At 44.2% G+C, this 144,179-nt stretch overlaps 1 protein-coding gene across 3 annotated transcripts; it reads right to left on the bottom strand.

Moving 5' to 3' along the window:
* Nucleotides 1–27,484: 27,484 nt before the first annotated feature.
* On the bottom strand, nt 27,485–130,122 carry CCK (cholecystokinin). 3 transcript variants are annotated; one of them, XM_085630090.1, is made up of 3 exons: nt 129,946–130,122; nt 64,496–64,750; nt 27,485–28,463 (listed from the first exon to the last, which is right to left on the bottom strand). In XM_085630090.1, the coding sequence occupies exons 2-3, from the start codon at nt 64,746–64,748 to the stop codon at nt 28,327–28,329; spliced, it is 390 nt and encodes a 129-aa protein (XP_085486216.1). In that variant the 5' UTR covers nt 64,749–64,750; nt 129,946–130,122; the 3' UTR covers nt 27,485–28,326. The 3 variants fall into 3 exon arrangements, with proteins under 3 accessions (XP_085486216.1, XP_085486217.1, XP_085486215.1); XM_085630091.1 differs by lacking the exon at nt 129,946–130,122 and adding an exon at nt 129,424–129,575; XM_085630089.1 differs by lacking the exon at nt 129,946–130,122 and adding an exon at nt 91,987–92,116.
* Between the last annotated feature and the right edge of the window lie 14,057 nt (nt 130,123–144,179).

Below are 144,179 nucleotides of genomic sequence, written 5' to 3'. Positions count from 1 at the left end.
TAATCTCCTTCTCCAAATTTTCATTAACATCTATTAGTGAGTTTACCTTATCCTCACACTCAGATACCGGCTGCTCCATTTAATCAATTGTAGAAGAGAGGTACCTAGCTGTGTGCATATATTATCCAGCCACATCTTTAGCTTATCATTAATCCCTTTCTGGCTTTTTTTTTATTATTTTAACATCCCACAGCATCTTCTCAAGCATGCTTAGCTGGCCAAAGCATCTACAGCCGGGGCTGACATAGTCGGGTCAATATCCTTTCTTAAATGAGAAGACTTCTGCTGTTCTTCCTGAGTCACAGTAGTTTGTGCTTCATTAGAATAGTTCTCAAAGCTGAACCCTTTGGACAAGAATTCTTCAACTGGGGCATCATCATCCTAACTTTTACCACCATCTTTGGCACCACTTTTAACACCAGCCTTACTGGCTTGAAACAGTGGATAGATCTGACTTGCCCTACCTCCTCCTTTTGTGCCAAAAAGGGAGTGGTCCTATAACTGGCCATCTCCCTCATGATAATTATTAGATTCTTCACTGACCTCTATTACTCTCTCCGTGATTTGCTCCGGTTGTCCGAACTGTACAAGCTTTTGTTGTGTACCTGTTGTCTCAATTCTTGGCCCACTAGCCCCTGGGCTTAAAAAGGATATTGCTACGAAAACCCTTCTGTGATTATCTTGAACTGAAATAGGCAAGGCTGAGGCTATAGTCAATGTCATAGCAGAGCATACTCCATTGTTCTCTACATGGACACACCCTGTTATAGAAACAGCTGCTGCTTCCACCCTCTCCAAAGAAACTTTCCAAGCACTCGATGAATTGGCCAGCAAGGTTTTTCTCCTCTCATTCTGGTGTTTTTTGTCATTTTAAGACTTTAGCTGGCATTGTTATTATTGGGCTTCCTTGCCACTTGGACTTGGTGGGAACTGGTGACATAAGAGGCCTTCTGGCGTTCTCCTCCATTCTGAGCCATATAGGCTAGATCCAACCTTCTATAAAGTTCTTGACTGCTGTATCACTCAGATCTCGCTCGGGGCGGGGGTCAGTCACATTATGTATTTTACATTAGGGTATTTTGAATTGAGTTGCCTTATATATAGCAGCTCATTTAGTGCCACATATCGACAGCAGCAAAAGTAGAAACATGAGCACTGTATCTTTTCTGCCATCTCTTAATGGCCGCCAGCAGCCCGCTCATCTTTACTGCATGGTGCTTCCTTTGCACTCAGTCTAACAAAAGGGAAAAATCCTGCCTATTGTGTATTAATTAGTGATTGGAGAAGAGCCACTCTCCACCTGGCTCGGCGGTGTCCAGCCGGCCCCTCACGAAGGAAATAGCTCTGTGCAATCACTCATACTCCGCCACCAGTAACCACAAGGAGCCGGACACGGGGCACAAAGACTTAAAATGCATCTGTCCTCAAACTGCACAGCTGAATAGCCGCCATAGAGCCATCATCAAATTGCAGCAAAGGAGGAGGATGGCTCGTCCTTTGATGTTGACAAAATACGGGACATGGAAAGCTTATGGTGCCTCTTTCACCTCGTGCACCACCATCAAACTACCACCTTCCTGCAAGCGAAGGAGAGGGGTAGGATCAGAGAAGTTGGAAGTCAGAGGACACGCATGGGCAGAAGCATCCTCCTCCTAGGCCGAAACCACTCCCCCATACCCTACTGAGGAGAGTTGCGTTAATAAACAAGGCGTCCTCCCCTTGTTTCATTTTTTTCTTCTCAGCTATATCTTGAGTGTTAAATGCTGCATTTTTTAAAGGAAAGGAATCCATGTTTTCATCTTTCATTTGGCAGGACACAAGCGCTACAGTAGCACTTAGCACTTTAAAGGGAGGTGTGGAAGATGGTGTGTTAGCCCTCCCTAACTTCAAAGAATATTGCTATGCTTATTTTGTAAAATATATATTTTTACATTTCGAAAGTAACTTTAACCATGGTTGATTTTCAAGAGTGAGCTGATAAAAATCATTGTAAATGAATATAATATAATTGATATTTTAAGATTGACTAAATTCCCCAAGAAATTCCGATATAACATTTTTCAATGGTTTTTACAGAAAAGCAGATGCTGCTCTATAGGAAATGCTCTATTCCCTACATAAATGTGGTAAAATGTTTCTCGGATTTAGTGTGGAGTCAAAGGGAAAGGATAGACTAACACAATTTATTAAAATTGAGGGCAAAGGGTTTACCAAAGTTAGCAGGTTTCATTGTAATAGATAGGTGGAAAACGTGGTCCGCATTAAAGGCACATATAAGGGTCAATTACTGGCTGCAGTGGTCATATAGTATTTTACTCCCTAGGCTAAAATCAATTGATATACATTAGCTATTTAAGAGCAACGATCTGGTTGCTAATTTAATTGAAACCTCAGTGCCAAAACGACCAGGTGGTTGGAAAAAGTATCTTGCTCAAAGTAAAGGCATTGATATTTATCAAAAAGCTGCAAGTAAATGGGAGACAAATGAAGGATTTGTATTGTTTACAGAAGTTTGGGGTAAAGTTAATACATTTAATTTCTCGGTGCTTAGAGACACTTTACTAGTGGAGAATGAAGTTTTGTGCAAAGGGGTTGATTTATCGAACCCCTGAATTTCTTCACAAGATTAATCCAGGATTGTCAGCCCAATGTTTTAGATGTGAATCAACAGAAATACAAATTGTTCTCTGGTAATGTGGCACTGCAGCTCTATGTGATTTTTGGGATGCGATATTTCAGAATTTGGAGGTGAACCTGCAAATACAGATTGTCCCCATTCCCCCCTGGGTGCTCTTAAGGTATGACCCTATATTAAAACTGACCCAAAGATATCCAAACTGATTTGCATTTCAGTGCTGGGGGTCAAGCTATGTTATTACAAAGGTGCAAATCGCAATTAATTCCTTCTTTTCGAGAGTGGATCGTGAGGATGAAGCAAGTAAGGGAGAAATAATCTCTATATGCCACTCACTGTGGAGGTACCGTGTGGTTTAACAAAACATCGGCCACTTCATGGTTGGCTAGAGGCTCAGGCTGGTCGGGTTTGATGGACAGAGAAGATAACAAAGATGCTTACTCTTAGGGGGTGTAATAATTTAATGTTATTGTATTATGGGTGAAGAATATGTATGCTTTGTAAAGTTATCTTAAAATAGATCACTCAAGGCATCAAGAAAGTATTGTTAGCAGGAGATTCCATATGGTGATAAATGATCTCCCCTTTTGAACTATAAATTAGATTGTTGTTGGATGATTAGGGATGTTAATAATAGGTTAGCACGTATAAAATTTATTGTAAAATTGTTTCTCTTTCTTTTTATGTTACTTTCAATCATGTCTTAACATGGACCTATAATATAAAAATAAATTAATTTAAAATGTGCACAACACAGGAGTAAAAAGGAATAGCACAGTGCAATAGAGTAGCAAAAAAACACAACAGCACTAAAAACCACCATGGCAGATCACCACCAAAACAAAATGAGACACTTCCCCAATCTCTTTCTATATTATGGTGGTAAAACATTTTTGCACTAAGTACTGCCTTATAAACACCCAGAGCATGCAATAGCACCTGCCAAAAATGTTTTGTGGTTTTGCCAAGTATGTACCTATGTATATATCTAGAGTTTGTATAGCACAAACCTAGGCAAAAGGCAGGAGAGTGCTGTGCAGTGGCCAAGGCAAAGGCACAGTCAATGTGTGGTTGGAGGGGTAGCATGGTTCTGAGAGCAGATGTGTACATTTAGTGCATTGTGATGCAGTGTAAAATATATAGCAGTATGCCCATCCCTGTATACCACACCCTTGTCAGACCTTTGACCATGATTGACAACCATTCATTATCAATGTAGACCCTGGAAGTGGACATTAATCATGCTATCATGGGACCCATCTAAGAGGGCACTCACCAAAAGATTGTCATTAGCATGCAAATATGTCAACTGCTGAATGTGCTCATGTCCAGGGGTGGGCAGAACTTGTGGAGTTGTACTCTGTGGAATTCCGCGGACTAACATAAAAACTCAATTCTACAGAGTTCCACGCCCCTCTAATTACCACATACTACTAGTTCATAAATCTTTATGGGAACTAGCATCAAATCGTACTCGTATTTTAAAGTTATTGAATCATCATTAAAAAAAACTGTCAGATTGCGCATGATATAGACGCTTAAAGGACACAAGACTACAATGGACGCCGGTACTCACAGTGTCATGCGGGAATGCCACTTCAATTCAACACCCACCAGTTTCCCCAAAAAGAGCTCTTTGAAGTGCAAGAATAGGCCACTAATGTCTGGACTGGGATCCAGCAGCTCCCAAGATGGATCCACCACGGAGAGCACTTTCTTGGGGGTAGTGGCGATAATGGCTCTGTGTAGCGGCAGAGAGAGCAATTATGTCGCACTATGCACCACCTCCTCCTCCTCCTCCTGCATGTGCAGTGTCGCTAACAAATCCTGGTCCATGTTCCACAGCACTCAATGAACTTTAATGAGACAAGAGCGTACATCCAAGAGAAACACCAGAGTACCTATAATTCAAATAACACTTACCAAATTTACACAGCGGGTGCGCACATGCACAGAGTATCGTGTTTGCTATTTAGACTGCCTACTAATTCTGCAACATGTCGGTAATGCTAGGGTCAGGCAAGCTCATGCCTTGTGATTCACAAGTCATGAGCTTGCCTGACCCTAGTTGTGAATATGCTAGATTAATGGAAGAAGGTTTGGCAACAACACGCTAAAGATTACAGCGATAACACAAGGAATATTTGCAGGAGGATATTACAGAAGGATGAACGCAAAGCCTCTCTTGTCGGTGAACGTCGGTGAAGCAGTAACAGTTTTGCCTCATTAGATAATGGCAGTCTTTGCAGACACCACTGAAGATCCGAGCTGGAAGTCTGTGCACGTCGAAGATCTTTGAAATGTGGAAAGCAGCAGGTTGGGGTCTACAGAAATGTAGGCTGTGCTGTTGTTCTCCCATTCTTTCACCTATGGCTCACCTTCCATCTCATTTAGTAATAAAACAGGCAGAGTCTGTAAGCAACACCATGTTATAAGGTGCCACAGTGTTGATGATTGCTGGCACATGGGCTATTGTGGATTTGTGTGTAATATCTTGTGGGCAACGCGGTGATGTTCAGTGTGGCTTGCACTGATGGCTGAGGTGATGTTCCTAGGGTAGGTGCCTCTGTAGAGTCAGTGCCCTTTCATTGTCGTACTGTTTTTCCCTATGTTGCCTTATATTGGGGACTATGATGTCAGTGGGTATGTGATTGCATGCTTTGTCTAATGAATGAATTAAGCACGATGTGTTATACAAAATTCTGTAATTAACATTCTACGCTAGATATAGGTGTCTATTCAGAAAAGCTATTTAGGAGTATAAAAAGTTGTCCTATTATATATATTCCAAAATACAACTCACAAATCTCTTGCCAGAGATTCCTGCCTCGGCCTCTCCAATCTTGGCTTTATGGAGAGCTCCACTGGGACCGGACATCTCTGCGCATGTAGGTATAGGATATGGTAGTACATGTGGGAGGGACGGGGGAGTGGTTGGAAAATGGGCAAAACCTTTCTGTTGAGTGGGTGGGGCTAAATTGAATTGAAATCGAAGGACGGGTTTAGGGAGAGGCTTGTTGATATAAAACACACTGACATGAGAGTAAGATAATTAAAATTCCCAAAAACATGTTTAAATCCACTACAGTAGCACTGCTGACAAAATAGGCTCAAAGATACTGCAGTCCAGCCTTGGAGTAAAATAAGCATTGCACATGCCCAACCACTACTACACCCAAATAAATCAATAGAGGTAAGTAATAGCGCTAACACTTGGAGAAATACATAAAATAGACTAAATAAAATAACATTTTAAAATTCACATTATTATTTGTAGCTTTCTTATTAAATATTTTTAACACACAAAATGTAAATAATAAATTTGAAATGCAATAAAATATTATTAAAGAATATTGCATATCACTTATTTTTTGAAAAACAAATCACAATAACTTGAAACCAATATTTTGACACCTTCAGCACAATGATGCTGTAAGGAGGAAGGCAGAAATGAACATTTAATTTAATTCATTTTAGCTAAAAAAAATATTTTCAATAAAAATAAAAACTAATTAAGTTAACATTCAATAATATGTTACGTTTTAGTACAGTCCCTTGTTACTGTGGTACTCCTATGTGAATAAGAGGTAGGGAAATGTATTTTAATATTTTCGTCATTTTAAATAAACACTATATATATTTTTTATTTAAAATTAATTTTCAGAAAATTCCATATTACTTTGTTAAGGAAGATCTTCACCACAGAGTCAAAGATCTCATCAAATGGGTGAAAAGTTACTATTTGTAACTTTTCAGTCTTAGATTCAGGTGTAGGAGTCTCAATGAGCTAATTTAAATCTATTTCTAGGGGTAAATCTACACATGGAAATGGTGAATTTTGTCCAAGAGGAGATTTACTTCTAGGTTTAGGTGGAGGGCTAAACGTCAGGAGAACTACACTTGCAAACTTGCATTTGTGAATAGGGCCCATTGTAGGAGCGGCCCATGCAGGTAAGAGGGGTGGGAAGATGGGGCTGGGTTGGGGGGGATTCGACAGATGACCACGAGGTAAAATAAAATAAAACCTAGATTTTCCCTCGTCGTTGTCTGTCAACATCCCCCCCACCCCACCCAGCCTCACCGCTCTTACCTGCACGGGCCGCTGCTGGCCCATTGTGCTGAAAAACTCCATGCATCCTCGTGCCTCAAGACGTCCTCAGGTCAATGACCATCTCATCTCGTGTTCTGGGGATGTTTTATAGTAAAATGCGTCTGCTCGTAGGCAGGACGGTTAGCAATCATTGCAGATCTGGCTGTGCAGCTTCCTCTTTATGTAACACAATTTCCAGAATGTAGTTCAAGCTGCAATTGTTACCCGAGGTAACAGGTCCATGTCGGTTCAGTTTACCTTGAGTTGGCCTTATAGCATTGCCATTGCCTCTTTCTCTGTAGTATTTTATTCCACCATCTGAGATTGTAATGGGGCCTGTTATGGCTCAGACCTTGTGAGAAGGCCTATCTGCCTGCTTCTTCTTCTGGGCTGGTGAAGAGTTCACGCATTATTTTACTCAAGCTAGTTACTTGCACGTCCTTCATTGGTTGTGTAAATTTAGGATGCCTCGAATACAGATGCTGCCGATTCTGCCATAGTTTCAGCGGCTGCCAAAGTTTCAGCTTCAGTGCAGAGACACCATTGGTCTACTAACCGAAAGACACTATGCTCCCCCCTTGAATGGGGGTATCCTGTTATTGCACCCCCTTGAAACGAAACCTGGGGGATCCCTGACATTTTCCATGCTCCTTTCTGATTAGCTCCTGTGGGAGCATTAAAAGTATGCTACCTCCCTTGTGGTTCTCAATCTGAGCATTCCTCGAGATGCATCAGCCATCAATCACGTTTATTGTATGTAATTAGAATACATAATAAGAAAAAAGCACGCATGACACTAATTATAAACCCAATACATGACTAAAACACACCAACGCTTACATTTAGCAATCCAAAATCTCAGCTGGCAATATATATAATTTCCACGTTCAGCATGCAAACATTTATACAACCAAAGGTAAATAGTAATAGCAACCCCTCTTTACATATCTCTCACATTATCCCCATGCATTAGTAAAATAAAGAATAAAGAAGCTTATTACACAACTATTGAAGGGCCTGGGCTGCAGAGGGACTTGATAGCAAGGGAAGAGCAGGTAAGAACAGAGGTTTAATAGGTTCCTAAATTAATCTGCCGGAAAACAAAACAGGAAGAAATGCAGTACATTTTGTATAACCCCAAGATCATACACATTTACAATTTTGGGGGGCTTTCTCTTCCATCCCTCCTGACAAAGGGCTTAGGGCCAGATGTATGAAGATACCATTTTGCGATTTCCTAATTGCGAATCGCATGGATTCGCTATTAGGAAATCGCAAAAGGGCATGTATGAAAGTGTGTTGAACACTTTCTGCGATTCCCAGGGGGTCACAAATGACCTACCTCATGAATATTAATGAGGTAGGTCGCAATTTGTGACCCCCTAGGAATCGCTAAAATCACGGGGATGGTGGCCTGCTGAAGTCAGCAGACCACCATATCCGTGATTGCCTTTAAATAAAGCAATCTTTTGCTTTTTAAATACAGCCCATTGGGTTGCATTTAAAAAGAAAAATGAAAAGCTTTCTGAATTGCATGTGGATTTGATACATTGAAAAGCCTTTTTCCTATACGCAAACGGGCAGATTCTGCAAATCGTCCCGTTTGCAAGCTAAAACGAAGGTACATACATCTGGACCTTAGATAGTTCGTATTTTGCAACCAGTTGACGTAAGCCATTACTTGAGTTCTAAAGCTGCCCACGCCTCTTTCTGGAATATTCGATCTCTAAATTCACCCTTTGCTCATACCCACCAGTGATTATCTGGAGGAAGGTCTACAGTGTGGTAACCAGATTGTACAATAAGGGCAAAATGTATCAAGCCTTTTTGCATTCACAAATGGGCAGATTAGCAGAATCTGCCCCGTTTGCGAATGCAAAAATTGCTTTTCCGATGTAGCAAGCCTAATTTTGCGATATGGTAACCTGTTGGGTTTGCGATTTGGTAGTAGGAAGAGGCGTGTTTAGGGTGTCCGTTACTAATACTGAATCACATCGGTATGTATGAATGTTTTGTGACTGCAATTGCGGTTGCAAAACATTCGCACGGACCACTGCCTGCTCTTAAAAAATTAAAAGAAAAGTTTTCTTTTTTCTTTTTGTAAAGCATCTCATTTTTCAAACAGACTGCTTTACCAAAAAAAGGGATTGCTTTATTTAAAAGCAATCACGGACATGGCAGTCTGCTGATCTCAGCAGGCCACCATCCCCGTGATATTTGCTATTCCTAGGGGGTCGCAAATTGCGAACTACCTCATTAATGTTCATGAGGTAGGTCATTTGCAACACCCTAGGAATTGCAAAGGGTGTACTCTACACCTTCATACATTGTATTTTTTGATTCCATAATTGCGAATCCTTGTGATTCGCAATTAGGGAATCGCAAAATGCTATCTACATACATCTGGCACTAAATCTTTAACACAGGCAAACCATACTCCAGCGTCTTGTCTGTTACAGAAGCTGTGAAATAAGCCACATTGTTTCCACTATAGCTTCTTCCACAACCTGAATAAAAGGACTCTTACACCTAGTTGTTCTTCAACCTCGAACAAATTGTTTGGCCCTAACAATGAACGCTGCAAAAGTTATTTTCCATATGACACAATCCACCAAGCTGAGCCAACCCCCACAGCTCTGCTACATAAGCAGACTCTGCAATATCCTGTGTTTGTACATTAAAACAAAGGCCTGTGCCATCACTTCTCCACCACTTGTGAGGCTGAAACAGGGTTCGCCCTGTTCCACCTATTTTAAAGAGACCTCAGCCTTTTGCAGCGCTTTCCATAATCCTTTTTATGTACGTGGTTTATGACAGAGCATAGGCGCCCAGGAAAAATGATTGACTCCTTTGTATGCAGCCATTTGCCCCAAAAAATTAGACAGCATCACTTTACATTGTGGAGACTATAAATAACTAAAATTGATACTTGTATAGCGCACTACTCACCCGCAAGGGTCTCAAGGCGCTTGTACAAATACCGCTGTGGAACCCATCCTGGCTTTCCCTGTGAGGCGTCCACTCCTGGGCACCCCCAAGGTGGAGGCCAGGCATCCTTAGCGTTGTGGGGGCCGTTGTGGAGATTAAGCAAGCTATTGCCCAGAGTTGCAGAGTGGGACTCCATGAGGTGAGAATTATCATGTCTGTGGAAATTTGAGCCCAAGACCCACCGAGGCAGGGAATTGAATCCTGGTCCCGGGCTAGACCTCTGCATCAGGGTCTGCCACTCTAATCATTGAGCCACACTTCTCCATAACTGTTGGGGTTGGTGTATCCATTTACATTCCTTAGACTTTGTACAGTTACCGTGCACACACGGAGCAGAAGAGAAAAAAAAGGTTATTGGGTAGTCAAGAAAGGTAAACATAAGTCAGGTGTAAAAGTTTTGGGCTCCAGGATGCTTAGTTCTTTTGGCTAGAAGATTAGGACTAAATGAAGGTGCCATACAGAAGATGTAGCCACTCGACAGCAATGATTTGCTGCACCACTGTACTAAATATTCTGTTATAGAACAACAACTACTTGAATAATTCTTTGCATTTGTTTGTGATCCTTCCCTCAATCATTCTCCACGAGAGCCAACACTCCTTTCCATTTCCCGCCTGTTACTGCACTCAGCAGCACCCCTTTGTGAAGCAATAAGTCTACTGGTGTTAGAAATTGAATTCCTGGTTGTCTGCGGTATGCACCCAGGTCAGGCAGGAACCACCTCTCTAGTCACGATAAGCTAGATACATAATAAGATAACCGTTGCTCTCGCTCTGGTACCTTGGCACAGAGCAGTCAGGCTTATCTACACAGGGAATGCGTAAAGCATTTGTGCAAGACACACACAATAACACAATGATTATACCACAAAAATACTCCACACATTTAGAAAAATAGACAATGTTTATCTGAGCAAAATGAGACCAAATCGACAAAAATCCAATAAGTAAAAGTCGAGATATGAATTTTTAAAGAATAAATCAAAAATAGTGCTTAGAAGTCACTTGCAGTCAAAAGTTACTTGAGGTCACAAGGGACTGGTGCAAATACAAAGTTCAGGCCGACCGCGATGGAGGGCAGGCCGGCTACAAGACCAATGCACGGCCCGCTGAAAAAGTACCTTGGATGGAGCAAAGTGTTAACGCTGAGGGGTCAATGAGTCGATCTTTTTCACACAGTCAGGTCGCTATGTTGTCATTGAGCTTCGCTGAAGTGAAGGCAATACGTCGTCCAACCGCGAAGAGCCACATCATTGAGCCAGGTAGGCTATGAAACCGCTGTGGTCGGGCAGCCACTGCATCAGCATCTAAGGGTGATGCTGAGGAATTTCTCATGCAGTCGACGCAATGCATTGTTTTTTGATGAACACAGCTGCAGAACCAGCTTGTAAGGGGCACCTCAGGCAAGGGCAGAACTCACAGATGGCAAAGTCCAGCAGCAACAGTAGAATTATAGGAAATCCTTTGTGTCCCTGCGACTTCAGAAATCAGGAGGCTTGCCAGCAAGCCCTTGGAGATCATTTGGAGGGAAGCTAGAGTCATTTCAGCAGAGTCAGGGAGCAGCAGACAGCAGGCAGCAGGCAGCAGGGCAACAAGCAAAAAGCAGTCCTTCCAGAAAAGCAGTCCAGCTGAGTCCTTAAAACATCACAGCAGTCCTTCTAACAGAGGTTCAGTTCAAGATCCAGAAGTGTCTGATTTTAGGGGTCAGAGATTCAGTACGTATACCCAAAAGTGCCTTTGATATAGGGGGTGACTTAAAAGGAACTCTCTGAAGTGCACAAGGATCCCTTTCAAACTAGTCCTGTCTGCCATGTTAATCCTGTGTGAGGATAGGAAGCAGCCTATTCAGATGTAACTGTGAGCCACCCCTCCCCCTTTCTGCCCAGGAAGGCTATCTGAATATAGATGAATGCTAATGAGTCCTCCTTCACACCCAGCCTTTCCTGTGGTTGTGGCTGTCACCCAGCTCAGACATGTTTTGGAGACAGGCTGTTAGGCACAAAGAACAGTAAGTACAGAAAAACTCTTTCTAAAAGTGTACTTTCTAAAACAACAATGTTACATCCAACTTCACCAGTAAGGAGGATTTATCATAACTATTCCAAACATATCAAACATTAAAAAGCTACTGTTCTCAGGGAATGCTGGCATATGAGAGGGGATAGGCTTCACATTAGTGAAAAAACAAAATTGGCTGTTTGTCACTAGCAGGACATGCAAAACATTAAGGTACATGTCCTACCTTTTACCTACTTAGCACCCTGCCTTAGCATTACTTAGGTCCTACCTAAGGGGTGACTTATATGTAATAAAAGGGGAGTTTAAGACTTAGCAAGTAGTTTTAAATACCAAGTTGAAGAGGCAGTAGCCTGCACACACAGACACTGCAGTGGCAGTCCCAAGACAGGTTTGAAAGGCTACTTCTGAGGGTGGTGCAATCAGTGCTGCAGCCCACCAGTAGCATTTGAATTACAGGCCCTGGGTATATGGTATACCACTTTACTAGGGACTTATCAGTACAACAAATAGGCCAATAAGGTATACACCAATGCCATCATGTTTAGGGGAGAAGGACATGCACTTTAGCACTGGTTAGCAATTGAAAAGCGCTCAGAGTCCTAAGACCAACAAAAAAGAATCTTCAAAAAGGGGAGTCAAAAGGCAAAACGTTGAAGGGATGTAGTGGGGAAATGGGGTTAACAGCAGACATTGCTAAGTTAGCATGAGTAGTATACGCTTGGATGCCATTCTGTCGCTTTTGAACACAACACTACAGGGCTCTGTTCTCGTGAAATACTTTGCTGAAGCTGCTTCACATGAGAACTGTCTACCTTCCACCTATCCAGCGGGGCACCGCGATCTCTGTCTGTACAGCCTGTTCAAGGTCGAATAACAATGTATGCTGTTGATTCACTTTGGCCAGTCCCACGCACATAGACATAACATGAAGCACAATGGCCCAACTCGGGTGCTTTTAATATGGCATTACATGCATGCGAGAGCACTTGGAGAAAACCTTTCCAACACAGAGGAGCTGTGCTGGTCCTGAGATGTAATTCAATACATCTGATCTCGTATGTATGGGGTCTCGCTGACAAAGCCCAGAGGTCTTCTATAATTATTCTAAATTAGCTCATGAGCACGGGGAGGGTGGTAAAAGGAGCTATAGTTCTGTTTCCACTGTCATTATAATATGATTTCCTCTTTTGTGCTTTATGGAATTGTAACAATGCTAATTACATTGTTTTTATGCATTATGCTGCTCGTGTTGGCTAGAGTACTGCATCTTAGAGCACGTCAGTTAAAAATAAACATTTTAAACTATACAGTGTCTCTGATGTGCGGACAAGTATGAGTGTGAACGAAAGAGTATTCTTGTTTCCCCCTATCCCTGAGAGTTTACTAAGTGGCATGTTCTAGGTTGTCTAATCATTGGTAGCTTCGCTGTAGTACGGAGAACGAATGAGACACTAATGCTAGTCGGATTGGGGTTCTGGGCACTGAGGTGGCTTTTTTGGTACACAACAATACACAGAGGTCCTGGTTTCCTGCGCATAGTTCTGTGCATGAGCAGAATCCCTGCGACAGGTAAAGACCACCCTAAAGATGACAGGTCTAACAACTGATAACTGGGTCCTGGCTGCAGCTACTAGGTACACGGTGCAGGAGCCCAGCCGATGCTGCTCAGAGTGTAGGCATGGCAGGTGCAAGCACATGCACAGTTCCTACAAGTGACACCTATATATTTGCCTCTCTACAGCTGCACAGCCTGATGCTGAGGTTTGGACAAACATGCACCCCAAAAGAGCTTCTTGAGACACTGAGGTAAGCGTGTAAATACTGGCACATTCCTGACAACCAGGATCTCTGACCACTCAATGAAAAAGGAACAAGACCTTTAGACTAGTCACATGCCTGAGTTGACTGATTTCTCTCACTGCAGTGCCACAGGAGGCCCACTGATGCATGATGACAAATGAGAACACACTTTCATGCCATCCAGGGTTGGCAACTGACCTAGGGTGACAGGTATGTTTATGTCACAGTCAGTAAAAAACAATTATCAAAGGTGTCAGAATATGGCATTTTCCCCTGTTAAGCAAACACTTTCCTGTTCCTTAATTGTTATTTAGAACAAATGGAGATAGAATTTTCTTGTTAAAAATAAATACATAAACTCTTTTTAAAAACTTCTGAAATTTCCAGAATCACAAAACCTTAGCAAATGGCTGGTATGTTTCTCTAAGAAAGGTCTCAACCCTAATTCCATTGGGCTGCTTATGTTCTTTTTGGGTAGTCAATGTTAGGGATAAATAGCCTGCTGCTCGTAACTGTTCTCCCTATGTGCTCTTTGCAAAAATTGTATAAATGGCACAAAAGAAAATAATGCTCTACTTAAACAATAATTTCTAGCAAATGCAAGGGAACAAGCACAGCTTTAGAAACATAGGGCAAAACAAATCGTACAAGCAGAATGCTCAGTATACTGGTGCATTAAAAACCTACACTCAAAGTAACAATTATGTGAGAATAATCCTGTGTTTTTCACCAGTCCCATCTGAGACTTCCGAGCAAGATTTCATTTTCACATCAACCTCACTATTTCACATTCTCAGTCTGCACACCAAATACCACAATGCAAAAAAAAGTATAAACTAGAGGAGGTCTGCCCACACTACTGACGCAGTGTTAGAAATGAGATTGTTGGTTGACTGGGGTGTGATCTCTGGTCAAGCAGCAACCACAATCCATGTCAAGGTGAGGCACAAGCCAATGCTAAATTAACCTGTGCTCAACCCTTTAGTAGCTTGACACAGAGCAGTCAGGTTTAACTCAGAGGCAATGTGTAAAGTTTTTGTGCAACACTTCGAACAGTAATAAAGTGAAAACACTACACAAAAAGGAAATCACACTGAGCTAGAGAAATAGAGCTTTCTTTAATAAACAAAACAAGATGAAAACTACTAATATCCAATTATTAGAATTTGAGAAATTTAATTTTAAAGATACTAGTGAAAATAGTTTCAAAAAGCACAAAGTGCCATCTGTGGATATCTGGTTGTGCTGGACCGGGGCAAAGTCACAAGTTCTTGCCATCCACGATGCACCCAGTTAGGCCCATGGAACAGAATACCTTAAATCCTGGTTTACGGAGCATCGCTAGGATCCACGTCGAAGAGGCATCAGGCTGCCGAAGAGAGCCATCGATTCTGAGTTGCAGCAACGCTGCAGTGCAAAGTCCTGCATCGTTGTCGAAGATCTCATCGACGAGGGCTTGCGATGTGAAGTGTGATGTCGAGGATGCTTTCGCGAAGTTGAAGCAGTGTGGTAGTTTCAAGCAGCTGCGAGGCTGCGATGCGGAGTCCGGCGTCGTCATTGAGGCTGCAGTCAACTAGAGATGTGAGGCCCTGCACTGAGGAGTGCATCGCACAGCTGTGGTTCAAAAGGCAGTTGCAGGCTGCGACAGCAATGCAGGTTTTTGTTACAGGTCCAATCCACGCAGCAGCAGTAATACGTTGGCTCTGCTCAGGACTATGCTGCACAGCAGATGAGATGCCTCTGTTCTGCTGGATACACAGAGGCTGGCAAGCACCTTAGGCTCACTTCCAAAGGTCCAAGACCGGGGTGGCGCCATTTGTCAGGGTATACTTACAATTGGCAGGGTCCAGGTGCAGGGTTGTTGGAAGCCTGTTATGTCCCTGAGGCTACGGATCAGGAGGTCAGCCAACTAGCTCTTGGAGTCACTCTTGTTTCTCAGTTCAAGAGATATAGGTCCATCCTTCTCACCCAGGCAAGAGGGTAACAGGGACAAGGTCATCACAGAAGAGTAGCAGTTCCTTCAGAGTCAACAGAGGGGCAGTCCTTTAAGCAGCACAGCAGTCCTTCTTTCTGAAAGTGTATTCACTGCTCCAGAAGTGCACTGTGATGGTGATGCCTGGAGTTGAAAATTTATACCCAGTGGGGCCTTTGAAGTGGGGGAGACTTCTAAAAACATACCTTTGAAGTGCACATATGTCTTCCCTACCTCAGCTCCAGACTAACTACAGGGGGTATGCAGCCCTTTGTGTAGAGACAGAACACAGCCTATTCAGGTATAAGTGAGATTGGGTCCAGCTCCTCCCTCCCATCCTGTCAGTGGTGGCCCATCTAGACACACCTAAGCTACCACTGTGTGTGGCTATCTAGGAGGACTACACAAAGCCCAACTACCAACTACACACAGTCATGAGACCAGAGGCAGGCTGCAGGCACCACATGGCTAAGACAAGAAAATGGCAAGCTTCTAAAAGTGGCATTCTCAATATTGCAATTTAAAATCCGACATCACCATAAGTTTGGATTTTAGATTAGGATTCCAGAGACACCAAACTTGAGCCAATGATTTCTTCTCATTTGTAAATTACACTTGTAAAATTTTATAACTAAGGTAATCCCAGTGTTATCCAATGGGAGATATAGGCCTTGCAGTAGGGAAATTAATCTTTGAGAGTTTTTCACTACCAGGACAGTTAAAACAACATCTTTCCTATCCCCCGCCTTTCTCCAAGTATTCCAATAGAAATGGTACCTCACTCGCGTGGGAAGCCCAATTTCCCGCGAGAGGCAAGGGCCCAAAACGCAGTGAGGCGACATCAAAATTGCCTATCTCAAAATAACCTGATTTTGCAAGAGGGGTCACCTGGGTTTCTGGCCCCGTGCTCAGCGGCCATCTAGGGAAACCTACCAAGCCCACACATTTCTCAAAACTAGACACCCGGGGATTCTAGGGAGGTATAGCTTGCGTGGATCCCCTGACGTTTCCTTACCCAGAATCCCCTGTAAACCTCAAATTTAGCTGAAAAAATCACCTTTTTTGCACATTTTTGTGGGGGAAGGTTGTGACATCACTGGGCTGACACAAATTTCCTACCACCCAGCGTTCCCCCAGGTCTCCCGATAAAAAACTGTGCCTCACTTGTGTGGGAGGCCCAAGTATCCATGACAGGCAAGGGCCCAAAACGTAGTGAGGCGACATCAAAATTGCCTATCACAAAACAACCTGGTTTTGCAAGTGGGGGTCACCAGGGTTTATGGCCCCGTGCTCGGCGGCCATCTAGGGAAACCTACCAAAACCACACATTTCTGAAAACTAGTCACCCAGAGGATTCAAGGGAGGTATGGCTTGCGTGGATCCCCCAACTTTTCCTTATCCAGAATCCCCTGCAAACCTCAATTTTAGCTTAAAAAAACACTTTTTTTGCACATTTTTGTGTGGGAAAGTTGTGACATCGTCGGGCTGACACAAATTTCCTACCACCCAGCGTTCATCCGGGTCTCCCGATAAAAACGGTGCCTCACTCGTGTGGGATGCCCAAGTACCCGCGACAAGCAAGGGCCCACAACATATTGAGGCGACATCAAAATTGCCTATCTCAAAACAACCTGGTTTTGCAATGGAGATCCCCTGTGTTTTTAACCCAGTGCTCGGCGGCCACCTAAGGAAACCTACCAAACCTACACATTTCTGAAAACTAGACACCCGGGGGATTCCAGGGAGATAAGGCTTGCGTGGATCCTCCAACGTTTCCTTACCCAGAATCCCCTGTAAACCTCACATTTTGCTAACAAAATCACCTTTTTTGCTCATTTTTGTGTGGGAAAGTTGTGACATCACCGGGTTGACACAAATTACCTACCACCCAGCGTTCCTCTGGGTCTCCCGATAAAAAACTGTGCCTCACTTGTGTGGGAGGGCCAAGTACCCGTGACAGGCAAGGGCCCAAAACGTAGTGAGGCGACATCAAAATTGCCTATCACAAAACAACCTGGTTTTGCAAGGGGGGTCACCTGGGTTTATGGCCCCGTGCTCGGCAGCCATCTAGGGAAACCTACCAAAACCACACATTTCTGAAAACTAGTCACCCAGAGAACGCGAGGGAAGTATGGCTTGCGTGGATCCCCCCAACTTTTCCTTATCCAGAATCCCCTGCAAACCTCAATTTTAGCTTAAAAAAACACTTTTTTTGCACATTTTTGTGTGGGAAAGTTGTGACATCACCGGGCTGACACAAATTTCCTACCACCCAGCGTTCATCCGGGTCTCCGGATACAAACGGTGCCTCACTTGTGTGGGAGGCCCAAGTACCCGCGACAAGCAAGAGCCCACAACGTATTGAGGCGACATAAAAATTGCCTATCTCAAAATGACCTGGTTTTGCAAGGGGGTCCCCTGGGTTTTTGGCCCGTTGCTCGGCGGCCACCTAGGGAAACCTATGCAACCCACACATTTCTGAAAACTAGACACCCGGGGGATTCCAGGGAGATAAGGCTTGCGTGGATCCCCCAAAGTTTCCTTACCCAGAATCCCCTGCAAACCTCAAATTTAGCTGCAAAAATCACTTTTTTCACACATTTTTGTGTGGGAAAGTAGTGGCATCACCAGGCTGACACAAATTTCCTATCACCCAGCGTTCCCCAGGGTCTCCCGATAAAAACGGTGCCTCACTCGTCTGGGAGGTCCAAGTACCCGCGACAGGCAAGGGCCCACAACGTATTGCGGCGACATCAAAATTGCCTATCTCAAAACGACCTGGTTTTGCAAGGGGGTCCCCTGGGTTTTTGCAAAACCAGGTTGTTTTAAGATAGGCAATTTTTATGTCGCATCACTACGTTTTGGGGCCTTGCATGTCACAGGTACAGGGACTCAGGGGAATGCTGGGTGGTAGGAAATTAGTGTCAGCCCGGTGATGTCACAACTTTCCCACACTAAAATGTACGAAAAAAGTGATTTTTTCAGCTAAATTTGAGGTTTGCACGGGATTCTGGGTAAGGAAACGTTGGGTAATCGACACAAGCCATACCTCCCTGGAATGCCCCGGGTGTCTAGTGTTCATAAATGTGTAGGTTTGATAGGTTTCCCTGGGTGCCGGCAGAGCTAGGGTTCAAAAACTACAGTTAGGCACTTTGCCAAAAAACTGTCATTTTTCACTGTGAAATTGTGGTGTGTCCATGTTGCGTTTTGCGCCGTTTCCTGTCATAGGGACTAGGCCTACCAACACAAGTGAGGTACCATTTTTCTCGGAAGACCTTGGGGAACGCGGGGTGGGTGGGAGTTTGTGGATCCACGCTAATTCCAGAATTTTCCACCACAGAAATATGAGGAAAATGTGTTTTTTTTGGCTACTTTATAGGTTTGCAAGGTATTCTGGGTAACAGAACCTGGTGAGAGGCAGTTGAGTCACCCCATCATGGATTCCCCTGGGTGTCTAGTTTTTAAAAATGTATATGTTTGCTAGGTTTCCCTATGTGCCCGCAGAGCTAGGGTTAACAAACTACAGCTAGGCACTTTGCCAAAAAAGGGTAATTTTTCACTGTGAAATTATGCTGTGCCTACTTTGCGTTTTGGGCCATTTCCTGTCGCGGGCACTAGGCCTACCCACACAAGTGAGGTCCTATTTTTCTCGGAAGACTTTGGGGAACGCGGGTTAAGTGGAAATTTGTGGATCCACGCAGATTCCAAAACTTTCCACCACTGAAATGTGAGGAAAATGTGTTTTTTTTTTCAATTTTTTAGGTTTGCAAGGAATTCTGGGTACCATAACCTGGTGGGAGGCAGTCAAGTCACCCCATCCTGGATTCCCCTGGGAGTCTATTTTTCAAAAATGTATTGGTTTGATAGGTTTTCCTAGGTGCCATCAGAGCTAGGGTTCAAAAACTACAGCTAGACACGTTGCCAAAAAAGGGTCCTTTTTCACTTTGAAATTGTGGTGTGTCCACGTTGCGTTTTGCTCTGTTTCCTGTCACGGGCATTAGACCTACCCGCGCAAGTGAGGTACCATTTTTCTCAGAAGACTTTGAGGAACGCTGGGTGGGTGGAAATTTGTGGATCCATGCAGATTCCAGAACTTTCCACAACAGAAATGTGAAGAAAATGTGGTTGCTCTGCCATTTTCTTAGGTTTGCAAATGATTCTTGGTAACAGAACCTAGGTTTTCCTCGGTGCCGGCAGAGCTAGGGTTAAAGAACTACAGATAGGCACTTTGCAAAAAAAGGGTTATTTTTCATTGTGAAAATGTGGTGTGTTCACGTTGCGTTTTGAGACATTTCCTGCCGTGGGCACTATGCCTACCCACACAAGTGAGGAACAATTTTTATCGGGAGACTTAGGGTAATTCAGATTTGTAAAGCAACTGTTATTACCTATTGACTTTCAATGCATTTCTGCCTTCCAAATGAAAGACAATGTGTAAAAAAGAAGTCAGTTTGAAAAATGACCGATAATTCTCATGCTAGTATAACTGTTCCCAATTTTGGAAATGAGCAAATATCTACTGTTTCTAAACTCTAAATTTTGTTCCCTTTTCAGAAATACATAGGTGTCTTTCATACCTATTTTTCCATGTATACATTTTCCCAGAGTAATTGCCATATATTTAATGATAAATGTGTTGTAGAATGCACTGTTTTTCCCATATTTTCTTGTGGGGAGAACACCCCCAAGCCCATTGCAGTAATCAGGCTTGCCCGCCGAACTCGCTCTGCACAATATGGGGGCTGGTCTGACAAAATTTAACAGGACTGCTTTGGGTTCCCAGCCCAGCTCTGGCGATGTGTAAAGTATTTGTGCAACACTTCAAACAGTAAAACAGTGAAAACACCATTCAAAAAGATCTCACACCAGGTTAAAAAAATAGATCTAGATTTATTAAATAAAACAGGACCAAAACAACAAAATCCAGTTAGTAGAACTGGAAATATTGAATTGGAAAGTTTATATTGAGGAATAGCGTCAAAAAGCACAAAGCACTATTGGGGATATCAAGTTCTGGCCGACTTTGATGGAGCATGGGTTGGCTACAGGGACCCAGTTAGGCCTGCTGAACCTGAGTACCTTAAATCCTGGTTGTGAAGTGTTTCATGGATCTGCATCGAAGATGCGTTGCACAGCCGAGGCCAAGGTGCGACACCCGGAGGCAGGGATGTGATGCCCTGTCATAGTGATGCATCATTTTCAATAAGCGGTGAAGCTGAAATGCAGAGTTTCTACATAGTTGTCAAAGCTGCCATTAATGAGAGATGTAAGGATCCACGCAAGGGAAAGGGTCGTGCAGTGGCGGTTCCCAAGGTGATTTGTTGGTCCTAAGATATGGGCTGCAACAGCGATGCGAGTCTTTTGAGACGGGTCCAATCCACGCAGCAGTGGCGATGTGGCGGTCCTACTCAGGGATACACTGCTCAATTGAGGAGGTGCATCGGTTTTGCTCAGGGGTGCATTGCTCAGCAGAGAAGATACATCAGTTCCACTGGCAGGCACCTTAGGCCCACTTCCAAGGGACCAGTACTGGGGTGGCACCACTTGGCAGCCTAGACTCACAGATGGTAGAGTCCAGATGTAGGTGGTTGGAAGCCTGTTATGTATCTGAGGATTCAGATTAGGAGGCCATCCAGCTAACCCTTGGAGTCACTCTGGCTTCTGGGTTCAAGCGATGAAAATCCAGTACTTCTCACCCAGGCAAGAGGGCAGCAGTCAGCACTCCAGTAGAGTGGCAGTCCTTCAGCAGCACAGCAGTCCTTCTTACTGGCAGAGTATCCATGGGTCCAGAAGTGTACTGAAGTTGTGGTGTCTAGGGCGCAGGAAATATAGCCAGTGGGGCCTTTGAAAGAGGGGGAGATTTCTAAAGACATGCCTTTGAAGTGCACAGGTGTTCTGCCTTCCCTGCCCTGGCTCCAGACTAACTACAAGGAGTATGCAGCCCTTTGTGAGGAGACAGGACAAAGCCATTTCGGGTGTAAGTAAGGCTGGGTCCAGCTCCTTCCTCCTATCCTGCCAGTGATGGCCCATCTAGACACACCTAAGCTCCTATTGTGTGTGGCTATCTAGGAGGACCACACAAAGCCCAACTGCCAACTACACCCAGTCATGTGACTAGATACAGGTTGCAGGCACCAAAGGGCTTAGACAAGAAAATGGAAACTTCCTGAAAGTGGCATTCGCAGAATTGTAATTTAAAATCCAACTTCACCACAAGTTAGGATTTTAAGTTCAGATTCTAGAGACACAAAACGTGAACCAGTCATATCTTCGTATTTGAAAATGACAATAATAAAATGTTACAAGGCAAGATTATCCTATGGGAGAGATAGGCCTTGCAGTAGGGAAAACCACTTTCAATGTTTTTAACTAACAGGAAATGTAAAACGTAAGAGTACAAGTCCTGTTTTTTAAACAGATAGCACCCTACCTTCTGGGCTGTCCCAGACTTACCATAGAGGTAACTTACATGCAATAAAAAGTAGGTTTTGGGCCTTGCAAAAGGTTTATTTTGCCAGGTCGAAGTGGCAGCTCAAAACTGCACACACAGGCCACTTCAGTGGGTGGTACAATCAGTGCTAGTAACATTTAATGTACAGGCACTGGGTATATGTAGTGCACTTTACTAGGGAGTTATAAGTATATCAAATATGCAAATTGGGTATGAGCCGAGATTATCATGTTTAGAGGAGAGAACACATGCACATTAGCACTGGTTAGCTGTTGTAAAGCGCTCAGAGTCCTTAGGTCAGCAAAAGCAAGTTCAGAAAAAATTGTAGTGCAAAAAGTCAGAGGGAAGACCACCCCAAGGCTGACAGGTCTAACAGTTCCACGGGTCAGGACTCCCGAAGCCCAGGCAGTTGATGACACCTCTGGTGATCACCTGATCTACTGGGAGATTGTTCTCTTGTGTAACGAGCATAAAGTTCCTGAGCCTGGGGCAACACATGTGTTGATGCCCCCCTGTGCCACAGGGCCCTACTACTCCAGCTGTCTTATGATGTACCCCTGGCAGGTCATTTGGGACAGGACAAGACCTTTGGCAGGCATGTCACTCACTTTAATTGGCCTCAGATGAGGAGGGCCTGAGATCCTTTCTGCATGTCCTATTCAACTTGCAAGGCTAGTGGCAAGTCAAGAAGGAAGCACAAGGCTACCATGCAACCTTTCCCTGTCAATGGCATCCCCATTGGAAGAATAGGCATCAACATTGTTGGGCCTCTGGACCCCAAGACGGCCACATGGCCCACAGGCTCATCCTGGTACTTGAAGGCTATCCCTCGGAGGACAGTGACTACACCTGCAGTTGCCAGGGCACTGATGGGGATATTTTTCCATGTAGGATTCCCTAAAGAGGTAGTGTCGGACAGTGGTACCAACTTCATGTTGGCATACACGAAGGCCATGGGTGGGGTAACCTACAAGTTCTCCACTCCTTACCACCCCCAAACCAATGGGCATTGTTGAAAGGTTCAAGAAGACACTCAAAGGAATGATCATGGGCCTGTCAGAGCCCTTGAGGCTGAAGTGGGACATCTCTTGCCCTACCTGTTTTTTGTGTATCGGGAGGTGCCCTTAGAAGGGGGTTGACTTCAGCCCCTTTGAGCTTCTGTATGAGCACCAACTGTGAGGACCTTTCAATCTGCTCAAGGAGGGGTGGGAGCAAGCTCCCAGGAAGGCGCCCAGGATGTGTTCTGCTGCATGCTGGCACTCCATACCCAGATAAAGTACTTTTGGAATCAAGCTAAGGCATATCTAGAAGCCAGCCAGGAGGTCATAACACAGTGGTATGACCAGAAGGCCACTCTGGTCGAGTTTCAGCCTGGCCAAAAAGGGTGGGTGATGGAGCATGTGAAGCTCCAGACCCTGCAAGACTGCTGGTGTGGGCCCTATCAGGTGAAAGAGCGCACAAGTGAAGTCACCTACTTGGAAAACCTCAAAATTCCCAAGAACTCTTTAGGGGTTTACACGTTAAACACCTCAAACCACACTTTGAGATGTCTAAGTTAACCATGCTCCTGGTCCCGGATGATGTATTGGAGGATGAGAGTGAACTTCTCCCTGACCTCTTTTCTTCCAAGAAGCAGGATGGGTCAACAACAAAGAGACTGCTGCTAGTTGTTGGGGCAGTTTTCCTCTTTATTATCTCTTACCCCAGAACTCACTACATAGTGTACCCATGATATTGACATAGGGGACAGTACACCTGTGCAAAGTAAACTTTACAGGTTGTCTGATAAGGTGAGATCCTTCCTCAAGGAAGAGGTCTCCAAGATGCTGGAGTTCGGAATTGTTGAGCCCTCAAACAGCCCTTGGTCAGGCCCTGTGGTGTTGGCCCCCAAGACTGCCCCTCCAGGTGACACCCAAGAACATAGGTTCAATGTGGATAATCGAAGGTTCAATGCAGTCATTAGAATGATGCCCAACCCGTTCCCTGAACTGATGAGCTCATAGATCGGTTGGGAGCTTTCAAGTCCCTCAGCACATTTGATTTAATGTCTGGGTACTGGCAGGTTGCCTTGACCAAGGGTACCAAAGAGAAGAGTGAGTTCTCTACCCCAGAAGGGCACTTCTAGTTCCAGATGATACCCTTTGGGTTGAAGAATGCCCCTGTCACCTTTCAGAGATTGGTCAACCAAGTCCTAGCTGGGTTGGAAATCATTAGTGTTGTCTAAGTAGATGACATTGCAGCCTTCTGTTCTAGCTTGGAGGACCACCTGTGCCACCTCAAGGAAGTGCTTCAGGTTCTCACAACGCAGGCCTCACTATTAAGGCCAGTAAGTGCCAGATAGGGAAGAGTTCAGTGGTCTACTCAGGTCACCAAGTGGGAGGAGGCAAGGTGCAGCCTCTCCAGGCCAAGATTGAAACCCTTCTGGCTTGGGAACTCCCAAGACCCAGACATAAGTGAGAGCCTTCTTAAGCCTCACTAGGTATTATAGGAGATTTGTCAAGGGGTATGGTACCACTGTTGCACCCTTGACAGAGCTGACTTCTAAGAAGCAGCCCAGACCGGTGATCTGGACAGAGGTGTGCCACAACTCTTTTGATACGGTGAAGGAGTCCATGTGCACACCTGTCCTCAAGGCCCCCGACTTCTCCAAAGAATTATTTGTCCACATGCGTGCCTCAGAGAAGGGCATAGGGGCCAGGCTCTCAGAGCTAAGGGAACAGGGCCAGCCTAAAAGTGGAAGCCCCATCTTGTTTTTTGTGTAGGTAATATTTAACGCATATCTTGCTATGTTAAAATGCACACAATGCAATACATTTCCATCATTGGGGTTGTAGCTTTTTTTATATATGTATTTTAAGCTATGTTTCATGTGTTTTTGTATTTGGTATTTTTAGGTGTGTACTTATTTTTAAGTCATAATGTGCAAGTGTTCTACTACTTTCATTTTTTTCTGAAATTAATCTACCCTTTTAGAATTTAGTGCTCAAGATTCTCTTAGCCCATACCCCCTTGCATTTCTCATCCTGCATTGTGCTTGGCTACACATTTGTAGTGTGCAAAATGTTTGAAAGAGAATACACCTTTTATGTGTAGTTCATATGCATAATGTTCATATGCATAATGATATTGTTAGACTTCTTTTTTTTTCATTAGTGCAATCCCTATTTTTCGTTTTTTATGCTGTGTATGTCATTGCTATTCTTACAGATTTTGGACATTCTGAAATTATATAGATTGCAGAACCTTAAATATTCACCCACAGTCTTTCTATATTTCAAATCAGAATATCTTTTCTCTTTTCTGAATTTCTGAAATATGACTGCGTTTCTGTTTATGAAGTACAGTTCTGTGGTTTTTTTCCACACCTAAAACCCAGTTTTGATGGTAACTAAATATGTTCCTAAGTTGTTGAATGCAGCTTGCTATTGTATAAAACGTTGTTAAATAAAATACCACTATTAAATATAAATAATACATATTATAATGCATTATCTTGCTATCATTAAGCACTGCACAAATTACCGCTGGCACTTAAATATTGGTGCCAAAATTGTTTTTATCATCCAGTCAAAGATGTTTGGTTAAAGGTGCGGCCCGTTAAACTGCTAACAGTTGAGGTCTCAGGAGACAGTGTCCTGGCATCTAGTAGCCTCTGTTCTAGGGCAAAATAATGATGACCAACTGGAAAAAGGCATAGTGCGCATGACTGGACTCTGTGAGTAGATAAGGTGGTGTGTTGCCTGGAAACATGGATCAGCGTGAACACTTTGTTAGTATGGATTTTTTGGAAGCATATCTGGAAGGGATTAAATACCTGTAAAGTGTGGCATTCAACTCAGAGATTTACTGCTGTAAATAGAGAGAGTAAATCAGTTTCCAGGATGGGAGGGGTAACGGAACACCCACAAGCTTCGGCAAAAGGTTTTCTACAGGGGGGAAATATTCCCAACATGGACAAAAGGAGAACAATTCTCTTGGAAAAAGGTACTGGGATTTCAGCAGATATAATTGTGTACCATGTACAATTATAATGGTAAAATTCCAAAGTACAGTCATAGCCAGGAATTCACAAAAGCTTTTTTGAAACACACCTCTGAATTTTCCAGGGATAACTTGGAAACGTTTTGTGACTTGCAAAAGTCATATATATGTGTCTGTAAGCGGTCATATGTCTGCAGATTCAAACTGATCCAATTCGTATTTATATTGTTTCTACCAGCTATACCTAATTACCTTTAACCTCTCTTATTAATTATTAATGTGATTTACTCATCTGTGGAAAATATACTTAAAATGTGTTTGTTTTATGTACATATACACCCATGAATAAAAATGGTAATAATCATATATGTAATCACAGGTATATCCACTGCTAAGCAAATACATATATTGCTTTCTGTTTACATGAAGCTTCCCATCGAACTCTATTATTCGCAAACCTTTTATGACCTTGGAAGGCCCAGAATCCATAATTCCCCATGTGGTGCATTGCACATTTTCCAGTAGCATAACCTTGTTTTCAAACATGGAAAGGGACACAGAATTTTGTGAGAAGAGTGGAACTTGTAGTGTGTGTAGCAATGATATCTTTCCTTAATAGCTACCCTGCGCTTCCTTGAGGATAATATCCTGACACCTGCTCTTTAGTTTTTTCTCAGAACAACAACTTTCTTTCATGCGGTGATAAAACATTGACTTGAATTGAGAGGTCAATTTTACGTGTTTTTAGGTCTTAGGGCCTGATGACGACTTTGGCGCAGTGGCGACAGTGCAATGCTGCCTCCACTGCGTCAAAGCCGGGCGAGCACCACCGACCGTATTACGCAAATGTGCAACTCATAATAAGGTTGACTCTTCTTTGGCCTTTCCCATGGCGATGCCTCGAAAACAGGCACCGCAAGGGGAACGGTCATTAAGTTCCAGCAAGGCATGGACTTTCACGTCCATGCCGTGCTAGAACTGTGTTGTGCCCCCCCTGAATGTCTCCCCATGGCGTGGGGGACATGGGGGCCCTGTGGGGCATCCTTTGTTCTTGCTCCGCCAGCTATTTCATGGAGGGACTCAAAATATGCTGAGCGGCACTGCGTTGTGGCGCTCCTGTGCCACGCTAAGGAGCGACTTTTCCGTGGCGCAGCAGGAGTTCCATCGCCAATATTACTTTGTAAATCATAACCAGCAATACGGTGGACCACCACTCCTGTGCCACCATGAGTCTGGCGGTCACAAGACCGACAGACATGTAATCAGGCCTTTAGTTCCACATGAACGGTTCTAACAAGAGCCCTGGTCAGTTGAAATGACAATTGTCTTTTTGATCTTTTGCTTTGCTGCCAATTGTGCATTAAACACAATTTGGACTTTAGGCTTCCCGATGTGTTGTGCTTTATTTTTTATACATCCCTCACTAAAACATTGCGTGTGAGATGTTGCGAAAGAAAGATATTCATATGGGCAGCAAAATAACTTAAAATATTTCAATGATGGCTGCAAGAAATTTAACAATACACAATTTGTAGGCCAAAAAGAGATGTTGAGACATAAAAAGAAGGATTTAATGAGAAATGGACATGCCTTAAAGCACATTGTACTTTCAGTACTTCTGGCGTTAGTCAAAAATAAGCTTACCTTTTACAAGATTTTACAAACCCTGGTGTGCAAACATACTTTCAGGTTTACCATAGAATGAAACATGTATCGCTCATTACAACAGCATGATGTTCTGTTTATTCTCTGATGAGTTGAACTGAGCAACATTTTCACACATACTTAAACAATAAAAAGATTTTTGTTAACTAAGCCACTTATTAAAGGTGAACAATTCTTAGGATGCAAACTGTTGTCAATAAAAGGTGCCTCTTTTTTTATACAAAGCATTGTTAACAATGAATGGAATTAACACAAGTAAGCTAATTCTAGGTTTTAATCTCAATGCTGATACCAGTGATACTATCTGATTATTTCAATAGTTCCATTTCTGCTTCACAGACCCGCATTTGGAGTCCTTGAAACCGATAAGTATGATGTGTTTCTCCAAAAGTTCTAAAATACATGTGTACACATGTGTGGCACTCTAGAACACAGGAAGTATTTCTATCGCAGTTTATGATGAGACTTCTAACAACTTGTGGTGACAGGACAATGGACGTCGAACTAAAGTGTGTTAAGATGGCATCAACAGTACATGAAAAGAAACCAAGAACAAAGGGACATTGCATGAGAAAATCTGCATATGTATTGCATTGTAAAGTTTTACAAACAAATTTACATCAAGTACATAATAAATATATTATAGAACACTTATTTGTAAAGACAACTAATTATGTTTTTTTCTGTACAGAGAGGGTGGTGCATGTTGGTAAGGGGCATGGTCTTTCAGGAGGAGTATTCATATTCTTCGGCACTGCGGCGTCCAAAATCCATCCATCCCATGTAGTCTCTGTCATTTATCCGGTGGGTGGGGTCGATGATGGGCCGGTTTTGCACAATTGCATATCTGCCAGCTGGACCACCTAAGAAACATAAGAACAGGTATCATGAACAATTGCAAAGCAAGATGTAAGCTACTGGTATGACACAATGTCATTTGTGAATGTCAATGAATACTCTGGGTCTAATTCCCTGAGCCATTTACGATTTTTAGTCAACATTTATGGCTGCAAATGGCTCCATTGATGCCTGCCAGCTGTCCACAAAAGCATACCTGACAGGTGTAAATGATTTTACTACTGCTAAACTGTATGCCCTAAACTGTGTACAGTAACTCAGTAGTAAATCCCACACAAAAAGTGAGAAGTGGGAGTTTCAAGGCAAGCTTTGCTTTGAGTTTGTGAACATCCACAAATTCAAGAGTTTGTCATGGTTTAAAAACTATTCTCCTCTCTCTTCCTATCCTGGAAACAGCTAGAGATTTACCCCAGCAAAGAGGTGGAGTAACTCCCTTTCCAGGGTGAAAAGGCAACAGAACACCATCAAAGTTTATCACGTTGTAGTGAACTGCCTTTATCCACAGGGGAAAATGTTTTCGGTGTGAAGAAAAAAAAAATTCATTTGCACATTGGATTCCCTTTACACAGTGTACAATTATAACCTATGTACAATTACACATTGGTGAAACAGCAGCCTTCAAAAAATCAAATGACTCACCTAATAATACATATTAAAAGTGCAACGAACACAGGTTTTGAGGCACACTACTGCTGATTTTTGGGAGAAAGGAAAAATCGCAAATCATGGTCTGTGAGAAATTGAACTTTTACAAGTGCAGATTTACGATTCAGTTTATGAGCAATTTCTGCAGGATGTTCTGCAGATATTGTAGTTTGTCTCAGTAGGTATTCCCAGTGCTTTGCAAAGTACTTTGCTGCCCTCCAGGTATAGGCCTTCACAATAAAATATATCTCAATTAAACTGAAAAAATAAAACAAGGATCAAAATTACTGTTGCTGTGACAACCATGAGACGTCTCTGCATGAGAATAAGGAAATTTTATACATTTCACGTTAACACTGGTCTACCGTTTCCTGTCTTGCTATTTGCAAGGAATCAATTAAATAAATATCGCAAGCTAATCCAGCTGCCAGACTTGTTGTGTAAAATTGCTGAATTATAATAATGATACTTTACTAAATGCATGTTTTGCATATTCATTCTCTATGCAAGTTTCGTGCTGGTGTTTGTGTAGCTTTTCACAGATCCAGTGCAGGACACACTATGGGCACAGTATGGAGCAGTAACACGGTCTCCACCCAAAGTTACCTTGTGGACAAGGCAGAGAAGTTTACCTTTGATTCTGTTTTAGTGATCATGTAAATCTGGATTGTTGTTGTTGAAATCTGATGCAGTACAGCACAACAACCAAAGGTGCTGCGCAGGGTTTTGTCAAAGGGAGAGTGAAAAAACAGTGTCCTATCAACTAACATTTGTAACTGACAAAATCTCCCCAGCACTGGTGCACTTTAGGTTGCCATGCATCAACGCATACACCCTTGCACCTTTGTGCAAGGGTGTGGGCGTTCTGTCAAGCATAGGATTTGTACTGGAAAGGGAACCTTCCAGTATAAAAACTTTAGTTTAACAATTTTCCCACTTTTTATGTGTGCTGTACAATGCAACACACATGCAATGTTTAAAATGTATGGAGAAAATAGAACATTTCTCTCCTCTGTTACACCTGCCTCAAGCAGATGGAAGGTTTTGGAGCAAATCTCTGTCTCCAATTGTTAGTAAATAGAGATTCATGTGAAAACCCATGGGTGGTTACATTGTAACGCTTTGTACGACCCATGGAATACCCACTGATTTGAGCTTTAAAGTAAATACTGCAACAATACTTTGCACTGGGTTTGCATTATAAAAGTAATGCAAACTCGGTGGAAATGTTAGTAAATATGTGCCCTATGGCTGGTTCTTCATTCATGTATATTTTTAAGTTTACTATAAAAAGCATTGCCAATGTACAATCTGCTTCTAACTAACATCACACAATGGAAGTGAATATTTTAATCTATGGTTGAAAGCAGGACCGGACTGGCCGTAGCGGGCACCGGGCAATTACCCGGTAGGCCGCACGGGTGGGGGCCGGTTTTGGGCCCCTGGGGGCCGTTTTTGTTACAGGGCGGTTTTTGCAGCATAGCTGCAAAATCGGCCCTGTAACAAAATCGGCTGAAAACCGGCAAAGAGCTCAGCGGCACCCCCAACCCCTGGGGGGGCCGGCTGAGCACTTTGCCAGGGCCGGTTTTGGTTCTCAGTCCAGCGCTGGTTGAAAGGATGACTACATTGAAAATACCTGCAAAAGGAAATGTTAGACCTGTCCACCTTTGGCATGGTAGTCTCCCAGACATTTTGCCTTCACTATACCCTGTTTTTTCTGAACCTATTTTTGTTGACTTCTGTACCCTTTACCACAGCTAAACAGTGGTAAAGTGCTTGTGCTCTTTCCCTTAAACATTGTAAAGTTGGGATGCCTATAATTAGCACATTTAATGTACTTAGAAGTCCTTAGTATATGGTACTACCTTTATCGAGGACTGTAAATAAAATTCTATTGAGCTGCTGATCTTATTGAGACACCCACTAAAGAAGCCCTGTAAAACATGTCTCAGGCCTGCCACTGCAGCCTATAGTGCAGTGCTAAACTGCTATTTTGATGAGCCAAATAAAAGCTTTTGCCAGCCCTAAATCTTCCTTTTTAATACCTAGAAGTTACCCCAAAGGTAGGCCCTAAAGGCTCAGAGGGCAGGGTGCATGGAATTTAAATAGTAGTGCATGTGTAGTTAAGTTTTTTATGTATTGGCAGTGAAAAACACCCAAAAAAATGTTCACTGTAAAAAGCCTAACTCTCTCACAAAATAACACTGCATTACCTTATTACACTTAATTGCTCTCCTGTAGTGTGATGTGCAGTCATTCCAGATAGGAGACAAAAAGACCTTAGGTGTGGAGTAGGGTGTTCCTCTCCTGAGCTTCAAAGAGCAGCCTGAGGATTGTGCTCACCACAGTCCTGACTTCTGGATCTGCTTGCCTTGTCACTGGCAAATGTAGCCCACACCTGGGCCTGTCCGCCCTTTGTTACCCTAGACAGATTGGAGCCAGACCCAGGCGAAGGGGAATAACTGACCAGAACTAGTTAGGGTTAGATAAAGTGGGTGACACCCACACACATGCTGGCTATAAAAGTGGCACCTTCAGAACCTCTTATCAGAACAATCCTGGACCTGAGAAGATTCAGAAGAATATTTGCTCTACTGTCTGTAGAAGGAACACTGGACTTGCTTGCCCTGAACTCAGGACCCGAAGAGTGACTCCAAGGGTCAGTTAGCTGACCTCCTATTTGAGCTACCGGGGGACAACAAGCTTCCGGAGGCTTTCCCTGCAACTGGCCAGCTGACCAGCACCAACTGGAAATGCCTGAGCCATTCTCCTGGTGTGAGTCCTGACCCTTAAGAGCCACCTCCCCAGGTCCTGAACCCATGGCTGGTGCCAAAGTGTATTCCTCCAACCTGTAAACTACAAGAACTGGTCTCCAGGTGAACATACAGAGGTTCTGGGCTCTTTGCATAGAAAAAGAACCACTCCTGTTCTCCAAACAAAGGTGATTGGATGTCACTGAGGCCAATGTGGAAATGCATCCAACGGCAACGCAGCCTACTCGGCAACAGACTCTGGACTTCATCTGCGCAGTGATTTTCATGTCAACAACAACCATCCTGTGTTTCCCACCAAGTCAAAACTCCGACTGGCACCCAGCTCTTAGCACTGACAATGACCTCACCACCAGCACGAAGCTCCGACTTAGGCTCCTCGTGTGTAATTGGACTAAATTAGAAGGTAAACTATCCACTGGGATGAACTTGGTATCTGTATCCGACACATGTTCCATTGGAGCCTGCCTGACTTTTGACTTTGACTTGGTCTAGTGTGACCAAATAACCTGGATTGGTGCTTTGTGCTTTTTGTCGCTATATTTAATTCAAACTTTAAAAATTCACATCTCTGGTTCAGCTTATTTTTGATTTTGTCATTTTGGTTCCATTTTATTTATTAAAATGTACTCTATTTTTCTAAATTAGTTAGAATTTTTTCTTTTGTTGTGTTTTCACTTTATTACTGTTTGCGCGCTTCAAAAATACTTTGCACATTGCTTCTGCATTAAGCCTGACTGCTTTGTGCAAAACAACCAGGAGTTTAAACATGGGTTTATTCAGTGACTAGTGGTTCACCCTGACAAGAATGGTGATTATTATCTTAAATGTAAATTGATACTTGTATAGCGCATTACTCACCCGCAAGGGTCTCAAGGCGCTTGTACGAATACCGCTGTGGAACCCATCCTGGCTTTCCCTGTGAGGCGTCCACTCCTGGGCACCCCCAAGGTGGAGGCCAGGCATCCTTAGCGTTGTGGGGGTCGTTGTGGAGATTAAGCAAGCTATTGCCCAGAGTTGCAGAGTGGGACTCCATGATTGGAATGGCACCGAGGCGAGAATTATCAGGTCCGTGGAATTTTTGAGCCGAAGACCCGCCGAGGCGGGGAATTGAACCCTGGTCCCGGGCTAGACCTCTGCATCAGGGTCTGCCGCTCTAATCATTGAGCCACACTTCTCCATCAATCTTGGCCCCTTAATACTCCAATTTTCTTATAACTATCCATCCCTGAACCAGAAAAAAACAATACGATTCCTTATCACTACCCATCCTTGAACCTTAAATATCCTACCTACCTCTTACCAGTAGCCATCCCTGAACCCTGAAAATCATCCCTTACTACCTCTTACCACTATCTTCCCTAACCCTTAGAACCCCTTAGTACCTTTTACCACCAACCATCCAGGAACCCCAAAAATCCTCAACTACTCAATAATACTACCCCTCATAGAAGCCTATAATACCCTGACTCCCTTTACTACTATCTATCCATGAACCCCTAAAAACCCTTACTACCTCTTACCTCTAAGTAGCCCTGAACCCTAAAAATCCCTTATAACTCCTTACCACTACCCATGCCTGAACCCTAAAAGCCCCTCTAAACACCACCAACAACTAATACACCCACCCACCCTTCAACCTTAGTTACGTTTTAACTAATGTGTTGTAACTTACCTTATTGTAGCTTACTGCGGTGTAGAGATAAATGTGTTGTAGTGCTTGGCATGCAGTGGCCTGTCATTATCTGGATGCATTATAAAGGTGGGCTACAAGCTATACTCATTTGTTGCAATTTCTGCTGTCTCAGTAAGTACTATAATATTTTCACCTTTACTACAGAAAATGTTTTATCCTATGGTCACTATCACTTGCATGCATTATCCTTCTTTTCTGTATCAGCTTTAAAACCCTCTTTGAGATGGTGTGGTTTTTTATTTGAAAGGTAAGGAAGAATTTCAGGATATACAGTTTTAAAAGGTAATTCATGCTATGATGGATGGAATGACTCATTAAATAATACCAATGTCCAATATTAGGTGTTATCCGTAGTGTGGCGGACCGTAAAAGTCAGAAAATGAGTGTCATTTGCAAAAATAAATTGTAAACTCAGACTTGGTATCTTTGCATACTGTAGTAGACTTGGCAGTTTTTACTCTCAATTTTTGGGACTACATTTCTAACAGTGAGCCCAGGACTCTCAACCACTGTGGAAGGAGGTTCTCATACTACAGACCAGATATAAATGGTCCCTCTGGTGCGGATCATTAAGGGTCATTGTCTGAGAAATCAACTGGATGCTGATGATATGAAGACCATTCTAGATCTCCAAGAAGACTGGACTGACACTAAAACATTTCAACTTCCCTACTATCCATAAAAGAGTGCATAACAAATAACTACCTATTCCTAATGACTGGCAAAACTGAGATTGCTGGGTCGCTTCAGAATCTATAAAAATAATGCAGAAACTTGTTGTTATGTTTGTTTTCGGTCCGCAAGTCTTTTCAACAATGAAATAGGCCTGCTATTATCTGCATGCCCTATCTAAAATGTGTCCATTGCTTGGGACCACCCACTGCATCATATGGATCTAAATAATAATGTTCCCTGTGCTTTTCTGTTGCTCATTTGTGTATCTGAATATGTCACAACAACTAATGGTTAAACTGCAGGCTGTAAAAAATAGGTTGATTAGATGTATACGTACTCTGAGAGACCACAACCATATTCCAAATATATGACTGTCTGTCGGCTGGATTAGTCAGGTTAGAAGCTCATATTAAAATAAATGTGTTCAGTGGTATCTGAAAGGGTATTCTACCAGAATATCATGTTTTAAATATCATCTTAAGGTAATAGTGTAGCCAGAACATCAACCACCACAATATTGTGGTGGTAAGAATATATACGTAAGTCTAGATTCACTATTCTTAACTCCACTTATATGAACTGTGGCATGAGATACATCTTTGAGTTATGCAGATGTGGCTTTAAGAATACTAAATCTGTACTTACCTGTAAATCCTTATTGAAGCTAATCAAAATCCTGGTTACAACATTTTTGTAGTATGATATTTTTTCACTCAATATTCTAAACATGCAACCTCTGGAATATCATTTATTGTCTGAGACCTAACTACCAACCTTGTAATTGGCTTCCAGTTGGTTAAAGCTCTGAGGAACCTGACTGTCAGTTAGTAATAAGAGTCAAAAATGTCTTCCAACTTCACTGAAAGCCCAGTTAGCAGGAGCATTGTTTTCTTAGAAGAAGTAAGACAGCAGCTTAGCTACTAGTTTCTGAAAGAAGTTGAACTCCGGCTTATAGGGCGACAGTAATTGAACTCTCTTGCATCCTTGTTGAATTTGTTTGTGAAGGAAGCAAATTGTTCTTCCCTCCGCTTGTTAGGGACCGCCCTGGAGAGTAGGGAGACAATAATAAACCTGCCAACCTAATCTGTAATATCCAGAGTCGAAGACCCAAAAACCATCCCTAGACAGAATGTTTCTGATGATCAAGATTTAATAACAGCAACGAGAAAACCAACCTGTTCCCCAGTAAAGAGTGTAGAAGAAGACGTCTCCGGTCCCACCCTGGGAAGCAGGGAAGGGTACAGTCTTACTTCCTGGGGACTGTGACAGATTTATTCCTGCATCAATGGATTTGGGTTTATCTATGAAGAGGCTAGCTAGCAAGTCACACAATCTTTGGAACATTGGACCCTTTCTTGAATGTTAGTGTAGATTAAGGAAGTTGTTGACTTCAAACAGCTGATGAGCAGAACTTTGGCTTTCATTATGTATGAATTGATACAGATGGTCTTGGCTACCTTCAGAGCTATTTTGTAGGTTTATAATTGTTGCTTGTAAATGCAGCATTTGGAAGCAGAATATGCATTTCCCCATCTTCCCTGTGTTTCACTTGTGCTTAGTTGCTCAGTTTTCACGGCATCACTGAACTAACGTTTTGGGGTTCTGGCTGCTGTCTAACCAATTTCCTTCGGCTCTATCTCTCGATAATGAGCTTCTCGAACATACTCGTCCAGCAGTTGAAAAGGATTGGATATCAGGGCTCTATTGAACATGCAATGATATGTAGAAGTGAAGAGAGAAGGTCATGCCAATTGAGAGTCATGATTGTGTCACAATCATAATAGTTGTTGCTTTTATCATGCATATGAAGTAAATGTTGAAAAACATCAGAATAGCTGAAACATTTAAGGACAGGTGAAACTATTGATGTGCAAACAAACATCCTGTCTCTTGTCCTTGACATTCAACGTGCATCATTACGTGAATCGTTATCATGATCCCCTTTAACTGAGCCTCTCACACCCCATGTACTTCTTCACTTCCCTCATCATATACATGTAACAACTACAAAACAATCTCGTCCATAGCAGAATAATCATATATTCCTAACGACGGCTTCCCTAGCACCGTCACTGTCCTTGATGAAATTTAACGTATTTTGTTTTCTATTTTAGTTCTACAAATTGTTTTGGGTCGTATTAGACCTGACCTGACAGAGCATCTCTCTGTAAGGCGTAGTGTTACTCATTCTTTAAATAATATTATCATAGAGGGGTTTTCACCTCTCTGATCTCATGCTGTTGGCTATTTGTTATATCATTCCGCTTTCCAGGAAGTGCTTCCCGTGGAATGCATGAGGGACTATTTTACTTCTGAAAAGTACACTCAATCATCCCTTTGTTTGTCACATTCTTTTCTTCATCTCCTATATGCATTCTCTGCAGAAAGCAATCTATTTTTGGTACCTTTCCCCAGCATTGGAAAAGTCACTAGAATAGGTTTTACTGGGATAAACAGCATTTGTGAATGCAACACAAGTAAATAGCATTTATGAATGGTCGAGTTTATGTGCCTTGGCACATTTAAGCCAGACCTACTGACTTTGTTAATGTTTATTTTACGTAGGTCGTCCTGTTAAACATCGCATGAATAACTATTTTTCCTGCCAATGCGCTATGCAACACCCTTTATTTCTCAATAGTATCTTTGGGTATGCCCTGGTTAGGCACCCTACTGTAGGGAGAACCCCAGTCTTCATCATTTATGCTTACATAACCTTAGAGTGACATTCATTTCTCTCACAAATTCTTTTCCACTGCAACCTTTAATGAAAGAGTACATTATTTGTGCCTACTATTCCATCATTAGGCACACACACATACACACACGTCATCCCACCTGGAGCGACCACGCTTTTTCTCAGCTATAAATGATATATGAAACATTTGAAAGTCAGAACGTGGTTCCTCTGCTAGAAAAACTATCGCTTTGCCTTGCTACAAGGCGGGGTTCATTCAAGATTAGATGGAGAAAAAAAGTGCCCCCCAAGCATATGTATAGAGACATGAGAAAGGGTCTTCATAGGAACAAATAAAATAGATTACATCTAAATCAACTGATCGCCGCACGTTTTGATCGCCCCTCTATGGTGTTTGTGTATTCAGAATTAAGGCCATATTTAAATAGTGTTTTGTTCCCAGAAAAGGGCCCTTGTGAATTGGGGATGCATGCATTGTATTTGTTTTTAAGAATTGCTCTACTTATTTTGAATACTTTTTACAAACCCTTATTCTTTACATGTCACACACAAACACTCATAATTACCAACTATTTATTAGCCTAAAACGTGAACTAGCACAGCTTACTCTGAAACTATACATTTTTACCTTAAATGTTCTATCATCAAACCACATGATGATGTCTCTGTCACACTTGATAAGGTGTCAGGAGGACTGACAAAGGTAGAATTTTTCAGATAGTCGGAATGTACCTAATGAAAACACAGGATCTGTAAGTTTACATTATAAAAGTTTATTTCCGCGAAATAGAAAAAATCACGAATGAACCGGGGGAAACAGTCAGAACACAGCAATGAAACGCCAGGGAATCGTGTCTTGAAATTCCAATCTTGGTTAATTGTTGTAATTTTGCAAGAAATTGATTCTACTAAAATGTATCGTTTCTGAGTACAGTTGCTTGTGCACATATTGGGAATTCACAAAAACACTGCACATCAGGATTCCAATCACGTCTCCCGCTAATATAGCATTTACGGTACCAGAGCTCATGTCACCACTGCATCAGCCGAAGGATAATAAATTCAACTAAAGAAAGTAAGACTCTTTGCCTCGGGCACAAAACATACACGCAGGAGAGCCAGTCACGTGAATATTTCTCTAAATAATAAATGTGCTCCAAAAATCGGACGGTGCCAGGCAGTCTGCTATGTGGAAAAAGGGACGCGCAAACAATATCTGCCCGAAAGACGAGAGGGCGTGCATGACAGGTGAACAAATGACATGCTTTCAATGAAATAATAACAACAAACAAAAACGCCTGTCCCGCTCAAAGCACTGCCTAATCCCTCCAAAGTTTTACCCTATTACAATATTGTGTGCATCTAAATCGAGATGTATTCTTTCTAGAGCACGAGTAATGCGGACACCGCCTAATCCCACCCACCTAATCCCAATGTACGTCCTCATTCTGAGTTAGAAGGTGTTCCTGAAAGCACAAACTAATCGCAATACATCCTTTTAATAAGAAATGAGCCCCACTGTAGCCCAAGTGCCTTGGATACTGCTGCACAGTCAGTGCTTATTTTGAGCCGGTGGTTGCCAGTGGGGACAACCAGCACTTATTTTTCCTGATCGTACATTTCCGAGAGCATGAGAGAAAAACACACAAAGAGGAAAGGAGGAGGAAGAGAAAGATAGAAAACCCGCCACAGAGGGAGGGCGAAGGAACCTGCAAGGGTTAGGTAATGGGGAAGGGGGTGTCTGGCAGTGGATTAAAGAGGTATAAAGTGGATTGAATATTATACATTCTTGTTGGTATCCCGCGCACAGACATCTTATAGCGCGGACAGGGGCTTCTGAACACAGCTTTGGGCACCAGCAATAATTCTCCTACAGAGGAAGCACTGCCTGCCCTCCAGTTGGATAACCAAGGCCTCTCTTTGTATAGGATGCTCGATAATGGAAGATTGAGGGCACATTAAAGGCTTGCCGCAGGGGGTGGTGGTAGCCCTCAAGATCAGGTTCAGTGCAGTGGAAAGACACAACAATCACACACGATTAAATTACAGCCTAATTAGACGTATTACTAATGAAAACACAAGATCTGTGCTGATAGCAGGTCAAATTGGACAAATCACTGAACATCAGAAGGTCGGAGTACATTCACGGGCTGCAGTATGGATTAAAACATTTGTTCAGATCCTTGTCAAATGGGGACATTTTGTAATGAGGGGAGCACTGGAAGACTCAAGGCACTCACTGGATTGGTTATAACCCAGCATGGGACAGTAGGGACCTTAGATTCGTTTTAGTGTGAAACCAGAGATCCAAACAAGAATATCTCAGGAATGTTAAGGCATACAACAGAGGTGCCGAGGGTCCTTCACACAGTACATACACCCGCAGACCCATGAACACACAGCAAGGATAAATGGCGGAAAGATGAAAACCTAAAATTGCAATTGGTCTTAGAAAAGGACAATATAGCATTCCACCTTCATGAAACCACTCTCCTGCCCTCCATTCAGAGACCCCGGGGATCAATATTATCTGATACAGAAGGTTTCCTGTGAGTAGAAAGAGAGGTTCATAAGCAGAGCACGCATCAGTTGTCTCATGACACAGATGACCATTTTGCTACATGTTCAGCGCAGCCCTAGCTGTGATGGCCTTGAAATGTTGCTGGGCGAATCCGGAAGGAGAACAGCCCTGGCAGCAAAACCTAATTAAGCCAGAGCATTGTTTCAAGGCAGGCCTCTGGGTTATTGTGCATTCAAGGCCAACAAACAAATAGATGTGAAGCTCCAGTGAGGCCTCTGATGTGCATGTTCCAGAGTCACCCCCATAGGAGAGTAAACACTGGTGCCTGGAACCATTATCTTGAGTGACATTTAATGTGCCCTCACAGATAGTACTGTTATCTAGTACAGAGTGTCAATGCATAACATGCATAAGCACAATCACAAAAATACACATAGGGGTAACTAAATGACCGCTGTTATGTGAGACTAGTATTATGCTATGTATATATTATGTTATGTTATATTGATATTCCTTGAGGGGATTGGTAGATTCTCTTCCAGGAGTACAGGTTAAAGGCCTGTGCCACTCCGTCATTAATCTGTTTCCCTAGCTGCCTGTCCCCATAGCTTGGTGAGAGGGGATTACTCATCTCGCATTATGTGTGTTGATGGTCCACTTGGGTTCACTCCATTCCAGCAGAGACTGGTACTTCCTGGAAGAGCACACAAGCACAAGTGACACACCACAAGTGAGCTTCACACCCACTGTAAGAAAACCATAAAGGAACCCAACAAGGTTAAATAGGTGTAACACGGTGCAGTACTTCACACGATGTGATGACTTCCATTGCTTGAAACAACACGAGTACAAGAAGTTGTCCCTGATAGTCTCCTTCATCCCAAGCAGGTGATAAAAAAATAAATGGGTTTATCAGTCTCCAATCTAAACAAACGCAAGCACAAACGTCTGACACTGCAAACATACCCTAACAACAACCTAGCGCACATCTGTGCACAACCAACATGCAGTATATGTTGACACATTTCATACACAAGAAGTCTGTGAAACAGGCACAATAGTTAGGACTCCATCCACACACTCTAAAGATGTTTGCAAATAATTGGAGTCATATGTTTTTTGTTGGCAGTTTCACTGCCAATACACATATCTTATGAGGATGTGGCCTAATAGCAAGAGTGGTCGACCTTGAAACTGGAGAACCGGTTTCGAGTCTTGGCAGGGACACTCAACATGCTGTGATTCTAGGCAAATGACTTAATCTTCCCGTGGCAAAAAAATGAATGTGTCTGTCTGTAACACAGCTGGTGCTCATGTAAAGCGCTCTGATGCCTTTGGGTCAAGTTCCCGCCATTTAAAACTCCCCAAAAATACATGACGGCTGCTGCTGAATATTTTATTTATTTAATTGGGCGTTTTTTAATGCACTAGAAGTCTTCTTGACGCTACTTAAAAGTGCACTAAGAAGAAAAAGAAATCTGTGGATTTAGAGAAAATGTGATTTTGGAGCAGAACGAGTCCAATTAGGCACCCTTTGTGTTCTAAGCTGAGATTATGCAGACATGACCTCCGACGGTTCTCAGAAAGAAACTCAGAATAATTCAATGTTCAGGAATTTAATGAAATGCATATTGTCTGACTCAACTCTTAGGAATGGAGTCAAGGCAATCCATAGCGTTGGGCTCTGTGTTCTCAGTGATCTTTCTCTTTGTTTCATCCACTTTCTTGTGATATGCCACATCCCAACTCTATCTAAACATGGACTACTGCAGAAAGAGGAAGGTCAGGCTGCACAATGACAAAGCCCAATAACAGGCACCACAGGAGCAAACATGTAGATGTCACAGCACCAGATAAAAGTTACACAACATGACAGTGGCCCAGGTACCATCATAGGTGCCATCTAGCCAAATATGGATATCCATACTTCCTAACACAACAAAGAAAGAGAGGGGGGGGGCCAAGGAGCTATTCAAGGTCCAGTGTCCATGCTCCTAATGCCTACATTCGTTTTCACAAGGGGACACTGTTCCTGTAGCGCGGTGCAAAAAGTCACCCACGCATGAGGGTGCAAATAGTCACCCGTGCAATGAAGATCAAAAAGGTGAAGAGATAGAAAGAGAGAAAACATCCTAGGTAAAGGGGACCCATTAGTGAAGTGGAACAACCACTTGTCCTCTGTTGCCCTCACACACCCCAAGAGGTGTCATGCTTCATCATCGGGCAGTTGCTCCTCGTAGGGCCGGCGCTGCAATTCCCTACGAGTTCCCCAAAGGGTCTCTTTATCAGAGATCTTTTTAAGGACTGCCGGATGGTGCATGTGGGTGTGTGGGGTGTGGGTCCAAATGAGGGTGATAAAGGTGCGTGCAAGGTAGTGAAAAAGTTAATAAAGGGTAAACATGCAGCGAATGTATGGATAGTAAACCCTTGGCAGGTGAAATGCTAAATAACATCTTGCCCCAGAGGCACACTATGTCCGGGTGTCAAAAGGTCATAGGTCAACATGTTTCACGCCTGCGTCGCCTTAAGGGTCGTTGGCGCTTCTTCAGGACCAGAGCAATAATATATAAAGCTTTATATAATTGATGTGAACACAGATGTGGCACATTATGAGGCATCAAGTTGTTACTGATGCTCTTATTTGTTGTTTATTTTGTGTTCTTTTTCCTAGGTTCTCATCAGGAGCGTTTTTCATCATGCAGCTGTAGCCATATTATAGGTATACAGGTTACTGCCCCTTCCCTTTTTGATTTAGAGGGTTTAGTAATTTTTTTATCACGTGCACTTTATATATTATTGCTCTGGTCCTGAAGAAGCGCCAACGACCCTTAAGGCGACGCAGGCACGAAACATGTTGACCTATGACCTTTTGACACCCGGACATAGTGTGCCTCTGGGGCACCATCCGGCAGTCCTTAAAAAGATCTCTGATAAAGAGACCCTTCGGGGGACCCGTAGGGAATTGCAGCGCCGGCCCTACGAGGAGCAACTGCCCGATGATGAAGCATGACACCTCTTGGGGTGTGTGAGGGCAACAGAGGACAACAAGTGGTTGTTCCACTTCACTAATGGATCCCCTTTACCTAGGATGTTTTCTCTCTTTCTATCTCTTCACCTTTTTGATCTTCATTGCACGGGTGACTATTTGCACCCTCATGTGTGGGTGACTTTTTGCACCCCGCTACAGGAACAGTGTCTCCTTGTGAAAACGGACATCCATACTTCCTAACCACCTTGGGCCACATTGCTGATAGGTCTCCATTTCTAGGTGTCTCTCCTTTTCCAGCACACAGTGTCCATTGTACATGGGATATCATTAGCTACGTTTTCAGAAATAATCATGGTCACACTGCCGTTGCATGTTGACCTGTAACTTATATTTCTCATTGATTGTCAGACAGTCTGGATAAATGCTTATATCATGCTGACCTCTCAAATTACTGCATCCACATCACGATTGTTGCCTCAAAGTCTACCCAATCCTCAACCCTGAACACGTTGTTGACTTGTGATGAGCTCTCTTCACAACACACTGCAGTGACATATCCCTGTATTCATGCATGCTTTGCTAAACAAGCATTGAAAATGCAATAGGTCTTGCCTTTGATTAAGTTAAAGCCATTTGCTTTGCTAATGGTATTGTATAGCGAAGCAAATGGCTTTAACTTAATGAAAGGCGAGAACTATTGAATTTTTAATGCTTGTTCCTATTGGTCACAGTTACAGTGTCCAGGTCCTGAACGCAGATTTTACACGATATACGGGACCCACAACTTAGTTTTCAAATATAAGTCAGGAACGTGAGATGCGAACAACAAGGTCGAAAAGAGAAGCAATGAATAAAAAAGTTTAAGCGCACTAACTTGGGGAGGCTAAGTTGCACGCTGATGGTCCCAAATTGAGGCAAGTCCCATGCTGTTAACGTCTGAGAATTAGAGGGGATACCACTGTCACGAAGAAGGTCTGGAGATGAGGTCTCCAAAGGAGCTAGGGGCGGCGCCATACATAAAAAAAAAAGTGCCAGCCTGCCTCAAGCGCTCCTTCCGAGCAGTCCTGCCTGCCGATCACATAATCTCCCCGTGCCTGAATGTGCCCTTGTGTAACGTAACCAGAGCTAATGTAAAGCGCTCCAATACCTTCAGGTAGAGTTCGCGCTACAGAAATCTGCACTGAGTAGGATATTGGATACTATAAAAGAACATCGTGCTGAGACCCGGGCTTACGAAAAAAAAGCAAGGTAGGCGTCTAAAAAACTGGAGGGGGCGATACGGAAAGTCGGAAAAACCTGTGCAGAGATCGGGAAGCGGATTAATTTTTTGGAAGCGGAAACGGTGTTCGAAAAGGGGTTGTCCGACATTAAAGAGGGACCAAAACCCATGATGCACAGCTCACTGATGCTATGTGGAAGCTGGAGGACATGGAAAATTGTGTGAGGACCAATAAACTCAGCTTCTTAGGGATAAAGGAGGGCTTGGAAGGGGAGGACATTCGTTCCTTCATTGTAAATCTGCTTAAAGATTCCTTCCCTGAGCTTACAGGGTGGGAATGGGAGTGGGAATTCCAGAGGGTCAACAGGTTCCCCTTCAACAGACATATAAACTCTGGTAGAGACACAACCCAACCAAGAGCCATTTTAGTTTTTTTTGGTAATTACATACTTAGGCAGGCTATTTTTGAAAAAGCCCGCCCGAGGCCAGACGGCAATATAAAGAGTCCCTATTTTTTTGTACGCCCAGATTTTTGTCATGTCACCGTGGAGCGTAGATGGCGACTTCGGCAAATGATTAATCCTTTTCAGGATGCTGGGTTTGAGGCTTTTTTACTATCCCCTGCTAGGCAGAAGTCGATTGTAAGAGGAGCGGTTAAGTTTTTCACCTCTGAAATTCAGGCTAGAGAGTATCTAGAGCAAAGCCGGTCAGATAAAAGAAATGTATGAGGTATCAATGTAACTGTAGGGCTAATTTAAATAAGAATGTCCTTCTCTTTTTCTCTATCTCTTTTTTTTAAATGTCAGTAAAAGGTCTTATATGCATCTTTCTTACGATACGTTCTTTATTCCTCCCCTTTGTTTTTTTTCTCTTTTCTTCTTCTTTTTTCTTATTGACGCTTTTGGTTTGATAAAGAGCGGAGAGAGCTTAGAGGGTGGGAGCACTGTGATGTTATTTCCTGTCTCCATCATGCAGACCTTTTGTGGTCTGGCTGCCTCTAAGGGTAGGGGAGGGAGTGGGGAGAGGGGATGTCAGGGGGAAGGGACTGGGGGGGTACGGAAGCTACGAGAAGTGTACATTGCAGGAGAAGCAAGAAGCTTATTACGGGTATTATTTTACATGGTTACTAACAGTTAGAGAGCAGCTTGGAAGAAAGATTGTACAAATAGGTTCGCAGGATCAATACAGTATTAATTCAGATATGGTAGCACAGCTGGAAACAATATTTTTGGGGAACTATGGCTAAAGTTCGGATAGCGACTATGGATATATGTGGGCTCAACGATGGGGCTAAGAGGAGGAGGATACAGGAATACCTCAAAGTGTTAAAGGCAGATATCTATTGCCTGCAGGAGACCCACATTGCCAGGAACTATAGCAACCCACTTAATTCCCTGGGGCTGAAGGTAGCAGCCTACACTACATAAGATGTGAAGACTAAGGGTGTCGCAGTCCTCATTAAAGGTAGTGTCATAAAACCTGGTAGGAAAGCTGTCGATAGGAATGGTCGATGGGTATTATTGGAATGCAGCCATACAACCGGTTCTTTTACACTATGTACAGTCTACGCCCCTGTTATAGATGACCCAGGGCTATTTATTTTCTTGGCTAATGAATTACCATCTTGGCCAGCCCCGTTTGTTGTGTGCGGGGATATGAATCTCAATGGGTCTATAGACACTCCGGGAGACACTCCGGGAATAGGAGGGACGTTTATTAAAGGGCGGAAGCCACATTCGATGAGGACGTTTAAAAATCTTGTAATAGATATCGGTTTGGTAGATGTTTGGTCTAAACTTAAAGCTCCTGAGCCCAGCTATACTTTTTATTCAGCTCCACATGGCAAGTTTGCCAGACTGGACTACTTTTTATCCTCGCCATGTATACTTCAAGAGGCACAAATAGAGCTCTTCCCCAGAGTCATGTCTGACCACAACCCGGTAGTCCTAGAGGTCTCTGTAAAAGGCATAAGAAAGGAATATTCTAGATGGACTTTTGAGAGGGCTCTGCTGTCAGATCAAAAATGTATTGAATATATGAAGGACTGGATCAAGGAGTTCTTTGATAATAATAGTGGTAGTGCCCCCCCAGGTATGGTGTGGAATATGCTTTTAAAGTGGCAGCAAGGGGTGAGATCTTGCAATATTGCTTGAATTAGCGGAAAAAAGAGGTAGAACAGATTAAACTGTTTTATCGAAAACTTGCCTGACTAGAAACAGAATTGATGAGTACCGTGTCACGTGGTGGGGAGGTGGTAAGAATTTTGAGCTCTATTAACATTACCAAAGCTTGTCTGAATGATTTTAACCCCTTCCATGCTCATGACGGAACGGTTCCGTCATGAGCCACGGTTGAGCTGTGCTCATGACGGAACCGTTCCGTCATGAGCCCGCCCGCGCTCGAACCCTTCAGCACCGCGGCGGAATTCGCCCAGCGCTGAAGGGGTTAATACTGAGAGAATCGCAGGTAAATACTTAGCTAAGAAGCAGGATTGCTATGAATATAGCGAGACAGTGGGCAGACTGCTGGCAATCAAAGCTAGACAACAGGCTGCAGCAGGATTTTTAGACCGGATTAGAAATATGCCGGCTTTCTGAGAATGTTATGAAGACCTGTATTCAGCCCCATCTAGCAATGGCTCAAATTTGGAAGTACAGGAGTTTGAACCGCTAGGAAGGGTCCCACAGGAGGAGGTTACCCGGCTTGGGGCAGAAATCACACAGGAGGAGCTATTTAATGCTTTACAAGCCCTTCCAGCGGGCAAGGCATTGGGAACTGACTGCATTCCTATGGAGTTTTACAAGGTTTTCGTCAGCGAGATATATCGCCCTATGCTTAGTTTATTTCAGGAGATCAAGGTAGGGGCCACACTGCCGAGCTCCTGGGGTATCGTGGACATTGTTAATTTTTAAAAAGGGTAAAGATCCAACAAACTTAGGTTCATATAGGCCTATAACGCTGTTAAACAGTAATGCTAAACTTTATTCTAAGATCTTTGCTACATGTCTTAATTCTGTGATGCACCATCTTGTCTCAGTATGGCAGCATGGTTTTATACAAGGAAGAGGGACGGTAGATCATGTTAGGAGGTTAATTACCCTCTTTGATGCTACGGAGAGCGCTGCTAAACCGATGGGGGTAGCCTTTTTAGACGCGGAGAAGGCCTTCAACAGGGTGTCATAGAATTTCTTATGGCAAACCCTTAAGACTTACGGCCTAGGGGAACCAATTGTGAAAACAATACAAGTCTTATATGTCAACCCTGTAGCAAGATTACGAATTATGGGGGAAGAGATGGCTCTTTTCTCAATCGGCAGGAAACAAGACAGGGCTGCCCTGCTTCCCCCTTACTGTTTGCCCTCTATCTAGACCCCCTCCTTAGGCGTCTGGAGGCTCTACAGAAATTATTCTGGTCAGTCTGCAAGGCGGGGACACCAAACAACTGGCTTACGCTGACGACGTGGCTATAATCTCATCTGATCCAGCCAGTGCAATGATGCAGTTGAAAGCATTACTGAAGGCTTTCGGACCCAATCGGGCTTTTTATTAAATAAAACTAAAACGCAGATTGTGACAAATAGATTTGTCCCAAGTATGGAGAATAGAACTGTTGAAAAAGCAGTCTATTTAGGCATCACGGCTAAGGTGGATGATATAGTAGACTTAAATATTACCCCTATAATGGGGAAAATTAAAAATGACCTCCAACATTGGGATAATCTGAAACTGTCAATAGTAGAGAGATGTAATCTCATCAAAATGATGATCCTGTCAAAACTTTTGTATATTTTTTGTGCGATTCCTTTAGAAATTCATAATTCTTGGTTTAAGCAAATAGAGAAGGAGGTGGCTAGGTTTATTTGGTGCTATCAGAGGACTAGGAGAGCGAATATATACCTCTCCCTTCCCAGGCATAGAGGAGGTTGGGGGCTCCCGTATTTTAAATTATATTATTTAGTGGCTTCATTCCAATACTACTGGCCTCTCTTTGGAGTCAAGGAAAAGGACAGGGGGATTCTGGTCAAGGACCAACAGTATATGAACTATTAATAGGCGCTCGGGCTAATGGCTGTCTTTTCAAATTCTATGAAGCAAGTTATTTAAAGAAAACGCGCTTCACGTTATTGATCGCTGCCTTCCGTAATTGGGTAGGCATATGGAAGAAACTCAGGATAGGTAGATATAATCGTTACTCTCCTATAATCGAGAATGACCAATTGCCCAGGGCACTACAAGATACATGTCTGGTAAGGTGGGGTAAGAGTGGTGTATACAGGATAGGGGATCTATTAGCTGGGATCACATAACATCATTTGAAGCTATTAGAGAAAGGTTTGATGTCGGACCCCGAGATTTCTTTACATTTTTACAGCTGAAAGATTTTCTGCTTAAAAAGGCAGGTGATGCGGCAGGGTTTGGACAAGTACCCCTGCTGGAATTACTAACTAGCAATACCAGACCCTCAATTACACAAATGAATAGGTGTTTGCAGGAAGGTGTGCTGGATGACTTGAATAAACATGGGCTGAAATGGCAGGATAGGTTTGGAGTCGAGGATTCTTACTTTATGAGATCATTAGAACTGTGGGACACTGTACTGTGCTCTGCCAATCTGCGGGCTCAGCATTTTAAGACTTTATTTGATTTATATATTACACCTGCGAAAATTGTGAAATGGGGTGGTACTGAGGGAACCTCTTGTTTCAGATGTTCAACATTTGGAGCTGACCTAGTGCATATTTTTGCCACTTGTCCCTGTATAGAATCTACCGGTCGCGAAATTACAAGTTTTTTACAACAGATTCTCAATATTGATGTTCCTTTGACACCACAGCTGATGTTGTTAGGGGTAAATGATACAGCTGGCAATGAAGGGGAAGAGCTTATTTTTATAGCTATGGCTGTTCTTAGGTTATGTGTTGCCTCAGCGTTGCTCGATCCACAACCCCCAACCTTCCAGCAGTGGAAGGGGCGATTTTTACATATATATAATTTAGAAAAGGCACTCTATGAAAGGAGAGGCAGAAAAGGCAGAATTAAAGGGAACAGAATCTGGGGCCGCTTTTCCACTTGGATTACTTCCTTTTTATGAATTGAAACTCCTTCATTTAGTATTAGATTGCTCTCTAATTAATGATCTTTTGGTTATCGTGCTTAATCTATTACTCGTTTGTTTTTTGATGATCAAATGAAAATTGGTAATTTATATTTGGAATATATGTACAGGTAAACACTACTGCTTTTACACAGCTTTCTTTATACAATCAAAATAAAATATTTGAAGAAAAAAAAGAAATCTGCATTAAGAATAACGAGCCTTGGCCCGAAGGAGGTGGCAAAAGGAGCATGCTAAGGCGCATTTTAAACAAGCTGTCGGCGTTGTGTGAAAAACATAGTTCGTCCCAGCTAATGAAGGACAGTGTATAACGCCGCAAGTGAGAGATCCAATCCTGTTGGGCGGGGCCAAAAGGGGACATGGGGGAACCAGGAGGGATTGAAATGCCTCCGGTGCAATCATTGCACTGCCTGTTGCATTATTAGTGACGCCAAACGACGTGCACAAATGAAAACTGCAGGCGGAGCGGAGACACAGCTTCGGAATCCGTATTGATTCCAAGAAGCCCTAGCATGGCGAGAGCAGCGTATGCGTGGCTTTCGTCAGGCCAAGACCTAAAAAATAATTCCTCCAAGTTTATGTCAAGCAACATGTTTATCTCTTGGATTAAGCATTAAATCAAACCCCAAACTAGTGGGAACGTTTTACGTAAGACATCTTGGTTTAACCCCTTCAGCGCGGCGCGGATTCCCGCGCCACGCTGAAGGTTCGTTGCGCGGGCGGGCTCATGACGGAACGGTTCCGTCATGAGCACAGCCCAACCGACGCTCATGACGGAACCGTTCCGTCATGAGCGTCGAAGGGGTTAATGAGTCTTTGCTAATGTTTATGCAATGATGGAGGGGTGATAATGTCCCAATCCACATCCGAAGCCAATTCCCCAAAAAACGTAGGGGTATATTTATGAGATAATGTCGGAGGGTGGAGCTATGCCAAATTTGGTAGCGCCACCTGGCGGCATTTTTCAAAATGCAGGGATGCGCCGTATTCACAAGTATACGGCGCTGCCCTGTGTTTTCCCTAGCACTGGTGGTAAATTTAGATGCATAGCGCCAATGCACACATCCTAGCACCATAGTCCAATGGTGCCTGCGTTGCAGGGAATGATTGTTTGAGTGCAGGATGGTGCCTCTTCCTGCACATAAACAGTCACTAATGGTGATTTGTTAATTTTGTATCAAATTATCATTATTTAATGAGTGTTTGTGTGCTGGAAGGGAGAACTCTGCACATAAAAAGGTAGGGCATTTTCTGCAGTCATAAAAATACTACACGTAAAACTACACTCGTAGTTTGGGAATAGCAAAAAACATAGTAAACTTGCACCAAAAGTGTAAATTTACGTTTGTGAATAAAGCTAAAAAACTGTTGAGGTAGATTTAGTCACATTCTGCATTAAATGATGGCTATATGGGGTTTATCCTAGAGACCGAAGATAGTCTAATATGGAATTCAGGAAAGCATGTGAGTCTTAAGATTATGGAGCAGGACAGAGTGGGCAGCTGAGTGTATGCCGTGGATAGGTCTATTAGGATGAATATTACTGTTTTACCATGGCCAGGCATGGTAAAAGATATTTCCTGATCGCCATAAGTGACTCTCGGCTGGGCCTACAACTGCACTGTTTGTCTTGTAGTGAAGTGAACTTATAGTTTCATATAAATATCACCCAGTAGAGATAATAATAGAAACTTTACATCCAATTGCAATATTTTTGTGAACAATATGTAGTACACAATATGACCATTAGAGGGTTAGGGTTTATTGGTTTGACAACAAAGAGGTGTTTATATATTGGATGAGGTGTGACAGCTCTTTTATAAAAGTGTAAAAAAAAAGTGGGTTATTTGTTGAGAAGGATGCGAGTTCTTCACAAGTAATAAGTCTGCAACTCCCTCTTTGCTGATAAATAAGTGTTCCATTGTAGCACATGACTCTCTGGGTAGTGAAGCAGAGCAGTCCAAGACCTACTTATGGGAGGTAGCTTGGGCTAGTAACCCCAGCTTGCCGGTACACAATAACAACTCTCAATAAATAATTGTCCAGTCAGTGCTATTTATTATAAAATGGAAAACTACGACTATCATACACACACACTACTAAATACCATCAATTAGTTGCAAATATATACAATCAGATAGATAGATAGACAACCTTAGGCAGCAATCTCAGAAGAGTTCAGACCCCTAGCCAGCCCTGACCCCATACTTATAACTCCCCCACCTACTAGATATATATGACAATATCAGGAGGTGTAAATATTAATAAGGTAGGTCTACTGACTTTGTCAGGGTGTCATCACATTAGTAAAAGCAGAAAACATTATAATCTGCCATTGCAACAACTGAAATCAATGGGGATAGTACCAACATCAACTATTATTTATTCTATTACAAAACATGGCATTGTCAATAGAGCATTGTGTTGAATAACATGCCCTAGAGTCTTATTTCTACCTTTGCTATGTTGTTACAGCAGCTTTAGAACTTTAGCACCAACCAACAGGAGTCCCTACACTCCAGAGGCCATGTACCAAAGTACAGGCTCAGGGAGCACTTAAAATGAATGCAATCCCTAAAAGAAATGTGGGCACTTTTGACGCAGTTTGTGTCGGACTCTATTGAGGTCTTCTACACTCCTGCCTGCCTCCAAAATATTTCACAAAACATTGGTTGTGCTTCTGTCCTTTTTTGGGGTACCACAATAAATGAAAATGAAAATTCTAAGGTCTTCACTGGGGGTTTTGGGGTGCATTTTCAACTGGTACTTGAGTATGAAATGAGTGGCTTCTCTGCTCTTTCAGAAATGCTTTTAGCAGCCTTGCTGCACTCTTTTAAAAAAAAAAAAAAAATACCGGGTGCCAATTCCCACTGGGCAACCAGGTACCGCCATTTTGTTGGGGCATCACTGGGAGCCCGCTCCTGCTCTGCCCAGCCGACTCCCTTCTCAGTCCACCCTGTGCTGGTGCATTCTTTTTCCATTGCGTGCTGACCACAGATGGGTTGCTGCAGGGCTACACCTCCCAGCTCCACCCAGACATGGGGAGCGGGAGGCGGAACAGCCAGGAGGTCATAGAGCGGTAGTGCTCATCTTGGTGTCTCCTGTTGCCAGGGGATGGCGTCCTCTGGTACAGTTTTACTTGCGTTGGACCCCAGTGGATGGGAAGGGAGCTCCATGACTGGACCCACCCTATTTAAAAGTAAAAAAATGACACTGCACTGACCCCCGGGGCCTTAGCCTTGCCTGGGAGCAAATCAAATATTTGCAGTGGGGTGCTACTTGCTTCATTTCTCTCTTTGGCCACCCGGGGGACTGCGCAGCAGATACTTGTTTCTCCTGCGCTATAGGGCCAATTTCCTTCATTTGTGTGCAATTTACTCATCATGGTGAGATCTAGCCTCAAGGAGCATATTTCTCAGGTCTTCTGGCCTCCAAATGGTCTTCTTGTTGGGGAGCTTGGTTTTGCTGCTCCTGTGCCAGACCTGTCTTTTGCCTAGTCTCCTGATGCCCTCTCTTGCTTGGGAGCATCTTCCACAGCCCCTCAACAGGCAGACAGCTGAACACCCCTGGGCTGCACTTCCCAGGCCCTGCAGCTTCATGGCTGCTTGAAGGCCCCTTTGTGTCAGTAGAGTCAAAGGCCAGTCCACAGATTTCACAGGGGAACATCCAGGGTCGTCCAGCAGGCCCATTCTCTCAACTGTTCCTCAGGGGGCATACAGGGCCAGCAGCACTGGATCTGGAGAGATCCATCCCAGTTCTGGGTGCCAGCTGGAGTTAAGGTCCATCTGTCCATTTTCTCAGTGGGGCCTGGTGGCTCCTCCTTCCACCTGGGCATTCTTTAACCATAATTGCTACCAGATCCAGTGTCTTTTTAAGTGTTTCTCCCTTGTGCAGGGTTTTTTTAAGTGTGGGTGGATGGTTCTGTGGGGTAGGTATCTATGGCCAATCCAAGGGTGTCACATAATTTCTCCAACCCTGTCCCAACCACTGGCACTTCCTTCTGGGACATTTAGAGATGGCGACTTCAAGTGGTCTGTAAAAAGGCTTACGCTCCATCCCCAACTGACACAGCTGACAGATCAATTCTCACTTAAACTTCAAACTGTTCGACCTTTGTTTCTGTAGGCCTGGGAGGCTTGCTCAAGTCAGATGCACATGCAGATTTCCTCCACACCCCTCCCTTTCTGAGAAACTAGGCCAAACACTGTTAATCACTCTATTGTGTGGGGAGGCCTTTGATCATCCTGCTGGCTAGCAGACTAATTAACTTCACCATTAGGGGGGACAAAGGCCTAAAATATGACTATGGCTGAGTCGGGAAAATATAGAAAATTCTCAAAGTGCCATAAGGAGTACATTTATCCCAAAAGTGGATCTGCCCTCTGTATACATGTTAACTCTAAAGTTGAAAGCTGACCGGTATGTCTAGGCCTAAATATGGTGAAACTGTGGTGGCACAAAGTTTGTGCGTAAGATATAATGCTGTGAGCACAAAGGCTTTCCAGAAACCACTACAGACCTAGACTATGAATGCCTACTTGCATTATAAGGCCTACACCAGGCCAGCACCACTCCCTGAAGGGTCCCCTCTACAACAGGCATGTGTGCACACGTGTGCTCACATGTTGGCATGTAACCAATCCAGATCCTCTTACCCTAGCTGTGCAGCAGCAGCCTTACCTTAAAAGGCAGACACTGGTGGCCATCACCGCCAGGTCAGTTTCACAAATTTAAGATGAGTGAGACTCAGTTGGTGAGACTCACAAAGAGTAAAGGTCCAAAGTTGGGCCATCAAAAAGCAACAAAATCCAGTGGGATTTAATGGGTGGAACCCACTGTGCTACAATACATACTATCTTTATTACAAGAGGCGTTTCTATTACTGATTTAAGTACTGTGTCTGCTATGAGTAACACAATTACTATGACTGTGATTGTGTTGATTTCATGTCATTTTAATTATTGTATATGTATAGGACTCATGCTCATTAATAGCCTCTTAAAAGCAGATCACCAACAGAATATCGGAACCAAAGATATTGTGTGGCCAGAATATAGGGGCAAGAATATTGAGGACCACAATATCAAGAAGGTAAGTGCAAATAGGTAAGCATAGATTTACTATTCTTAACTACAGGGAACAGCCATTACAACGCGGTTTTTCCTACACGTTGCCATTACATCGCATGCGTTACAATGCATGCGATGTTACAACGCGTGGTAAAAACCACGCATACCATTACATCGCATGCGCTTTTACAACACATGCAATGTAATGTGTAATGGCGGCGGCTATCCAAGTCGTTGTGAGGAAATTGAGGCTGTTTCCTCACAACGACGTGCACCAATCAGGAAGGAAGAAGCAGGAACTGGGAGCAGAGACAGCGACGCTGGAGAGGAGCGAGGTAAAGGGGTTTGCGCTTGGGGTGGGGGTTACTTTTGTAGTGTTTAGGGTAGTGTAAACGTAGTGTTGTAATGTTTATATTGTGTGGGTTTTTTTATAACGTTTTAGTGGGTTTTTTTGTAGTGTAGTGTAGTGTAGTTTTGTAGTGTTTGTTTAGTGTAGTGTATTAGGGTTTAGGGTAGTGTAGCAGTGTTTGTGTAGTGTAGTGTTTTAGGGTTCAGGGTAGTGTTGTAGTGTTTGTGTAGTGTAGTGTTTTAGGGGTTAGGGTAGTGTAGTGTTTTAGGGTTTAGGGTAGTCTAGTAGTGTTTGAGTAGTGTAGTGTTTTAAGGTTTAGGGTAGTGTTGTAGTGTTTGTGTAGTGTAGTGTTTTAGGGTAGTGTTGTAGTGTTTGTGTAGTGTAGTGTTAATGAGTTTAGGGTAGTGTAGTGTTTTAGGGTTTAGGGTAGTGTAGTAGTGTTTGTGTAGTGTAGTATTTTAGGGTTTAAGGTAGTGTAGTAGTGTTTGTGTAGTGTAGTGTTTTAGGGTGTCAGGGTAGTGTTGTAGTGTTTTAGGGTTTAGGGTACTGTTGTTGAGTTTGTGTAGTGTAGTGTTTTAGGGTTTAGGGTAGTGTTGTAGTGTTTGAGTAGTGTAGGGAATTAGGGTTTAGGGTAGTGTTGTAGTATAGTGTTTTGTGGGGTCGTGCAGGGTAGTGTAGTGTTATTGTAGGGAGAGGTTGAGGGGCGGGGGAGGGTTGTGTAGGGGTAGGGTAATCACTTACCTTGCAAACTTTCACCACGAGTATAGCTTTACCATGCATGCCTTTGCGTTGTAATGGCATGCGTAGTAAAGGCATAGTCGTGGTAATAGTTTGCGATGTAATGGCATGCGTTGTCATTGACATCGCGTAGTAATACCCGCGTTGTAATGGCACGCGTGGTATTAGTATGCGATGTAATGACATACATCTCTTAACTACACATCTGCGTACTTTGATGGTATATATTTTGTCAACGTACACATATATGGAGCAATATATATATAGTAAACCTTCACTTACCTATAGAAACTTACATTCAAAATATTTTTGTCCTGGTTATTATTGACACGATATTTTCTCACACAATATTTTTGTTTCCGATTTTCTGTCTAAACACCCTTAAAAGCATCTTAAAGACCTCTTGTCAGTCTGCTTTTGAATAAAGAAGATAAGCAGGGACAGGGAACACCTCAATGTGTTCATGTGTGGTGATGAATTTTACTGCTAGGGTTTCAAAGTTGTTGAAGATTGAAAGAAATATTGAGCCTTGTGGGCTTTAAAAAATAGAGGGCGGCAAGCATATTATAATACAAAGAAGCCAGCACTATGTGCATAAAAACGGTCTCTAATTTCCTTATTATAGTAGGATTCTGACATCACTTGTCACCTGTAATAAAGAAATTGCATAGGTGCTTAATTATATTGGGTACTGTTTAGTTCTGATGTCACAATGCCTGCTATCGGAGCCAGTAGAAATGTTGAAAGGCAGATCACAGAGCATGATTATAAATCAAGTGTAAACAAGAAAAACTAGCCTTTTCTGGTTCTGATCTGTTTTTCTAAAGGATCAGTGTTCCTCAAAAAGGAGATATTTATGGCACCATGATAACTGTTTGCATGCTGTAGGTCATTAGAGGAAACACACAATCAGTCTGCATGTTTCTACACATTCTGAGATACAACATTTTTTAATCTGATTTATATGAAAAGTATTCTAATATCTATTTGCAAAAAATACCAACTACTTTCTGGCATGTGTAATTTCGCAATCCAGATTCTGTCTTTATTATTCATGTCTGCAATGAAAACGAAAGCAAGTCACCAATGATTTAATGGGTTTGTGGGAAGGGAGATGATGTGGCCATGTATTATTAGGAATAAAATACAATCTACTGTGCATTAAAAGGTTGTTGCAAGCCATTTCTGAATTCTGTGACTTTATAAAGGAATTCAGCCTCCCACCTCGTAAACTCTTAGGTGACTTGCAATATATGTGTATTGTACTGCATGTGGTTGTATGCATAACTTTTAATACTTATTAATGCATAACAATAAATATTTTTTTTACTTTAGGTGTGAATTTATTTTTAAATTTAAACTTGAGAAAAATGTATTGAGCGTACATTTGAAAATCAAACAGCCATTTATCTTGGGTAAAATATTATATAGTTAAATTAAAAATATGTACTTTTTAAATATATTTTTAACATCAAATTAGCTTTAGTGATATGTTTAACTATTATATGTTATTTTATTTAAGTTAAGATTATTTCCTATTGGGTTTTATTTTAAGTCCTTACCTCCATTACTATGACAGGCTGTTGCAGTACTAGTGGTTGGTCAAGTGTGGTACTGGACTTATTTCATCCTTGAGCTGGAGTAATTTACAACCATTCTGGGTCTCTATTTGGTGGTCGAAACTTTAGAATGGCAATTGGTGAATAGCAATGAGCTTACTCTTTTGTTGGCGGTGTGGAAATCTGGAATAATTTCCGTTAGCATAAGCTGAAGCCATCTTGGTTGTGGCATCCATTTTGTTGGCTTTGTAATTCTCCCATCCTCTGCTTCTCGTTTGTTTCCCTGCCTGTCCTGTCTATTTTAGTTGACTTCCTGACTCAACTAAAAGCAATATGCATGCTAAGAGTTTGTAGCTGCCAGAACACCTGGTCTCAGACTCAACTGTCAATTTCTTACTGCTGCCATAAGCACGCCTGCTCCCCCTCCCTCTTTGCTGACTAAGTGATCTCCCATCTACCCATGTTCATCTGTACCTATTCCTGTGTAGGTCTGTACCTGTTATTTGTATCTACATGCTTACCAGTGCAGAAGAAGCTGTATATAATACCTGTGTTCTGTGACTTCAATGTACTACCTCAGGCAGCACTTGAGAGTGCTGTGTGGACGTAGTCCCACTCATGAGTGATTAATAAACTTGTTATTTGAATTACAGCTTTAGTGACAATCTCTATTTTGTTGGTCTAAGGGCCCGTGGACAGAGAAGGGTGACCCCTGCACTGGTGTGCTCATTAAAAGGCACATTTTCACAGTGGATACACTATCCCCTAACCCCTCATTACTCCTCCCTAAACCCTTGCCCTTCCTAACTCCTCCTCTTTAGGAGTAAGTATTCCAGTCACTTCCCCACTGTAACTTCCACATTTACTACTAAACATATATTTACATGTGTGGAGACTCCATAGTCGGGCGGAGATCTCCACACTGAAAAATATAGGAGATGGGGAGCAGTGAACTCCGCAGGCAGGTTTTTGAATAGCATTTTGTAGTTTGTTTATAGTACTATTGCAGTTCTGCAAAATGTACTACAAAATGGATTTTGTAAATAGGCCCCAGTAAACGTAGGCCAGATTTTCTGCAAATGCACTGAACAGCACCAACGTTATTAGATTAGGTTAACTCTTCTGCATCCTCTTAACCTTTTCCCCCTTGACACAACTGTATGAAGCTTGACTTCCCAAGTGATAGGAGAGTATGACAAATGTCTACCAAAGATTATACAGATTCATCGACGGTCAGTAAAATCAGTTTCCATTGAAAAAAAAGCCTTTTCAATGGAAAATCCAATTAAACCACATTTTATGCATTAGTAAATGGTTGTCGAATTCGCTATTTTTGGCACAACCCGCCCATTTAGCATGCCAGGAAGCTGTGTACTTCAGGACACTGCTGTCATTTTCTTTGTCCTTTAACAATGCTCATCATATCTACTCAGCCCAGACAAAAAGAATGTCTGAGATGCCAAATTTACGGGTGTGAAATTTGTGAGTTTCAAGATGACAGAAATAAAATTATTCGACCTTTCATCAATCAATCACATCTCTTGAAAAATTCAAATGTGTTTGACAAAACTCACATGTTTTATGCTCACTAGTTTAACGGCTAAGATACTTACAAAATGTAACCCTTCAAATCTCACCATTATCAAATGCAAATATCTCAAAAACTGGTAAATGTATTTCAACCAAACTACAGTTGTATTCTTTCTGAATAAAGTTCTACTTGCATTCCAAGTTTGGCATACATTTGCTCATTTGTTTTTTGGGTAGTGGAGATCAAACCTTCTTAGGGTAGTTGAAATGAAAAAAGTTTATTATTTGACTCCACTTGGCTATTACCGCACTTAATCGATCTTCCACAAACCTAGCATGCCAAAACGTAGTTGGATATGCTAAGCAAGTGCCGTATTTTGCATAGTTTCCTTAAGAAGTGCCAAAGTTCAAAATTCAATGGACAGTAAGGATTTGATCTAGCTCTATCATCGACTCTTTAATAATTAAGTTTCATGACTGATGATTTTAATCAAGAATTTATGTAAGGCTCACAAATACCTTCAATCATTAGATTTCTGGTTTTACTGCATAGTTTTTGCTAACTACAGTAGCTTAGTCATTAAATCAGTAAACTGATGTTGTCCTGCTTAAGCATATATTAGCTTTAACATAAGGTAAGTGATCTTAGAATAATTGATTAGACACCACGCTTAGTTCAGAATCGATTCTGATGTTTAAGAAGTTTATCATTGTTTACCAGGTTTGTGCCCTGACATATGTCTATTGTGTTAACAGAGATTCAAAGTGCTAGGCCAGGAAATCAGCTGAATATTTACATGTTATCTCCATTTGATTACATATAGGTAACCTCTACTTGATAGCTTACCAATAAACTTCAATACTCCTACTCTTTCTCATCATAATTATTAGCCAGTGAGGTAGGTTCAAACCATGGAGACATGCACAGTGCCCCCCTTTTTTAATCTTGTTTTAGTAATCAATATCCTCCCTAGGGTAAACTCATAAATCACGTATTGTCTACCACATGAGTACTCTAAGGCAGGGGTTAAAGCCAGGTAAAACAAGAACACCACCAAATGAAGAGAAAAAGAGGGGCATTAGGACTTTTACTTTGAACAGCAGAGTTAGGGTTTGCTGCAAATGCATGCAGCATGCAGGAACAAGTCCCAAAGAGGGATGCACAAAGGGTTCCTAGAGGTGCACGATTTAATGTAGATATAAACACCGGTGCCTTCACAAACACCAACAGCAGCTTGGTATCCATTTCAGAAACAGGCTGTGCTGAATATGTCTTGAAGACATCTTCTTATAAAGGACTGCTTCTGTAACCTGCATGCACAGACACATGACTATCAATCTTTATGTTCATAGCACCATGAATCCATTTCCTGGCTTGAGGTTCATAACATACAAATAACTCTCCTCTTCCCTACCCTTTCAAAAATCAGTAACACCTGTGAGATTTCTAATCAAAAATCTTCGGCTGACTTCACCATCCGTCTATCCAAATTTTCCTTGGTGAGAAAGGCTATAGGCTAAAACAAAGATCTCTGTGCAGGGCTCAGTAATCTAGTTTGCTACTGTGAAAATGTAATCAGTTAATTGCCAAAAAGTAGCACAACCATAATGTGGTGGTTTAGCCTGTGTGATGGGCTAGGAAGAATCTAGCACTATGGCACTAGGGATGAGAACACTGCTTTGTTGGAATCCTAATTGGGGACAGTTGGTGCAGTCTGCTGAGCCACTTGTTCTATTTGTGGGTGGACTTTCCTATTCTAATAAATCATCTTGCCTGTTTTCCTTGGAGCGACACGAAACACAAAATCTGGGCCAAGTGACAAAGTAGGTGAACAGGACATTGGATGTCTCAGACATGTTCTTGATGTCATACCTAGAAGATACCGGACACCCTGCCTTACTATTGGTGCTGGCGACTTTTTGAATGGTTTCCAAGCTTTATCAGTCATACAATTATTGCAGAACAGCAGTTTTCTTGCAACTATGCACATATGCCAATTGAAAAAAACATGCCAATGAACTCAACTTCATTTGACCAATGAAGTGTGTGGTCTAAGGTGATGAGAAGAAGGTAGACTTTTAGCACCATGCACATTTATACAAATCCCAGTATTTCACAGGGCCGGAGAAACGTGTGTAGAGAGCGAAGACAAATGTAAAACTGCCTCTGAAAAATTAAGCAAATTGTCTCTATGAATAGAACATGAATATTAAGATTTGCTGCTGCAAAACATCCTTAGCAGCTTCAGAACAAATGGTGCAAATAAGCGATACCTTACAAATATCTAAGATGATGTGACTTGAATCCTTGGTGTAAATAAGTGCTACCTGACATGCATTTAGTAGAAATGTTGGGACATTGCTTGCTTTGGAATAGTTTATTTAGCACCAGGATGCATTCTTGATTTTAGATAAAGGATGCATTCTTGATTTTTGATAATATGTATCTGCAAAAAGATGGTGCTTTAATGGAACAAAATGTTGGGGAATTATGGGCCCAGTCATAATCACTATATTTGTGAGTATCTATTTTTAAATAAAACCTGAGGAATAAAGTCAAATGGATGATGAGAATTAGTTGTTAGGACATATTTGTAATGCAGCTGATCTCCTAGCAAATGGGTACTTGCAAACATTTTCCCAGGGGCCAAAATGTTTGGTCTGTGGTGTGACTGAGGGCTGCATTGATTCCAGCTGGATGACGGTCAGGAGAAGGGGGGAAGGGGAGCGTAGAATGTAAGCATATACAACTAGTGGCTGAATTGCACAATGTGAACCAGAAACCTGTCGTCACTCCTGGCTTCCCCACATGACCAAATTCTATTATCCTAGGCAATTGTTATATTTCACTTCACCTCTTTTTCTTCATTATCACATACAAAACCTTCTGATGTGTTTAACCCCTTCAGCGCGGCGCGGATTACCGCGCTGTGCTGAAGGTTCTATTGCGCGTGCGGGGCCATGACGGAGCGGTTCCGTCATACGCACCGCGCAACCGATGCGCATGACGGAACCGCTCCGTCATGCGCATCGAAGGGGTTAATTTAATAAACCATAATGTTGTTCATGTATAATATCAACCTAGGCGGCCCAAAGAGTGCACATAACAACTGACTCGCCTCTTAGTTCACTGTTGGCATTGCTGTCAGGGTTGGGGGAGGTTAAGCCTGAATATTTTTAAATTCTAAATTCATGTTTGAAGCTATCACTTTAAAAATATATATTTTTTCAATGCACAGTTATAATCTTATATACTAAGGTGAAGCGGTTCTGCATGCTATTGAAATACACTTTTTAAATTTTGAAGAGACTTTAATCATAATTTTACACATTTCTTGTCTTTAAAAATAAAGATGTTACTAAAGGTTTACGCAGTGCAGGACACACAATTTACTTTAAATTAATGCTCTCCTGTTTATTTAACATCTTTTTAATGGCAGTGCTGAATGAGTAAACAGCAGCCCAAAGCTGCTGTTGGCCAGAGGCGGCACGTAGAGGTCAGGAGGCCCCTATCTTGACTATCACTTTCCTAGCACGTGCATTAGAGTCGACCATATGCCTTAACAAACCTGACTGCTAAAATCAGGTGAAACCTGAAAGTAACCAAAACTCTTGCGAGTAGGGCCAACAAAGCTTTTGCTCTCTATATGATCGCTATACTGCACACAATTAAATTAGGGAATAGTAACACGGGACTTTATAGCACCTGGATATACCACAGACATCAGAATGAAGCTCCTCACACAAACAAAACATTATTCTTCATTTAACTAATCTAGCATGGCGGGTTTTCATTTCAAAATGTAACTTTATCTAAGTCACAATAAAAAATATTTTTGTATCTTAAATAATGCAGTGAATGTTCATTAAGTTTAAAGTACTGAGATGTGTCTCAAATTTCAAATTCTATGGAAAATGGTACTTCAAAGAAAATTCTACCTGATGGGAAGCTAATATTAAATGACTTAATCATGGCAATAAGAATCCTGGTGACAGGAGCTATGTATTCAATGTGTTGCAATGATGACATTTTAATCAGTGGCTGTGAGTAGGCTGAAAAGACTGTGAAATCTTTTGAACACTTGCTAAGATTGTTATTCAACCAGTGATGTGCAACACAAAGCACCTAGCAGCTATGGTTACTACAACAGAAAAGACAACTACTTCAAAAACTGAAAAACTCACCTGCAAAACAAATGGAGTGATTTGGAGTTTGGCTGGCGGACCCTGCGTCTTACAGTGTGGGATTTAGCACCTACACCACACTGTCGGTTGAAATTCCTTCCCAATTACAGCCCCTCGAAGGCTTTTCAACCTAAGTGCTGTCTCTGCCATTGGAGGGACTATTTCTAAGGCTTGGGGGATCAATGCTCTGAAAATCCATCTGTGATGGATGGTGGAAATTCTGCAACAATCTGTGAGAAATGGAAATGTACCCCCAAAATGCCTTGGCTTTTTGGCATACTAGGTAGTATTTCCCAACATGTCAGGGACACCGGCTTTACCTTCATCAAAAGTCCATTCCCATTGTGTTTTTAACGAGGTCACTTTGTAGTGAATTATGGTAGAAAAGACTCTCTAGATGGGGCAAACAATTTGCCAGCATTTACACCGGAGTTACATTCAGGCCTTGGCAGACCCAGAAGAGTTAGTGGGGTGTCTGTCATCTAGTGAACAACAAACAGAGTGGGAGGATGGAGCAGACAGTGAATCTGCCATTTTTAATAGATTATTTTTTACTTCCTTCACCTCTATCAGGCTGACACTTTGCTACATATGAAATAGTGACAGAAACTTGGAAGAGATAGAAAATGTCCGATTTTTTTGTATAAAATGTTATGGTCCTAAAATCATGTTTCCCAAAGTAATCATTTTAAGGTCTATAGAGAAGTATATATCTGCTGTTGCTTACTCCACAACTATCTGCTATGGCAACTTAGTGGTAGTTGATATAGTGAATGAAATATTTTTATAGGTCCCTATCTTAACCCCCATATGTCCTACATTTCACAAATTCAAAAAAGTTCAGCCTGACACATTTAGAGAAAGACCACCGCTGCTAATATTCTCTGCCCTGGTCCGTCATATGAGGCAAGGTGGACCCAGGAAGGTAAAACAATCAATGACTCTGACAAAAAGAGAAATAACCCCCTGTGCATCAGGATCATTGTTTTATTTTTATGATTTTTCAAACAAGCTTATGCTTTAAGAGTTTGTTGCAGAGAAGGAAAACTTGATGCTGAACCGACCTATCAAACATGGTGCCTGCTTGGCTTTCATCTGCACACCCAAACAAGAGAGCACTTCTAAATAAGGCAACAGTCACATACCGGTGCATGGAGGCCATGACCACTGCCTACCCAAGGCTAATGGGCCATCTGTCTCGGTCTAAAGAACCCCATGAATTTGTCTTGGATTTTCTTAAGTTAATTGATCTCTTCCAACGTGTTTTAGCAATCTGCAGTGATTTATATCAGTGCTTTGTAGAGCACAACACATGTTGCCCCCCCCCCCCTTTGCCATTTGGAAAAGAAACCACTTGCCTGTTTTTTACTAACAGTAGTGGGATGCTATTCCAGAGCAGAGTAAAATGTTATTCATGGCCACACAAAAACTATTTAGTTCACGTTCCTGTGACCCCATGGGTGGACATTTTGTTGCTGAATGAGGGCCAGATTGAGTCTGCATTTAGTGGTAAGTCGATTTATGCATCCAAGCTGCTGTGTTGTGACAACTGTTAAAGGAATTTGTTTTTGAGGAAGCTCTCTTCCATAAACTCACATTTTGTTTTTGTAATTTATACTTCAGTTTCTTGCTACTGTAAACTCAATTCAAACTTCTATGCTAATATTAGAAATGGACTTGTTTATTAAATGGTTTGTGAATATTTGTACACTAAAACACATTAAGATAGAATCGGGGTGACGTGCATCCTATCGCCTCTTGGACACTCCACCATTTTATTTCTAGATCACTTTTTGGGCTTTCTGGTTCACAATAATTTGATGAATCATAAACTTCTCATTAGCTGAATTTGTCATCTGAATTCAAATTTACTTAGCTTACTTGGCCACCCTAATTCTTACTTTCATGTCTTATTTGCTTTCAGCTTCCTTTTACACCAGGCATTATTCTAGATTGTGTACCTTTCCCTTCAAATTTGCAAGTTTTGTGTTGAAATATTTACTGGTGAATTTGGAAGCTGAATTTTACTTCTTCAGGAAAAAATGCATGACTGGGTTCAGCGCTGTGTTTTCTAAGAGGCCACTCTTCTGACGGGCTTAGAGATCATGGGATTGTCTTTTGGACTTGACATTGCACAATATTGTCATATCGGATTACAAGGGTTTAGATTTAGTATTGCAAAACATCAGGTTGAACAAAAAAGTATAGTCAACAGCGGTAGAAGATCTTAGATGCTGATATTAATTCACGCTCTGTACACAAGAAGTTATGTCTTACCTTTCCTCTGCTGCAGATATTTGGCCATTAAAGCCTGAACGTTGGGCTTTTGGTCAATGCTTCTGTCCATTCTCTGAAAGGGTTTCAGCTGAACGGAAGAGGAGGGTATGCGGGCGGGCCGGTGGTGGTCTGTCAGGCTTTTTTCAATTTCAGCTGCCACTTGGTCCTCATAATTAGACCTTGCTGTCTGCTGCCCAGAAGAGCTCATGGAGAGCACAGCAAGTAACACGCAAACACAGATTCCTCTGTACATAGCTATGGGCAAGAAGAAACAATTGTTAGTGTTGTAACAAACAATTTTACACCTGCACATAACAATGGCTATTTTCCTAACTGAAGATCTCATCATGTGATAGTTGTTTTTCATAGTTTCAGAGATATGAGTACTCTACTCATTATTTACATTTATGAATGGTATATAGTAGTTAACTTTTACCCAAACTCACCCACCCAATATGTTTCTCTATCAACCCACCCTCATGAAGCAGAATCACATCAAACTGCCTCTTAAGACTTTCCATTAGCTCCCGATAGATACTAGGATTCAATTCATGTTAGTGTGTACTGTTCACCAAGCATCCTAGGTCAAAGGTTCGGCCTATCTGTAACAACCTACACATCAATTCTTACCCACTATAGAACCATGTTCCATGTCTGCTCAATGGATCAACCAATTATCCTTCAAGAGGTTTAAACAGAGTGGCAGATCTCTGGGTGTGTTAAAACTGAGATTCTGGAATACCATTCACCCCATGCCAAGAGGGCACCCCAATCACATGAAGTCCAAGAAGCTTGAAAACTGAATTCTTCAAACTTGCCTTCAGTTGAGGATCACTACAAACAAGGGTTGTGCTGAAGAGTATCAGACATGGTTCCTCACACAGACAGATTAGATGCTAACTTTTCTTCCATCAATTTATCTGCACTTTTTACCTGCTGGCACTCAAGGCAACAAAGAGCACTATACATAGCTTTTTTTAATACATAAATAATAATGGTTTCTTAATTGACCCTCAATGCACAATATCTGAGCAGAGATCATTTCCAAAAACAATATGGTGCCTGCTTTCTTACATTGTTACTAACCCTTTATCAACTCTGTTTTAGTGTCCATCAATATGTGACTTTTATGTTCATGCCTCGTGTATCATGCCACATGGCAGCTGGTGAAGTGCATGTCTTTGTTTTCTATGTTTGTGCAGTGGAATATCCACCACAGCCACTGGGGAATGGACTACACCCACCAATTTATTTCTCAAAGAAGGTCTGCATCGCAATACATAGTTAGGGTGAGAATGTGCTACGTTTCTAATGCCTCTAACACTCAGGAGTTTCAGTTTACCATAGCTACATTGACATGAAATATTAAAAGCGATTTAAGTTTCCTTAGAAGTAAACACCTACAACTGTATATTTGTGTTTACTTGCGTTTCCTACTGAGGTTCTCATTTGGAGGATCAAAGGGATACAGCAAGGTACAATTGACTGGTAGGAAAACTGTTACCGCTTTCCTGGGGAGACTTCACCGCTCCATTCCAAGTTGCACAGGAGCGAGAAATGTGTCCTCTCTATTTGCATTTTACCTGCAATAATGTATATGTGTGACATGCAACACAGGTAAAGTAGTCAGTGTGCACATGGACAGGCTTCATGCAGAGGGTACTCTGATTCTTCGTTGCTTTCATTTCACTAGCAGTGCTGATACATAATGGTAGCACTGGAGAAGAACAGGGATCTGTATTGCTGGTCTGAGAGTGAATGATGAGCAGCCTGCAAGGACTGAAGCGCACCAGGATCAGAAAGCACGGAGAAAAGTAGCCGTCCTCTTTTTTCATGAAAATACTTCTCTTCCTTGAATTACCCTTGGCCATACATAACATAAGGAGTCAATGCCAAGGTATCCTGATATTTTGGAAAGCAGGATCAGGGCGATTGTCCATAAATAATGCTTGGCCAGAGAAGGGTAAGAAACAAATTGAGAAACTTGCAAACACAGAGCATCATATTCTTTATCAGAAGATAACGTAGCATCACCCTCTCCCAGGCCAAGGAGGAGTTCAGGCCGTACCAGAGGGAAAATGCATTTTAAAAAGTAAAATGCTGCAGTTGAAGGCATATTTCAGCAGCAAAATTCTCGTTCAGAGCAATCAGAACATCTAAGGAACCTCTCCTGCACCAGTTCCAACAGTCTTAAAGTGCAGGCTTCCTCTTCTTGAGCTGGTAAAAGAGGGGATCATAAGGGAATGGAGAATAGGAGCAAAAATATCATTAATATACGTAATATGTGTAAATGTTGTATTCCTTATTGAGAAGGGAGGGGACAGAGATAAAGGAAGGCCTGCAGAAAATGCCATGTCCACAGAATAGAAGTGGTGAGACAACTGAAAGGAAATCTTATGCTAGCACTCACCTGCCATTACATGCAAATACATCTGCAGCCTATGTCATGTATTCTCTTGCATATTATTTTATGGCATTATTCAAAATACTGGAAGATCATTTGGCATCATTCTGAGCACTCTGTGTGAATATGAAAATAACTGCCCGAGTTCATGCCCGACCTAGTGCACGATGGAGTGAGAGCATCAGCATTGGTTGTTGAAGCATCAGTCACAGCCAAGCTTCATTAATCTTTTGGGGGGCAAAAACAGCTTAGAAGAATGTGGCTTCAATAATTCTGTTGCAAAGGGTGAATCTACTCTGTAATCAGAAGGAAGATAAAGTTCACAAAATCACAGGGTTCCTGAAACCTATGTTGTGGGGGTTAGGTGTGCTGCTGCTGATGTTACCAAAAAGCCTGTTTTATGTTTTTCAAGACTCAGGTTTGTCCAGAGATCTTAGGAGGTCCAGGCACGTTATAGGCCACTATCTTCTGGGACTACGATAAACAATTGTCTTTTTTCGAAATGCTGTGTCACTAGGGGTGAATGTACTCCTGCATGTGGCAAATTGGTGATTCTGCAATTCTTAAGGGAGGATTTGGCTGTAAAGTTAGTGGTTAAAACCATAAGCCTCTAGTGTGTATTGCTAAGCGTGTTTGAGGAACACTCGAGTGACAGTGGGTCTCTTAGAGGAAACACCTTATTTGCCAGATTTTAAGGGTATTATGAATGTGCCAATAACCAGGTACACTGATAAAGCCAACTAGGATCTCTCTCTAGTTCCAGCTACCCTTCAAGGTTACCATTTTGAGACTAGAATTCTTGAACATAAAAACTGTGTTTTCAATGCCAACAACATCAGTAACAATGCCAGGGAACAATTGTTCTTTGTTACAGTTGTTAAAGAGAAAAGACTGCCTTTATTAGCTGTGCACAGAGTGTTGTTGAGTTATTTTGGAAGAACTATAGGTTTTCAGGATTATTTTGGAAGAACTGAAGGTTTTCAGATGGCATTGGGTGTATTTCTAATTTCGACATGGCACATCATTAGAAGGTTTCTACAATTACCTTGGCGAGATAGATTAGCACCTCAATAATTTTAGCAGCATCGTCCGTATTATGGGAGCCACTCACAGTAAGGGACAAAGAAGTTTGAAAAGAAGAATCATGCTTCTCAGGATAAATGGTCATGCAAAGCTGCTGCCCAAGCTCCTCTTTATAAAATTGTTTGACATTATTGATAGATGGTGCCAAAAGTGACCTAACCACACTTTGCTATTGAGGGTTCTACAAGTGTCAGAAAGTAAATTTAGGTATTTCTATTTTCCACAAATTCACATTGTGCAGCAGCAGATTCTGGTTCTGTGAGCTGATATTTAATTGTTTTGCTATTTCTAAAACCTGTGTTGTCAAACAAGGGGCAAGAGGAGTAATAGCTAGATCAATTATCTGTAATCTTCATTACTCCTAGTCTGGCACTGCCCTGTCACAGGCCTTACAATTTACCCTCATTCCTGAACGAAAAATGGATTTGGATCTTGGGAGAATGGGAACGAACAGGAGAATGTGGGAAAATTGTGTTTTTAGGGTGTCTTCTAGAAGGGATGGACTTTGAAAACAGGGCTTCAGGTTACTCAAAAACAAGGTTCCTCTCAGAGAGATATGTACTCATTTTATAAGATGTTTTAACTACATTTGATACTGTGGACCAAACAATATTGTTTGACACCCTTTCCCTTTTCAGCTTTATTAGTCTAGCCAGGGAAATGGCCTCATTGTATCTGTCACACGGCTCTTTCTCTCATTCTTGGTGCATATCTTAGTCCTCACCTCTATCCATGGGTATCCACCAAAGTTCACTTCTGGGTCAGCTGATATGTTCACTCTGTGTCTCTTTGTAAGGTTCCAAGGCACTCTCACAAGTGATCTTACACCATCTTCTGATTATAACAAAATCGTCGTCTTGTCTTCAACTCCTCCATTTATCAATATTCTTCCTTTTTCTACATCTGCTACTTTAACTACACCCATTTCCGTTCCTCCCTGACATGCTTTCAGCCTCTCAATGTCAGGAAAGTTCACTGTGATACTTGATGCCCAATACAGCCACAGAAATTACTTATTGGTTCATGAATGTCAATAGGATCCTCACCTAAAGTTTAACAAGTACATCTTTAAGTCTCTAGTCATCGTGAGCAGACTAAATTAAGGTACCTTATACTAGTAGGACTCCCAAAATATGATTTTTTGCCTTGATAAGTTATCAACTTTGTCTACCAGGTTTTGCTCTCTCTCCCTTCAGGTCTCCTTTCACTAGATTAGGTGGGAAATGGCCAGCTGCTGTTTCAATTGTTTGTGCTGACTCGGATTCAGTGTAACAAAAAACAATGGTTCTTGTGGAAAAATTACTTGACTATGTAAATGATATAATGTACAATCAAAATAAATATGGGTCATGCGGATGTCTGAAGGAAAGGAGGCCAGGTACACTTGGATTAAGTTTTGACAGTTTATATTATTTTGTTAAGGTATAAATATATACAACAAAAATAGTGCATAGTGTCTGCAGTGGCCAGTTCAATGGGTTTGCCTTCTAGAGTGGCAAGTGTGGTCCTAGCTCCTTTTGGAGAGTGCCAAGGAAGGTTGATATAATCCAGCGCTAGATGCAAACAAAAATGTTTTTCTAAAGTACCTTTTTTGGGTGCGATTTAAGCGAATCTGTGCCATTGAGTTGGCGGAAATCTCACTTTTCTATTAAGTTGCAGTAGGTCACATGAGCTTTGGGAGATCCCTCTCCAATTTATTTAATCAGTTTTAGGCATTGTATACTTTGGGTCTGATTCACAAAGAGCCAACGTACAAATGGCAGTGACCCCGCCGTTGTGGAGGAGTCTCCGCACTTGGGGCGGATCTCTGCAATGAGAATCCTCATTGGGGGCATTCTGCCTGAGTGCGCAGACTCCCCCACGACTGCGGGGTCTCCACCAGGAGTGCGGTGGCCTTTTGTGAATCAGGCCCAATGAAAGGAAAGATGTGAGCGATTTAATTTTCGTGTAATAATAGCTGTGTTTTACTGTGCCTCCCTGACTGTTCCTGGAGTGCCCCTCCGAAAGCAGGTACATTGAACCTTGAAAGGAGGAGAGAAGCGTATGTGAAAAATAATTCAAATATATCCAGTATTGTCAGTTATCCATAGCAAACCCTATGAAAGAAAGCTGTGTCACTGGTCAAGCAACATGGCAAGCAGTGATTAGACCGCTTCTATGGGGCGTTCAAGGGCGTAAGTGAATAGAAGACGGCTATGTATTTGTTCCGGATGGCTGGAAAATTACAGAAATATTTGACAAATACTTTTGCAAAATATTCACAATTGAAACCATTGATATGTGTTCAATTGTGGCAGTACAAAAAAGAAAGCAGTGGACAAAAGAATAGTCCTCAATGTAATGTGACCCACAGTATTGTAGGAGCCGCCTTCGATAAAGGTATGTGTGGAAGTGGGCTCGCTTTCTACCCCAGTACTGGGCTCTGCAATGCCTCACTTGTGCTAGATCACATTTCATTTGTATATGCTGAAAATGTCTCTAAATGTATTTTTTTTTAAAACCATGAATTTCTCTGTCAAAGCATAATGTGGGTTACATTTTGGTCTACTGTCATAGTACTTTATATTTCAAGACGACTGCTCTGTGCTGTATTGTGGTAATATCCCTCAGCCGTTTCTATTTTGTGCAAAATGTTACCTTACACAAAACAAGTTATTATGTAACTAATGAAACAACTATTAAAACAAATTGCTAAACTCATACTTCAGGATGGAATAACAGCCTTCACTCAGTATGTTTTTCAAACATGACCAATGTAGGTTTGCCCACTACAGAGCACATATTTGATCAACCCACACAGCACAGACATGGCATTTACATGTTACCAGTGCTGATATCCACACCTTAAATATAAAGTAGAGAAGGTAGTTAAAACGGTGTCAGCATCCCCAGTACAGCGCAAGAAACGACCTCTCACAATATGCTGCACAATTCATCTTTAAAACTGTGTTTTTCACAAGAGCAACGGGCTAGAGCTGTGTTCAACAGAACGTTTTCATTTCTCTGTCTTCTTTGCATTAACACAGCTATTCAAATTTGGATTTTATCTTAATGGTTAGTTCCCTGCATCCGCTATTTGTGCCCCTATTCACAAACATGTATCAGTGGACCAGTGACTCTGGGGATGCCCGAGATAAAAGAGCAAACACTGTTGTACGTCTCATGATCTAAAGTGTGACCTGAGCCCCGATGGTACACCACATTGGTATCATGCTGTGTTCCTAAAGTTCTACAGTTGAGCACCAATCATTCTGAAGTATTTGCCATCTCAATTATCATTTTGCGCTAAATTGGAAGATAATACCAAGAGACATATTTTACTTTATAGTAATTCCACCTACTATAGGTTTTGAGCCCATGGAATGGTGCAAAGAAGCTTGTTAAAGTGCAATTTAGCTTAGTTTTTTTCTCACTTTGTTCCTACTTGCTATTAGCTGATGCTAAGGAAGTGCTAGAATTCCAAATAATGTTGAACATTGTTTGCACAGCTCCGAAAAAGTGCAAAGCACCAAAATTGGCCAAAAATCCGTTTCTGCAGAGCATTGAGATTTGCCCCGGACTCTAAATGAGCCCCCATGAAGGAAGCAATGAAATACCCAATTTACTTATCACTCATCTTCATTACTCTTAACTCAGGTCTTCCTCATAACAGTCTTTGCTATTGCTGTGGATTCCACCACTGGGAGAGGATAATCGGTTAAATATAATTCTGAAGCATCAGCCCTGGCCACCCATCATAGGTTCTGTAACAGGGTAAGGTATCTCATGAGCTCCCCAACCATTCTCAAGTCTCCACTAGGGCAAAGGCACAGATTAAGGGTGGGGAGGGTACAAGGACAGTGATATAAAGAACAGGTCTAGGAGTGATGAAGAATATTGGTACTTTTTCTCAATATTACATTCACATTCATTATTTCCCTTCTTTAAGTGGTTACTATTGTGGAGAATCCAGGAATAATTATTTCAGTTTAGATTAGGGAAATGAAGAAGACAATCTATTGGTGGAAATACTGAAACACCAGGAAGACCTTTAATTGTACTTGTATAATCTATGATATTCAAATAGAAACAAACTTGATTACACTAGTCAAATAAACTGAAACTCTTGTGTCTTCCTTCTTGAAACTACTATTGTGAGTGGAATTATAAACTGCATGATTTCCAAATTGTAGACCTGTAGATATCCGACAGAGAGATTCTTCAATCCCAGCCCAAGAAACAGTTACAACCCTCTGGAATGAGACTGAATAAATGTAAAGGTGACGGTGGATCAGCTAATGAAAACCTTAGAACCGTATCCACTCCTACCAGATGCAGAAGAAGTTAGAAATGTCACTGCCTACATGGTCTGGACCTCACAATGTTCACGAAAACTTCCATACTGATTCCCAGAAAATATTACTAACTTCCCTTGTCAAAAGCTTCTTAGTGCAAACATTATGATCAAATAATTTCCTAAGGCTGAATCTGGAAAGAAATGTACAGACATCTGGATGACTATCCAAGAACAACTCCCTGCAAAGGAGAGCATCTCATTCTTGCAGGAAAGCTATTTGGAATAGTAGTTACTAGAAATACAGTCTTACATGTCTTACATGGAGGAGACAAAGGTCTGATCATTGGACTTACTGTGGAGGAACTATGCAATCACCCTGAGCCAAGAGCCTCACTTTGTTGAATGCCCTGCTAATGTACTTGAAAGACACTGATAATCTCTGACTGCAAATTGAGGGTACTTATCAATTAACCAAGAGCTAGGACATCATGAAAGTCAGACATATAAAGAGGGAAGAAGCACCTAGTCTGTGCACCTCTTCTGGAAAACCACTCTGCAATTTATTTTGACAATTCCAAATTAATAAATACCCCTGATGTGAGATATATGTAGGCTTAGCAAACAGTTCTTCCCCAAGAACCCATTGGTGATGGTAAGTTAGTTAGAGTCTTAGATGGCCTCCCCTCTCTCTCAATAGGTTGATGTATGACAATGTTACGGCATTGTCCCTTGAGACCAGCACCCTGCTTTCCATGATCAGAGCATCGTTGGAGCTGAGTACGGAAACCTGGCTCGAGCCAGCAGCGGATGTGAAAGGACGTGGGAGGAAAAGCCAGGAGGTGCAAGCAAGGCCAGACATCTACATAGGAACAACCCAGGAAATTGGTCGCAAATTTCGGCCCCTCTCTAAGGCCCCGAGATAACAACCAACAACAGACCTGGATGGGGATATCAACATACCCCTTTGCCTGACAAGGACATTGCAAGCCTGTCATCCTCACATGAATCGACATTTATTGGAGACTTTCAAGTTCATTCTCCAATTCTAAACTGGAGCATAAAATTGCCTATTGATATCAGGACTTGGCAACAACTAGTTAAAACTCTTGACACCACTGCCAGGGAATTGGAATATCAATCAAACAAGTTTGACATCCAAATTTCATTGTTAGAGACGCTAGCCCAATTCACATCATCCATTGACTATTACTTTGAACACCTCAATGCCACAGTGAGCAGCTTACTTTTAAGCATCCATGATCCACCAGCCCACCATCCACCAACAGCCACTGTGTCAGGCATGCTAGAGTGCATCTGCTCAAGCTTGATGGACAAGCTACTTGCTTTACCCTCTATAGTGAGCGACCTACTCCAGGAAGTAAAAAGAATATGAAAAGCCCAGCCTTCACAGACAAACTCTCAAATCACTCTGACTTCAACAGCCCTGCCCTGCCCTGCCATGCAACTACCAATGCTGGCATCAGTGAAGCTCCCTAAAACAGCCCCGGCCCGAATAATGTTATGGAAGTCAGTGTGCAGATACATCCCGTTCCTACGAACCTTGAAATACTAGATAACAACTCGATACCCAATAAAGTAGATGCTGCTGTGCTACCTATTATTGGAAACAATTCCCCAATAAATATTGAGAATGCCACTCTCCGTGCATATAGCACCACCCCATCTCAACTGTCGAGGTGCAACAGAAAGCAACTCAGGAAACTGAATAAAAAACAGGATAAGATCATGAGAGATGCAAACCAGGCTTCCACGATCAAAAATATTTTTCAACCCACAACAAAAGAGATCTGTGTGGAACCCGAGTCAGCCACTCTCTCAAGTCCCAGATGTTTCGTCATCTCCTCAAAAACAACCAGAACGCAAATTCCCGTAAGGCTGGAGATCATAAATGCAGAGGCCATCAGCCTACAGCCACCTGCTGCACAAGAAGCACAATCTAAAACAGTTTCACTGCTAAGTGAGGCAGCTCCTTCGTCCCTTCTTAAAAAAGGCCATTCTCAAGCCCCAAGTGGGCATGACACCACCAGGAACTCAGGATTCTTACCTTCAAAAGAACTAAACTGTTCACAGTTAGCACCATCAAGGCTGTATTCCAATGCTGTGGTCACCTGAAACCGCTACTTGACCAATTGAGTTGCTGGAGACACTTCCATCCCTCAGTCAATAAATGGGACCTCCAATTAATAATTGCACAGGTCTCCGATGCCTTTGATCCACCCCGGTGCAACTTCAGTGCATAATAATATATCTCAAGACTCCGCCACTGGTAATGAGAATCTAGCACCCTGAGTACACCGCCCAAGGCAATAATGATATCTGGAATCTAGGAAACATTGTTAAACTCTTGGCCTCTCACCCAAACCTCTGTCATTTAAACTCTAATAACATAACGGATATACAGTTTATTCCCTCAAACATAATGCCCTACAAGGAAGCAACTGCAGTGACTTGGTCCACTCAATCTGCAGTCAAGACAATATGTGTAAATTGCTATCTTTTAGAAGTGTGGGGTGCATTAATAACACTTCCAACAAAGCCTGATACCCAACAGCTCTTACTCAGAAGGACACCATGCAAACCTGTTGTCAGCTCTCCGTTAACCTGAACAAAAGTCAAAGTCTCAATGGAGGTGATAAGGCTCAAAGAACATAATCTTTTCTCAGAAATGCAACCTCCCTCCTCCATCCAAAAGCTGTTACCAATGCACAAACATTCATCATTTCTACTCAAAGTCAGGCAGTGAGAAACTGAAAGTTCACTATTCCACCAGTGGGAAAATCTCAAGAGGATTGGGGATGGCTCGCTGCCATCGTGTCCAGACCCCACCAAACTGAGTTTTACACAAAGGACACAACAGCCCAACCCTTAGCCTGGGAACGAGGCCAAATTTATGTCTCTAATATCCTGGAAAGTGGCTGGCCTAGAAAATGACCTAAAGGACTCTGACGCCATGTCCTTTTTAACGTCTCATGATATTATATGTGTACTGGAATCGTGGCATGAGGTAGAAACCCCGCTTGAACGCTGTTATGAGCTTTTCTTTTCTGCCGCTATACAATCCACCAAGGGCCACAGAATGGGTGGCCTGTACATCTTTCTATCATCCCGTTGGCACTTCGTGAACTCTGAGCAGTTCACTGGATACCATGACTTTTTATGTGTGAAAGTAAAAAAATGTACGCCACAACTCCATAAAGCGAAACCTATTCTTACTAAATATGTACATTCATTGCACAGCCCCGGGGAAAATCAAAAGGCGAAGGAGCTACAGCATTTAATTTTAGACGTCAAGATCAATCACCCCAAAGCCTTCTGACCAGAGATTTTAAACCTAAATCTGCTTCCAAACCCTCTTCGCAGCCCCTCTGGTGATATAGCGACCTTTGGGTGGCTGATTCAATTGCAGGTAACAATTCCACAAAGAACAGACTCCATTGGACACACTCTGATAGCTCCCTTAGAAGGGATGTCCCAATGGGCAGTGAAAGGGTGCTTTCAACCATCTCATTTCACTCATTTCTCCCTGAAAAGATCAGCTATTTTAGATTACAAAATCTGCTCAACTTCACTCTTCAATGCGATTAAGACTTTCTCTATCACTGTGTGCGGCGAAAGCAATCATGTGCCACAGAGTCCACGTATAAAAAACTGCAGCAACAAGCACAGCATTTTACGGACAGTCGGTTCAAATTGGAAATGAACAAAATGGAACTCGGTAGTTGCAACAAATTACATTTCCTGGAAAACAACTTTACTTAACCAGAGCACACCTTTGAGGCATATTATTCAGGACTGGGAACTCTTTGCAAGCCTTCTCTTTTCCTTTGCCAGCAGTCACCAGTTCCGCCCAGCCTCAACGTCCTCCAGACCCGCTCCAGTGCAACCTTGGATTTCAAATTAGCTTAAAATGTTGAAAAGATCTCTGAACAAAATGATTAGATTGCTGAAAACTGGGTCCAGTACTGTCTGTCATGTGGAACTACACATCTTATGCCGTAACTACAGAAAACAATTCTGGCAAGTGGAACAGAGATTCGAGCAAGCACTGTAGATCTAGCTTTTTCTGGCCTGCAAATCTAACAAGCATTGGCATAGCCAATAGGGCTCGCCTTTAGGACCTTATAAGTGTTTAGCCATGCAACAGTTGCATAACTAAATACTTATAAGGTCCCAAAAGTGAGACCTATTGGCTATGCCAAGTGGCCGTGCGGCCGCGAAAGTGATCGCGATCAAACATCAAAGCGGCCGTGCGGCCGCGAAAGTGAAAGTAATCGCGGAAAAGCCGGCGCGCGGGCCCGCGCACATGCACTGTGGCTCTAGGCTGGCCTGGTAGCACTTTTTGGAGCCCTCTCAAAAAGTCTCGCCAGACCAGCGCATGCGCTGGGTCAGGCGAGACCTAAAAACTCAAAGTAGTTCTGGCTCATCAACAATCGCCTTATCAGGGATACGGAAATCATCAAATTTAACGGGAATAATGTCACCTCTGAAAATTGGACCACACACATCAGCACCCTTTATAAAACTATGCCAGAAAACCTCAACCTACAACTCAGCCACAGTAAGTCCAGTCTTTCATGTGAAAAGTCAGAGGCAACAGAAGCGCAAATCAATCAAAATAAGTCAACCATCATCAGCAAAAGAATATTAACTTTGATACAGAAAAGCTGAGCCGATGGGGCCCCTGGTCCTAACAATATCCCTGCCTCAGTATATAAGTAAGATGCTGAGTTCTGGTCCCTGCTGCTGGAAAACTTGTTTATAACCTGCCTCATCACTGATTCTATCCCCTCATCCTGGCATGGATCCATACTGCACCTGATTTACAAAAAGGACCAGTGGCAAGACCTCACAGCTATCGTTTCATTGCCCTCGTGGATGTTGAAGCCAAATATTTTGCCTCCCTACTACTGGAAGAGCTGGAAGTATAGGCAAGTTTGAAAAGCTTGATTTCTTTCAACCAAACCAGTTTTAGGCCTATGTTGGGCACCACAGACAACCTCGTTGCCATGCAGATGCCAGTGGCAAAGCAGATTTGGAAAAAGTAGCTTCTTTATTATTGCTTTGTAGAATATACCAAGGCATTCGATCATGTCATCCACCAGCTTCTCTGGTCCCCGATCAAAGCCTGGGACATCCCTGAAGCATTACTTTGCTGCATCCAATTACTTTACTCGGACACTTGAGCCAGAGTAAAACTGGGAAATAATGCAGCAGTCTCCGAAAAGATCAAAATCGAACAAGACATCAAGCAAGGGTGCGTTTTAGCCCAGGCCCTCTTAATTTACTTATGTGCGACCAGGCACCTGCGTTGGATTCTGCAATCAGCGATGCACTAAAACTGGTGAACCACCCTATTACCTCATTGATCTATGCTGATACTGTTTTAAGACAAACGGTAAGGGGACTTTAAAGGCGGATCTATATCTTACACAAACATAGCTCCTCAAATGCAATGATGGAAAATTCGAAAAAACTAAAATCGTGATATTTGGATGTAAAAGGAGGAGAACCGGTGCCTGGCACTTACGTAACAACTGCCTGGTTACATCAAATAAAGCAAAATACTTGGAATGCTGGCTGGATGACAGCTAAATTCACTAAAGCCAAAGCTCGCCTCACTACAATTAGCGATTCAACCATACTCAAATGGACAAAACAGTCCACTCTTGAACCTCTGTTGAAGTTAGTTAAGGACAAATTTCCCCCCCCCCCCTCTGGGGTACGGGTTAGAAGCGTTCCCTGGGAAACTGGGTGCCTTTTTCAATACAGAGCTCTGTCTTCAGATCATTGCTGAAGCTCCCTTACCACACTTCACCAGCCCAGCTCAGGCTAGAGATGATGCTGAGCAATCAAGTCTTAGCGCAGAATGCCAGTTTCCTGAAATATATGCACTCAGCACATGCCGCAGGAGAAGGCTCACTGAAGAACTTAAATGGTGGGAAGGGGTCATCTGCACATAACTCGGTCTCTCAAAATCCGTGGAAAATCGCTCTCTCCGAAACCTTAGAGTTCAAAGGTGCAGCAGCTCCTTGGAACCAAAAACACCCATCAGCGGCTCGAAATAGCTTTAAACAAAGTTATTCATAAGGAATCCCTTATACTTGATCCTCGGGCCCTTTTGAAAAGAAAACATGTGGACTTTGTTATTAGGGGATATGCCAAAAGAGGAGTGCAAATCTACATCATCGATTCATTCTCATTGTATTACAAAGTAAAATTCTGTCTTCCTCATATGAGCGGTTTCTCCTCATTAAATCTTCTCTCTTCATGGGCGAATTGTCCCATGAACATGTGCGCCTCTGTGGCTTGACTCAGGAATCACTTTCCCACATGCTCTGTATGTGTCCTATGCTAATCCACGGCAATTGAAGGCTTCTTTGTCACTTTCTGATCAAATGAGGGACATGGACAATACAGGCTGCAGTCAATTTTCTCCCGAACGACGCTCACCCACAAGTAATAGCCAGCCTGATAAACTTTGTAGACAGAATACAGAAATTGCTGAGGATCTCTGCACCACCTAGGGCCTTAGGGGTAATTTCTGGGTGTGTGCCCAAAGTTTGAATCTATGCACTTATGTCCATTGAGCGAGCATGCTCTAAATTATAAAGGAGGTCAGGGCCTTCTATGTACTATCTCAGGGGCATATCAACAAGGCCCGGAGTTAAAATTATCGCTGCTTTAGCGTCCGTTTTCGGATGGAAAGCAGCGATAATTTTAACGCCCTATTAGCAAGGACACGCTAATGCGTGAATCCAGGCTTCTTGGCCCATTTCCTTTGCGCCTCTCCTCGCATCGCTAATGATGCGAGGTAGGCGTGCCCGTCTGAAATACTGCGAAAATCATCACCAACACAGCTTCTCCGTATTTACAAGGGTATCGCTAGCCTGACTAGCGACTTAAAAATTTGCGCTAACCAGGTTTTTCGCCAGTTTCTTACACCTGCTTTTTTTCCTACTATGCCATATCTATCATGGGAGGTGGATTATTATCTTGAGTCCACATCTCCCTATTTACAATATTTTTCCCTAACGCTGTTCCCTATCACTGGAATTCCAGTGATATTGTTGCTTATCACCGCTATTGGCCGGATTTCTATCGCCTCGGCGATGTGCCTTGTTAATTGTGCACTGACCGGGCGATAGAATCCGACGATAGACGGCGTTAGGATTTGTCACGCTAAAAGCGGTCAACGATAAATATCGCTGCCGCTTGTTGATATGCCCCTCAATTCTCACTCTCTTTAGAACACTTCCCCAATCTCTTGCTCACTTGCTAATGGGGAAATAGTATGTCCAGGCTGGTAGTCAAAATCCGTTAATATCCAGCAAGTGTAACCCTTGTCTCATACCATTGCTCACCGACACCCCCACTGAATGTTTGCCAATCCGGGTCTTTTAGTTTATCACTGCCACTGCTCCCAGTCTCACTAGTTTTACTTTTTTTTTAGCACTTTGCAGCACATTGCACTTTTTGACTTAGCACTCCAAGCACAAATTCTGGCTTCAGTCTACTTTCTCTTTCCTGATGTATTAATAGCAATAAAATGCTACTATATCCGGTTTTAGCAGCCTTAAATTAATAACTGTAGCCTAAAAACCTCTGCGTTTAACTCAAGTTGTTTACCACTTCCACACATTCCATGTGATCTTTGCTTCCCCTGTCTTTCAAGGACCTCTTCTTTTATCTTGATGTAGATAAATGAACCCCCCAGCCCTGTAGTCTTGTGTTTTGTATCATCAGCAAGTGCATGAAGCACTTTACGAGCTGCCAATTTTTAGATTCGTTTTCTTGTTACGGCCAATCCATCCTTACCCAAGTGCTTTCATAGTGAAGAAAAGTCAGTATTCTGCGCTCTAGAGGCTCGAGATGAACAGGAGCTGTCCTAGAAGCACCATTAGTAGATTGGCCAACTCTCCTGTATCGAAGGGTATTTATAGTGATGAAATATCCTCATGTTTAGTTCTGGAAGCATCAGACTAATTACAGCTACTCTAGAACCACTGCGAGTAGATTGGTCAATTTTCTGTGTTCCTCTTCTTTTGCCATAACTTGTCAGGATATGCAATGTGCATATTCAGTAAGACTTTGCTTTGTTTCTTGGTATCCGTCCTAATTCTGCTGCTAAATCTCAGGACCTCTGACAAATTCCTGTTTACAATAAGAAGCTACGCATCACAGTGCCTTAATCTTCTATGAATTGATTGTGTTTTCATGATGATATTGCTTTTTATGTACTGCAACCATTTTTCTACATTGTTATTTCTTGCTGCCGCCTCTTTAATGGACTTTATTGTCTAAATTAAGTATTTTAAAATCAAATCCATGATCAGATGAAAGACGTACCTATAGCCTTGAAGACCCTCTGGCAGTTTCTTCCAAATTGAAAAACAAGTCATGTCTTCACATGACCTGAGTAACATGTGCTTTCGCCCTTAGACATCCCTGCACCGAGAGCAATGCCCCAACCTAAGGTCCCTGGTGTGTGACATGATCTCTTGCAGCAGGTTTCTTAGTGCCAGTCCCAAGCTGAGGTTCTCAGGGCTGAGCCACCATTGGAGCGTGTTCAATTGATCTTAGATACTGGAAATGAGAAATCTGTGACTCTTGTGATCTCAGGGGCCAGAAGGCATTGAAATATGACATACAACAGAATTGGTAACGGTCACAGAACTTATAAGCACATATTTTTTTAAAAAACACACAAAAAAAACAAGGACTCATACAACGGAGAACAAAGAGGTGTATTTAAACAGTCAAAAAGGAACAAGGCAAATATCGAATTGAGTAAACACCTACTAGAGTCAGTTCCAAAGTGCATGTGAAAAGAACACGCGACTTCGTTTGGCTATGTTAGGGAAAGGTGGAAATGTGAGGGGGAGCTTGTGAGGCTGATGTAAGCAAAGGAAAACACAGAAAGATGGTCAGAACTGTTGAATCAATACTTGCGTTCGGTGAAAAAGCAATAACGAAGGACCACAGATGATTATCCTGGTTGCTTACAAGTAATCTTTATTATTTCAAGTCTAAGTCTTCTTCATCACAGTTATTACTCCACGGGAGTGACTCTCACCTTGCAGACAAGTGTGACGTCCACTTTCCCCTTCATGGAGCCATTCTCCCCTGTAATTTGCCTGAGTTAATTTCTCTCTCTTTAAAAAAGCCTCAGGCACAACCACATGGTATAATTATTCTCTGTACTAGCTCCAAAGTTATAATATGCTCGGTAGGGAGGCCAGCATGGACCACCGACGGGGAAGCAAAGGACTGAGCTGACAAAGACTTGGACAGGGACTAATGAAGATTACTGGTAATCAATCAGGTCATTAACACATTGTCTGTTGTCTCCATCACAGTACTAAGTCTATGAGGATATATCAGACAGATGACAACAGTGTGTGCAAGACTAAATATGCTGGGCACAGACATAACTGCTCTATTTTACTTGAAACAGCTATTACAATATTTACAGGGAAATAATGCTCATGCTCTCTGTGCTGCAAGTGGTTGACTACGCCCCGTCCAACACAAATGTATTATGCTGGATAAATATGTAGGGAGATGTCCATATGGGTGCATTACAAATGTCTTAAAGGGATGTTCCAGGATTTAGGCCGTCAGGAAGCCATGCCTCGAGTTGACCAGTGCCTACATAGAACTTGATAAACATACTCAAACAACTCATATGCTTGTGGGGTTGCTAAATACAAGCAGAAGTGCAATAGATGTAATTTTGCCGCTCACTAAATGGGACATGCGGTAAATGAGAAAGATAGATTCTGAAACTCAAAAGGACATAGTAAAATCTCCATTAACTGTCACCCTGTTATTTGCAATTTCCGTCCTACGGAAGCCGTGGACTGTAAACGAAGTCAGAGGCATAATATCTACTTTCAAAAGAAACTTGGAAACCGCCTAGAGATGAAACCCAGCACAGTCTGCGAAACTGTCCTGTTAGTGGACACCTTGAGGTTAGGCTCACGGAATATTAGGGTACCCAGTACTCAGATCCTATGGATGAATGTTTTAGGAAACCAGAGAGCAACCTATGATGTCGGAGCAACCTTCTCCAGTTGCAGATGTAGATTAGATGGGATACCTCTAAATATGTTAAAGTGATTCTGAAGCTGTTGAGAAACCAATTACAAAGGAGTTTAAGACTTGCAACAAACATGGAATCACATGACTGACTGGAAGAAAATGGATCTACAGGACACCAACCCTAAAAATAGTGGTAAAAATGTTAAAGCTATCATTTCAGATTAAAGCCTACATCAATGCATGTTTTAAGAGGAGAGCATCAGGTGAAGCACAGAGACATATTAGAGTTGAGCTGAAAAAATCCACCATCCCTTGCAACATTCATTTTATAAATTTTTTCTTCATATATTTGAATCACCTAAAGGTGCTTTTCCACCAGACATGGTCAGCCCTGAAATGGCTTCCTAATTGTGCTTTAATAGTAATTTATATAGCAGCTTGAAGCAGTTGTAGTAACCACTTAATCGGCTATTTTGAAATGTTTTCCTAGACAGTTACATCTTTGAGAGGTCTTCCTTTTGGCATCATTTAGAGCCACAAAATGAACTTTCCACGCAGCTCCCAGTGTTGCTAACACTACAACTGATTGTGCTAGTTGTGGAGACTGACCACTGTTTGTGTGAGAGAATATAGATGCTGGTTTAAGGTAGAATTTTCTGTAAAGAAAAAAAACTTTTCCTCTTGATGATTCACTCTAGCTGGTTTAGCGCACCCATCTTCTCCTGAAGAACCTACACCTATGGAATCCATATTGGGATCCATATAGGCCTCCCATGGAGTCAATCTACTGTTTCATTCTAAAAAAATAGCCTTTTTGCAGGCTGATTCTTTCATCTCATTTGAACCAGGAGAACGAGAGATATTGTTAGAGATTCAGAAGATCAAAGATCCTTCACCAAAAAACACCTTCCTCTGACACATCCACAGTCATCAGTGAACCCCAAAGCAGAAGACCTACTTGGATGTTTCCATCGAGAAAGTGCAGCTTTGTTAAAGCAGGTGCACCAAGGAGAATCTTGAATCACCACCTCAGCCTGGTTAGAACCGGCGGTCCAAAGTTCAGGGAGGCCAAAGCTGTGAATGTTGTCCCAAGTGGCCCAAAAAATCTCAGCAATTTGCAACTCCTGAAGGCACTGTTATTGCAGAATGCAGCAGTGATAGTATCTATCAACAGACAAGGCCTGGAAGCACCCTTGAGTAACTTATTATGACAGTTCAGACTTTCTTTTGGGTGTTAAAATTGAAGATGATAGAGAATAAAGAAAAAGCAAGGTATAACTGACAAAGGGGATTGTGGAAGGGGAGAACGGTAGGAGTGGTAAAAAAAAGGGGAGGTGAGAAGGAGAGAACGAATTTAATGCTCATGGCAAAATAATAACAGGTAAAAATGCCAGACTGGAAGTGGGAGAGTAGAAACTGAACATGAGAATAGGAGAAGGTGTGAAATGAAAAAAATTAAACCTTACAGGGGAGGGAATGAAAGGAGACAAAAAGCTATGCACTATAACGATAAAACAAGACAGGAGTGGGACAGAGTAGAAAAAGCATGTCTGAAGTATGAGTAGGAATTATTGCCTAACTATCGAAGGATCCTGGTCCTGATGAAAGTCAGGGACCCGGGCCAATAACCAGCAGAAACATGTTGACCTGTTGATGCTTGAGAAATTATGCTCCTAGGCATCGCAATTTTCATTTTAATCATCTATGAGGTACTCTTCAATTAAAGAAGTTCCTTTGAGAAATTCCTGAAGATTTTTACTCCAATATTTGGGATCCAGATACCATCACCACCTTTAATAAAAGTACTCCCTATGTCATTGGGAGCCCTTTCATAATTTTAATAATTTGTTTACAAATGAGGGAGCCTTATGATGAATCATAACAGCTAGGTTGGTGAGTGAGGGCTTACCTAACATTTGGAAATATTTCTACAAAACTTTTGGACCACACACCCTCAACAGATGAGGGGGTTCATATACCCCGGATAATCTCCTTGGGCAACACTCATTAGTGGGTCAGGATTGCTTTTGTTTGATAAGCATAGTGACTGGAAGGCTGCAATCCAAGATGGTCCACAGTCTTTCGTTCCTCTCCACCCGCTTACTGGGGGGTTTCGTTTATGGCTGCAAGTTGTATTAAAACATGCAAATTCAGGTGTGACACCCTAACTATGGGCAGGAGCACTGTGTTTGGAAGTTGTGGCACCTTGATTACATAGGCACTTAATTCTATGTCATTAACACACTCTAATCACGTTATCTCTTTTTCTTACTACATTTTTAATAAATTTATATATAGAAATGTTGGTGAAAGCATGAACTAAAGTAAGCTTTTCCACCCAGAATGTAAAATAGAATGCTAAACCTTGAGTCGTTAGATAATTTAACGCTGGACAGTTTACAATGCCCCAGATTTGCCCTATAATCTTAATTTAACATCGGATTATGCAAATTGAACATTATTCAGAGCATGGCACTTAAATATATAAAATAGCTAGCAATTCCCCGCACCAGCATAATGTTTCTTTTAAATCAGATTAAATTAGAAAATCTCCCAGTGGGTCATCTAGTACAACATTTTTATTTTACAGCAATTTATTTCTTAACAACAATGCTACATCAGATAAACTGTTCTATTTTAGCTACCATGTTGCAGCTTTTTAAGAAAATTTATTTAAGTGCATATGCATTCCTTAAAAAAGAGTGAAAGCAATTTACATTAACAAAAATGTTAGATATTAGGGACGATTAATCTGACAGTTTGTCTCTAGTTGGTCAAGGCGCTACATTATTGAAAACAAAGCATTAGTTAAACACTTTTTAACAATTTTCCTCTGCCAAAATGTTTATGTTTTGATGCACCGTAACACTGTTGAGCTAAATTGCAAGACTCGGGAGAATCAAGAATAGGTACAAGGTGGGTGCATATGCTATGTCTATACAATTGACTGCATCACTGAGGTTACAACACTTAGGCCCTGATAACGAGAATCCGGCCCTTGCGTAAGCCATTGTTTGTGCAGGGGTTAGAATTATGCGTTGGGTGGTATATACTGCATCGGGTAATCACTGGGCACATTACATATCTCACCCTTCATTACATTTCAGCAGTTCAAACGTGACGGAATTTAACATGGGAAAATTGTATAGTATTTACCATATGCGGATTTTGGTGCGATGGGTTAATTTAGAAAAAAAAGGTTAGTACTCAGTGAAAGAAAAATAGGGAATATCAAATTTAAGTGATGCTCCTAATTTGACCACTGAAAGTGCTTGCTGCAGTGGAAGATGAGCTTGGACTGGGTGTCGTGGGCAACACATTCTCTTCCTTAGCTATAGCTTGGTGATCCATGGAAGCAGTAGCAATGAACACGGGTGATGCTTTAAAGTTACAAACTCAAATATTAGATAGCAAACGTAAATTGATTTTGTCATCTTGTGCAAAACATCAAATATTAAAAGCCAAGTGAATGTAAGAAGGAATTACAGAAGCAACATCCTTTGATAAAAATTGATTGAGCAAATTTTGAACCAACATGGAATCATCAACTTATTGAAGCAGCACTTAACAGATTTGTTCTTAAAGCGACTTATAACACATCTTTGGCAAATGAAAAGCCGAAAAGTCTATCTACTTAGAGGAACAAAGAGTAAAAATACCATAGTCTCTCTAAGAAACTGTACAAGGATCCTCTCAAGCAGATAAATAATAAAGACCATGATCTAATATTCCAATCAGATCATGTTAGGGAAAATCCTGTAGAGCGAAAGTCATACATTTCTGTTGAAATGATAACCCAGTCCACAGTAATATCCAAACAAGTGATGCTCTAAGCGAAGCAAGGATTAGAGAAGGTTTAATATCTAGGTGTGTTGAGCAATAAAGAAAATGTACAGAAGAAAGGAAATAAGTAGAATTTATGGATCTGTCAGAAACTGCTTGGGAGGGTGTACAGATTTTTAGAAGATAAGAAAAGCTAGGATGGAAGGAAGTCAGAGGCCAAGAACGTACTTGAAGACAAAACAAAAAAGTGGATCTGAAGAGGGAGATAAATAGTCAGCAAAAGGACTATGTAGAACGGGGAAAAGACAGGCGAGTAATGAAGTCTGAGGATCAGACCGACAGCATTCAGACTGATTGAGGAGCAGATAAAGAGTAAAAAATTGAGACTAAAGGGAGACAGGCATGTTGAAGTGTGATTTGAAAAGATAGGGAAGAATTATTTGTGCTTGGGAAATGAGTAGGTTACCAATCAGGCAAATGTTAAAGGAATGGATAGAAAAAAGTGTGGTTCCAAAAGAGATGGTAGTAAGGATGATGCCCAGTGTAGGGGCAGCAAGGTCTACTAAAGTATCATAGAGAGGGGATTGATTGTCTGTGTTTAACCAGACCCTTCATCTGAGGCAAGACGAACAGCAGTTCATTTACACATACCTCGGTGCAGACTGTGATCGGTATATCCACCGGGAATTACTTTTTGTTAAAAGGTAACCATTGAAAATTACTTAATTTTAAAACTCTCATTATTTGCAGATAATGTATTACAGTCCGGAGATCCCTCCTTTTCTACACCTTGTCAACAGAGCACTAACTCTGGTCGGCACAAAAAGTCCCTGGAAACCCCCTTTCCCTAAAAAAGTAATGATGCACTTGGAAAATTCCAATTAAATTGCATATTGTCTCCACAGTGTTTGATTGGTGTAAGCCTGTCTTCACTTCAGATTTGCAAATCCTTATCTGTGGAAAATAAATGAAAAATCATATTTTCTCACATCCTTTAACTTGTTAACAGATGTTCCGTCTTGTGTTAGGGGCTAGGGCACTATGGCCATCTGTGCGGTCTCTGGGCACTGCTGGGGTTTGACACTACATCACTACTGCCAACCTGCACCTGGCCCTTAGAGCCATAAAATGTGGCTCCAGTCAAGCGGCTGTGCTGAGTGTGTTTATGTCACACTCTGCTTTAGCCAACGCGCCCCTGATTGAGCCCGCATAAGGGTCCCACTCCCTGCTCAGAATGGCTGCGAGCACATTTAGTGATTATTAGTTTGCTTTTGATCTAATTATAAGCAAATCAGAATCTGGAATAAAAGTTTTTTTTTTAAATCTAACCTTGTGTATGTAGTTTCTAATTTTAAAAAAATACGAGTGGGTGGGTGGATGGATGGACGGGTGGGTGGATGGGTGGATGGATGGACGGGTGGGTGGATGGGTGGATGGATGGATGGATATTGGACATATTTAAGCATATGTACGTGTTTGGCTTTTGTTTGTGTGTGTGCATGTGTACCTTTGTGTGAGTTTACGTGTGTGAATGCGTGTGTGCCTGCGTGTCTGTAAGGGAGAGTGTGAAGGTGCTTGTGTAAATGTTAATGTGCCTGCGGCTGTGTGTGCTCTAGCGCACGTGTGTGGGTGTATCTTAGTTATGTGTGTGGGTATGTGGCACGGACAGTCCTAATCTCGCACTAGGTAGGCGAGAAACATTACACTAACAACCCCAAATGACCCATTGCGCGTGACCCTGGCGCGAGCTGCCAAAGGACACACAAACTATCTGCATTTTTCTGCTGCTTTGCCTCCTGTAAGATCGCCAGCTGTAAATGTGCACTTCTTGGCGTGGCAGACTGTTTGCCAAATGAAATGAACTCATTAAAATTGCTGTAACCCCTGTATTTAAAGGTCGGAAACAGTAATTATGATGTTGCTTAAACCCGTTGAGGTCGCATTGGCTTTTCCTTAATGAGCCCCGAGAGTCGCGTCCAAAGTGGCCTCCGCTGACTTCCCTTCATCCATTTTTAATAGGACATTTGGTATCAGAGGTGTCTAATGAGTGCAGCTCGATGCCCCATTCATTAAAGGCTAGTGACGGAGGGTCACGCGCCCGCCCCCGAGAGCTGATACTGGGAATGTTCACTTTGTATTTCTAGGTATTTAAAGAAAGCTTCACCTCCCTGCTCTTGAAGCGTCTCTTTGTTGTGCCTCTATCGGCTTTTAGCGCTTTGATTGACCACCGTACTTGGCAGGCGCAGCGCCTCCGCATACAATTGCATGAATGCAAAATAATGTAGGCGCATGCGTGAAAGAACTTCATACATGTCAACAACGCCTAATCTCCTGTTTGTTGCACATCAGGGGTTAGCTTTCATTAGTGCAGCAGGTGCAGTGCCACCGGTGCCCAGAGGCTCGAGGGGCCCAACAAAATCATGGTTTTTGCAGCAGTTTACAAGTATAACAGTAGCCAGAGGGCCCTCTGCCTTCCTTTACTAAGGCTCATGGCACACTGGCTGCTCCACTGTTGCACGTAGGCTTCTGTGAGCTGCCTTGGACTGCACCACCCTTGAAGGGGACTCAGCAAGGAATGGGGCAAGGGCCACTCAGGATGCAGTGAAGGTCGCCTCCACCTGCCGTGGGTGCAAGCACTGGTCACACTCAGAGGGTTTGGAGTCACGAACTCGAGCACCGAGTCCGCAGCCTGCCAGCCCTGCACCGTCTCCATCATCTCACCCTTCACTTTATGCAACCCTCCTCGAACCCTGTAAGGGTCATCCGTACTCTTCTTATTTTATGCCAATTTATAGTAATGCTAAGCATTTTATGTGAACATAAATTAGGAGTATAAACTGACCCCTGACACTTCTCTGTATATGTGACATGACATTAACCCTTGCTCTCTTGTGTAAACTTACCCTGACCTTATACTCCAACCTTACCATGTAAGGTATGTGACCTTACACTAAATGTTGGCAGCAGCCTTCTGCCCATTTATGTCTGAACTTGCAGTAAACCTATATGCTAACACATTTTTCCTTGTCATTTTAAGTGAGTTTACACTAACCCTTTATTCTAATCCTATAATTTATGTTCTATATGAACTTACACTAAACGTATTCAAACACACTGTACCATTCTCATTTTATATGAACTTGTACTAAGCCCATGCCCTACACCTGTAGTCAAAGTTGTTTGTGAACTTACATCACCCTATACATCCTTCTTATGCTTTGTGAAGTTATGCCACTCAACTATACGCTGACCCTTAAGCAAAAAATGTGTAGCTCACTCTCTTTTTCACACTTCTCTTGCTATGAACAGTACTCCACCACCACAGGTCAGGCAGGACCCAGGGCACAAAAAGAAATAAAATTGATACGAATGGACGAGGGGACTCTTCCTTGTCAAGGACCGTATTTCGGTTTGGTTTTCACATAAAACAAGTTTACTCGCGGATGTTACTTCCAGTTTCATTTACGTGAAGCAATCACATAAAGCTGGACACTCGATCACAGGGCCGTCTTTAGGGCAGTGCGACTGGTGCCGCCGCACTGGACGCTGACCTATGAAGGGGGGGTGCTGTGACCTCAGCAGGGCGCTGTGCTTAGCAATATCATATGATAGGAGAGATGAGAGGCACTTTTGCAGATGGTAGTGAAAGAATCCAAGGAGGCGGTCATGAGACGTGGAGCCGCCAAAAGTGATTGTCACACCAAGCGCCACAAGCGCTAAAGCCGGCCCTGCTCGATCATGCACATGGCCAAGCGTTTCTCAAGTAGCGGATTGCACTTAGCAGTGCATATGTATGTATATTACGCATTACTAAAACAGTACATTTAAGTAACATCAAAAGCAGAGAACAAGATGGATTCTAGGGGTAAGTTGATGTCTTGAAACCAGCAAAGCGGGGTTCTAATCATGGCTTTCCCATTTTAATTAAAGGTTGTGATCGTGGGCAAGTGACTTTAACTGTCAGATGCCTCCTTAGCCAAACTCCAAAGCACATAAACCAGGGATCTCCAAACTTTTGTGTAATAGGAGCTGCTTTTATTCAATGAAAATCATCATGAGCTACTAACATTGTTAGTGTTGTAATAGTGACTGTAACTGAAAAGATTATATTAGTGGTCACCATATACAGGATTACCAGTTCATCAGGCACCGCTGCTAGCATTAATGCAGAAAAAGCTTTAATAATGTGGGATGCCTCTCTGTGGAAATACATACAGCCATAACTGCAGTGGTCCTGGTGAAAAGGTAATAATAATACAAATAAGCCTCCCCTTTGCTCCATGACTTATCACTAAATTATTACCTTTATATGTATCTTTGGGAAATTCAACCATTTTTCTCAAAACATCAGGTTATGAGTTCTGAAAATACACACATTTGCATCTCAAATATATGCTTTTAATTTTTGATTCACACATATTAATTCAACAAAGCAAAAGCTTCAATTTTTTGTAGACTGGGCGGCACACAGGAGAGCTACTTTTAGGTAGATGGGATTTTCCAGTTGCTCGTGAGCTACTCGTTGGAGAAGCCTAACCTAAACACAACCAGATCAGAAATATTAAGTGCTAAATATAAAATATAAAGCAAGTAGATCTCTCTGTTTAGGCGGGAAGCTCCAAGAAACGACGGAGCTCGCGCAAGCCTGCAGTCCCCGCCAGCAGCTTCAATTGAGCGAGGAGCCCAGAGATTTCTGGAGATGTTTGAAAGACTGAAATCCTGTGGAAACACACCACATTTAATACATCTTTCCAATTGAACCTAATTAACGTAATTGTGCGAATTAACCTTACAAATGTATCCCTGATAAAGAGTTCTAGGACATTCTATTCAAAAAGTGAACACCTTCTCAATACACAAGAGAACACACAAAAAATATGTTAACTGCCATGCTATCCGGATACATTAAAGTGTGTGTGTGTGGGGGGAAACTATGCAATACATTTTGAACCAAGTTTCTAAATGGCACAGAAGTCTGTGGACATTTCTCATTGAGTTAGGCATACACTCCTGACATATTCTGTGACCTGTATGTCCTGCAGGTCCACCTCGTCTCTTCGATCTCCCAAAGACGATAAAATGGATATCATAATATTGGGTAAGTGTAGCACGGGCCATTTAAAGTGCCACAAAGGAGAACCACTTAGGTAGCAAGTGCTCCTTAAAATAAGGTATTATTTGTAATACGTCGCTAAATACAGAAAACATTAACAAATGTATAGTAATTAAAGCATGCTTGTATGTTAACAATATGTGTATAGTATCGCGTGAGTGCTTTTCTATTTCATGACACTACATTGCATTTTCTATAAAAAAATCTTCAATATTTGTGCTTCGCAAAAATGATTTTAAAAAATAGCTAAAACCTATCTGGTTGGTCTGCTAGGAATATCTGCGCGGGTGGGTCAGGGTCTAAATATAAGTAACGCCGGCTTGATACTTTTGTAACAAAGTAGTGCAACCGTTACATTACGCTCAAATAATTGCGGACCAAGTGTTTTTCTACGTTAAGTAGAGCTTTAAAGAGGACCCACTGAGATTAAATTTCATTTATCTAGAAAGGCAAATTTGAGACTTCACGTGCAAGCATCTAGTTTCTGTACCGACATATGCCACTGACAAAGTCTTAAAACACTAGCAGTTTATTCAGCAAAATAACCTGTCACAGGCTGACACGCAGAGGGCTGAAAAAAACACCACAGAAAACTGCTGTGGAGCAGTGCACGGTACTCACTGTCAGAAGGCACACATCGCATTTAACTTAGTGCAAGAAAAGCAGCGTGCACCGAACAGCGCAATAAAAAGCAGATCTGAAGCATGGCTTGCCCTGGATTACACGAACATCAGCAGCAAACAGTAAAACCGCTGAGCAGCGCACCTTACCTGTATGTAACGCGCGCGCCGGTTTCGCGGTGAACTCCGGGAGGTGAGTGTCCGCGCTGCAGTCAGAAGTTCCCATACTTGGCAGGGCTGCAGCTGCTTAAATAGGCGCGCGCGGCGCTGTCGAACTGTCATCTGTTTGCACAGCACTGACGCAGGCGAGGGATCTTCGCGCGCTCGGCCCTGCGCGAGCACATCATAACGAATTCATTCACCTCCGGGGGAAGAAGGGTCCAAAACCTTTCTCGGCAAAGACGTCTGCTGTTAACCCCTTCGCCCCTGCCATGCTCCCACAAGCCCAATGACTTTTCCATTATCAGCGATCATAAGCTATCACCGCCGTGTCTCAAGAGTTTCGGGGTCAGCAGGTGTGTGGGTGGAACTTCCTTTACTAGTAAAAGGAAAGGCTTTTTCTCTTTAATTTGCGCTCTTTCAGCCATGATGTTCCCCCAGAGCACACATGCTTTTGGAAGGGAAGCGCACACACGCGCACACTTAGGGATTTCAGGTAAAGGTGTTTATGAGAATGTATATGATGTGATTAGTGTTCAGTACACATACACAAACTCAAACGTTCCATAATTACACCCTAAAACATATACATCAGCGCATGAGAAACGAGTCAATATTGCTCTGGGTGTCAGGCAACAAAACTCTGCCCTAATTTACTGGTGTGACTCAAGAACAAAGGGGGTGGACTCCCTCGGACATTCCCCAACTTCATCAGTCGAAGATCGCCTTCAACCCATTTTTGCTTCGTTTAATGTTCCTAGGGCTTCATTCCGAGCAGCCCGCCAATTACGTAGTATCTGGAGCACAATTAGGGCACCTTGGACTTGGGGATGATGTGCTAACAGCATATGGTACTTTAAAGTCAGTTTGCTCAATTAACTTCCAACACAAGCTAGTTGCTTGCACGAATTGTGTCTGTTTTTACTTATGAAAATCATGTAGGCAAAACACCCACACTATGCGCAACTTGCGCCTGGCCTGCAATCGTGAGTCATGTCCTCTGGAGATTGCACATGAATCGAATTTAGTGCCCACACTGGAAAGAAGGCTGCAGAAGGCAGGTCTCTGTATTCGGCACATGCACACGTCATACACCATCAGACAGATAACGTGCAGCAGATCCGCATAGGACACGGCTAGGACTTCATTCTGCGTAGCCCGCGAATAACCCAGTCTCCCAGGGGCAAAAAGGGCACCTGGTACATTCTGCCGGTGTGGTCCGCCTGACTGGTGACACGAATGTAGTGAATAGACATGTTTTGAAGGGCTTTACAAATAATATAATACTCTGGGTGGGTAGAACAACTGGCAACTAATTGTAGTATTTATTGTTAAGAATACAAAATATTTTTCCCCAACCCAGCCGGAGAAGAAGTTTTTAAAGCTAATCTGGGAAAATTCAATTTAACATTGTATTGAAGAACATCGAGGCCATCTTCACAGATTGCACAATGACAAGTGTATACAACCTTAGTCATACGTCTATCAACCGGTGGTTAAATGAATGATTTCCCCAAAGATCTTGAGAAGATGACACAGGGCACAGACACTTGGACTATTATACTTCTTTGCCTAACGCCTCTTATTCTGAGGTTTCTATGGTGGTCCAGCAGGTGAGGAGGGAGCCGATGCTCTTCAGCCCACTGTTGTCTTTGCTGATGCAGGTGGCCATGCTTTCCGAGTTTTACTGCTTCTGGTAAATGCTCTAATCCTCCTGGTCTGTGCTAGTCTTGCCTGATGGCATAGAGGTTGAGCAGCTGTGGTTACAAAGGGCAAAATGTTCCAGAGGGGTGCCCCAAGTTGGCAAGATGGTTTTATCGTCTGGCTTGTCAGCACAGCAGCACCAGACAATTATGTGGGCATCACTAAAAAGGGGCTTTGACTCCACCCACATGTTGGGAGGCAGGACTACATGATTTGATTGGGCAGACGCTGTGTGCTTCCACAAGAGAAGTGCTTGCCCTGCATCTAGCCTTGATCAATCTTGACTATTTATCCAGCGGCCAAAGCTTGAACTTTCAGGGGCACAAACATTACATCGCAATGCTATTAAAGTGTCTTAGATAACTAGATAATGTATGCAGCCGTGGCCCGTGGAGGGAGTTCCGTGGGGCGGTAAGGCGGGGCGGGGGAGGGGCAGGGTGGGGGGTACTAAAAACCGGAATATGGATAATTACAGGTAAGTAAACAATTAAATAAATAAAACGAATTTCGTAGCGCGCGCTGCATCGCATTTGTCCTTTTCAAGATGCTAACCCATGCTCACAAAGCCGTCCACGACACCGGACCAGCATACCTGAATAGCCGACTCAAATTCAACGCACCCCAAAGGACCCTACGATCAGCCCAGCTCTCCTACGCCATGGTCCCCGCACCAGAAAAACCAGATCGGGAGACCGCTCCTTCTCCTTCCGTGCGGCCAGAGCCTGGAACGACCTTCCGCTCCACCTCAGACAGATAACATCGCTCCCCATCTTTGCAAGAAACCTCAAAACCTAGTTCTTCGACAGACCCCCTCCTTGATGGATTGGAACCTGCGAACCCCCCCCCCCCACACATCCCAGCACCTTGAGACCCTTACGGGTGAGTAGTCACGCTTATCAAACACCTGATTTGATTTGATTTGATTTGGAGAAACAACAGGGCCCAAATTAATAATTCTGGGCGGTATTTCTCCATGAGTTAACAGGGATAACAAGTTAAAATCTCTAGAATTGTTTTGGGAATAATCTGGCATGTCTTTATTTACTTGGTCCTTTAACACAGCTTTCCTCTGACTCCAGGGAATTTCATGGTTATATTTACGTCCTACTTTAAGCAGGTGGTAAATATCTGCAGGGTGAGGTGCAGGTCAGGGGGTGTTCCATGGGGGGTGGGTATTGCATCTATGGGGTATGGAGGCTGTGGCCTCAGTGTTGAAAAAATGATTTGCTCCATTGTGGTGCTGGAGTGGGCATGCAGGCATTGACTGTCCTGGGAAATGTTGCTTTTTTGACTTGTATTTATTTAATGACAATGCCTTTTTAGGTCTTCTTTCTTATTGGTATAAATATTGAGACTTCATCAGAGCTGGTGTGTAAGATATGGTTTACCTTGCTATTTTGCAAGTTATGGAAGGTGAAGCTAACCTTAAATGAAGAATTTTCCAGCTTTAATTCGTAACTGGAACTGTACCTTAATTGTGGATGTTTTTTCAATTAATTTAGTTTTTTCAAACATTCCTTAAGGTATTGTAACTAATCTTAACCATTACTTCACTTTAATTGTATTTTTGTCAGTGATTTTTATGATATTCTATATTCAACATCTATGAACACGTTCTCTGTCCTACTGTGCTCGTCCTTTGGCTATGACTGTGGTGCCCAACAGAAACTGGGCACTGCCTTTTGCCCCTTGATTTATTAGTACAATATTATTATTTAATTCTTTATTTATTTTGTTTTGAAGTGTTTGAAAATTCGAACGTGGGTCTGTAAAACAATAGTGCCTCATAGGGCCTTGTTGGGGCCCACTGGCTTTGCAAACTCAACACCGAGAATGTGACTAATAAGAATCCAAAAGCGCTTGCAGCAGCTTTTGCAAACACTGAGGCAGGGTTCGAGAACCTCAGAACCTTGTTTCAGGTCTGTGAGACACTCGAACCATATGTTTATTTTTTTTATATTTGGAGCTATTGGGGTCCTTTTAGGGGCCTCCTACCACATGTGCTTTGGGATTAGGGTAAAACAGAAGAGCTCAGGCTTCTATTCCCATTAGGTCAGTCAAAATTCTTTGCGCTTTATTCTCAGTCTGCCAGTATGACCACAGTGGCGTAGCGGTCTAGAGGCCGCAATATGCTTGTAGGGTCACTGCGGGTCCGCCAAACATATTACGTGTTTCCTCGCCGCCACACTTTACATGGCAGTGCGACCACCATGAAACATGTGGTGGTGAGGAAACAAATGGGGTCATGCAGGGCCCCTGTGTGTCTCTTTCAATATCGATGCATACAGGGTGGCACATCATGTGGCCCCTTGTATGCATGCACCCAGTACTTGCACGGCATGGACTGCGGCACTCCATGCCTTGTAGGTACTGCCTTTGTCATTCCCATTGTGTTTCCGATTTCATAGGCACCGCCCTGGGAATGCCGAAGAACTGCCCGTCAGACAGGAGAAAACTCCTAATCTGGCAGGTGGTTCAAACATGGCTGTGGTGGTTGGGGAGCGGAGCGCTCCCACTCTCACATCGCCAAACTCATAATAAGGCCCTTTGTCTTTTAAATGTTTCTTCTAGGTCCAGCAATGGTTAGAGGAACTAGTTGTGGGTTGCTGGTGACTAGAGATTTCGCTATGCTTCATATCTATAGAATTCCTTTCAAACCTCACCCTCTTGTTCAGTACTTACTATTTTACTTGACTTAAAACCTTCCGAGAGACCTGAATCTTAGTTGGCGGAAACCAGGATCTCTGAGTCTGCACTCCCAGATACTGTCATGTGTAAATAAGGCACCACTGAGATTAATGATTTAGGAAGACCTCCCCCTCCTGCTGTAGGGCAGAGATGAATGGCTGACCCTGCACCAGCAGACCACATCTCCCAGCAGCCTCTGCTACTGGGAACAGGACCTCCTCCATTTTCCCACCATTTCTCGGCCACCAGCCCCTCTTTAGAGGGCTCCCGCATCGCGGGACTTCCCTAATCCTCCACCAGCAGACCACATCTCACAGCAGCCTCCGCTACTGGCAGCAGGACCGCCTCAGTTTTCCCACCATTACTCAGCCGCCAGCCCCTCTTTAGAGGGCATCCACTTATGGATTGTGGGACGCATGCAGGTGGTGCCTGGGCAAAGTCCAGGCCAAGGGCGGGCCCATCAGCGCTGGTCCGAGCCCAGAGGAGGCTGGGCTGGACCACCCCTCTTTCTCCTGACCCCCAGTCTAAGGTACTGTGTACACTGCCCCTGCGTGCATTGCTGTCCCTGCCCCTGCACTGCCAGTTGTCATTCTGCCCTTGCGCTGCCTGCTGTCCCTGCCCCTGCACAGCCTGCCATCCCTGCCCTGAGCTGTCTGCCGTTCCTGCCCCTGTGCTGCCAGCTGTTACTCTGCCCCTGTGCTGCCTACCGTCCCTGTGCTGCCTGCTGCCCCTCACCTGGGCTGCCAGTGATCCCTCTGCCCATATGTTGCCTGCAAGTACCTGACCTGTGCTGCCAGTTCCAGGTCCCGACCTGGCGCCCAGGACCTCTAAAGACACCACCAGGACCACTATTGCGGCTGCCGCATGGCCACGCAGCAGATATGCACAGCAGGCGTGCCATCAGTACACTGCCGGTGGGACAACGCCCAGCGCGAGGACCCCTGGCCCTTTCACCACCCAACAGTACAACGCCAAGGAACTCCTGGGCCTGGACTCCAGATGCTGAAACAAGGACCCTTCACCTGCTGACATTGCCTCTTCTCCTGTGACACAACCTATGAAAGATTCCAAACTACTGCTGCCCACAAGACCAAGAACACTACAACCGCTCCATTGTATCCTGCTCAATGCCTGCTTACTCTGCAAACGTGCCAAGGAAATCTCAGACACCATCACCACCCTCTCTATGGATGTTGCCTTCCTCGCTAAAACGTGGCTCAATCCCTCCTTGAATCCTGACATCACCACTGCCTCTTGTGAAGGCTACAAGATGACACAACAAGACCGCATCAACAAACAAGGCAGAGGCATAGCCACCCTCTTCAAGGAAACCATCAGATGCACCATCACCAACGACGACCCCACACCTCTCATGGAACACCTCAACTTCCTACTACAAATTGACACGAAGACCACGATAAGAGGCACACTCACCTACAGACCCCCGGGGCACTGAGCAACATTCTGTAATGCCATCCCCAACCTCATCTCCCCCTAGAAATAGACTCTCACCACTATGTCCTACTCAGCAACTTCAACTTCCACATCAATACTAACTTCATCACCCTCCTTGAGAATCTGAACAAAATCGGCCTCACCCACCTGGTTAATGAACCTTTGCACAAAGCCAGACACACACTCTACCCCATTTTCACCTCTAGTGACAGAATTAAATACAGCCACATCACAGAACTCACCTGGACCGACCACACCATCGTACACTTCACCATCCCCATCCCCAAGTGTCATATCTCCTCACACTGCAGCTGGAGCAAGGTCACCGAAACTCAGTGATCACTGGCCCTCACCACCTCCCAACCAGAAGCCTCAACAGACCTCGACCAGGCCATTCAGAACTTCGCTGCCTGAATCACTGACAGAGCAGACAGAGTCACCCCACTGAAACCTACAAAATCCAACAAGATCTACAAATATGCTAGTTGGCACACCCCAGGTACAGGACCACAAACTGCAACTGCCACCAACTGGACAAATAATGGTATGCCACCAAGAACACAGCCGACAGAGCAGCTCACAAAACAGCCCTCAGTAGCTATCAACAGCACATCAACGAGGCCAGGAAAGCAGCCATCACCACCCGCATTAACTTCACAGCCAACCACAAAAGGAATTCTTCAAAATAGCCAAAGAATTCTCCAACCCGACAACCAGCCACCCTCATCCTCAACGATCTCAACCAACCAACAAATACCAGCCAAACCATTACCACTTGGTCACCGCTAACTGCCCTGACCACCTCAGCCATCATGTCTTTCATCCACTCAGGGGCGCCCACTAACCCCTGCCCCCACCACATCTACAACCTTGCAACGAACCCAATCAGCACGCAACTGACCAACATCCTCAGCACCTCCATCTCCACAGCAAGCTTCCTGGACAGATGGAAACACGCAGATGTCAGACCCCTCCTAAAGAAATTCTCCGCCGACCCCAATGATCTAAAAGATTACAGACCGATCTCCCTGCTCCCCCACCTGGCCAAAGTACTGGAGAAAACCAGCTCAACATTTTCCTTGAACAAAATCACCTACTGGACACCTCTCAATCAGGATTCAGTTCATCCCTCAGCCCCACCCTGTTGAACATCTACATGACACACCTCGCAAATGTCGTCAGATCCCATGGACTCAACATAATCTCCTATGCTGATGACACTCAACTGATCCTCTCACTCAAAGAGGACCCCTCCAATGCCAAAACCAACTTTTGTGACGCCATGACCACTGTAGCTAAATGGATGAGAGACAACTGCCTCAACTCAACTCTAATAAAATTGAAGTACTGATCTTCGGGAAGAACACCTCCGCATGGGACAATAGATGGATGCCCTGCAGACGCCCGGACCCACGCCCACGCTGACCAACCATGCTCGCAATCTCAGCATCATCCTTGAAAGCCAACTGACCATGAAACAACAAGTCATTCCAGTCACTTCCTCCTGCCTCCACACACTTTGCTTGCCCCACAGAATCTTCAGATGGATCTCAACCAACACCAGAAAGACTGTCACTCAGGCTCTCGCCACCATCCGCCTCGACTACAGCAACGCCTTCTATGGCAGCATTTCCACCCAGCTCCTCAGAGACTTCAGACCAAACAGAACGTGGCAGACAGACTCATCCTAACCTCCCCAAATAAACCCACATCACCCCCCACCTGAAAGACCTCCACTGGCTCCCCATCCAGAAGAGATGCCAGTTTAAGATTGTCATGCATGTCTACAAAGCCCTCAATGACCTAGGACCCACATACCTCAACCACCAACTGGACTTCCACCAAACTGGTAGACACCTGCGCTCCTCTTCACTCACCCTGGCACACAACTTCCGCATCCATCGCAGCCGCAGAGGTGGCCGCTCCTTTTCTTACATTGCTGCCAAGACCTTGAACAACCTTCCCCTCCAGCTCCGTACAGCCCCCTCGGTGGCCGACTTCAGATAGAGACTCAAGACCTGGCCCTTTGACGGAGACACAGCTCCCAGAAACCCCTAGGGGTGACAGTGTTGCACTTTACAAATGCTGTTTGATTGATTGATTGGTAGCGACACACTCCTGGAAAAAGGCGTCTGCCACCTGGGCCTGCTTATGGCATCTTCATGTAGGCAGCAAGGTCATTTGTTATAGTCCTTTGTGATGATATCTGTTCCTTTTTTTCTCCAAAATGGGCCTTACACTCTAACTAGTCATAGATAGCCCCAAAATAGTTTTCCTGGCTTTAGAGGTTGGTATTTCCTGGTAGCACACCACTTCACACCTATTTGAAAGATTACTGTTGCATTGGGCAGCCAGGCCAACAGCAGTAGTTTAAACTCTACTTGGCTTTTATGCAGTACAAGGTGTGTTTTTTCAAAGTTAATTTTCTACTGGAGATATAAACTATCTAATTGTGTCACTAAGATAGATTTTCGATAGCTTAGAAAAAATGTACTTTCAGTAGGGGTGGGCGGAATTAGCGAAATTCACTTTCGCAAATTATCGCAAAAATTTTAAAAATCTTTGCAAACACGCGGAAATATCGCGAAGATGCAGAAGTTTTTTTCCCGCCCGTTCGCGGTATTTTCTGCGTGGTCGTGCCTCGCCAACTTACCCATGCGGTTGCTCGCGGGTGCGGCCATCTTGTTTTCACTTGTCTCGCGGTGCATGATCGCGAGAAGAAAGACGTGATCGCGCGATCAATGACGTTACAGCGGGCACAAACTGTCGCGAGACAGCGCAAATGGCTATCAACAATCCAACATCTCGTGGAGAACGCGACCGGATCGGGAAAACTTGTCGGCAAACGCGGGGATTCAGGTAAGGCGATTGCGCGCACGCGAGTATGTATTATTTTACAGCGCGAGCAAGCAAAACATTTCCGGTAAAATGCGGATTGCGGTAATTTTTACATTTTCGCGCTCTCCGCGGAACGCGAAAATGTCAAATTATCGCAATTTACGTGAGCGGAACGGAATTTTAGCCCAGGCCTAACTTTCAGGCCAATCTCCATCATTTTCCTAGGTGAAATTGTAAAAACAGTGTCTCAGTCATAATCTGTCTTTCTCATGGGTAAATACAACTTTACCACCTACATGTTTCTGAAAAGCTTTTGATACCTGTTTACTGTGGAAACATATTCATTTTTTTTATATTTAGCACTTCTCAATTTTATACATTAAGAATATAGCACTATTGGCTTATAGAACACATTTAAGGGTGACATAGTTAACCTATAAAAGTACGTTTACCCACAGCCAGAGCATTTTCCTTTGACGTGTTACTGTAGCCAGTCAAGCCACAATGGTATTCCCTGGAGCATTATGATTTTAGTCATGCATGTGGGTGGTTTAACACAGTGTAGCACACATATGAAATTCTCTTTCCACACCAAAAGATGCATTTCCTGGCCCAACGTGCCAGGGTCTTATAGAAAAGTTAAAAAGCCAACTTGCTCAAACTAATTTCGCCTTATGTTGGTACGGACTTAGATCACACCCTGTGACTTTGAATGGCACAATGACAAGTGTATACAACCTTAGTCATACGTCTATCAACCGGTGGTTAAATGAATGATTTCCCCAAAGATCTTGAGAAGATGACACAGGGCACAGACACTTGGACTATTATACTTCTTTGCCTAACGCCTCTTATTCTGAGGTTTCTATGGTGGTCCAGCAGGTGAGGAGGGAGCCGATGCTCTTCAGCCCACTGTTGTCTTTGCTGATGCAGGTGGCCATGCTTTCCGAGTTTTACTGCTTCTGGTAAATGCTCTAATCCTCCTGGTCTGTGCTAGTCTTGCCTGATGGCATAGAGGTTGAGCAGCTGTGGTTACAAAGGGCAAAATGTTCCAGAGGGGTGCCCCAAGTTGGCAAGATGGTTTTATCGTCTGGCTTGTCAGCACAGCAGCACCAGACAATTATGTGGGCATCACTAAAAAGGGGCTTTGACTCCACCCACATGTTGGGAGGCAGGACTACATGATTTGATTGGGCAGACGCTGTGTGCTTCCACAAGAGAAGTGCTTGCCCTGCATCTAGCCTTGATCAATCTTGACTATTTATCCAGCGGCCAAAGCTTGAACTTTCAGGGGCACAAACATTACATCGCAATGCTATTAAAGTGTCTTAGATAACTAGATAATGTATGCAGCCGTGGCCCGTGGAGGGAGTTCCGTGGGGCGGTAAGGCGGGGCGGGGGAGGGGCAGGGTGGGGGGTACTAAAAACCGGAATATGGATAATTACAGGTAAGTAAACAATTAAATAAATAAAACGAATTTCGTAGCGCGCGCTGCATCGCATTTGTCCTTTTCAAGATGCTAACCCATGCTCACAAAGCCGTCCACGACACCGGACCAGCATACCTGAATAGCCGACTCAAATTCAACGCACCCCAAAGGACCCTACGATCAGCCCAGCTCTCCTACGCCATGGTCCCCGCACCAGAAAAACCAGATCGGGAGACCGCTCCTTCTCCTTCCGTGCGGCCAGAGCCTGGAACGACCTTCCGCTCCACCTCAGACAGATAACATCGCTCCCCATCTTTGCAAGAAATCTCAAAACCTAGTTCTTCGACAGACCCCCTCCTTGATGGATTGGAACCTGCGAACCCCCCCCCCCCCACACATCCCAGCACCTTGAGACCCTTACGGGTGAGTAGTCACGCTTAACAAACACCTGATTTGATTTGATTTGATTTGGAGAAACAACAGGGCCCAAATTAATAATTCTGGGCGGTATTTCTCCATGAGTTAACAGGGATAACAAGTTAAAATCTCTAGAATTGTTTTGGGAATAATCTGGCATGTCTTTATTTACTTGGTCCTTTAACACAGCTTTCCTCTGACTCCAGGGAATTTCATGGTTATATTTACGTCCTACTTTAAGCAGGTGGTAAATATCTGCAGGGTGAGGTGCAGGTCAGGGGGTGTTCCATGGGGGGTGGGTATTGCATCTATGGGGTATGGAGGCTGTGGCCTCAGTGTTGAAAAAATGATTTGCTCCATTGTGGTGCTGGAGTGGGCATGCAGGCATTGACTGTCCTGGGAAATGTTGCTTTTTTGACTTGTATTTATTTAATGACAATGCCTTTTTAGGTCTTCTTTCTTATTGGTATAAATATTGAGACTTCATCAGAGCTGGTGTGTAAGATATGGTTTACCTTGCTATTTTGCAAGTTATGGAAGGTGAAGCTAACCTTAAATGAAGAATTTTCCAGCTTTAATTCGTAACTGGAACTGTACCTTAATTGTGGATGTTTTTTCAATTAATTTAGTTTTTTCAAACATTCCTTAAGGTATTGTAACTAATCTTAACCATTACTTCACTTTAATTGTATTTTTGTCAGTGATTTTTATGATATTCTATATTCAACATCTATGAACACGTTCTCTGTCCTACTGTGCTCGTCCTTTGGCTATGACTGTGGTGCCCAACAGAAACTGGGCACTGCCTTTTGCCCCTTGATTTATTAGTACAATATTATTATTTAATTCTTTATTTATTTTGTTTTGAAGTGTTTGAAAATTCGAACGTGGGTCTGTAAAACAATAGTGCCTCATAGGGCCTTGTTGGGGCCCACTGGCTTTGCAAACTCAACACCGAGAATGTGACTAATAAGAATCCAAAAGCGCTTGCAGCAGCTTTTGCAAACACTGAGGCAGGGTTCGAGAACCTCAGAACCTTGTTTCAGGTCTGTGAGACACTCGAACCATATGTTTATTTTTTTTATATTTGGAGCTATTGGGGTCCTTTTAGGGGCCTCCTACCACATGTGCTTTGGGATTAGGATAAAACAGAAGAGCTCAGGCTTCTATTCCCATTAGGTCAGTCAAAATTCTTTGCGCTTTATTCTCAGTCTGCCAGTATGACCACAGTGGCGTAGCGGTCTAGAGGCCGCAATATGCTTGTAGGGTCACTGCGGGTCCGCCAAACATATTACGTGTTTCCTCGCCGCCACACTTTACATGGCAGTGCGACCACCATGAAACATGTGGTGGTGAGGAAACAAATGGGGTCATGCAGGGCCCCTGTGTGTCTCTTTCAATATCGATGCATACAGGGTGGCACATCATGTGGCCCCTTGTATGCATGCACCCAGTACTTGCACGGCATGGACTGCGGCACTCCATGCCTTGTAGGTACTGCCTTTGTCATTCCCATTGTGTTTCCGATTTCATAGGCACCGCCCTGGGAATGCCGAAGAACTGCCCGTCAGACAGGAGAAAACTCCTAATCTGGCAGGTGGTTCAAACATGGCTGTGGTGGTTGGGGAGCGGAGCGCTCCCACCCTCACATCGCCAAACTCATAATAAGGCCCTTTGTCTTTTAAATGTTTCTTCTAGGTCCAGCAATGGTTAGAGGAACTAGTTGTGGGTTGCTGGTGACTAGAGATTTCGCTATGCTTCATATCTACAGAATTCCTTTCAAACCTCACCCTCTTGTTCAGTACTTACTATTTTACTTGACTTAAAACCTTCCGAGAGACCTGAATCTTAGTTGGCGGAAACCAGGATCTCTGAGTCTGCACTCCCAGATACTGTCATGTGTAAATAAGGCACCACTGAGATTAATGATTTAGGAAGACCTCCCCCTCCTGCTGTAGGGCAGAGATGAATGGCTGACCCTGCACCAGCAGACCACATCTCCCAGCAGCCTCTGCTACTGGGAACAGGACCTCCTCCATTTTCCCACCATTTCTCGGCCACCAGCCCCTCTTTAGAGGGCTCCCGCATCGCGGGACTTCCCTAATCCTCCACCAGCAGACCACATCTCACAGCAGCCTCCGCTACTGGCAGCAGGACCGCCTCAGTTTTCCCACCATTACTCAGCCGCCAGCCCCTCTTTAGAGGGCATCCACTTATGGATTGTGGGACGCATGCAGGTGGTGCCTGGGCAAAGTCCAGGCCAAGGGCGGGCCCATCAGCGCTGGTCCGAGCCCAGAGGAGGCTGGGCTGGACCACCCCTCTTTCTCCTGACCCCCAGTCTAAGGTACTGTGTACACTGCCCCTGCGTGCATTGCTGTCCCTGCCCCTGCACTGCCAGTTGTCATTCTGCCCTTGCGCTGCCTGCTGTCCCTGCCCCTGCACAGCCTGCCATCCCTGCCCTGAGCTGTCTGCCGTTCCTGCCCCTGTGCTGCCAGCTGTTACTCTGCCCCTGTGCTGCCTACCGTCCCTGTGCTGCCTGCTGCCCCTCACCTGGGCTGCCAGTGATCCCTCTGCCCATATGTTGCCTGCAAGTACCTGACCTGTGCTGCCAGTTCCAGGTCCCGACCTGGCGCCCAGGACCTCTAAAGACACCACCAGGACCACTATTGCGGCTGCCGCATGGCCACGCAGCAGATATGCACAGCAGGCGTGCCATCAGTACACTGCCGGTGGGACAACGCCCAGCGCGAGGACCCCTGGCCCTTTCACCACCCAACAGTACAACGCCAAGGAACTCCTGGGCCTGGACTCCAGATGCTGAAACAAGGACCCTTCACCTGCTGACATTGCCTCTTCTCCTGTGACACAACCTATGAAAGATTCCAAACTACTGCTGCCCACAAGACCAAGAACACTACAACCGCTCCATTGTATCCTGCTCAATGCCTGCTTACTCTGCAAACATGCCAAGGAAATCTCAGACACCATCACCACCCTCTCTATGGATGTTGCCTTCCTCGCTAAAACGTGGCTCAATCCCTCCTTGAATCCTGACATCACCACTGCCTCTTGTGAAGGCTACAAGATGACACAACAAGACCGCATCAACAAACAAGGCAGAGGCATAGCCACCCTCTTCAAGGAAACCATCAGATGCACCATCACCAACGACGACCCCACACCTCTCATGGAACACCTCAACTTCCTACTACAAATTGACACGAAGACCACGATAAGAGGCACACTCACCTACAGACCCCCGGGGCACTGAGCAACATTCTGTAATGCCATCCCCAACCTCATCTCCCCCTAGAAATAGACTCTCACCACTATGTCCTACTCAGCAACTTCAACTTCCACATCAATACTAACTTCATCACCCTCCTTGAGAATCTGAACAAAATCGGCCTCACCCACCTGGTTAATGAACCTTTGCACAAAGCCAGACACACACTCTACCCCATTTTCACCTCTAGTGACAGAATTAAATACAGCCACATCACAGAACTCACCTGGACCGACCACACCATCGTACACTTCACCATCCCCATCCCCAAGTGTCATATCTCCTCACACTGCAGCTGGAGCAAGGTCACCGAAACTCAGTGATCACTGGCCCTCACCACCTCCCAACCAGAAGCCTCAACAGACCTCGACCAGGCCATTCAGAACTTCGCTGCCTGAATCACTGACAGAGCAGACAGAGTCACCCCACTGAAACCTACAAAATCCAACAAGATCTACAAATATGCTAGTTGGCACACCCCAGGTACAGGACCACAAACTGCAACTGCCACCAACTGGACAAATAATGGTATGCCACCAAGAACACAGCCGACAGAGCAGCTCACAAAACAGCCCTCAGTAGCTATCAACAGCACATCAACGAGGCCAGGAAAGCAGCCATCACCACCCGCATTAACTTCACAGCCAACCACAAAAGGAATTCTTCAAAATAGCCAAAGAATTCTCCAACCCGACAACCAGCCACCCTCATCCTCAACGATCTCAACCAACCAACAAATACCAGCCAAACCATTACCACTTGGTCACCGCTAACTGCCCTGACCACCTCAGCCATCATGTCTTTCATCCACTCAGGGGCGCCCACTAACCCCTGCCCCCACCACATCTACAACCTTGCAACGAACCCAATCAGCACGCAACTGACCAACATCCTCAGCACCTCCATCTCCACAGCAAGCTTCCTGGACAGATGGAAACACGCAGATGTCAGACCCCTCCTAAAGAAATTCTCCGCCGACCCCAATGATCTAAAAGATTACAGACCGATCTCCCTGCTCCCCCACCTGGCCAAAGTACTGGAGAAAACCAGCTCAACATTTTCCTTGAACAAAATCACCTACTGGACACCTCTCAATCAGGATTCAGTTCATCCCTCAGCCCCACCCTGTTGAACATCTACATGACACACCTCGCAAATGTCGTCAGATCCCATGGACTCAACATAATCTCCTATGCTGATGACACTCAACTGATCCTCTCACTCAAAGAGGACCCCTCCAATGCCAAAACCAACTTTTGTGACGCCATGACCACTGTAGCTAAATGGATGAGAGACAACTGCCTCAACTCAACTCTAATAAAATTGAAGTACTGATCTTCGGGAAGAACACCTCCGCATGGGACAATAGATGGATGCCCTGCAGACGCCCGGACCCACGCCCACGCTGACCAACCATGCTCGCAATCTCAGCATCATCCTTGAAAGCCAACTGACCATGAAACAACAAGTCATTCCAGTCACTTCCTCCTGCCTCCACACACTTTGCTTGCCCCACAGAATCTTCAGATGGATCTCAACCAACACCAGAAAGACTGTCACTCAGGCTCTCGCCACCATCCGCCTCGACTACAGCAACGCCTTCTATGGCAGCATTTCCACCCAGCTCCTCAGAGACTTCAGACCAAACAGAACGTGGCAGACAGACTCATCCTAACCTCCCCAAATAAACCCACATCACCCCCCACCTGAAAGACCTCCACTGGCTCCCCATCCAGAAGAGATGCCAGTTTAAGATTGTCATGCATGTCTACAAAGCCCTCAATGACCTAGGACCCACATACCTCAACCACCAACTGGACTTCCACCAAACTGGTAGACACCTGCGCTCCTCTTCACTCACCCTGGCACACAACTTCCGCATCCATCGCAGCCGCAGAGGTGGCCGCTCCTTTTCTTACATTGCTGCCAAGACCTTGAACAACCTTCCCCTCCAGCTCCGTACAGCCCCCTCGGTGGCCGACTTCAGATAGAGACTCAAGACCTGGCCCTTTGACGGAGACACAGCTCCCAGAAACCCCTAGGGGTGACAGTGTTGCACTTTACAAATGCTGTTTGATTGATTGATTGGTAGCGACACACTCCTGGAAAAAGGCGTCTGCCACCTGGGCCTGCTTATGGCATCTTCATGTAGGCAGCAAGGTCATTTGTTATAGTCCTTTGTGATGATATCTGTTCCTTTTTTTCTCCAAAATGGGCCTTACACTCTAACTAGTCATAGATAGCCCCAAAATAGTTTTCCTGGCTTTAGAGGTTGGTATTTCCTGGTAGCACACCACTTCACACCTATTTGAAAGATTACTGTTGCATTGGGCAGCCAGGCCAACAGCAGTAGTTTAAACTCTACTTGGCTTTTATGCAGTACAAGGTGTGTTTTTTCAAAGTTAATTTTCTACTGGAGATATAAACTATCTAATTGTGTCACTAAGATAGATTTTCGATAGCTTAGAAAAAATGTACTTTCAGTAGGGGTGGGCGGAATTAGCGAAATTCACTTTCGCAAATTATCGCAAAAATTTTAAAAATCTTTGCAAACACGCGGAAATATCGCGAAGATGCAGAAGTTTTTTTCCCGCCCGTTCGCGGTATTTTCTGCGTGGTCGTGCCTCGCCAACTTACCCATGCGGTTGCTCGCGGGTGCGGCCATCTTGTTTTCACTTGTCTCGCGGTGCATGATCGCGAGAAGAAAGACGTGATCGCGCGATCAATGACGTTACAGCGGGCACAAACTGTCGCGAGACAGCGCAAATGGCTATCAACAATCCAACATCTCGTGGAGAACGCGACCGGATCGGGAAAACTTGTCGGCAAACGCGGGGATTCAGGTAAGGCGATTGCGCGCACGCGAGTATGTATTATTTTACAGCGCGAGCAAGCAAAACATTTCCGGTAAAATGCGGATTGCGGTAATTTTTACATTTTTGCGCTCTCCGCGGAACGCGAAAATGTCAAATTATCGCAATTTACGTGAGCGGAACGGAATTTTAGCCCAGGCCTAACTTTCAGGCCAATCTCCATCATTTTCCTAGGTGAAATTGTAAAAACAGTGTCTCAGTCATAATCTGTCTTTCTCATGGGTAAATACAACTTTACCACCTACATATTTCTGAAAAGCTTTTGATACCTGTTTACTGTGGAAACATATTCATTTTTTTTATATTTAGCACTTCTCAATTTTATACATTAAGAATATAGCACTATTGGCTTATAGAACACATTTAAGGGTGACATAGTTAACCTATAAAAGTACGTTTACCCACAGCCAGAGCATTTTCCTTTGACGTGTTACTGTAGCCAGTCAAGCCACAATGGTATTCCCTGGAGCATTATGATTTTAGTCATGCATGTGGGTGGTTTAACACAGTGTAGCACACATATGAAATTCTCTTTCCACACCAAAAGATGCATTTCCTGGCCCAACGTGCCAGGGTCTTATAGAAAAGTTAAAAAGCCAACTTGCTCAAACTAATTTCGCCTTATGTTGGTACGGACTTAGATCACACCCTGTGACTTTGAATGGCACAATGACAAGTGTATACAACCTTAGTCATACGTCTATCAACCGGTGGTTAAATGAATGATTTCCCCAAAGATCTTGAGAAGATGACACAGGGCACAGACACTTGGACTATTATACTTCTTTGCCTAACGCCTCTTATTCTGAGGTTTCTATGGTGGTCCAGCAGGTGAGGAGGGAGCCGATGCTCTTCAGCCCACTGTTGTCTTTGCTGATGCAGGTGGCCATGCTTTCCGAGTTTTACTGCTTCTGGTAAATGCTCTAATCCTCCTGGTCTGTGCTAGTCTTGCCTGATGGCATAGAGGTTGAGCAGCTGTGGTTACAAAGGGCAAAATGTTCCAGAGGGGTGCCCCAAGTTGGCAAGATGGTTTTATCGTCTGGCTTGTCAGCACAGCAGCACCAGACAATTATGTGGGCATCACTAAAAAGGGGCTTTGACTCCACCCACATGTTGGGAGGCAGGACTACATGATTTGATTGGGCAGACGCTGTGTGCTTCCACAAGAGAAGTGCTTGCCCTGCATCTAGCCTTGATCAATCTTGACTATTTATCCAGCGGCCAAAGCTTGAACTTTCAGGGGCACAAACATTACATCGCAATGCTATTAAAGTGTCTTAGATAACTAGATAATGTATGCAGCCGTGGCCCGTGGAGGGAGTTCCGTGGGGCGGTAAGGCGGGGCGGGGGAGGGGCAGGGTGGGGGGTACTAAAAACCGGAATATGGATAATTACAGGTAAGTAAACAATTAAATAAATAAAACGAATTTCGTAGCACGCGCTGCATCGCATTTGTCCTTTTCAAGATGCTAACCCATGCTCACAAAGCCGTCCACGACACCGGACCAGCATACCTGAATAGCCGACTCAAATTCAACGCACCCCAAAGGACCCTACGATCAGCCCAGCTCTCCTACGCCATGGTCCCCGCACCAGAAAAACCAGATCGGGAGACCGCTCCTTCTCCTTCCGTGCGGCCAGAGCCTGGAACGACCTTCCGCTCCACCTCAGACAGATAACATCGCTCCCCATCTTTGCAAGAAACCTCAAAACCTAGTTCTTCGACAGACCCCCTCCTTGATGGATTGGAACCTGCGAACCCCCCCCCCCACACATCCCAGCACCTTGAGACCCTTACGGGTGAGTAGTCACGCTTAACAAACACCTGATTTGATTTGATTTGGAGAAACAACAGGGCCCAAATTAATAATTCTGGGCGGTATTTCTCCATGAGTTAACAGGGATAACAAGTTAAAATCTCTAGAATTGTTTTGGGAATAATCTGGCATGTCTTTATTTACTTGGTCCTTTAACACAGCTTTCCTCTGACTCCAGGGAATTTCATGGTTATATTTACGTCCTACTTTAAGCAGGTGGTAAATATCTGCAGGGTGAGGTGCAGGTCAGGGGGTGTTCCATGGGGGGTGGGTATTGCATCTATGGGGTATGGAGGCTGTGGCCTCAGTGTTGAAAAAATGATTTGCTCCATTGTGGTGCTGGAGTGGGCATGCAGGCATTGACTGTCCTGGGAAATGTTGCTTTTTTGACTTGTATTTATTTAATGACAATGCCTTTTTAGGTCTTCTTTCTTATTGGTATAAATATTGAGACTTCATCAGAGCTGGTGTGTAAGATATGGTTTACCTTGCTATTTTGCAAGTTATGGAAGGTGAAGCTAACCTTAAATGAAGAATTTTCCAGCTTTAATTCGTAACTGGAACTGTACCTTAATTGTGGATGTTTTTTCAATTAATTTAGTTTTTTCAAACATTCCTTAAGGTATTGTAACTAATCTTAACCATTACTTCACTTTAATTGTATTTTTGTCAGTGATTTTTATGATATTCTATATTCAACATCTATGAACACGTTCTCTGTCCTACTGTGCTCGTCCTTTGGCTATGACTGTGGTGCCCAACAGAAACTGGGCACTGCCTTTTGCCCCTTGATTTATTAGTACAATATTATTATTTAATTCTTTATTTATTTTGTTTTGAAGTGTTTGAAAATTCGAACGTGGGTCTGTAAAACAATAGTGCCTCATAGGGCCTTGTTGGGGCCCACTGGCTTTGCAAACTCAACACCGAGAATGTGACTAATAAGAATCCAAAAGCGCTTGCAGCAGCTTTTGCAAACACTGAGGCAGGGTTCGAGAACCTCAGAACCTTGTTTCAGGTCTGTGAGACACTCGAACCATATGTTTATTTTTTTTATATTTGGAGCTATTGGGGTCCTTTTAGGGGCCTCCTACCACATGTGCTTTGGGATTAGGGTAAAACAGAAGAGCTCAGGCTTCTATTCCCATTAGGTCAGTCAAAATTCTTTGCGCTTTATTCTCAGTCTGCCAGTATGACCACAGTGGCGTAGCGGTCTAGAGGCCGCAATATGCTTGTAGGGTCACTGCGGGTCCGCCAAACATATTACGTGTTTCCTCGCCGCCACACTTTACATGGCAGTGCGACCACCATGAAACATGTGGTGGTGAGGAAACAAAAGGGGTCATGCAGGGCCCCTGTGTGTCTCTTTCAATATCGATGCATACTGGGTGGCACATCATGTGGCCCCTTGTATGCATGCACCCAGTACTTGCACGGCATGGACTGCGGCACTCCATGCCTTGTAGGTACTGCCTTTGTCATTCCCATTGTGTTTCCGATTTCATAGGCACCGCCCTGGGAATGCCGAAGAACTGCCCGTCAGACAGGAGAAAACTCCTAATCTGGCAGGTGGTTCAAACATGGCTGTGGTGGTTGGGGAGCGGAGCGCTCCCACTCTCACATCGCCAAACTCATAATAAGGCCCTTTGTCTTTTAAATGTTTCTTCTAGGTCCAGCAATGGTTAGAGGAACTAGTTGTGGGTTGCTGGTGACTAGAGATTTCGCTATGCTTCATATCTACAGAATTCCTTTCAAACCTCACCCTCTTGTTCAGTACTTACTATTTTACTTGACTTAAAACCTTCCGAGAGACCTGAATCTTAGTTGGCGGAAACCAGGATCTCTGAGTCTGCACTCCCAGATACTGTCATGTGTAAATAAGGCACCACTGAGATTAATGATTTAGGAAGACCTCCCCCTCCTGCTGTAGGGCAGAGATGAATGGCTGACCCTGCACCAGCAGACCACATCTCCCAGCAGCCTCTGCTACTGGGAACAGGACCTCCTCCATTTTCCCACCATTTCTCGGCCACCAGCCCCTCTTTAGAGGGCTCCCGCATCGCGGGACTTCCCTAATCCTCCACCAGCAGACCACATCTCACAGCAGCCTCCGCTACTGGCAGCAGGACCGCCTCAGTTTTCCCACCATTACTCAGCCGCCAGCCCCTCTTTAGAGGGCATCCACTTATGGGTTGTGGGACGCATGCAGGTGGTGCCTGGGCAAAGTCCAGGCCAAGGGCGGGCCCATCAGCGCTGGTCCGAGCCCAGAGGAGGCTGGGCTGGACCACCCCTCTTTCTCCTGACCCCCAGTCTAAGGTACTGTGTACACTGCCCCTGCGTGCATTGCTGTCCCTGCCCCTGCACTGCCAGTTGTCATTCTGCCCTTGCGCTGCCTGCTGTCCCTGCCCCTGCACAGCCTGCCATCCCTGCCCTGAGCTGTCTGCCGTTCCTGCCCCTGTGCTGCCAGCTGTTACTCTGCCCCTGTGCTGCCTACCGTCCCTGTGCTGCCTGCTGCCCCTCACCTGGGCTGCCAGTGATCCCTCTGCCCATATGTTGCCTGCAAGTACCTGACCTGTGCTGCCAGTTCCAGGTCCCGACCTGGCGCCCAGGACCTCTAAAGACACCACCAGGACCACTATTGCGGCTGCCGCATGGCCACGCAGCAGATATGCACAGCAGGCGTGCCATCAGTACACTGCCGGTGGGACAACGCCCAGCGCGAGGACCCCTGGCCCTTTCACCACCCAACAGTACAACGCCAAGGAACTCCTGGGCCTGGACTCCAGATGCTGAAACAAGGACCCTTCACCTGCTGACATTGCCTCTTCTCCTGTGACACAACCTATGAAAGATTCCAAACTACTGCTGCCCACAAGACCAAGAACACTACAACCGCTCCATTGTATCCTGCTCAATGCCTGCTTACTCTGCAAACGTGCCAAGGAAATCTCAGACACCATCACCACCCTCTCTATGGATGTTGCCTTCCTCGCTAAAACGTGGCTCAATCCCTCCTTGAATCCTGACATCACCACTGCCTCTTGTGAAGGCTACAAGATGACACAACAAGACCGCATCAACAAACAAGGCAGAGGCATAGCCACCCTCTTCAAGGAAACCATCAGATGCACCATCACCAACGACGACCCCACACCTCTCATGGAACACCTCAACTTCCTACTACAAATTGACACGAAGACCACGATAAGAGGCACACTCACCTACAGACCCCCGGGGCACTGAGCAACATTCTGTAATGCCATCCCCAACCTCATCTCCCCCTAGAAATAGACTCTCACCACTATGTCCTACTCAGCAACTTCAACTTCCACATCAATACTAACTTCATCACCCTCCTTGAGAATCTGAACAAAATCGGCCTCACCCACCTGGTTAATGAACCTTTGCACAAAGCCAGACACACACTCTACCCCATTTTCACCTCTAGTGACAGAATTAAATACAGCCACATCACAGAACTCACCTGGACCGACCACACCATCGTACACTTCACCATCCCCATCCCCAAGTGTCATATCTCCTCACACTGCAGCTGGAGCAAGGTCACCGAAACTCAGTGATCACTGGCCCTCACCACCTCCCAACCAGAAGCCTCAACAGACCTCGACCAGGCCATTCAGAACTTCGCTGCCTGAATCACTGACAGAGCAGACAGAGTCACCCCACTGAAACCTACAAAATCCAACAAGATCTACAAATATGCTAGTTGGCACACCCCAGGTACAGGACCACAAACTGCAACTGCCACCAACTGGACAAATAATGGTATGCCACCAAGAACACAGCCGACAGAGCAGCTCACAAAACAGCCCTCAGTAGCTATCAACAGCACATCAACGAGGCCAGGAAAGCAGCCATCACCACCCGCATTAACTTCACAGCCAACCACAAAAGGAATTCTTCAAAATAGCCAAAGAATTCTCCAACCCGACAACCAGCCACCCTCATCCTCAACGATCTCAACCAACCAACAAATACCAGCCAAACCATTACCACTTGGTCACCGCTAACTGCCCTGACCACCTCAGCCATCATGTCTTTCATCCACTCAGGGGCGCCCACTAACCCCTGCCCCCACCACATCTACAACCTTGCAACGAACCCAATCAGCACGCAACTGACCAACATCCTCAGCACCTCCATCTCCACAGCAAGCTTCCTGGACAGATGGAAACACGCAGATGTCAGACCCCTCCTAAAGAAATTCTCCGCCGACCCCAATGATCTAAAAGATTACAGACCGATCTCCCTGCTCCCCCACCTGGCCAAAGTACTGGAGAAAACCAGCTCAACATTTTCCTTGAACAAAATCACCTACTGGACACCTCTCAATCAGGATTCAGTTCATCCCTCAGCCCCACCCTGTTGAACATCTACATGACACACCTCGCAAATGTCGTCAGATCCCATGGACTCAACATAATCTCCTATGCTGATGACACTCAACTGATCCTCTCACTCAAAGAGGACCCCTCCAATGCCAAAACCAACTTTTGTGACGCCATGACCACTGTAGCTAAATGGATGAGAGACAACTGCCTCAACTCAACTCTAATAAAATTGAAGTACTGATCTTCGGGAAGAACACCTCCGCATGGGACAATAGATGGATGCCCTGCAGACGCCCGGACCCACGCCCACGCTGACCAACCATGCTCGCAATCTCAGCATCATCCTTGAAAGCCAACTGACCATGAAACAACAAGTCATTCCAGTCACTTCCTCCTGCCTCCACACACTTTGCTTGCCCCACAGAATCTTCAGATGGATCTCAACCAACACCAGAAAGACTGTCACTCAGGCTCTCGCCACCATCCGCCTCGACTACAGCAACGCCTTCTATGGCAGCATTTCCACCCAGCTCCTCAGAGACTTCAGACCAAACAGAACGTGGCAGACAGACTCATCCTAACCTCCCCAAATAAACCCACATCACCCCCCACCTGAAAGACCTCCACTGGCTCCCCATCCAGAAGAGATGCCAGTTTAAGATTGTCATGCATGTCTACAAAGCCCTCAATGACCTAGGACCCACATACCTCAACCACCAACTGGACTTCCACCAAACTGGTAGACACCTGCGCTCCTCTTCACTCACCCTGGCACACAACTTCCGCATCCATCGCAGCCGCAGAGGTGGCCGCTCCTTTTCTTACATTGCTGCCAAGACCTTGAACAACCTTCCCCTCCAGCTCCGTACAGCCCCCTCGGTGGCCGACTTCAGATAGAGACTCAAGACCTGGCCCTTTGACGGAGACACAGCTCCCAGAAACCCCTAGGGGTGACAGTGTTGCACTTTACAAATGCTGTTTGATTGATTGATTGGTAGCGACACACTCCTGGAAAAAGGCGTCTGCCACCTGGGCCTGCTTATGGCATCTTCATGTAGGCAGCAAGGTCATTTGTTATAGTCCTTTGTGATGATATCTGTTCCTTTTTTTCTCCATAATGGGCCTTACACTCTAACTAGTCATAGATAGCCCCAAAATAGTTTTCCTGGCTTTAGAGGTTGGTATTTCCTGGTAGCACACCACTTCACACCTATTTGAAAGATTACTGTTGCATTGGGCAGCCAGGCCAACAGCAGTAGTTTAAACTCTACTTGGCTTTTATGCAGTACAAGGTGTGTTTTTTCAAAGTTAATTTTCTACTGGAGATATAAACTATCTAATTGTGTCACTAAGATAGATTTTCGATAGCTTAGAAAAAATGTACTTTCAGTAGGGGTGGGCGGAATTAGCGAAATTCACTTTCGCAAATTATCGCAAAAATTTTAAAAATCTTTGCAAACACGCGGAAATATCGCGAAGATGCAGAAGTTTTTTTCCCGCCCGTTCGCGGTATTTTCTGCGTGGTCGTGCCTCGCCAACTTACCCATGCGGTTGCTCGCGGGTGCGGCCATCTTGTTTTCACTTGTCTCGCGGTGCATGATCGCGAGAAGAAAGACGTGATCGCGCGATCAATGACTTTACAGCGGGCACAAACTGTCGCGAGACAGCGCAAATGGCTATCAACAATCCAACATCTCGTGGAGAACGCGACCGGATCGGGAAAACTTGTCGGCAAACGCGGGGATTCAGGTAAGGCGATTGCGCGCACGCGAGTATGTATTATTTTACAGCGCGAGCAAGCAAAACATTTCCGGTAAAATGCGGATTGCGGTAATTTTTACATTTTCGCGCTCTCCGCGGAACGCGAAAATGTCAAATTATCGCAATTTACGTGAGCGGAACGGAATTTTAGCCCAGGCCTAACTTTCAGGCCAATCTCCATCATTTTCCTAGGTGAAATTGTAAAAACAGTGTCTCAGTCATAATCTGTCTTTCTCATGGGTAAATACAACTTTACCACCTACATATTTCTGAAAAGCTTTTGATACCTGTTTACTGTGGAAACATATTCATTTTTTTTATATTTAGCACTTCTCAATTTTATACATTAAGAATATAGCACTATTGGCTTATAGAACACATTTAAGGGTGACATAGTTAACCTATAAAAGTACGTTTACCCACAGCCAGAGCATTTTCCTTTGACGTGTTACTGTAGCCAGTCAAGCCACAATGGTATTCCCTGGAGCATTATGATTTTAGTCATGCATGTGGGTGGTTTAACACAGTGTAGCACACATATGAAATTCTCTTTCCACACCAAAAGATGCATTTCCTGGCCCAACGTGCCAGGGTCTTATAGAAAAGTTAAAAAGCCAACTTGCTCAAACTAATTTCGCCTTATGTTGGTACGGACTTAGATCACACCCTGTGACTTTGAATGGCAGTGTCATAACGTAGAGTCCTAATACCATTAAAAAACAGGCGACCAAAAGGCAAAAACTAAAAGGAACCATGCAGAAAAGGTAGAATTGCTAAAATACCGAGGGATCTCAGCTACAGTCCAATGGTTTTTGAATATTAGCTGTAGGACACATAAAGAGGGCGATCACCAAGAGCCCTGGTAGATTTTCCAGTTGACCACTAACAAAGGGTGTCTAATAGATTCAGTTATTGCAGAATGTATTTTGGGGTACTGTGAAAAAAAACAATTTTGATTTCAGTTGGATTTTGGAACTAGTTGCTTATTTGCTACCGTTGTTTTCAATTGTTATTTTTCTGTCAGCTTACCTTGTTGTTGTGCTCGGTGCATCTGGCCCAGTGCCCACAAATTCACATATTGCAACTGAATTCAATATAAATTATTTGGAAAAGGTAAAATGGGATTACTGCCTGGACTGGTCCATCGCCAGAATATGATTAGTAGGATATGCATTGAGGGAGCTCACATGCATCACATCCATAAAAACGGTCTCTTTATATTGTAAATGTACCATTAAACACCAGGAAAGCTTTGGAAGCCGTATTCATCTTGCTCAACGTCATCCAAAATAGCAGGAGTAGGGAAAACTCCAATGACATTTCTAGCATCCCTTTCTACAGGCATGCAGAGGTGCTGCAAGGGGCCTCTCCAATGGCAGCCACCCGTTAAAAGAGGGAGCCAAGGAGTCAGCGCTGTGGATGCAGGAGGATGCAGTCATTGGCGTTTTATCTCAGAGTTGTGAGCAGGATATTAGGCTGGAGCACTTGCAATGAACTCTGCTTTCAGAGTGTAAGTGAAGTGATAGCTCAATCATAGACTAATGGATGCATTCTGCACGGTATCACCAATTGAATTTCTGGGGAAAAGTTATTCAGCTGCATTTCCCTTCAAAATTACCCCATTTCGAAGGAGCTAGAGGGCCACTTAAATATGTTTAATCATGGGCAGGAGGAGCAATGCACTTTCAGAGTGAGGCAATAGTGTTAATGCAATCAGTGGCCCACTCCCTTCAGAGTGAGGGAACAGAATTCATGATTTGGATGGAAGATTTGTTGGGCGTCTTCTCAGACTGGGAGTGCAGAGGTCATGCGATGGATGCAGACATCTCCAGGAGCACTGGGCTTTTAGATGAGGCCCTAGAGTTGATGCTATGGATGACACACAATCTAAGTGTGTTGTCATTTCAGAATGAGACAACAGATTTAACAATACACACGGGGGATTCTTTTGGTGTTTTGTCTGTTCAGAGCGAGGTTTTAGAAGTGATGCAATGGATGCAGAACTCTCCAGATGCACTAAGTCAACCAAAATGAGTGATGCTCATAGTAGCATCGGCCACCAGGCCACCCTTCACTCACCTAGAGTGAATCCCTGTCAGAAGCTCAGAGGAGGGCGGGATTAAGTATTTGTGGGTCCTGGAAACTTTGTGTCTGGACCTGGTAGGGATTCGTGCAAAGAGAGGGTGTGAGGGGTGCTTCTCAGACAAATGTAGTTTACGTATGCAGGCTTTTAGTTTCAGAAACTTATAGAAGTCATTATTATTCAGGGCATGTGAATGTTGCAGGTTAGCGAGGGCTATAGGGTTTTTATCTGTGCCCAATTGATTGATGGTGTAGATTCCGCGAGAGGCCCAGTCAGGCCAGTGAACCGGGCGACCTTCCACTTTAATTTTTGGGTTATCCCATATAGAAACCAGATTTGAGGAACAAATTGTATTATCTAACAGGGAGTTGTAACCTGTAATGTAGCTGTTTTAGTTTTGTTCAGAATATACTTTTCAGAAACTTTATCATACAAATGAATAGATGTTTTGCACTTCTCACCTGTGCAATCCATATTGATTCACTTTTCTCCTCTGCATCGTCTCTGCTCCCCATCCTATTCGGTCTGTTTCAAAATGGTGTTGGACAACAAACCAGGGTGAACAAAGCAAACACAAGGAGATGATGGACGCAGAGCTGAAACTTTTCAGACACTCACGCCCAGTCACAGATCTGGGTTGAATCCATCATCATTCTTTAGCTCACTTTGCCACCTCAGTTCAGACCCAACTATGTACAAATCAGTCTTGAGCTGTGCCGCATGGGCCCAGTCCAGCCTGAACTGTCAAGTCAGGTCTTCCCTGAACCGCAAACACGCATCTTGGGACCGCTTTCTGGGTAACACCCTTCATCAGCCAGGCTAACTTGAATCCAGTGGCAAAGTGAGCAAGGGACCCACGTCTGGGCACACCCTGCCAACTTAGGGTGAACAAAGCAAACACAAGGAGATGATGGACGGAGCGCTGAAACTTTTCAGACACTCACCCCCAGTCACAGATCTGGGTTGAATCCATCATCGTTCTTTAGCTTACATCGCCACCTCAGTTCAGACCCAACTATATGCAAATCCGTCTTGAGCTGTGGCTCATGGGCATAGTCCAGCCCGAACTGCCAAGCCAGGTCCTAGGATGCTTGTTTCCAGTCCAGGGAGGACCTGGCCTGGCAGTTCGGGCTGGACTGTTCCCATTGGGCACAGTGTCAAGGCTGATTTGCATATGGCTGGGTTCAAACTGGAATGGCATGGTGAGCAAAAAAACGATAGATTTAGGCTCAGATCTCTGTTCTTGGGTGAATGTATGACATTGTTCTGCATTCTGTCCATCACTTGTTTTTGCATTTGTCACTGGGTATGCCCATACGTGTGTCCCGTGCTCTCCATGCCACTGGAGTCAAGCTATCCTGGCTGATGAGGGGTAAAACCCCAAAACCGGTCCTAGGATGCTTGTTTCCAGTCCAGGGAGGACCTGGCCTGGTAGTTCGGGCTGGACTGTCCCCATTGGGCACATGGTCAAGGCTGATTTGCATATGGCTGGGTTCAAACTGGAATAGCATGGTGAGCAAAAAAACGATGGATTTAGGCCCAGATCTCTGTACTGGGGTGAATGTATGACATTGTTCTGCATTCTGTCCAACAATTGTTGTTTTTGCATTGGACAATAAAATAGGGCCGGCATTTAGCACTCGGACTCAGCCTTTGCATTATAACAGAATGTAGAAAAGCCTTCCAGCATTGTCAAGTGATTCTCCTTTATTATGTGATGAGTCAAGTAGAAACTTTTGGAGCTATCCAACAACAGGCATCTTACAGAGAGGAAGTACTGCGTAGCTTAAAGTTAAATGGTGAATAGCTTTAACACACTCATCCTTCAACATCTGAAAATCAAACCTCTTCCAAACCAAGAAGATGAAACAAATGAATATTAATTGGTTTAATAAATGTCATACTGGTCGGTGGGTAGGCCATCCGGCAGTAATGGACAATCAGAATATCATTTCTACTCTTTCTTTTTTTCACCAAATTTCCACTTTGTTACTTCTGTGAACTCTCCCCAATCCGTGCTTTCTGTTAACTCTCTATTCCCCATGGATCTCACAGAGCAATGTGGGAAAAGAATTGATCACTTAAGCATCATCCAGCTCTTGTGCAATGCGAAATGGTTGTCAGCGGGTACCCAAGCAGAGAATAAAGTGCCAGAATGACCAGAAGAATCACAACAGATACATTTTCAATGGTGGTAATGCTGGATCCTCTGATTCAATAGCCTTGAGTTCCAATGCCATTTTAAAGGAACAGTGCAGGAGTTGGCCAAATACAGCTGAAAGCTTCCTTGAAAAAGTGAGCCTTCAAAAACTCTCTGGAATGCTGGTAGGCTGTTGTGGTTTCCCAGATGAAGGCTGAGATTGTTACACATGTTGGTGCCCTGGCCTCTGATGTCTCCCAAATGCATTTCTTAAGGTTGCCACTGGCTGGGAGATTAGGTTTCCCATCCCAGATCTGAGAATACAGCTCAGAGTGTGGCAGGGGCCCAACCTCTATAGATATTCCTAACCTCTAACTCTGTAGGCTTTGAAAATAGTATGCAGCATCTTGAATCGAATCTTTAGGTCTACTAAGAGGCAGTGATGCCTGTTCTAGACTGAGGTCAAGTGGTCTGATACATTATGGATGATGCCAAGCCTGGCTGCTTGACTTTGTAATCTCTGAAACTTCTTTATTTCTTTCTCCGGTGTCCTTGCACAGATTCATTTTACAGAATTGAGAAAAGAAAGAACACGTGCCCTGGTAACTTCTATGTGTTCTTTTTGTTGGAGCAGCAGATGTATCCTTCCCCGTTTATGAGGGAATGGTTTGTGTTTATATTAATCACTGTTTTTTGATGTGTGAAAGAGAGCTCTGAATCGAACCAGACTCCAGTAGTTTTCACTGTCCGAGCTGGTAAAGGGGTTTCTCCGACCTCTCTAGTCCAAGGGAAAATAATACTTTTTGTAGTACAGACTCCAATAGAAATAAGCATTTGCAATGCAATAGGTCTCGCATTGACAAGAGTTTAAGGTATCAGCAATGAAATAGTTTAAACTCTCTCAAATGCAAGACCTATTGCATTGCAAATATTTGTTTTTTTACTAGCGCCCATGCGGCGCTTTCACATTCATGAAGGCTGCGCCCCTTTCTTTAGACACTTTGTGTCCACATGCCACTCTGAGGATGACTTCACTTGGTTCATCATTAAAAAGTTGGCCCCATCCGCCACAGAAGAACAACTATTGAGATACGAACAAAGATGGGTCTATAGACTATGCAGCACATCAATGAGACTGAATGATGACATTCCATGGACTCAACTGACACCCAGATAACGGTTAGAATTAGATGTCTTGTGGAAGGACCCCTGTAAAGACAAGTACGCAACCGTACGAAGTGAATGTGGTCCCCCTTTCGCATGGAGTTATATCAGACTACATGATAAGAAAGCAAGGTTTGAGACCTAAAAAATACACATCTGAGTTTTGACAAAAACATGGGGGACGTAGACTTATTATGATGGTTATACAAAATAATAGCAATCAAGATATTCTTCCTCTGACCTTGCTGGTTTTACTAACCTCACATCTCTTCACACCTGTAGAAATTAAACAGGAAATGCAAATATATTGAATCATATCTAAGGAAACCAAAATTGTAGTAATTAGATACAACAGGAGAGTACAGGTCTCATAAACTCGAGACCACCGTTATCAGTATGTTAATAACAACCTTGTGGGAACGTAGAACCCACATGATTGAGCAAACACCCAAAAACCAAGGGTAATAATGAGAGGTGGTACAACACAAGAGTCGGAATTCCTGACTTCAATGAAACACATTTAAACAACCCCCCAAACATGGAAGCGTTTTTCCCTTCAAAAGACAAAAAAAGTTTGGACACCAGGCGCAAGGTTAAATATAAACCAAAAATCCCATCTTACTCGAAATACCAGTCATGTTGGAACTCCACCCCAACAACAATTAAAATGTACAATGCTGAGACTGGATATCTTGGGACTCAACTTCCCAGAATCCCAAGGGTAGCAAGGAGATGCCCCAGTTGGAGCCTCACCTCCCAGACGGCACTGCTACACAGAACGCTTAGAACCTAACGTTCCGAACATAGAAGCGTTCGGCAGTGGTGTGAGCAGCAGCAACACGTAGGTGCATTGGCGGTGCCAGCACCTTGACGCAGGGAGTTAATGTAATACTGATGCGCTTGCTTTTGAACGCATCAGGGTCCTGTTTTTTTACAACTATTTGAAGTGACGCGGGGCGTACGAAGGCCCGCATAAACAAACTAGTTCCCTTTAAACACGTTGGCGGGAGCTTTGACTTTTATAAAACGCTAACTGTCCTCCAATGTGTTGTTGGAAACTGATGAGAAACCTTTGATATTTCTGTATCGGTATCCTGTTAGTTCACGGATATTCTTCCCAGATTTTATTAACAAACCCGAGGCTGATAAACACATACTAAAACGCTCTCTAGTCTTGGTGGGAGCTTTAAACTACATGATGTGTGGCAAGTCCACGGGGACTTTCCCTGACAGAGCCAGTGAGCTCCGAAGGAAAACATGTTTAGAGACAAATAGGCACCGCCACGCGCCACACGTTATAATATACATCTTGGCGGGAGCTTTGAAATACACAATCAGTTCCTGATTTCATTGGTGACCTGTAGCAACATGTACATTGGCCTTCAGAGCAGCAAGTAGTCTAGCCAAATTAGACGACGCCGCGCTTCACACGGTATAATTCCACTTTGGCGGGAGCTTTGTAATACACAATTAGTTCATGATTTCCTTTGCGAACCCAAGGAACATGTATACCGACCCCGAAAGTGGCAAGTACAGAGTCCTTGATAAATATGAGAAAAGCTTGAATACGATGCCTACACCTAGCGTGAGGCGGCAATTAAGTGCTTGGGAACAAAGGTTACCAATGGTACTAATACTAAGTTAATTAACAACACTCAAAACAAGCATGCACGCCTCGTGCTGAAAGTTTAAACAAGATGCGCGGCTGCGAGATGTGCTCTGTGGTGGGGGAGGGGCGGAGCGAGGTGCTTGGGAGAGCAAGCGAGAGGAAAGCCAAATGGCACCTGATCACGTGCTCTAAGGGTGCCCGCGAGCGATGCGAGTAAAGCCAGATGGCGCGCCCGTAACTGTGCGCGTAACAACACGCTCTAGGCCACACAAAAATCTGTGGTCGGCTTTTTGAAGCCCACTAACTGAAAGTCTCGCCAGAGCAGCGCATACGCTGGCACAGGCAAGACCTAAAAAACTCAGGGGCATATTCTCAAGCCCCTATCGCCACGAAAACGTCACTTTCAGTGACGTTGTGGCAGCGATAGGGGCCTCGCCTTATTCACAAGGCAGCGTTAAGCCACTTAACGTGGCTTAATGCTGACTTGTGAATAGGCCCTTTTCACGCTGTGTTTAGTGTAAAAGGGGCATGCAGTGGGTGTTCCACCGCAAAACCCATTGATATTTATGCTGCCCCCTATTCACAAAGGCAGCGTAAATAGGAGCTAACGCCAAACTTAAGACCAGCAAAACCCTGGCAATTACCCTTGGCAATAAGAGGAGAAATGCTTTATTTCTCCTTGTTTTTGCATTTTCCATGTGTGCTGCCTTGTGCAGCACACATGGAAAATGCTAAATGCCTAGGTTTGTTTATGTACAGGAAGGTGTCCCTTCCTGTACATAAACAAACCTTTTTTAAAACATGCTGTTTTGTAACTTACATGTGTGCTACTTGAGCACGCATGTTCAAATTGTGATCGAAGAGAACTTCAAGACTGTGCATGTGTCATGGGATGTAGAGGTGTGTCAGTAATCAGAGACAGGTTAAAACCCCAATCATTCAGTTGCAGGTAACTTTCAGAAATCATGATCTTCTATTTTTATTTGCTGTAAATAAGTCAATCTAGTCTATCTCCATACAAAAAACATTTTCCCAAAGTTTGTTTTGGACACTGGAGGTGTGTTTGGCCACCATGAAAAGAGACACTGACTAAAATCCACATAGTAAAGCAATAGTAGAATGTCTGTCATTCATATTGAACAAGTGTTGCCAGAACACTGACAACAGTGGAACCCCACAGAAGTAGAAGCAAAATGCAACGTATGTGGCCCTGTGGTAACCTAGTCCTGTATGACATCGGTGACCCATAAGAAGGAAACTCTTCCAATAACTGTACAATCCCACAAAGCTATAATTGCACCCTTTCATTACAAAAACTGAAAATCGTAGATAAACACAACACGACTAGGAGTTGACGTAATTCCGTGTAGCATAATCAAGAAAAATTAGCTAAGAATTCTGTGAGAATATCCTTAAATTACGTGAGTAATTTTACATTTAGTGCTATTTATTAGCACCAAAATGCCCCCTCACATTAAAAATGGACGCAAAGATTCATTTTGCGCTAAGAAATAACTCTAAATGCAACCTAAAATGAGTAGTAAATGTGAGCAGCTGCTTGTGCTCGCTGAATGTGCTATTGGGGTAAGATTATCCCCCAACTTACTATTGGCATTTAGCGCTGTTTTCTTAGCACAAACTGCACCCTTGAGTCCAAAATGCATGCGAGGATGCATTTTGTACTAGGAAATAATACTAAATGAAAAAGCACATGATTTAGCCACTCACGCCCTAAATATGCTCTTGTGGTAGGATTTAACCGCAATTTCCTTCTGCCATTTAGTGGTATTTTATAGCTCAAAATGCACCCTCACGTTCAAAATGGATGTGAGGATGCGTTGTGTGCTAAAAAAACATTGCTAAATGCAGCAGAACACGAATAGTAAGTGGCCACTCTTGTTTACTAATTATGCTCCTGCATTATGATTTTCCACCCAAATTACTCTTAATTACGCGAGAAGCACCAATCATATGATAATCTATACATCTGCGTCAAGAGTAATGCAGAATTACCGAAACTATTCCAATTACTATGGCTTAAACACAATTCTGCCCAGCGTAACACAACAAAAGGTTGAATTACAGCCTCTGGCCCTGAACATAAACATGGCCTCCGTTACACAGATGGGGGCAGCCGTGATCCTGTGGCCAACAAAAATGCCAGACTATGTTACATAAATAAAGTCAACACCTTCCAGAAAACCCCCATATGCTGATAAATGATCACTTTCACAGTTACGTGACCAAATATCGGTGGTTGGAGATTGGAAAATAATTGGCAAATCAATCTACATGATGACTCCTAGGAAGTCATGAACTCAGATGAAGAACATTTCCTCCTCTTAAGTTCCCATACTGGTGGCATTTATTAGGCTAGGTGGCACATAGGAATAGATCATTTAACACAGCACAAGAATAGATGACATCTCATCCAACCTAGCTTATTGTCTATGTTACACTCTCTGCCGATACAAAACTTGATAAACTGGATGTAGTCTTTGAATCAGCCATTAGATCCAGAACCGTGATCGCGGAAGATAATGCCACTAGGATCTACCAACTCACACTGCTGTGAAATTCAAAAGATTTGCTTCAGAATTTTGCATAAAGATTTGCTTAGAAACATCTGTAGGATTTGGGATTGAATGACAACTTCTCTTACTACAGGTATACGGTTTTCATTGAAAGGATTTGCCTTTAGATGACATCAATGTATGATGTAAGCCTTCCTTTGGATTGTGAGAGACACACAGGAAGCTGGGCATGGCCACCTGTAACTGGCAGGTAAAGAGTTACTCTTTTGTCTTACGTTCTGATAGCCCGCAACTACTTCAGTTATTTGCTGCAAAAAATACTTTGTCCCTCACTTTATACCAAAGTGTTGAAACTACTTGCTTGTTTCTTGAATTTGACGCAATTGCTAAGGTTGCAATTCCAAAAACTGACTCTTTCTTTCGAATCCATGTTCTTGAATCCTGACATGGATAAATAAAAATGAATGAGTTCACAGGCCTAGATTACCTCCTTCCCAATGAAAAGGGTGACATGTTTCGCATTGAAAATATTGCACCCAAGCTTATAAAAGCTGAAGGCCTTGCCTTCGAAGCGCTCTCACGACCAGGGCACTTAAGCACTGTGCATTGGTCATCAACATAAATGAATTTACAAGAAAATACTGGACAACTGGAGTTCAGAGCTTATTTGTTGAGCTCAGCACCTACTCCCACACCTACGGTTTCAGCCACTTTTATTGTTTATAAGCTTTTATGTGATGGATTGAGGCCTGTGCATGAACTTTCTACTTTTGTGTTAAGCCATAATGAACAGGACGACCCTAGCTAATACTCAGTAGGAGCTAAGACGTTGGAGAAACTTTTCGAAACGTTGATAGGCTGTTTTTTCTTAGAAGCACAACAGAATGCAGGTGAAAAAGCAGTGTCTGGTCACAGTAGTCTTTAATATTATATAACACACTGTATGTAGTAGAATTATTTTCAGTAAATAATTGTTCTCCTGCTCTACAGGTAAATATAAAAGCAATCTAACAAGCACAAACATTAATTTATTTCGAAAATGATTTTTATCATGTTGTTATTTCATGCAGAAAGCAATACGCCCTCTTCCTGTTATAACAGCAGACCTCGAATCTAAGATTAGTCGAGCTATATCAGTAACGATGATGCAATTGGAACTAATAAAAAAAGAGCCCCTAATCCCTGGTAAATGGAAATAACCAATACACATTAGTTAGAATAATCATTTAGGAGTTTGATTAACATGGACAGCTATGGCTTGGAGTTAGTGTGCGCGTCGTAAGTGTGGTCCATCAGTCAGAACGTTCAGTCTGGGTTCAGGCATGATTTGGGGTGGGGGGGGGGGGTGCCTAATTTGTAAAACAATAAGATACAGGGCTCTTGTCAGGAGGCCACTGAAGCTTGCACCACACATTGCCCCTGCCATGCTGCCAAAGAAAGTAACAGCACAGCTACTAACCATCACACTCTACAAGTGTGACAATGCGGACTATTTCAGGCCCCCAAAGCTTTGGGCAGCAGGTAATAGTCATTTTAATGTATATTGAGCTAATAATTCACTGCTGTTGTGGTCATCTCTAAAATAGCCAGATAGCGCAAAATTGTGGCAAACTGTCACAAGCGCCAGTTTTGACAATTAAGTGCTGGTGCCAAGCACCGGAAACTACCGGCTCAAATTAAGCAGTGCTTAAGAGTGCCTTACATCTATCTTAAAGATGAAGACAAAAACATGTAATCTCTCGCGATTGTCCTTACAGATATTCAAACAAAAAAAGTCAGCAGTACTGTTGATTTCAGTGTGGGTCTGAAACAACTTTGATGGACTCTGGAAGGACTTGATTGTTTCATCCACTCGGAAGGGCCCCTTCATTGTAATGCATTGCCCAGGATATTCCAGTGTTCAAAATACCTATCACAATACTGTATTGTGTAATTGTATCGCTCTTATACACTAGTCCCCCACAATATAATGCTGCATTCCAATAACAAGTGCAGGTTCTCAAAATAGAACAGCATCAGTTTTTGCAGCAATTATACCAAAATTGCAGAATCTTTTATGGTATGTTTATACTGCCTCATGTTTTATTGGTAGCTTTCAATGACACATAGGTGCCATCCTTACTGGTTGAGAAGGGGGTCTGGGTGGACTTTCAAGGGCACAAAGGTCCATTCCTAACTGGTTGAGAAGGGGGTCTGGGTGGTCTTTCAAGGGCACATATGTCTATTCCTAACTGGTTGAGAAGGGGGTCTGAGTGGACTTTCAAGGGCACATATGTCTATTCCTAAATGGTTGAGAATGGTGTGTGGGTGGTCTTTCAAGGGCACAAAGGTCCATTCCTAACTGGTTGAGAAGGGGGTCTGGGTGGTCTTTCAAGGGCACAAAGGTCCATTCCTAACTGGTTGAGAAGGGGGTCTGGTTGGTCTTTCAAGGGCACATAGGTCCATTCCTAACTGGTTGAGAAGGGGGTCTGGTGGTCTTTCAAGGGCACAAAGGTCCATTCCTAACTGGTTGAGAACGGGGTCTGGTGGTCTTTCAAGGGTACAAAGGTCCATTAAACAGCATTTCTGGCAGGAATCTTTCTGCTGATTTTTTTCAGTAAACATATATTAAACCAAACTGAGTTAAAATGAGATCTGAGTGGATTGTGCCCAGAATGTGCCCCTGCTGGGAAGCACGCGTCGATTGCTCGTATGCAGCTATCACTTACACCTCTTCGTGAACCCAGGTTTGCAGAAGTCCCCACTGCTGTAAATCTCACCAGGATGTGCACTGGCAGATAAAGGAAATCTATATGTTCCCGTCCCGCGCCTTGTTATCTCTGCCCGCGGCCGGCAGTAATGCCCCAGACCCACTCTGCAGTTACTGTGGCTTACCCAGGAAAGACAAGCGTAATCCCCTTCTCAAACAGAGGCCAATCTTGTGTCGGAGCAGATCTATACCGCTGACGTGGGAACGCAGCCCTCCTCCTGATCTATGATCCGCAGGCCGCCAATCACAGATCTCCCCTCCCCTTCCTCCTGCCCGCTTCTCCCATCGATCCCTGGCAGGTGCGGGATCTGAGCTTGAGTGGCATCTCTGATGTCCGTGCTGGATCTCACCCCAGCCCTCCCTGCTGAACACTGACCAATCGCCAGTAAACCAGCAATAGCTCGTGCACTTCCTCACGCCAATGCGTTGATTATTCAGCACTCACTAGGATCAATACTTGAAATCAATATCACAGGTGAGGTCCGCGTCTTCCTGTACCCGGCAGTCACCTTTTTGTGCCAACTTTACCTTTAATGGGGCTGGGGGGAGGGACGAGGGAGATTGCTTTCTTGTCAGTTTCATTTCCAGTAAAGCTTCATTTGGTGTCAGGCTCCCGCTGCATGAGATCTTGACCGAGGCGAGGCAGTAAAGATGTCATCATCGGCCAGCCGCTGACAGAAGTCGAGACATGCGAAGAGTGAGAATAAATAGCACATGCGCGCTGCTCGCTGCGCCTCTGCGCTCGCACACTCACAGTGCTTACATTATTTGTGCAGGTGGTTGCGAGTGGTCGGCATTAGAATGTTCTTTGGGAAACAGGGCTTATTTTGTTTTATCCTGGGATTTGACCCAGATCAAAAGAAAGATGAGGTAGAAAATGCAGGAAAAGAAAACAAAAACAACGGAAAAGATTAAAAAAAAAATAGGATGAAAAAGAAGCTGCGAAATGAGATACAGGCTCGTAAGAAAAACTTCGCACCCCTGCATTTTATTTTTGTTTTTGAAAGCACTGTACAGAGAAACACACTGTACACGGTACTGAAGACTTGCCTGCTGGTTCTGTATCTTCGGTGCCAGTAGGGGGCGCAGGTGATCATAAACCAGCTCCTTGTGCCGCTCTCCCGCGGCCGCGAGGGATATATAAACGGGGCTCGCAGACTGAGAGTTGACGTGCTCCGCGGCCTCTTTCGTTTACAAGGTGAGTTACAAAACAAGAGGGCTGGCGTCAACTTTCCTCAGCTTGGAAGCAAAAAGAGCGAGTTGGCGGTTTCCTGCTCCTTTTATGCGTCTTTCCTTTCTCGGGGGAGGGCTTCAGCCTGCAGCGCCGTAAGGTGCACTGCGGGGTGGTGGTACACCCGCTGGGGTTAATGTAATGCAGGGTAGGGCTTTAGGCGAGGTGGCTTCTGGGATAATGAGGCCCATTGAACACGTCCTACCTGAATAAACAACAACCTTATAGCCAGTTCCAAGCATTGAATTCAAGACCCTCACTATTGCTTTTAAAATTCTTAAATCAGAATGTCCTGAACTTCTACGCCCGCTCTTAGTACCTTACATCCCTCAACGCAATTTGCGTTCTTTAGGTCAACACCTTGTGACTGTTCCTCGAACGAAACTCTGTCGTGTTGGGGGCCGCTCCTTCAGAGTTCTGGGGGCAAAACTTTGGAACTCTCTGCCACCGAACATTCGCTCCCTGAATAACTTGTCCGCCTTCCGGAAGGCAACTAAAACTCATCTGTTCCCACTGTCTTAGGCCTTCTGTCTCTCCCTCCCCTTTTCCCTCAGCAGGTATTTTTATGGTTTTTAGCGCCGGGACGCCTCGTTGCTGGGGCAGCTATTCGCGCTTAATCAAATTCATAACATAACATAACATAACATATGAGGTCACCTCCAGTGGGTCTTTATTGAGCTTGGGAAGGGATAGTAGTAGTGATGCGCAGAATGATGCCAGGAGTCCGCCCCCTGTAAGAGCAGCTTGGGATAATTCCAGAAGCTTAGGGTCTAACAGGGGTTCTTAAGGTTTATAGATCTCGACGGGTAACCCGCCGAGGCCTGGAGTTTTATGCATGGCCGCTCCTCTGATGGCTCCTCAAATTTACCGGGAGGTGAGGGTGCGTTGAGCTCTTCTCTGTCCAGGAGATGATCTAGGGCAGGTAAAGAAATTGCGGATGTGTGCCTGACAGTCTAAGGGGGGGTCGTATAGCATCTAGTAATGTGTGGTGAATGCCAAGTGTATTTCTGATTGACTAGTAATTATGTGCATCGGGGTCTCTCTAATCTAATAGCTAGTTCAGGAAAGTCACTCAAGGGTGCTCCCTCCAGGGCCGTCTCAATGATCCCAGTCCTTCCTGCAATACGCTTCACTTCATGGGTGAGCGTTTGGGGACACAGTACCACCCGGTCTTCTCCTGAGCTGGGAAGTGGGCTCTTCTAGGGTCACAGAGCTGAGCAGCGTATCTTAAACGGTCCCCCATATAATGAACCCTGCTTTAGATGTCTCAGGGTCTCCAGCAGGTGCAAACTCACTATCGGGTTCAAAGCGGCACAATGTTTGGGCCTTCGGTAGTCTTTCGTGACATCTAGGGGCGCGTGTACGTCCCTCAATTGCACGGTCTCAAACACCAACATGTGGTGGGTCCAGCAGTTCCCAATCCACCCCTGATGAGTGGGAAGTGACCACACGCCCCATCTTCCAGGGCACTCCCTAGGCAGGGCACAGTCAAGGGAACAAGTAGAGAGTCCCCCCCCTTTCCCAAACAACAGCAGGGCCACCACACAGGGAGAGGGGTAGGCTCCCCAACTGTGCACCACACAGGTCTAGGAGCGTCTTATTCACAGAGGTGGGGCACACCTCTCCGCTGCCAATGCAGCTTAGCGGGCCCCCTACTAGACAGCGCTCACCTTGACTGGGGTGCCTCTTGCCTATGGGACTATTGCTAACGTGAAGCAAGTCTCTGCCAGCTGCAGGAAAGTCACCAGATCACCTCCTGAAGCTCAAGATCTGCTCATCTCAGCTCCGTGTGAAGCTATGGCTAGCCCAGTGCAGTCTTATTTTATCCCCTCAGGGCACGCCTGGCCAGAGGATGTTATATGTGCATTTCAGTGTCCGGGCAGGATAAGCACAACTGCTTAGCTGCTTCATTCCTTCCCAACTTAGTTTAAAACCAATGTTCTTTTAAGACAGCATACAGAGTCTCTAAGTTGGCGGCGCGGTTGAGGATTGGGCCTGAGGTTGTATCTCTGGTGTTGAGTTTGGCCTGACAGTTCCTCAGCAGCTGGGAGGGCTCTTGTGTCATCAGCAAGCGCACTACCTGCAACCACTTGGTTATGGCCCCCGCTGTTGCCGAGGATCTCGTCGTACTCTTCCACTTTGTGCCAATTGGCTTCTCCACTGTTGCTAGGGTGGCTTACCTGCTGGGACGAAGTGTCAACCTTCTTGAACTACAAAATATTTCAGGCAATAGTTTCTTGGCCCTTCCTGACTGCCACCATTGTTCCCTTGACTCTCATTACTGTCCAGACCCCTGGCTCATATGGTGTCCGGAACTTCCGTCCAGACCGGCGGTCTCTGATGATCACTAAATCTCCTGGTGAAACAGAGCGTACCTTTGCTCTTCTTTTCTGGCTCACGCAGGTGTTGTGCTGTCAGTGCCGAGCTTGGGCTCCATAGTTGTCTGGCGGTGGGGGCATCCACTCTGCATAGACCAGTATGGTGTCTTGGCAGCCAGGACCCATTTAACATCAGGGCCCATGGTGCGTGGCAGGTGGGGCAGTGATGCGTCCTGCAATATTCTCTGAGAAACAGCTGGAGGTGGTGCTCAGGGTTGGCTTGTTCAGCCACCGCGATGCTGAGGGACTTGTTCAATGTTTGCTTGAACCTTTCGGCCTCACCTTTGGCCTGAGGCCACTGGGGGGTGATGTGACAGTGATGCATCCCCAGTTGTTTGAGGAGGTCTTTGAATTCATCTCCAATGAAGGGTGGGCCATTGTCGGTTTTTATCTCGGTAGGTAATCCGAAATTAGCTAAGATCTTTTCCAGTATGGGGGCTTCATGCGTAAACACAATTGATTCTACTTCTTCTACAATGGGGTATTTCGAGTAGCTGTCGATAAGAACCATGGTGACTCTCCCATCCTGCAAGCTCCCTAAATCAAGACTCAGCTTGGACCAGGGCACAGTGGTTTGGTCTTCAGTTATTATCGGGGTTGGCCTTTCGGGCAAACTTGTCAGCTGGTACTCTTGGCATTGCCAAACAACTTCCTCGACCACAGCTTCAAACCAGGGAAGCATACTTTCTCTCTCATGCGAGATTTCATTTTCATGGTGCCTTGATGCCCCTGTGTGCCAGCAGTGTCACGTTTTGTTGGAGAGCGACTGGAATGGCAATGTGCGGTCCTCACAAGAGGGTTCCGACCTGCATGATACTGAACTTGTCTTGACTTTCCACATTTTTGCTAACCTCGCCCTGTCTTGGCTAGGAGAGTCAATGGCATCATGTAAGAAGTTTTGCCATGTGCCACTGTGGACCGCTGCTTTAACTCTCACCTGAACTGGATCTGCTTTTGCAGCTTCTGCGATATCTTCCAGGCTCAATGCTTGGGGGCATGCTGCTTGTGAGACCAATGTGACATAGTCTTTGATAGTATTGATGCTCCCAGCAACATGGCTGTCCAACGGTACCTGGTGGTGAGAGAAGAAATCAGCAGGATTTTTTAATCAAGGCCGGTATGTCACCTCCATCTGGTAGTACTGTAACTAGATGGCCCACCTCTCAATTCACGGTGGTGGATTTAGAGCAGACTACCGGAATAGTGTGACAAGAGGCTGGTGATCCGCGAGGACTTTAAAGGGTTGGCCGCTCAGGTATAGGTGAAAGTGTCCACACACTCACTTGATCACCAGCGCCTTCCTCTCGATCTGAGCGTAGCATGCTTTGGTCTGTGGTAGTGACTTGCTGGCAAGTGCTAGTGCCGCCCACCGCCTAGGTTCTTGCTCTTGAGCGACCAATGCTCCAAGACCCGCGGGGCTGGCATCAACAAGGAGCTCGGTGGGCCCGCTTGGATCAAACTACCCCATTGTGACATCATCGAGCAGCACATCGTTGATTTTCTGAAATGCTTCATCCTCTTTTTGGCCCCATGTCCACTTCTGGTCTACTTTCATGAGGGCTCTAATGGGTACTGCAAGAGTTGCAAGACCAAGAATAAATCTGCCACAGTAAGTGGACATGACATGAAAGCTGCGCACCTCAGAGATGGAGGTCAGTGCATGGGCTTGCTTCATGGGTTGTGATTTCCGGGGGTCAACTTGGATTCCGTCTTGATTAAACACATAGCCAAAGAATTCGATGGACAGTTGGAAAAACATACATTTTTCCTAATGTCGGGTATTTTTGTGTTCCCAGAGACGTCGCTGTGGAGCTCAGAGGTGTTGGTGATGTTCAGCTGCCGTTTTCGAATGGATAAGAATGTCACCACTGACATTGATAACCCCAGAAAGCCCAGATTGTGTTTCACATATTGCGTTCTGGAAAACCTTGGCCGCTGAGGAAATGCCAAAGTTTAGTCATCTGTATCTGCACACTCCTAAGTGAGTACTGAACATGATGATATAACTGCTCTCTTATGCCAGGAGTAGGTGGTGGTACCTGGCATTGAGATCCAGTTTGGAGAACCACTGTGAGCCGTTCACATCCACTATGATGTCATCCACAGTGGGCGTTATCTGGCACTTGCGCTTGATGGCGTGGGTCCGATGTCAATAAGGGCCTTGACTTCGGACCCAGTGATGCAGACGATGCACAAGGGCTGTGGCCTCCTACGACATTTAAGCTCACTTGCAAATGAAATGAGGAATGTCTCTTCCTCCTCTTCTTTGGGAGACGAGTCTTCAACCCATCGTTTTTGTCGTGGTGTAGACTTGGTGCCATCCGTCTGTGCCACATTTGTCAAGGACAGTTGACGGATTTCTTTCATTGGCTGTTTTCCACCTCATGTGTGGGTCGGACAAATCAGTCCCATAGATGCGTGCACTTTTTCTTGAAACAGAAAGTTTCTTCACTTAATTTCTTAAATTTTTATTAAAAAAAATTCACAGATTTCGTCGTTGCTTATTCCATGAATTTATTCATTCATAATTAAGATCTTCATTAGCAATTTCATTCGTTCAATCATTTCTCTTGGCTTCATCAAAACGCCATTTTAACACACCCAATGCATTTCGGTTCATTTGTCGACCCTTCATCAGGGGTCTACAAGATAAATACAGAAAACCATATGAGCCAGTGTCAAAGAAAATTAATTACACATTAATCGTTTAAGTGTCTAGTTCCACAACACTAATTTCCACTTCATATTGCGCATAACTCCAATCAAAATGCTTATGAAACCATTACGACATGGCGGCGCTAAATGTCAGAGCGTAAAAAAATATTGATGATACAATTCATGCTATCGTAATAAACAGTGATTCGTAAAACACCAGAAAAGTAAGTGTATTAAACATCAGGCAGTGTTGTAAATGGGGCTTTTAGTTCGTTTCATGATGGCATGAAGTTTTCTATCATGTACGGAGTAATTTATACGTGGTTCTTAACCCACACGTTTTTGACTCTCAGCATACCCTTGCTTAACACGCTTTGAAAAAGAAGTGTATAACTAATGAGGTAGTTTTGAGCACGTTCTGAATCACTGTTTCTTACGATAGCATGAAGTGTATCATCAATATTTTTTTACGCTCTGACATTTAGCGTCCCCATGTCGTAATGGTTTCATATGCATTTTGATTGGAGTTATGCGCAATATGAAGTGGAAATTAGTGTTGTGGAACTAGACACTTAAACGATTAACGTATAATTAATTTTCTTTGACACTGGCTCATATGGTTTTCTGTATTTATCTTGTAGACCCCTGATGAAGGGTCGACAAATGACCCGAAATGCATTGGGTGTGTTAAAATGGCGTTTTGATGAAGCCAAGAGAAATGATTGAACGAATGAAATTGCTAGTGAAGATCTTAATTATGAATGAGTAAATTCATGGAATAAGCAAAGACGAAATCTGCAAATTTTTTAAAATAAAAATTTAAGAAATTAAGTGAAGAAACTTTCTGTTTCAAGAAAAAGTGCACGCATTTATGGGACTGATTCGTCCGACCCACGTAGCCTCACTTTATGTATGAGCACTGCTAGACACAGTGCCAAGATGGAGTAGCACACAACGAATTCTGAAGACATTTTGTATAGTAGTGAAACCTGAGTGCACAGAAAAATTGAACTGTTTCCACCCCATGTGCTCATGTACTTGGTCTTCTTCTAGCATGCAAAGTGGTTGCGGATGCTACAATTGGAGCAGGTGCGGCCTTGGACGGGCATTTGGCTACTGGATGTTCTTTGTGGCCACAGTATCTGCACCGAGATTTCATGGGTGTGTTAAATGGTAGCGGCAGTTTCAGTCGATAACCTTTCAAGTATTTGCCCGGCGGTAATCGCCTCTCATACCACTCGATAATTTACCAATGAAAGAGGCAGGCGCCGGAGACTGGAAGGCAGGAAACAAAGTTTTTATTCCGTCGGAGCAGAACACATCAGATCAGACAGCAAGGTATCGTCACGAGGTGCTCTAACTGCATCTCTGAGACCTGATCTCTTATACACTGGTTTATTGCTTTATTACACATAGTACATTCTTGAGGTTCCCTTGATGTATGGGAGAATATCCCCTGAAGCCCCGGTTCAGATCCGATCCCACACATAGATACAGTAGAAGTTCCCACCCCACCCACAGTAGGAGATGGCTATTGCGCAGCAGGGTATTCCGCCAATTCCTGGGGGTGTGTGTGACCGGTCGGGTCTCAGGGGGTAGGGGCTTTGATCTACTGTAATCCCTTTGATGTGGGGTGTTTCCCTTACAGTAGGGGCAATAAACTGCATCCGCAGGGCTAGGTGATGGCCTGGGACCAGTTCAGACAATGGGGCGCAGAGGAAGGGGGGTTTATCAAAAAGGAGAGGCATGACCATGTATGGGTTGTCGGTCGGAAGTGGTTCCGTAGCAGGGTCGCGCAGAAGGAGAGGGTTTATGGCCTGTATGAGAGAGCGGGGGTGGCCGGCGCGCGGGGGATGCTCGCAGCGCCAGGGGAAAGCGCTGGCGATCGAGAGTGAGCGGGGAGAGAGTGGGGTGCCTAAAATGGCGGCCGTGCATTCGCTGTGCGTGGCGCTGGGGAGAGGCAAGATGGCGCAGATAATGTTCAGTTTGCAAGCTAAATTTCCACAGTCCTCCCTTTTAACATATCTCGCCAGCTTGTCTAGTTCGGATTTATCCCCATAATACTACGGACCTCCACCTCATAGAGGGCTTTCATCCTCTCTGTTTCAAAGTTCAAAGTCTTAGGGCAGATGCAATTCATAAAAAGCGAACATAAAGGTGGCAGACACTGAATCCCCAAGCAACATCCACATAGTATCACAATCGGTATTAGGATAAATGAAAACAGCCTCCATCCCCAACTTTTAATAGCGTCCCAAAACCAACTCCCCAGCGACCATTCTTCTTGCTCTTCATGGACCTCTGTGGACAGTCTGTGGAGGTGTTCAATTGCTTTGTAGACTGAGGGTGAGTTATCTGGTACGTAGGTACAACAGCTGGACCCAATGATGCGGCATGCTCCTCCACGATCAGCCAGAACCACATCTAGAACAAGGCGGTTCTGAAGAGCCACCAAGCGGACGGCCTGAAGCTCAGCGGTGTTGTTGGCGAGGGCGCCAGCTGTAATGTTCATTGCTGTTTCGACTGCCTGGGTTAAGTGGCGGATGGCACGGCTGTTCGCCATTGGACCCCAGAGCGGAACAAGACCTTTTACTGCGTCCATGAACTGCGCTCCGGCGGAGTCGGCTTGTACAATGTCTTTGGCACGTTTCTGTCGGTGATGGTTTGCTGGAGCCACATATGTCGGGGGAAGGACAAAGGGGATGTAGCAGGTGCCTCCCCAACCTTTCGGGAGCCAGGTGTAGGCCTTAGTACCACAGACGAAGTACATATTCGGGGAGGCAACAAAGGAGGGTGGGTCAACTGAGTCCAATGTTCGGGTGATGAGGCAGGAGCTGTGGCCCACCAGCTGTGCCCCCAGGCCTTCGAGGCATACAGATCCAGTGATGTTGATGACGGACAGGGCCACTGTTAGGGTGGCGGCCGTCCGTTTTCGGAGGTAAGAGAAGGTGGGTCTGGCTGGATTGTTGAACACTTGCATTTCAACTCGTTCTTTGGCAGGGATGTCCATGTGAAAGGAAGTGTTCGATCTCAGAGGGCAGAAGAGGGCAGAAGTTCTTCCAGTTTTGTTCAGCCAGAACCCATGGTAGAAGTGTGACATGGTTCTGCCGGAAGTGGCATTGTCCTTGTAGCTTTCTTGCAGGAGGATTAGCCAGGCGAGGCAGGAACCATGGACAGAAAAAGGTGAAGGGATAAAAGGGATAGAGTGTCCAGTGGCATGTGGTAGCAGTCCACAGATCCAGCAATTAGTGGCGTTGGTAGCAAGATTGTGTTGGTGGAGCAACTGCACAAAAGAGTTATTCCAGAACTCCTTACGCCTTTCTCGGAGTTGGGGTGAAAGCGAGATCAGATGATGTTCTTTCGTGGTGGTAGGTTTAATGGTGGTCAGTAATGTCTTATGAGCGGGTGTGCTCTCCTCCATGATCCAGAAGGTGACCATGAGGAGAAGGCAAAAGAGAAGGGTAATGAAAAGTGTAATAGTCTTTAAGCTGTGCATTCGGTCAGTCTTTGGGTTTCTGTAGTGGATCTTCGGACGTCCGGTTGCTTCCATCATCTTCATGTTGGGCGCTTCCATCACCTTCAAGAGACTCGGTAGCGGGCAGAACCACAGACTTTGTTTGGTTTCTCTCCTGGTGGCCTTTGAGGTGACTAGGCTACCGCTCTGAGATTTCCACTTAGCTTGTGGTCTGCTTAGCCGAAGTTCTCTCCTTTCGTCGCAAGTTATACCCTTCTTTGGATGGTACAGTGGGATCAGGATATCTTACTAACTCGAGTGTCTCTGTATCTGGGTAGCGGCTCAGGGATGGTCGATCTTTGTCCAGGAGTTCTTCTTGGGCGGTGATGTTGTCCGTGGTTGTCAGGGTCGGTGATACCTTCTTGCAGTGGTGTGCATGCAGCCAGTTGCGTTTCCCTTCCACTCGAAGAGCTGTTCGGGTGGTGATTAGGACTTGCAGGGGGCCCGTCCACCGGGGCTCCAGACTCTTGGTGCGCTGGAAGTTACGCACTAAGACGAAGTCACCGGGTTGGATGTCGTGCCCGGGGCCCCTGGAAACATCGGGAATGGCGTGCAGCACCTGCTGATGGATAATAGACAATGTTTTAGTTAGATTGTACAGGTAATCAGACATGAGGACGTCCGGGACGTCGTGGAGGGATGTCGGTTTTGGTGCAGTCCAAAGGTTCATGGGCCGTCCGAAGACGACCTCGTAGGGGGTTAAGTGGTGTTTGGTGGGGGTGGAACGCATTGATAGCAATGCTAGTGGGAGAGCGTCTGGCCATCTTAGTCCTGTGGTGGCGACTATTTTTGCTATCTTAAGCTTCAATGTGGCATTGTGTCGCTCAACCAGGCCTGCAGATTGGGGATGGAAGACCGCATGGAATTTCTGTTTTACACCCAACCCTTTTAAGATGAGTTGGATAACTTCGGCTACGAAGTGGGGGCCGTTGTCGCTCCACAAAATTCGACAAAGGCCGTATCGGGGGAAGAATTCCTTCAGTAGTACTTTTGCGGTAGTCATAGCGGTGTTGTCATGGGTTGGGTTGGCTTCCACCCACTTGCTGAAGGCACACACAACGACAAGTACATACTTTAAACCTTGGCACCTTTCTAGCTGGACATAGTCCATTTGTAGGACTTCAAAGGGGTGATTGGGGACCCCAAACCCTCCCCGGGGTACAGCAGTTCCTTTCCCAGGGTTGTGTTGGAGGCATACTAGGCATTGTTGGACCAGACGTTTGGCTGAGTCTGGTATTCTGTCGTTGTGCCAGACTTTGGAGATGAGTTCGATCATGGGAGCAGACCCTATGTGTGCGGGGGAGTGTGCCATGGTCAGCATGGGGATCAAGTATGAGTCGGTAGCAACCATTTGTTCGAGTCTTTAGTTCGCCAACAACCGTCATCGTCCTTCAATCCCACCCGGGCCCATTCAGTTAATTCGTGTGGTGTGCTGGCTAGTTGGATATCCCTAATCGTTTCTCTAGTATCCTTCCATTTCTCAGTTTGTGACCTGGTCACGTACATGCGGGTCGTGGACCTATTCTCGGCTGTGGTTCGGGCAGTAATGTCAGCTAGTGCATTTCCCTGTCCTATAATGTCTGTCACCTTCTTGTGTGCCTGGCATTTGATCACAGCTAACCGTGTGGGGAGGAGGACTGCTTCGGTCAGGGCAGAGACTAGATCTCCATGCAGGATGGGTGTGCCATGAGAAGTCAAGAATCCCCTCTCTTTCCATAAGAGCCCAAAGTGGTGAACTACCCCAAAGGCGTACTGACTGTCTGTGTAAATGTTTGCGGTTGTCCCTGCTGCCAGGATGCAGGCTCGTGTGAGGGCAATTAGTTCCGCCGCTTGTGCGGATCGCTGTGTGATGCGGGCTGTCTCAACAACTGTTCGAGCTGTGGTGACTGCATAGGCAGCTGAGGTGGTGCCATCGGGGAGCTTGATGCATGAGCCATCCACCCACAGTTCTCCGTCAGGGTCCGGGAAGGCAGTATCCCGGAGGTCAACCCTACTCTTGGTTTGTTCGTCGGTGAGGGTCACGCAATCATGTATAGGGGATGCATTGGGGTCAGCGTCAGGGAGAGGCAGTAGTGTAGCTGGATTCAGAGTGGTGCATCGTTTCAATGTGATGTGGGGTGCGAGCAGAGTCAGTTCATAACCAGTCAGTCGTGCGCTAGTCAGGTGTTGAGTCTTGGTTTGGTTCAGGAGGGTATCAACAGCATGGGGTACCAATACTGTGAGGGGGTTCGAGAGCACGATCCCCTCACTTTGCCGGATAGAGACAGCAGCGGCGGCTACTGCTCGAAGGCAGGCGGGCAAAGCTCTGGCTACGGGGTCAAGAGTGGCAGAGAAGTAGGCACAAGGGCGTTGCTTAGGGCCTATGGACTGGGTTAGGACAGACAACGCACATCCCTCCCTTTCGTGGGTGTAGAGGGAGAAAGGTTTAGTGTAGTCTGGGGTTCCTAGGACTGGGGCCGAGCAGAGGGCGTCTCGTAATTCTTTGAAGGAGGATTGACATTCGGGTGTCCAGGGGAGGGGGAAGGGGGTATCTTTAGCCAGCAGGGAAAGCAGAGGTTTTACGATAAGACTGAAATTTGGCAACCACTGACGACAAAAGGAGGTGAGGCCCACTAGGGACCGCACTTGCTTCTGAGTTTTGGGAACAGGGGTTTCTAGGATGGTTTGAATTCGGTCAGGGGTAAGTTTCCTCCCGTCTTTGGATAGTAGGTGGCCTAGATACGTTACTTGGGGCTGGCAGAATTGCAATTTCTTTCTGGAGACCTTGTGACCGTTCTCCGCAAGGAAGCGGAGGAGGTGAATGGTGGCTGTGACGGCAAGTGGAGTGGTGTCGGCCGCCAAAAGAATGTCATCGACGTACTGTATCAACACCACTCCATCGGGTAGTTGGACTGCATCTAGTTGCCTCTTGAGGGCTTGGCTATAAATACTAGGACTCTCAGTGTAGCCTTGGGGTGCCCTGCAGAATCTGTACGAACGGGCTTTTAAAGTGAAGCCGAACAGGTAGCGGCTGTCTGGGTGGATGGGGATGGAAAAGAATGCGTTCTTGAGATCAATAACGGTAAAGATGGTGGCAGTGGATGGAATCAGGGTGAGGATGGTGGTGATGTCTGAGACCACGGGGTACTGGGGTACGACTACTTTGTTAACCTCTCGCAAGTCAACAATGAAACGGTAGGCTTTCTCATCCCCCTCGCCTTGCTTTTTTACAATGGGTAGGATAGGGCTGTTGCAAACATTACTGACTACTTCTTCTACCACTCCTGCCTCGACTAGGGACTCGATGATTTCCACCAATGCCTTCTCGCCTTCGGGTGATATCCGATACTGTGGAAGCTTTGGGAGCACTGCGTCCGGTCGGACGGTTATGTGTACCGGGTTGATCACCATGCGCCCTACGTCTGAGTCGGTTTTAGCCCATAGATGTGAAGGTAATGTGTCGAGTAGGGACATATCAGCATCGGTTATAGAGAGCATACGCCGTGTGTGACAGGGTCTGGACAGATCTGGGTTATCGTGTAGGATGACTCGAACTCCGTCTGGGGAGCATCTGATGGTAGCTCGAAAATGTTTTAGCAAATCAAGTCCCATAATAGCATCGGGGGTGTTGGAGGAGAGCAGAAAGGTCGTGTCGGTGGTGTTATCTTCTAAGTCAAAGGGGATTGGTGCTGATAAGGGGTTAGTGGAGGGCGTTCCGTCAAAGCCTATTGAGGTTACGTGTGAGCCAGACAAGGGTGCCCTAGGAATCGGTCGTTTAGATAACGCACTACGTGTCGCCCCAGTATCTACCAGGAATGGAGATTTTGTGCCCAAGACCTTAGCGGTGACGTAAGGACCTTGCTGGTCAACACGGAGTTCGACTGGATCCCTCCCTTGCCCCTGGCGGTCCTACGCGAAGTCATGAGTGCTTTCGTAGTCGGACTGCTGACACTGGGTTTGTCGGGGGCGGTCAAAGGTGTTTGGTCTGCCTGGCCTGTCGTTGATGGCGTCGTTCGTGTGCCCTCGTCCCCGTCCTCTATTTCTGGGGTCATATGTTGTGTCTCTGGGGTCCCTATTTTTGTTCATTTCCAGAAGGACCGGGCACTGGGATTTCCAGTGTCCGAACCCTCTACAGAACGCACATTGATTCCCATCTAAGTCTCTCCGTCCGTTGTAGGGTGTAGGGGTATGGTCTCTAGGGGGTAGCTTTCTAGGGGCGGTTGGTTGGTAATTCTCTTTCGGGGGTTCCCTTCCTATGGTCACCCCTTGCAACTGTGCTATCATTACCCTCTCCTTTAGTTCCTTTTTCTTCTTCTCTGACGCCCTATCGTTCTCGTTCTTCTGGTTTTCGTAGTATTGGGCCATCTGGAGAATTGCTGCGGGTTTGGAGGCTGCCCAACTACTCTCGCTGGTCTGTAGCTTCTGGGAAACTTCTTGTGACAGACCCTTTACATAATTCTGGACAAAGAGGTGGTGTCCGGTTGCGGTGGTCATGTCTTGGCCACTGTAATCGGAAAACACAGTCTCGAATCGGGAGAAGTATTCAGACACATCCTCCTGGGGTTTCTGGCGGCAAGCCGTCACTATCGACCAGTCTACCTTTCTTTCTGGGATTAGAGTCTTCAGTTTTTGTACAATCTTGTCTGGGAGCTCTAAGATGGCTTTCGGGGGTTTCTGTCCTGGTTCTCGCTGTTTATCTATGGTATCGAGTTGTACCCAGGTATATCCGAACGGCTCAGCGTGGTCAACTTTCCGGATTTGTTTCCACACATCAGCCGGCAGACATAGCCCAAAGAACAAGTCGATATCTGCTAACGTCATTATCGTTGAGCCTAAGGCTGTACCCAATTCTGTGTAGAAGGCAGTCGGGTTCTTTCTCAAGTCGGGTAGAGTCTTTCTAAAGGTCAAAATATCTTGCCGGTCCCACGGCTGGTAGACCCAGTTATATACAACCCTTCCCTTCGCATCTTGGTGGTTGATGTCGTCGTGTGTTCCCTGACCCCGTGGGGGGACCCAGTAGGGGGCAGCTTCTTTAATGGGCATCATGGCATCAGCCCTTCCTCCCTGGGGTTTAGTTGCTATGGGGGTTTCTGTTTTGGTGGTCTGTCCATGTTCTTTAAGGTGTCGGTAGACCTCGAGTGTACAAGTGAAGAGGTTCGTTACATCGCCCTCTCTTTCTTCCCCAATGTCTACCTTCCTATATAGGGCCGCTAAGCCTTCGGGACCTTTATCGTGGTATCTTTCCTTATATGCATTCAGGGCGTGATAACAGAGCCGTACGACGAAGTGTCGTCTGCGGCTGTCGGCATACGAGTTATACACGTCTGTTATATACTCCTCACTTTCTTTTCGCTCCACCAGCGTCCCTACTATCTTATCGATTCCTGCTCGTTCATCCTTAGTTAATCGATTCATTCTGGTGGACTCTTTCTTTCCCATCTCATGGTCATCTAGCGTTGTAGTCGACATCGGGTTCAGTACAAGAGGCTCAGCCGGCGCGGAGGCCGTGAGGGCCGAGGCCCCTGTA

This window comes from Triturus cristatus, chromosome 10, assembly GCF_964204655.1.
Source record: "Triturus cristatus chromosome 10, aTriCri1.1, whole genome shotgun sequence".
NCBI lineage: Eukaryota > Metazoa > Chordata > Amphibia > Caudata > Salamandridae > Triturus > Triturus cristatus.
This window is presented reverse-complemented; position numbering and strand designations above follow the sequence as displayed.

Excerpts from the sequence above, each read along its gene's own strand:
- CCK (XM_085630089.1), bottom strand. The coding sequence starts at position 92,062 with ATGGGAACTTCTGACTGCAGCGCGGACACTCACCTCCCGGAGTTCACC. Across the intron at positions 64,751-91,986 it reads GGCGCGCGCGTTACATACAG|CTATGTACAGAGGAATCTGT; the intron begins GTAAGGTGCGCT and ends TCTTGCCCATAG. Across the intron at positions 28,464-64,495 it reads ATATCTGCAGCAGAGGAAAG|GTGGTCCAGCTGGCAGATAT; the intron begins GTAAGACATAAC and ends TATGTTTCTTAG.